The sequence below is a fragment of the Zootoca vivipara genome, chromosome 8 (assembly GCF_963506605.1).
Source record: "Zootoca vivipara chromosome 8, rZooViv1.1, whole genome shotgun sequence".
NCBI lineage: Eukaryota > Metazoa > Chordata > Lepidosauria > Squamata > Lacertidae > Zootoca > Zootoca vivipara.
Window position 1 is genome coordinate 53,426,945 of NC_083283.1, and position 144,179 is coordinate 53,571,123.

Sequence of the window (144,179 nt, forward strand, 5' to 3'; positions counted from 1 at the left end):
ATACCTCAAGGACTACCATTCTTCCATAGGAGCCAATCTGGACCCTGTGATCATCATCTGGGGTCCTTCTTCATGTGCCTCCTCCATGAGCGGTCCAGAGGGTAGCAACACAAGAATGAGCCTTTTCTGTTGTGGCCCCCATTTGTGAATTGCTCTCCCTAGGGAGGTTCATCTGACACTTTAATTACATATCTTTAGACACCAGGCGAAAACATTTCTCTTCAACCAGGCCTTTGGCTGGTTAACATGTTATGGCCTTTTAAATGTGTCTGAGTTGTTGCTTTGCTTTGCTTTTGCTTTATTATGTATTTTGTGTTTTCATTTAGTATTTTTATGTTTTGAACCATCCTGTGATCTTCGGATGAAGGGCAATATACAAACGTAATAAATAGTAGTAATAAATAATAATAACAGAAGTCATACAGACAGAAGTCATCTTATTTTACTTGTTAATTGTATTATATTTACTGTTTTTAATTAGGTTTTGTAATTTTGGATTATGTGAAATGCTTTATCTGAGTGGATGTAGCAACCGAGTAATTTCGTTGTTCCCGCAAGGGGACAATGACAATAAAGATATCTTATCTTATCTTATCTTATCTTATCTTATCTTATCTTACAGAAATCCACAAACTTCTGGCAGATCTGTGATGATGAATAAAATTTTGCACCAGTTGTCCTATGGTTCCATCCATTCTAGGATGGCCCCGTCCCCCCCAAATCTATTAACCATAAGCTTGGAACCTTTATCCATCTTCATAAAATTTATTTCAAAAACAACACTCCAATAACTGGGATTTTTTTACTTCTAAAACTCTCAACTCGTTCCATTTTTATTTGCTTATGTATATTACATGATCCAGTGACAATATAGATTTGTAATAAAAACTTATGGATTGCTCCAAGGATCTTACTTGCTCATCTGTCCTTTTCTTCATTAGAAACCTTTCTTTGAAGCATGTACCCCATTATACCACTCCCATACCTCTGGTGTATTGTTTTCTATAAAGCGCAGAGTTAGGACTGCTGTATGGACTCTTGTGTGATTTGGTCAGTAACCCAAATCGGATTAAATGACTCTGTTGGCGTTGACCATTCATGGGGTGTAAGAGAAAATGTAGTTTCCACATGGGCATATCATATACCAGTTTGGGCAGAGATGACTGTATGCAATGGAGTTAAAGAGATCAGGAGAAAATCATTGCAGAGCTATGATTTTGATATGTCAAGTTTGGTCCCAGGGTGCAGCTCACCCCATATGCCACAATCATCCCAGCCTTTCAGAATTTTCAACAACTTCAATTGTCCTCTCTTCTTTTTTTCCATCTTCTGATCTTCTTCCCTTGTGCTGGGCTGCCCTCATCCATGTGAAATGTGGCTGAGACTTTGGGCTGCACATTCCTCACCCATGTTTTTTTTTTAAAGAACAAGGTATACAATGCATTTCTAATTTAATTTTAAAAAACACAGAAATAGCTGAGGCTTGAATAAGCCAGCTACAAGTTTCCTTTTGCAAATTGCATACCAGTCATACATTGTGTTTGAAGCACATTGCCTTCAGGAAATATGAACAATTAGAACGCAATCACCGATCACTCAGCAAAAGTTATTCTCAATGAAGTTCATCTGAATAAACAAACCATGAGAAGTTAAGTCCAAATTCCGTGGACTCTCAAGGTTGGTTACTTCTGCTTACATTCTAAGGACTTGTGGACCACTGCTTTCACTTGCTACTTTCTAAGTGAGCATAGAAGGAATGGCGCAGGGGAAAAACCTGCTGGTCACTATTGCCTGGTCAGCCATGCCTGACCCCAATAAGGTTTCTCTTCTTCATCAGCAGTTTCCTCAGCTGAACATACTTTACTGTATTAGGTTACTGGAAGATATCCAATGAGATTTGGCTGATCTCCTGTCCTGCAAACTGCCCAGCAAGCAGATATCTGGCTTTTCAGCTACCACCTTGAGAAAATAAATACAATTCATGCCATATTAAAAAGAAAACATTACATCATTCAACATTCTAGCAGTTTGTCATGCCCATTTCAAACCCCTGCTCCAAGTTGTGACTGGGGCAGGAATCTCCTCCCCTACTGCTACCCCTCTCTGTGTTCCAGAGGACACAATAGGGTGACATTCAGGACATCTGTGAATGAATGTCTCTGTCACAATCTCTTTCCTTTGAAACTAGAAAAAAGTGTGATTATGACGAATAAATTCCTCTCTCTTTATACAGAGAGATTTGACAAAGAGCATATGGCATGAAGGATAAAATATTTAAAATGATATCTTTTTGTTCACAGAGAAATATAACAACATGCAGAACAAGTACATGAATCAATTTCATTTTCCACACACAGGATACCTCATTGAAAAGTTTGCCTTTTAAGAGCTTGTCTTATTTCAAGCACTTTTTGTTGTTGTTTTTGTTGTTGTTTAGTCATTTAGTCGTGTCTGACTCTTTGTGACGCCATGGACCAGAGCACGCCAGGCACTCCTGTCTTCCACTGCCTCCTGCAGTTTGGTCAAACTCATGTTCGTAGCTTCGAGAACACTGTCCAACCATCTCGTCCTCTGTCGTCCCCTTCTCCTTGTGCCCTCAATCTTTCCCAACATCAGGGTCTTTTCGCTACTCTTTTGTTGACTATGAGGGCCACTCCATTTCTTTTATGGGATTCTTGCCCACAGTAGTAGATATGATGGCCATCCAAACTGAATTCGCCCATTCCCGTCCATTTTAGTTCGCTAATGCCCAGGATGTCAATATTTATTCTCATTTTTGACCACATCCAGCTTACCAAGGTTCATGGTTCTTACATTCCAGGTTCCTGTGCAATATTTTTCTTTACAGCATTCGACTTTCCTTTTGCTTTCAGGCATATCCGCAACTGAGCGACCTTTCGGCTTTGGCCCAGCTGCTTCATCAGCTCTGAATCTACTTCTACTTGTCCTCTGCTCTTCCTCAGTAGCATGTTGGATGCCTTCCGACCTGAGGGGCTCATCTTCCAGCATCATAACTTTTATATGCCTGTTGTCTTTGTCCATGGAGTTTTCTTGGCAGGGATACTGGAGTGGCTTGCCAGTTCCTTCTCCAGGTGGATCATGTTTCGTCAAAACTCTCCACTATGACCTGTCCATCTTGGGTGGCCCTGCATGACATAGCTCATAGCATCTCTGAGTTAGTCAAGCCCCTTCACCATGACATGGCAGTGATCCATGAAGGAGATTTCAAGCACACATATCATATAAAATGTTACTTTTTATATTGAACCCTAAGGCTGCTTTCATACCTTATCCTTTTATATGTCTGATTATACCTTTGATTGTTCTCTCCAGGGAACTTCAATGATAACCATTTCATATGTGTCTTTCCCACGGGTTAGTGTTGAGAGCAGTTCCCTCTCGCACTCTGACACTTCCTTTAAAGCCATCGCCCTGTCCTTCAGATGTGGCGAGTCTGACTGTGGGGTCATGACAATCTTTCCTCCCACTTTAGAAATGCCATTGTCCCTTCCAATAAAGAGGAAACTATGAAGGGATCTGAATTTGAAAAAGGTCGCTCTCACACCTATCTGTGTTTGGAAGACTGAAGGCGTTCATCTAAAGCAGATGTGGGGACCCTTTGGCCCTCCAGTTGTTGCTGAACTACAACTCACATCAGTCCCAGCAAACATGGTCTCCTCCTCTACATTCCCCCCCCATTCCACTTCTCTTCCATTGTGTGGCTCACCTTTCTTACCATAGAATCATAGGACAGAAACTGTGTCTCATTATTTCATTGACATGAGTCACTTTGGGACACAAAAATTTTGACTACAAAGCAGGATAGAAATAGGAATTAAATGAGCTATAGAATTTTACATCTTTGTTCTACAAAAGGCATACCAGCAGTCATGGGCGTAGGCAGGGGGGCAGGAGGGGGCAATTGCCCCCCCTAGAAGCAGGGCCGCTGGCCAGCCTGCCCCACTGCCCGCCCGGTGCCGTCTCCCTTCTCCCTGGCTGGCTGTGGAGCGGGCGGAGGGAAAGCCAGGCAACCGCTTTGCGCGGCTCTGGGACTTTCCCTCCACCTGCCCCGGCGATTGCAGAGGGGGAGGAGGGGATCGGAGCAGCCTGATTTTGGGCTGATCCTGGCTCCCCCTCGCCCCTGCCGATTGCGGAGGGGGAGAAGGGAGTCGGAGCAGCCCGATTTCAGGCTGATCCTGGCTCCCCCTCGCCCCTGCCGATCGCGGAGGGGGAGGAGGGAGTCGGAGCAGCTCGAAATCGGGCTGATCCTGGCTCCCCCTCGCGCCTGCCGATCGCGGGGGGGGAGGGAGTCGGAGCAGCCCGAAATCGGGCTGATCCGGCTCCCCCTCACACCTGCCGATCGTGATGGGGGAGGAGGGAGTCGGAGCAGCCTGAAATTGGGCTGATCCTGGCTCCCCCTCGCGCCTGCCGATCGCGATGCGGGGGGAGGGAGTCGGAGCAGCCCGAAATCGGGCTGCTCCGATCCCCTCCTCCCCCTCTGCCATCGCCGGGGCGGGAGGAGGGAAAGCTGGCAAGGGAAAAGGGAGCTTTCCTTGCCCCGCTGTGGCCCCTTCCCCCGCCCCTTGGCCCCACCCCTTCCCCTGCCCCTTGCCCCCCCTGATTTTCATCCTGGCTACGCCCCTGCCAGCAGTTCCAGGTAGGTATGCTGTTTGTCGATGAGTAAGGTTGGAATGAAATGGGCCAAATCAAGAATTGATGCAACTGAGATCTTAAACGCATGGTCTGTCAGGATAAAACTGGTAATAAATTGACATAAGGAACCATCCATTCTATTTACTGCTACTTGTTCTTTGTATCTTATTATATTAATCCTTTATGAGTATTAATTTTGGCTGTTTTATATTGAGGATGAAATAAGGAAGAAAGTACAGGAGAGAAATAAATCTAAAAACAGAACTGGCAGGGTTATGCGAATCTATCACTGGGATTACTTTATAGATACAAGAGTTCCAATGCAGAATTCTCTGAACACTCTTGTTATGCACAGATTAAGTTACATTGGCTTGTATTCAATGCAGTGCCAAGGCTAAAGTTCCATCAGTGGAGACTAAGGGCAAAACTAGATGTTCCATAAAGGCAAGCAATGTGCATGCTTTGGTTATGTAAATAAGTATTGCAAGCAGCTGCCTTGCTAATTCGAAATGATCTGGCATCACTGTATCCAGAGACCAAAGAATTTCCCAGCAAAAATCCCCACCCCCAAAGCTGCTATATGCATTTAAAGGAAAGCTCTTTTTTCTCCAAGTCTCTATCAGCAGAGAGTTCTACAAAAGGCAAATAACAACTTCAGAGAGGAGTTTTTCTTTTTTAAATTGGGGCCATGTCAGGGAATGAAGGAGTTAAACTTTTCCCTCCCCACCCTCCTGGTCCAGAGGCTGCTCAGGCTTCCCCTGGTTGCTTTTGGCATAACATAACTAAAACCATACATGTACATTAGCTGCATTCCATCTCATCAAGCTCAGCCCCAAATTTCCCTCTTTGGAATTTTGAAATAGTATCAGGCATGTTGACACAATATTCTATAAGGAACAGTAGAAGGCGAAGAACTATCACTATAATACATAAGCTCTCTTATTTTGACCTTCATATTTAGAATATAGAATAGCAATGCTCTTATTTATTGATTTATCATTTATTATATTATTTTTAATCCACACTCTCACCGAAGTGTATCGATGAAAGTATAGGAACTTCAGGACCCACTGTCAGGAGTATGGGCAGGAGTCAGGCTCTGGGGCCTGTAGTGCTCTGCAGGACTGGGGCCTGCCTCAGCTTGTGCTGGAGAAGCTAGGAGTGGCCACTCAGGTGAGGCCACTTGATAACTCACTGCACCTGGTGGCAGGAGCTGGGAGGGATAAAAGCTCAGCATTTCCCTTCAGCTCTTTGCCACAGCAACGCTATCCATGCCTTGTTGCATCTGGTCTCCTGTTCCTTGATCCTTCGTCTTGCTCCTCAACCCTTGGACCTTCGTCTTGCCAACGCCTTGCTCCTCGACCCTTGGACCTTCGCCTTGCCAACGCCTTGCTCCTTGACTCCCAGACCTTCGCCTCCGCCTTGCTCCTTGACCCTGCGACTGCCTGCTGCTGGACCCTCAGCCCTGCACCTGTTCCTGCTTCTACACCACCATCTTGCCTCTGCTCCTGACACCCTCAGGCAGGGCTTCAACCGCCCGCCGACCGGACCATGACACCCACAGAACTGGAAAACCGAGACCTATCAGTGTTCTGAGCTAAAAGAATGTGACTTTTTTAAATTTCTTTTTCCTACGCAGTATGAAATCAAAGAACTTCCTTCTAATTGGGTTAGGTACATGCTACAGCCATTTAAATGGAAATGAGACTGGAGCTATTTGTCAGTAGTGAAGAATGGTCTTGCAGGGAACTACCTTGCTAATTATAAACCATCTGGCTCCACAAGAGAACACCAGCATTTCCAAGGTATCCACAGGCAAAAAGGATGTGTTTTATCTGTTAAGATAATACAAACACCTAACACCATATGTTAGGGCTTAGGTAATTAATATGCTAAATTAGCTGGATCCTAACATGTTTCTCCTAGGTTTCTCAGGAAGTGGTTTCAGTTTAAATTATTGAAAACAAAACAATGCCATCCAAAAGAAACAGTAAAAGAATGCCAACCTGGCAACAGCAAGTTTATATTTTTCAAGGTACCACCACAACCACCAGGGATATCCTTCATTTGTGAAGCTACCCAGAGCTAAGAGCATTGGGAGGGGAAGGGAGAAGGATTTAGTTTACTAAGGTAAAGGTAAAGGTACCCCTGACCATTAGATCCAGTCACGGACGACTCTGGGGTTGTGCGCTCATCTTGCTCTATAGGCCGAGGGAGACAGTGTTTGTCGGCACACAACTTCCGGGTCATGTGGCCAGCATGACTAAACCTCTTCTGGTGAACCAGAGCAGTGCACGGAAATGCTGTTTACCTTCCCGCTGGAGTGGTATCTATTTATCTACTTGCACTTTCAAACTGCTAGGTAGGCAGGAACTGGGACCGAACAACAGGAGCTCATCCCGTCACGGGGATTCAAACCGCCAACCTTCTGATCGGCAAGTCCTAGGCTCTGTGGTTTAAACAACTTCTGCAAATATATGTTAATAATATGAATAATAAACTTTTATTTGGATCCTGCCCTCCCCAGCCAAAACTGGTAGATTGAATTACAGTCATACCCCGGGTTGAGTACGCTGCGGGTTGCGTACTTTTGGAGTTGCATACTCGGCGGACCTGGAAGTGTTTGCTTCTGGGTTCCGCCACGCGTGCATGTGCAGAAGTGTTCTGCACGCGTCACACACATGCTCTCTCACCACTCTGGATACGTACTTTTCAGGGTGTGAATGGCACTCCGGAACAGATCAGGTATGTACCCAGAGGTACCACTGTATACAGTTTATTGGACCAATACAGGCCAGTGCATGCACATGCAAGCTCTAAACATTCTTTGTTGGGTAGAATGAAGAGTTCTGCCATTCTGCCTAATGAAGGGTTATAGGGAATTCAAATGCTTGACTATTTCTGCTCAACCTAAACACCCACAATGAAATATTGACTGGATTATAAAAAAAAAAACACATGATTACTTCTGCACACCCAGGGGAGCTTTAACTGGGCTTCTACACGACGCACAGAGGATTTCAAAAATCATTTGGACTATGGAATGTGGGTTTGCAATTCTGGGGCACAGACAAGACATTGGATGTCTCAAAAATCATATTATATGTTTGTACATCACTGAAAAAGCCAGCTAATATAGGGTATTGTGAGGGGCAAGGGATATCGCGAAGCCCCTCCCCTCCTGAGTTCCAGCCCAGCCCCGAGCGAGGCTGAAAAGAGGGAAAGCTCCAGCTCAAGTGGGGAAACAGGAAGTGGTGTCCAAGGCTCTGGCAGGGTAGAAGAGCCATCGTCCCAGGTGGGACAGGAAGGGGGAAGGAAGGGGGGCAGACCAGTCCCCCCAACTCCGGAACTGCGCAGAAAGCGTCGGGGGAAGAGGATGGGTCTCCCCAAGTTGTTATGCTGGCGCAAGACGCGCCAAAAGCCACTTGGAGGTTCTGATTCAAGCTGAACAGATGGGTCTTTGTAAATAGCACTGCCATCAGCACTGTAAATACTCAGCACCAATAAAAGATAAAATGCAGAGCTGTGTAGAGTCGTTACTCTGAAGTAGCCTACTACGGCCACCGTGACAGGTATTATACACAATTCTTTTTACTTAAAGGGTGTACTGTATTATTTGTAAAACTTTTACTTTTCCAAGTTTTGAATCCTGCACAAATAGGTGGCAAAGCCCCAATACTTAAACCTGTGAATATGAATTTAATCTATTTACATGCTATGCAAAAATGTAAAAAATAGAGATTTAGATAAGGTGCCACGGTGACTGTTAGATTTTAAATCAGCAGCTGAACAAACTAGGCAAAATTGATGGTGCCTTGCCTGCTATTTACATGCTGGGTTTTATAGTACTGTATTTGTTCTGCTCAGTAAATTTAAGAAATTGATGTCTTGTTCATTAGTCTGTAAACCTTTATTAACCACAAAGAATGCAATTCATAGATATAACACTAACATTTGTTATATTTGTTCATAGAAGCAAAAACAAGAAGAGTCTTTTGGTGACTTATGACCAGCACATTTATTGTAACGAAGAGTCGGGCACGACTGAACGACTAAACAACAACAACAACAAATTAGGCATGTCTCTTTTTCACTGGAGGAAACAAACAAACAAACAAAAATCCTTCCAGTAGCACCTTAGAGTCCAACTAAGTTTGTCATAGGTAGTTGGTCTCTAAGGTGCTACTGGAAGGAATTTTTGTTTTATTTTTTGTTTCGTCTACGTCAGACCAACACGGTTACCTACCTGTAACTTTCACTGGAGGGCTCATCTATTCAAGGTTGCTCCCATATTACACACATGTCTTAATTCTGTATTATACCATTTTTAAAAATGGGGGAGGAGAGATCATTGAAAGCACTTCTTGTGTTTAACTTTCTATGCAAAACTATCACACTTTCATTTACTTTCATGTTTGTTCTCAGCACTTTTTCTGTCGCAGGTTATAGGAAAGGTTTTGGCACAGCACTAATCAAAGGACTCTCTCTAAGCTCCCTTACTGTGCACTAATGTACATAAATGCCTTGCTTTAAAAACAGTTGTGGAATTAAAGCACTCTTAAGTTCATTATTGTATGTTAATGAGTATGCTAAATCTCTTCCTTAAAGTGCTGTTGCTGGGCGCTGGTGTGCATAATTGCCTGAGTTGTAACTCAATCTTTTAAAATTGTTTTTAGTGTTTATCACAAAAAATAGCCCTGTCTAAAAGTGTGATGGTTTTGTAAAGGTCAGCTCACCAGGTTGGCTCAGCATGAATAGAAAAAAAAATGCACTTAAGGATTAGAGTGGTGCCTGTACATTTTGGGTTTTTAAAAATTAGGATATTGGATTATTTCACATAGAACTGGGAAGAAAGAAACCAGGAAATCACTTTGTGTACACCTTCAGTTTTAAGAGCAAGAGGTTAGGGACAACATGCAATAGCATTTCTGGGGAAATTAGAATTCTGGAAAGAGGAAAGGAAAATGGCAAAAACCACAGCTGCCAGTAACAGCAGACTTCGTAGTGAGTTGGTTACTGCTGCTTAGTGGGACGGAGCACGGGAGGGAGAAAGTTGTGTGATGGTGTGTTTGCAAGCACACTGACAGGAGGGCAACATTCAATTATATACCAGCAAATGAAGACAAGAAACGCACTGGCAAATGTAGGATAATAATTGGTTGATGCAACATATACAACCTCTTCACAGACATAGAATCATAGACTCATAGAGTTGGAAGGGACTCCAAGGGTCATCTACTCCAGCCCCGTGCAATGCAGGAATCTCAGTTAAAGCATCCAAGGCAGATAACCATCCAACCTCTGCTTAAAAACCTGCAGGGAAGGAGTCCATAACCTCCTGAGGGAGTCTGTTCCACTGTTTGTTCCAAACAAATAAGAATGGATGTTCAACAAACAAATGACATTGTATAGCTTCCTCATTAACTTTGTGTAAGAAATAAATCGGGATTAATGCTCAATAAACAAGTCATTTAGAAGTAACCAGGATCTTACACTATCTCTTCTACTGCTCTATGTCTCCATCTGGATGAAACATAGTTTCTTTCCATACGCCACTCTCTTTCACTCTTCTCTTGAAGCTGTTTGCACTGCACTATACAGGAAAGACTGACGAGCAGTCTAGACATGCATTAAAATAGATGGTGAACAAGTCTCTCCTCTCTCTCTCTCTCTCTCTCTCTCTCTCTCTCTCTCTCTCTCTCTCTCTCTCTCTGGACTCTGTTAAAGAAAAGTTAAAAAGTACATTTGCTCAAATAACCAGGAGCCTCAAAGCTTTGAAAATGTCACTGTTTGAATGCTTGTTTTGAGTAGATATGATGTCTGGCAGTGGGATATGCTTGACAGCTGTTCTATAATTTGCAGACAGTTGAATAAAAAGAAATTAAGAACAAAGGAAAATTAATGCTGATTTTTCTTTTCATCATGTGTTTGTATAATAGATGCTTTCTGAACATTGAGTCCTGGTAACTGAATGTATTTTCTGTCTGGATAAAACAGGGCTGATAGTTTCAGCAAATGGACCGGAGAATCCTTTTAAGTCATTTTCCTTCATCATGGCAGATGAAACACACTTTGCTATGTGTAGCATGAAATACCTGGAAACAGATGAAAGCTGCCTCTGTTCCAACCTCCCAGGTTAGTAGAAAACTTCTTGCCAGAAGTTCTGGCACACAGACATAGGCGTTTTGAAGATCTGATGAGGGTTCATTGTGGTTTGGAGTAATGCAAATCCATGAGAAATCCAAGTATCCTTGGGCTGTGAATGGGCTCCAAATCTGAACTGGCATACACTAACAATTTACAATCTCTCCCCCCCCCCCTGTGTTGGTATTTCATATACAATTTGTAGTTTTAAAAACTTTGTAACACATTGCATTTGTTGGAACAGTTATGTGCTAGCACATTTGTAGAATATTTTAAAGTATTTCTAACAAATCACGCTGGCCCATTTATAAAACTCCTGGAAAATGGGGACAACAGAAGGTTAGTTATTTTTAGGGGGCCTTTAAAAATGTCTGTGAAACTCACATTTATTTGACACTTGCCCAGTAATTCAGCAATGTTACACACAGATGGAGCAAATATTTCAAAATGTCATTGAATGGTAAAACAGAGCTGGCAGAAAGCTGGCATTTTAAGCCTTATAAATTTGAAATGTTTTCAGTCGTGTATCTTATCCAACTGCATGCTTGAAACTTTCGAGTTTCAGTTTGAAAGATGCTCTTGTGAGTTGGTCTCTAAGGTGCTACTGGACTATATATATATATATATATATATATATATATATATATATATATATATATAATATCTGTGATAGTCTTAAATACCCCAATACAAACTTCTGTAGTACTGAATTTTGTCCCATTCCTTGGCTTTCAGAGACAAGCTAGATTGCTGTATATGATTCAGGATATCTCCAACAATGTTTAGCTGAAGATTTTGTAGGCTCATGAACATGTGCTGTATGTTTCAAACATCAATTGTAGCATTTTATAAGACTGTGCACAAACAGGCATGAGAATGAATTAAACAACTTACCACAATTTGCTATCTTCTTTTGGGTTGACATATCTTCTTTGATTCATGGTCTTCATTAGGCTATGCTGCTGTCTTATCCTTCAGTCCAGGAGGAGAACGTTGGAAATAATTTCTCTGTCTCTAATCAATTAGAGCAGGCATCCCCAAACTGCGGCCCTCCAGATGTTTTGGCCTACAACTCCCATGATCCCTAGCTAACAGGACCAGTGGTCAGGGATGATGGGAATTGTAGTCCAAAACATCTGGAGGGCCGAAGTTTGGGGATGCCTGAATTAGAGGATAATTTGGTTCCTTTTTTAAAAAGTGTCCTTACTAGTGTGCCTTCACAGTGTCTTCAATGCTTGTCATGTTCCTCGGGGCTGTTTGTGATGTTAACATTTCTTTTGCAAGTTCTGATCAGATGGGTCAGGTTCTTGCTATTATTAGAGTGATAGCTTGGGCTCACCAAATAAAATATAAGGTTCGTGGCCTGTCCTTCATAGCAATCTTCCATACCGTGTCATGAAGTTGCAAGAACCAGAAATGGTATCTAGGGAAGCTGTAAAGCTTAAATATTAAAGATGTGGAAGGCTCATGTCATATTAGAAGGTGTGAAGAGGACTTTAGTGTTATACTTTGATTCAAATATTTCCTAAAGAGACACACTGTGAAATTAAAATGGAGATTACAAAGCTTATTGTGTTCAGTATGTTAATGTAGTTGCAGAAAGGCAACACTACTGCCCATAATGTCCATTATATAACCTCTGTCGAGGATTTCTTCTATTTATCTCAATCCCTTGCCACCACAACTTGTGCTGTGGAAAGAAAGGATAGGAAAGAGAGGTAGGCAACAATAGGGTTTTCATAGCATGATGGCATCTAAGTCCTCTGGTTGCTGATGAATTCAAAGTCCAATCTTCCCCAACTCTTGCCCATGCCGACTGGTGTTTATGGGAGTTGGAGTCTAACAGTGTCTGGAGGGCCACAGTTTCCCCACCACAGAGTTACACAAACTTAAACAGCAGCAGCAAACCTTAATGGAAGACTTAGGTTTTTATAAAACTTGGTGCTTAGAGATTTGACAAACTTTGGGCTCAACTCTTGACTCCCTTTAACAGTAGCAGGACATGCAGAAATGTAAGCAAGCAATGCTTTTACTATCACTTCCATCTTCCCTGCCAGAACCAATTTCTCTGTAATTTTTTTAAAAAAAATGTTTTTAATGTTGTAACCCACCCTGGAATATTAGGGTGAAGGGTAAATAATAATAATAATAATAATAATAATAATAATAATAATAATAATAAATAATGTTGATGTGTCAAGCTGCTGTTAAAACACAAAAGCAGGGCTAAATAAAAAGATGGGAATTTTCTAGATACTTAATCTTACCCTTTTCATTTTCCATTGGTGAGCTGATGAGGAGAGCTGTTTGATCAAAGTTAAGGCTTAGCCAGCTTCTCACAAAACCCCCAGCAATAATAAATTAAAAGTGAAAAAGTGTCCTGCTCTTTGAGTCCATTATAATATTCACCATTTACTCAACTGGTTTATTTATAAAGGCAGACATTAATAATGACTACTAAAATGCAGTTAGAGAGAAACAAATATGTCCACCCCCCCAAAAAAAATCTTAAATATCTGCTATTGAATTTTCCATATATTATTTGGATACCACATATTTACAGAATAATCCATAAATATATGATCTCTGCATATAACACCCAATGATATTTGCTTTCAATATTTTGGTAGATGTTATTTGACAACCAAAAATAATAATATTTAGCAATGTACTATATTTAGTACCTGACAGCATTTTGTAATTATCAAGCAGTGGTATGTAGAACATTATAGCTTATCAGAGTTCCTATCTGAAGCCTGTCAAAATCAAACCACCAAGAGTTACCAAAAAATCTAAACTTAATTGCTCCAGTATCAAATTCTGAGTTAAAATTATGTGTTCAAAAATTTGATTAAAATTTTTTCATTAGTGAGATGGCAAATTTCATTTCAGCTCTATATGTCGTTGCCCAGTCCAATGAAGCAGTCTAGTTTAAGGGGGAATCACACCTAAACTAGTCCTAGTCTGGCCAGTGTACACATAGCCCTAGTCAGGCCAGTGTGCACATAGCCCTAGTCTGGCCAGTGTGCACATAGCCCTGTGTCTGGCCAATGTGCACATAGCCCTGTGCGTAGCTGACATATCACCAATCAGCTGTTTGGAAGGAGAAGCATGAGGTCTATTCAATGGGAAAGCTCATTAGTGTTTATAATATATAGCCATTTTGAATACGTTGCTGAAAGCTTATTTGTTTCAGTAAAAGAAAAGAGTACTACAAAACTCAGTGTAAGAAATTATTATACATTGTTTTATGTATCTTTATATAAAAAGTTACAATTAGCAAGCATGTGACACAAAGAAATGGATAGGAACAGCAGTAAGTATGGATGCATGCTTTTTACAATGTATCTCATCAAAGGGATTTTTGTTGTTGTTTGCCAACTCAAATATTCAGCAACATACATGCAAATCAGTTCCTCATTGTTGAGTTCAGTCATATTGTTAGATTTATATATCCAACAAATATATCTACCAAAGTGATTGTGAATGGATAAATAGTACCTGATTTAATCATTTTATTCCTGAAACGGGGTTATCTTTTCTTTGTAACAAAACAGAAGAAAATAAATAGAAAGAAAGAAAGGAAACGGATGATGACAATAATAAGAATAAATGATAGCAATGATAGTAATAAGAGTCTTATTGCCATCCATTAATTTTACTCATTACTGACTGATGTGGGGTTTTTTCATGAAATTGGAATAGCTGGTCAGAGTCCAGAACATCTTTAGCTTGCAGTTCCAGGGTCGACATTTTCACAATTCACTGTAGTATATTCAAAAGCACTCAGGATCGCACTATTCCCAAGCAGTCTACATAATGAAAACAATGTACATATAACAAGTTCAATGTGAATAATTGTCTTTGACACGACATATAATATACAAGTACACAATGAATGACATTATTTTGGTGCTTTCAATTCCCTTTCTTTTTCTAAAAAAACAATTTGTACTCATGTACTTTTCATACAAATGTCTGCATATTCTAAGTATTTGTGGTGGTGGTGGCAGTGAGAGCATACACAGCAGAGGCTCACTGCACATGTAGAATATCCACACTTGGGCTGTTTGTGAACTGCTCTATATTGTCAAATAAATGTGCTCATAATTAAGATGAATGACTAGAACCTTGAAGACAGCTAGGCATATAAGTGCTTCATTGTCCACAAGACTGCAGGCGTCCTGATTGTATGGCTGGCTTTTAAATGGACAAAAGGGAAATGTTGTAGATGGAAATGTGGCACCAGGACACAAAGTCATTTAGGATGTTGTTTTGGTATGCCAGTAATTGGAAACAGTGTGATCGCAGTAGTACAACAGTTCTTTGCCAGGCTTTGGATATGTAAGCAGTAGGGTTGTGATATGTCCGGAATTTCCTAGGCATAGCCCTTGTAAACAGTGTCCAGGCAGAAATTGTTGAAACATACGGGGAAATCCAGACACATAGCAACCCATGTCATTAGTGTAGATTTGGGCGGATTTCGTCAAAAATAGCTCAAAAGCTCAACTACTTTGGACAAAAAAAAAGCTCACCAACTTTCACTTTTTTAAAAATATGGCAATCCTAGCAAGCAGAGAAGTTGAGATGAAGGAGGGGAACAGTCCTGAGCACAATGCTATCTTATCAACAGGACCAGTGATTCAATGCCATGTTGCAACCATTTAAGGCATGGGTAGGTAAACTAAGGCCCGAGGTCTGGATCCGGCCCAATCGCCTTCTAAATCCGGCCCGTGGACGATCCAGGAATCAGTGTGTTTTTACATGAGTAGAATGTGTCCTTTTATTCAAAATGTTATTTGTGGGGCATAGGAATTTGTTTTTCCCCGCTTCAAAATATAGTCCAGCCCCAGGTTTCGCTCGTGGGGGAAAATGGCTGACCCCTGTTCCACCTCTCCGACCTTCATGGGGAATTTGGCGGCTGCTTGGGGAGTAAAGCAGTCTCCCCACCCTGGGTTTGGACAGGGGACACTGGCCCGCAGATGCCCCCTAACCCACCCCGACTCTTTGAGGGGTGGGGCGGCCTGGGCCTAGCACCCATGGGGGCCGGAACTCCTGGAGGCCACGCTATGTGAGCGTGATCTCCATGATTAAAGAGAATAATTGGATTTAAATTCATGGACATGCTTCAAAAGAAGGGGGAGAAGATACTGCCAGGACTTTATCAGCTTCTGAGCGAGAAGAGAATCGAGGGAATATTTCATCAAGAAGAAAGAATGATTGGGACGGAATGAAAAGGGAAGTGAACTTTTTATTTTTATACTTTAAGATGTAGCTACCACTTTCCCGGATGGACTGTCTGATTATTTGGGACAAATGAGAAATGGAAACGAACTGTGTGGCATTGGAATTCATATAAATAGAGGATTGTCAGCTGGTATGATTTTAGAAGTTGCTTTGTTAAACTGTTAGAGTAAAAAACCTCCCCAGTCAGTATGCTTATTGGAATGGCCTGGAAGTCGCCGGTGAGTTGGATTTACGAGCTGTGGCGTATTTGGAATTTGAGATATAATAGCCTAATTGGAGTATCGGAACGCATAGGGAAGCTAAAAGGCGAGGAAAGCCATAAATCAGCCATAAGAGATTGTGCATAATGTGAACTGGCTGTTCCTCGCCAAAAAGCTGTACTCTTTTTTTTTTAAAAAAAATATTTTTTATTAATTTTCCAATTAAAACCAATTATATCACATTCATTATTTCAAATTATACACATATATATATCAATCAAACCGAATGTTATGCCAAATCGTCTAAAGAATTTTTTATTTGGGTTCCCATGCTTCAAGAAATTGGGGATTCCTCGCAACCGTCCACTGCCGTCTTTTTTCTAAAGTTCAAATCGTCCTCCAAGTTCATAATAATCCAGATCTTCCCCTTACAGTCACATAGATGTTTTCCACTTTCAACCGATTGTTTCCCAGCTGCTGAGATAAATATCAAACAAGGTTTCACAAATGTTCTTTCTCCTGTGTGGGTTAATCAGTCCAGCCTCCCCATAAATCTTCTTAGTCTGGAGCTCCCTGTTGCGTCGAAGCAGCGCCATCTTAAAAAACAAATCACTTTCGTTTTCTCTCATAGCCATGAAGATTAACGATCTTTATAAAATTTACAGCTTTTCCAGGCAGAAGACCCAAACATCAAACCATAAACTCTTGGTAAATTAATGGATCTCCTTGCCCTATAGCTGAACTTAGCTTCAGGTCGCTGCTCCAATTCAAAGTGCGTCACAGCTCATAAATCCTCCGAACGCGTCCAGGACTCCTTCCGTCCGATTAGGGGGGGGGGGCTTTTCTCATCGGCAACTCCACATCTTTAAAAAATATGCTCAGTAACAACAGTTTATAAAGTTCAACTCACACAGTCTTTTGCTTCTCTTTCACTCCAAACAAGCCAGGACATCGCGTCTGGGAAGGTACGAAGTAACTCATATGAAGAAAAATAAAAAAAAACTCAATTCCCTTATCGCTCCGTCCCCATCAATCCTTCTTCCAGATGATATACAGCCTTTGACTCCTCTCCCTCAGCAGCATAAATTTCTCAGCAGTAAACAGCACTTCTTCCCCTCCTTCTGAAGTATGTCCATAGATTTAAGCCTAATTATCTTCTTTAACCATGGAAATCCCCGCCATGCAGATTAGCGTCCGGGAGTCCTGGCCCTCGTAAGTGCTTTTCAGCCCAAGCTCCCCCCACTCCATAAACAGTCGGAGTGGGTCTGGGGGCATCGCGGGCCAGCGGCCCCTCTCCGTAACCCCCGGAGAGGGTAGGGGGTTGCCATTTACTCCCCTAGCAACCGCCAAATTCCTTACGAAGGTCAGAGGGATGGAAAACAGGTCCGCCATTCCTGCCGGCGGAAACCGGACCAAAAAGCTGTACTCTTGCGATCGACGGACAGTTTAGAAGAAGATGGAATACGATCTGAGGCGTTCAAGATGGCGCTGGCTTGTGTCAGACTGTTCACGCGGCAAGAAAGGCACTCCAGATCAAGAGAGATTTATGGGGAGGTTGGACTGGATAAAAAACCCACACAGGAAGAATGGATATGTGTTAAATCTTGTTTGATGCCTATCTCAGAAGCTGCGACATAAGACAAAAGAGAGAAGAAAACATCTAGAGGGACTATTGGAAAAATCGGGACTATTGTGGACTACAGCAAGATTTTGATATCAGGATTAGGATGGCAGTGCGAATAGTTATCTAGAATCCCCAGACATTGAAGCATGGGAAGCCTAATTTTTTGTTATGATTTGGCATAATATTTGGCTTAATTGATATGTATGTGTATAATTGGATATAATTGAAATAATTGAATTGTGTTTTAATTGGAAAATTTAATAAAAAGCATTTTTTTAAAAAAACAAAATATAGTCCGGCCCCCCACAAGGTCTGAGGGACAGTGGACCGGCCCCCTGCTGAAAAAGTTTTCTGACCCCTGATTTAAGGTGAATGCTCTTACCTGAACCTGCCTACACTTTCCCCTGAAGTGCTCCTATGGATTCCACTGCTGTGAATTAAGGACTTTTTGGGCTGTGGTACCCCACTTTTGTAATGCTTTTCCCAGGGAAGCTCAATTGATTCCTACTTTGATTTCTACTTGGTACCAGACCAAGGTATTTTAATTTACTTTTGTAATAGTGCACAGGCTTTCAGCTTTGATAAAATGTGACTTGTGCTTCTCTTTCCCCGATGTTTCACTTATTTTTGCATTGTTTCACTGATTTAAAATCTTTACAAGTTACGCTGTTTTCTTTAAGCTGCCCTGGTGATCAAGGTATATACAAACAAATATTAACTGGAAAAAAATGCAAGCCCAATATTTCAAACAGGCTACAAGAGCAAGCTAAATTCAACAGGGTGAAGTGTTTGAATAGCAGTAGAACTTTGCAGAGACCCACAGAACTGAACTGGAAGACATTTTTAAAAATAAATAAATAAAGCAAAAAGCTTTATTTTAATTACAAACCAGTCTGACTTCCAAAATCCAAAGCACAGGTAAGTGATTGTGATCAGCAACTCGAATGGCTGGTAGGGCAGTGCAAAAGTTCTTCAGTTTCCAGTCAAAATAGATCTCAGACTAAAGAACATGTAATTCCATCTGAGCCAAATTACAGTATAAAAAATTAGATGTCAAATAGAACTATCTATAAGAAGGTAAGAAGAAATACTTGATATTTTTATATTTGAAATATTTGATAAAAATAGTTGACTCAAGTGAGAATTCTGTCTCTCCACCACCACCACATTCACTCAAGGCCTGAAAATACTGGCTAAGTAATTTTGTAGTCAAAATGTTTGTATGTATAAAACAAAGAATGACTTATGACTTCTCCCTTCCCCTGAAAAATCAAAAGCTTGTATATCTTACTAATAGTTAAACATTTTGTTTCTATGTGTTTCACTACATACCTATACACATCCATCTGAAAAAAAAACACCCAAACTGCAGCTCAGATACTTATAGTGACTATTTGGTGTTCTAATGTGTGGGATAACCAGCCTCATATAATCAACATGCTTAATTAATATATGAAGGGGTTAATATCATAGAGTAAACTGTCCTGCCAGGCTCAGCTATGTCCACTTCCATTACCTTGGGAGGAAATGGGTAATCGAGTCCCAGTCTACCTGAGAAGTTCAGGGTGTAAAGAGGTTTGAGTTGATGGCTCCAGCTCACACTGCATGGCTTTCATGAGTCACTCTTGAGTTCCTATACCAATAATTTAGGAACTTTCACCACTCTATAACTAAGTCTGCCTGTGCAACTTTTTCTGAATGCTATATGGAAAAGAATATGAATCTGATCCTTGGAGAGTTTGTAAGTAAACCATTTTTAACTTACCAAACGTGGTCATTTTCAATGCTAGGGGAAGAGGGAAACTTTGGGGTGCACTTTAAAGGGCATATTTTAAAGGTCTAATAGCCTATAATTCCATTTTTCACTTTGCAGTATGTTTTGTGATTTTTAAACCTCTGCTGGGGTTCTCTCACCAAGGAATACTTGCCTAAACTTGAATCCTGGCATCTAGGAATTATCCTTTTATGCCTATTTTTCCCCCATGCACAAACATTATGTTTCATTTCAATAAGAGGAAAGGTCAGTGTGCTCAACAGGAATAAACACGGGGAGTTTTCCCTAGCATAAAAGTTGTTGGTTTTGTGTCAGTCCACACCTACAACAGAATAATATGAAGCCTTAGGTTGTGGCAGTAATAGTTTTGTATAGAAAACTGTCAACTAGATGTTGACTGTTTAAATATTAAGGGGAAAATAAAATATAAAATCATGTGTCCAAACCCTCCAGAAAACTGTAATTAGTGCTAGCAAAATGAAAGTGCACACCAATATAAAAGGAACAAGTAGATTAAATTCTTACAAGCTGTTAAGCAAGCCCTTTTCCAACATCATAAATTCTAAATGACAATACAGTGAGATAACAGATACCTTCCTATCTTAATTTAACTAAGCATTTAAGCGCCATCAAACAAACAGCCTGATCACAGCTGTTGGCAGCAGAGTGTGACCTGGTACCAGTGCTGCTCTCACAGCAGGGACAAAGCACTGTGCGTGATCCCCAGCTGGGAGTTACAAATTTATCCCCTGGCACTTCCTTTCTGGTTGGTTATTCAAGGTAGAAAATTGTTGTTTAGATTGGAGATCAAGTGAAAATTTTGCTGCTTCCTACATATTCCCAATAGCTGGGGGCCATGCATATAGCACATCCAAAACAGTAATGCGGGGAAGAGACAATTCAGGGTATCAGACAGTTGTAAATATATGTTTTGTCATGGTCAGACAGCCAGTGTGGTGAAATGCATAGAGCACTGAGCTTGAAATGGAAACACCTTGGTTTAAATCCACACTCAATCCATGAGGTTTGCTAGCCAGTCCGGAGTAGGACATCACCAGTCTTATTTCCTCATGGGGCTGCTATGAGGATAAAATTATTCATACATTCCTCAGGAAGCATTGGGTTCAACTAGGGTAGATATATTGACAGATCTAAATTGAGAGCTCCCTAAATTTAGAACTCCCACAGTGTGGATCAGGCTAGAAGTTATTACCTATTGAAACACTTTCACACAATCATTTTCTTAAAAAGAGGGAGATGTTCATGCCAAGCACTTGTTTAGAATTCAAGCTTGAGATGCAGATTATACTTAGCAAGGATGCTCTAATGAAACCGAGGGTACCAATTTAATTTATTGTATGCATTCTTTAAGTTATAGCAGCTTCCTGCCTATAGTTTTAAATTCTTTGTATGCTGAAAGGTTAGCACCAGTTTCAAGCAAAGCAAAAGAAAATGAAGGGGGGGAAACCACCCCACACACAGGCACACACACACACACACACACACACACACACACACACACAGCAAATGATATACAACTACTAGACATTTTCAAAGAAAACAAATGGAATGCAAGAGATGATGAATTGGGAGCTATATATTTGTTCACTTACCTTCAGTTTGCCTTTTACACCCTAGTTGTGTTGTACTCAGATTCATGTTTGTTTAGAGACCCAATGAGGCAGAACCTGGAATGTTATGGCTATTTCATTCAACATAATAATGTTTGCATAGAAAACAAAGAAATATATGCATATACATTCTTAAATGAAGAATAATTTACAAACCCTGATCAAATTGATCCAAGACACTTAAAACTGGCATGCAGATTGACAAAAGTAATGTTCTCATAAACAAGGTCAACCCTCAAAGTGCCCCATCAACTCATCCCATTTCAAGTTGGCAGGGCTGAAGTTGACAAGATGCTTTGAGGTATTCAGATACCCCATGGCCTAGACGTACAAAATGAAACATTATGGAGCACATGAACAGAACATTAAAACACAGAGAAATAAAGCATGCATATGAAACACAAATCTATTTTTTAAAGTTCTGGCTGTTTCCAAATAAGCTGTAACATAAGTATTTTTCTTCTTTGCATTTACTTGCAAATTTTTAATCATTCTTATTTACAAGCATTCAAGGTGCAATACACAATAAAAAAAATCTCCGTGCTAGTCATTAAAACAGAAATCATGCCAGACTTGAATCAGAAAACTCTTCTCCACTACATTTTTTCCCATAAACAAATCTAAAAGAATATCAAGCTGAAGCGATAAAAATTATCCTGTGGTCTAAATGCCAAAAAAATATGATAAGCAGTGGTACTATGGTCAGCTACAGAAATCATACCATAATACTTTGAAATATTGTCATTTATTACATGTTTCATGGAAAAGGAGTTTCCCCTCATCAAACTATCCAATTCAGGTTTTCTTGAATATAGCTGAAAAACTGTAGTGGTTAGTGTTGTACTAGGAACTGAGAGACTAGGGTTCAAATTCCCACACAGGTATGAAACTGACTGGGTGACCTTGTGCTAGTCACTAACTTTCACCCTAACCTACCTCAAAGGATTATTGTGAGGATAAAATGGGGGGGGGACTTTCGTACACCACCTTGAGCTCTTTGAAGAAAAGATAGGATACAAATGCAGTAAGAAATAAACAAAAGTAACCATGTACATACTGATTTTTCAAAAGAAATCCCAACTAATTTTAGCAAAATTAAAAAGTCTTTGGTATGATCAAAGTACCTGCATTTTCTTATAGTTTTGCATTTAAATAAAATTAAAACACTAAAAAAAATATTGACATCAGTAGGGAGATTGAGTTATTTATCATGAGCTGAAAGATAGGGCAGGAACAGATGTGACCTGAGAGATCCATAATTAGGAGAAGGCTTAACCCTTTCCTCCCTTTTTTCCCACTCAAAGGGCAGCTATTAGATCTAGATGTGGAGAGATGGATACAGATGCCCCCCCCCCAATTCCTGTCATCACAGAGCTCATAGCTGCTTTAAGATGGGAGGAAAAGGTCATCAGGAAAAGATGGAGGAAGGAAAGGAGTAAACTTCCTTTCCCAGATTGCCACTTCCCTGGTTGTCAAACCGGAAGTGTGGGGCTGCTGATTAGGAAAACAAAAGAAAACAAAAGCTAAGGGTTGAATCCAGTGCTGAGTACAATGGGATTTCTCTATCATTTCCTCTCCTCATGGACCCTCAAAACCTGCTCTGAAGTGTCCCCAATCCATTCGGAGGAGATTTTGAGGGTGTAGAGGACGGAGGCAATCCTGTAGGTTTCCTGTTTCACATCTAATTTGGGCCGGAAGTAAAAACAAACAGAAGGAGAAAGAGTTCAAGAAGCACATTCACACAGCATGTTTTGATCTGGTTCTCAACTATGGCTGTGAAGGGGTTCCCTTGCAAAACTGTCATGGATCACAGTGCCAACTGCTATTCGGTGACTGAGGATATAAACGTTTGCCAGGACAGCTTTTGGATTCTTGGCAAGCGGTTTCTCTGCCTTTGCTGTTTCCATGCAGTGTTTGCATGATAACTCCCAGCGCTCCTTTTAGAGCAATTGCTCATCACAAGCTATGTGAATGGATCTTAGAAAGTAAAAAAGAAGTAAAGAACTGATATAAATTAGAGAAATAAAGAGGGAAGAGTTAGGCTTGAACCCAGTCCTCATACAATAGTCTTCATCAAAAATCTATTGATACTGACCGCTGGACAGCTTTATCATGCCTGGATAGCCTGTGACTCGTGGTTGGTACCTCTTCGATTTCATCTATCTCGCACGCATCTGCAGCATCTTGGGAGTAGCTATGCTTCATTACGAGGATATTTCTTCTGTTCATGGGCTGTATGAGAGGCTTTACAGGCTGGGGTTGAATTTCTGTCAAGATAGGCGTATCTCTTGTGCTGAGGTTACTACGGCTGCCCTTAGTGCTAGATAACTGTGATCCACAGTGGTGGTCATGAATGCATTTTGAAGATGACCTCCGCAGTTTATGATAATTTTCAAAGTCATCTGCAACGTCTGCAAGGTCCGCTGTAGCCCCTGTCCCTCTAAGAGTGCATAGCTCATAGTGAGGAGGCTCAAACACCTCCTGGAATACTGTTTGATCAAAGTCTGCTTTCCTCTGGACATATTTTTTACGAGGCTGTTTGATCTGTACTATAACAGAGATAATGATAAGGAGGACCACAATACAAGTGGTCACCCCAATTATTGTCCCACTGGTATTGGTAAGCTGGTCCAGTATGTTGGCTTTTCTTTTTTCTGTTTGATGGGGAAACATAAAAAGAAAGAAAGAAAGAATTAATATTCTCTGTAAATAAACAAACAGTTGCCACTATTCTTTGTAAGCTAATATAAGAATGGCTAACTGGAACAGAAAGTTGAATTGGCAGGACAATCTTTTATCTTGATGGTGAGGTGATTCACAGTGCCAAATTCCTTCATGCAGTTGGAAAATAAAAATTGATCTACCTCTATAGCGGGATTCACATGAAACCATTCAGTTACAGGAAGGAACCTTTCGATTTTTCTATCTCAAGTATTTCTGCCCTGCTTTTCTCTACTAAAATGCTCAAAGAAGCTAACAAAAAATAACTAAGGGTGCTTCCAGAAAAAAGTGTTTTTTGGAGAGTGGTGTGTGGATTTGGTGTTCTTTATTCATGGAAATTTCTTGCAGCGTCCAAATGATGCTGTCATCAAATTTTCAGCAAGTATCTCCCCAATTTAATCCAGATTTACCCTTTCCGTTGAGAATCTAAGAAATTAAAAAACAACAATATCTGTTGCCAATTATTCATTCGCAACATCTCAGTGATCCATTTACAGTATTAAGCCCCTGTCTGGAAGCACCCTAAATTTGACAATATAATCTGGTTATAGCTCTAACTTTGCAGCCTAGCGTCAGTTGCTTATTAGCGATATTCTTGGGTGCACGATGACAAACTTCAGTCTGTGAACTAGCAGCAGTTTATGGAAATTTAAATAGGAATGCTTCTTTATCCTTGAATACCATCTCAGCTACTAACATTGATGTGTGTGAAATCACTGGTATTAGTTAACACTCACCTGTCTCAGGAGGAGAAGCAAGAATTATTACAAATAAGATTTCAAGTAAGATTAAAAAAAAAATCTTTTACTATGAGCCATTGCATACCTTTTTGTTATACCATACATGCCAAGCTTCATAAATATAGATCTTCATAGCATCACTGCTCTAGACCCAAAGGATAATCTTCACAGGCTTCTTGTCTCAGCCTGTTCATTCTGGTAGCATAAATTGCACTTGCTCTGCTCCACTGGCTATGTGATTATCACTATATGCTGAACTGTCTTCCAAATACTGCCAAGTTTTATTATAAAAAAAAACATAGGTTTTGTTCACAAAACTGAGAGGTCTACTAGATTGAATGACTCATTGACACATTTCTTTTGAAACTACCATTGCAGGTACCTCTCAATGGGAGGAGGAACCACTGGTGTGGAGATATGGGGAGCACTAGGAGTGCAGTCCAAGAGGAATTCTGGCCAAGAAAAGGCAGTGAACTTTCAAGTCTACCTCATAGCTCTATGTGAGAGGTTGAACCCAGAGACTATAACTGGTGTAAGTCCTCCTTAAAAGGGCATTTTTGGGGGGTGGGGGACAGGACCAGATAGGGAAGACTTGAGCAGGAGCCTAACTCAGTTCAGCTCAGTCACATGACCTGGCTGAAAAGGTAGTGCAAGTCAAAACTATATTTTAAAGGCTTGTTTTCCTTCTAACAGGCTTAGGCTGGCTCTGCTGTCAATATCCTGGCTCCAGAACAGGGTTCGGATCTGGTCTAACTTTACACTGGCTCAACTTGTGCCAGCTTGCTTTATATCAGCTTCTTGTGCTAAGCTACAGTTTCCAACTGATGACTAAATTTCTTCCATGAATCAGTGTCATGTATTGACCAATCTTAACCAATGATTGGATTTAAATCAAATGTGAAAAATATAATAGTGTAAAGTCACGTCCCATGAATGACATAACAGCTCTATATTTTCAAAAATAAATAAATAAATTCCAGCAAAGGAATATATTTTTCAATGCCTTTGGCTATGTTTAAGATCAGTTCTTTGCACAGCAAACTGAAATGGTGAAGGATTTCTATTCATTCAGAGTAAAAAATGTTTTCAATTTAAAATAAGTAGCAATGCTTAAAGTGGCAGGATGCTTTCTTTTCCCTGCAGGAAGGGGAAAAAATCAATATTTGGCCCTCACTTTAATTTATTTATTACTAGAATGCCTAAGGAAGATGAATCAATGCAACCCTAAATTCTGTGAACAGAGATAAATCAAGTCTCTTAATGTGCTTAGCATATTAGAAAACAAAACACAGAGAAATAAGTAGAAAACTATGTGGAAATTTAAGTACTTCCTTGGGGAAAGTTAAGGCGTGTAATGATAGGAGATGCAGAAGGATAGGAGATGAGGGTGCAGAGTTGGTTTACAACTAGCTCTTTAGAAAAAAATGTGAAGTATTCCTGAATGGGCTTTAAACAACGGAAACTAAAAGGTTTATCAGGAGCTCTGTGATAATTTGAACATAGGCATTGGTGTGTCTATCTGTGGTCCCCGCCTCTGTTGCATTTTTTTGACTATGCACTTTTATATCCTATGGTGATTTTAAATGGTTGTCAGATCCCCTGACAGGACTGAAAGACTTCCATACATACACTTTGGCTTAGCAGACAGTAAGAACAGTATGTCTAAAAAACCTTTTCATTGAAGGAAGCCATTTTAACAGCCAGGTATGCGATTCCCTGTTTGATCTGTCCTTTTTATCCCTACTCACACCCAGTACAGTAGAAAGTATAAGATTCATGCAGACATTCATCTCCGTGTACAGACTAAATGCTTGGAGATGTGAGGCCATGCCTACTGGCCCTGCCAAAATATCATGTCCCAACAACCATGCATCTGGCACTACGTCTGAAAAGACATAGACTTTCACATGTCCGGAACCTGCGCACAATTCTTCTTATTATTATTATTTATTTTACCCCGCCAATCTGACTGGGTTTCCCCTGCCACTCTGGGCGGCTTCCAACAAATACCAAAATGCATTAAAATATCACAGATTAAAAACTTCCCTAAACAGGGATGCCTTTAGGTTTTTTCTAAATGTCAGGTAGTTGTTTATCTCCTTGACCTTTGATGGAAGGGTGTTCCACAGGGCGGGCGCCACTACCGAGAAGGCCCTCTGCCTGGTTCCCTGTAGCGTTGCTTCTCGCAGTGAGGGAACCGCCAGAAGACCCTCGGCGCTGGATCTCAGTGTCCGGGCTGAACAATGGGGGTGGAGACACTCCTTCAGGTATATAGGACCGAGGCCGTTTAGGGCTTTAAAGGTCAGCACCAACACTTTGAATTGTGCTCGGAAACATACTGGGAGCCAATGTAGGTCTCTTAGGACCGGTGTTATGTGGTCTCAGTGGCCGCTCCCAGTCACCAGTCTAGCTGCCGCATTCTGGATTAATTGCAGTTTCCGGGTCACCTTCAAAGGTAGCCCCACATAGAGCACATTGCAGTAGTCCAAGCGGGAGATAACTAGAGCATGCACCACTCTGGTGAGATAGTCTGCGGGCAGGTAGGGTCTCAGCCTTTGTACCAGATGGAGCTGGTAGACAGCCGCCCTGGACACAGAATTGACCTGTGCCTTCATGGACAGCTGTGAGTCTAAAATGACTCCCAGGCTGCGCACCAGGTTGTTCAAGGGCACAGTTATCCCACTCAGAACCAGGGAGTCCCCCACACCCACCCACCCCCTGTCCCCCAAAAACAGTACTTCTGTCTTGTCAGGATTCAACCTCAATCTGTTAGCTGCCATCCATCCTCCAACCGCCTCCAGGCACTCACACAGGGCATTCACTGCCTTCACAATGAGTTCCTAATCACACCTGACTGCTAATTCCGCCGAAACCCAGTCCTAAGTGCTACCAGTTACAGAGCGAATATATCTGAAGGGGAAATAAAAATAGGATACAGAATTCATACATTCCCTAATGGGGTAGTTAACCTCCCCGCCTCCATACTATACTTCCTAATTAAAGAAGAAATAAGCTGGTGATGTTTGCCACTTTTCAAGAACAAGGCATTCATTTACACAGCATTTCATGGCATGCTGTGAATACGTTTCAACTTTTAATTCAGCTTGATATCCCTGGGAGACACAGCTCTGAAACGAAATGCATTTTTAGAACAAATATTGATAGCTGCTGACTTGCTGGCAGGCACCTTTACTTGTGATCAGCATGATATTTGAAAATGTATCTCCATGACACAGTCGGCTGCTGCTGCTATTGCTGCAGCTAGAGATTAGTTTCAGGGTCTCAGAACCATTTCATGAAGACTTGGTAACATCATCAACACCACTTTTCAAAAGGTGAAGGCAATTAACACAACAAGTCTGTTTAGTCCATGTCACGTGTGAATTGTGTGGAGGGGTTCTACGTGTTGAAAGGGACAGATACCATGGACTCAGCTACATTAGGAAGAAAAAACATTTTATATGTGTTATTACACTGTGGCACCAGATGGCGCTGTGGAGTACCATCTTTCTCCAATGTGATTTCCCACTTTGATATTTACAACAGGTTTTTCTGAAACGCTTTTTTTGATGTGTCTAGGTCCAGCCCATGATAGGAAATATGTATCAGAAATACTGTACATTACATGAATTCGTTCAGGCAGAATGGAAAGAAGATGCAGGAAGCATATAATTCTGCATCTTTTCATGTCACTACTGTGTTAAAGCTTCCCCTTGGCTCTATATTTATCAAATCCCTGTTCTGGCTTTGTTCTATATAGCTATACAATCTTTATATATCAACTGTTTACCTGCATCCCATCACCATCATGAGTTTGATTGGCAGGACCCATTTAAAATTGGCATTCATCACAATCAACTTTATAACAAAGAAAACGTGGCATTAATGAGCATAAAGTAGCATCTTTCTAATTCCACATCACTATACTTATGCATTACCTTTGCAGTGGTTTTCATCCCATGGATACACACAGTTCTGGAGCCCATTGCAGACCAATGTATTATTAATACACATGTTACTATGGCAAAAGAATGTGTTGGCTTCACAGGGGGCTAAAAAACAAAGGAAGAAAAAGATACATCAGTAGGACTCATAGAGTATTTCCAGACTCCCATTCAGTACCAATAAAGAGGTTATACAATTCAAAACACCACAAAGCAGAACCTGGATTTTCCAACTCTTTTTTAAAGGTTTTTTTAAATGGAGGCTTAAAAGTGTGTAGACAATTCTAGTGTAATCCTACAAAACAAATAAAGAGAGAGAGTTCAAATATAGTGGCTTCACTCTGTCCTATGTAACTCTTTCCCATGATTAGCAGAACAGAAAATATGAAAAACAAGTAATGCAGATTTACTTACTTTGTGTCATTTACATAGGTTTTAGAATTTGCGCCCCGAGGCCCCCCCAAGCCCTTTTTCAGTAAATAACTTCAAACGGACACATAATTTTAGTTTAAGTTTTTGGGGAAAATTTGGCCACAACTTTATTGATTACAAAACAAATTGAGCAGTATTGGCCTAGGCATTGGTCAGAGACTATAACTGAGTCCAGCCTGTCTGGCTGGCAGTCTGAAAGGGCAAACACCAAACAAAGGAGCAAAATTGGTGAAGATTGACTGAAGTTCACCAGGGTGTTCCTGTGGTCCTGGCATGGCCCTAGCCCAGGCATCCCCAAACTGCGGCCCTCCAGATGTTTTGGCCTACAATTCCCATGATCCCTAGCTAACAGGAGCAGTGGTCAGGGATGATGGGAACTATAGTCCAAAACATTTGGAGGGCCGAAGTTTGGGGATACCTGGCCTAGCCCCTCAAACGGATTTCAGACGAGATCCAGGTTCGCCAGATGCCTTTACCGGAATACCCTGTTTCTGGAGGGGCAGGTGATGGCCACACCTCCCTTCCCGCACATTTCTATAAACCAATGCCTAACCCCAAACCTTACAAAGTTGTGATGATTGCTAAGGGGGTAGGCGGAAACCAAGTGGCTAAGCGAATCTGCCAAATGGAAAAATTCCTACCTAGCCCCTTCTCCAAAGCAGGAGACCCAATCCAAAGCAAGGCCAAAGCAGTAGCAGCTAAAGTAGGGAGGGTGTTTGGTAGCACGAAGCAAGTGCCCCACCCCCGTCACGCTGCCGCATTTATAGGTCCCCAGGATCACACCACTCGCCCCAATTGGCCCAAACAGCCAAGCGTGACCCCGGGGCCCACCCGGCAAGGCTTGGGCCATGCATAGGAACAACACACCCCATGGGGGTGGCTTAACCAGGACCCTCGATTTAGGAGGATCCCGTTTCTCAGCACAAAATTCATTTCATAATATAATTCATGGCCCTAACAACTCACATCAAATGCCAAAAATGAATTGCAAAGGTTCACAGTTACAGAACTCGAAGTCGTGAGTTCAGTACATAGCAGCCAGGTTTCATGAACACAGGATTTTGCAATGCAAGAGTGATGCCCAGATCAAACAAGGATATGTAGAAACATTGGCTGATTTCAGACTCCATTCAAGTGTCTAACTAGTCTCAATATTTGTCCATTCAAATGGCTGCACTCCACGCCAATCTCCAAGCAGTATGAGGTTCCAGGAACTTGCCCAGGGTTCATGTTTCCTTCTAGAATGAGGCACAGTAGAGACTGTGGTGTCTTTATGATATAGGATTTATTTATGGATATATACAACCTGAGCCTAAGATGAAGTCACAGTCAGAGAATGAGATCTGTGCCCTGTGTGCTGTAATCCTGTGCATAGTCTAAACATTTGAATCACTGTGCTATTATTTTTAGCAATGTTTAATTGTTTATTAATTATTTTATTTCTATGTTTTCAGCTGCTCTTATTTTTTAACTGTAAGCCGCGGGGTATAAATCAATCAATTAATAACCAGCATCTATTCTCTTTTTGCTGCAACAGACTAAGACCACCTTCACACGCACAAGGAATACATACTGGTATGAGTTTAGGTCAAAGTGAAAAGTGATACCTCCAGGGGGGTTGGACTACATGACCCCCTTCCAACTCTGAAATTCTATGACTTTAAAACAGTTCCTGCCCTCAGGCTTATAAGCTAAAAAAACAACAACCATGACATACAAGGGAAAAGGGACAGGGAGGGAAGAGGTGGGAAAATCAAATTGGGGCTCTGGTTCTTAAACTATAGTTCTTATAATGGCCAGCTGGCATTATGAATATGTGTGTATGGGAGAGAAGGGGTAATAACAAGGCTTTTCTGGAATTCAAAGTAGTAAGTTTTGCCACTGACCTCAGTAGGATGCAATGCTTGTAGAAGGAAGTTGGGGTCCATGAACTAATAGAGTTGAATAGCTCGTCATAAGGAGTCCTTTAGTGGCATGTTCAAGCACATATATTTTATAATAAGTACAGCTACAATAAATGTTTGCCCTTCTGATATTGCAGGAACAAAGATTTTCACAGTCCCTGAGCAGAAGGCAAAGCATAGTTGCCCAAGGCTCACAAACTGGTAGAATCAAGTTGCTAATGTTACTAAAGCCCCAAGATGAAAGTGTTACTTGAGGCCATATACTTCATTTCAGACTTCACAGGGAAATCCAATGTCCTCAATGAGAATTTTACAACCCAGTGGAGATTGTTCAGCAATAGAAAGTTCCCAGATCTAAGTTAAGGTTATACCTTCAGAATGACAATCCATTTTTCTCTTCACAGAGTTAGATGGTACAGAAATACAGGCTATCATTTCCACAGGCAGCACAAGGACAAATAATTACAATCTTTATTACAAAAAATGTAATTGAATGCTTTTACCAAAATCACAACTATGGATAAATTGGTGGGCTCAAAAGCACATAATCTTGTTTTGAATGATTGTCAGCAGAAAGCAGAGGGAAGAAACAGAATGGTTTTTTACAGTTGGGAGAATTATATGCAGTGTGATTTCCCCAAATAATTTTTTTGAGATTTTACTAATACAGACAATCTATGTACTGTAGCTACAGGTTTCCACATGACACCAAATGATTCAAAACAGTGGAAAGTCAGTAGCTTCAAAAAGACTGTTCAAAAGGGGGACAAATTCAATTCACATTTAAAGCCAAATCTATCAAATTTGCACTTTCTGAAATAATATGAGAACCACAGCACAGCCATTCTTCAAAATTCTCATTTATCCAAACTTTGTGATGCAGTTATCCAACCAACCAATGTTTACAAAAAAAAATTCCTATATTGGTGGGAAATGTGCATAAGATTAATATATCCGTGGGAGGAATATATAAAAAAGTATTATATTAAGAGAAATTGTTTGCAAATATGTGCACACTAGTCAAAACTGTATCTGAAAGGGTTTCTTAGAAGAAATTCACACTAAAATGCAGAAACTTAATTAAGTTTTTAAAATTAATCCTCATCATCACAAATTCCTGCAGAAAAGTAGAGAACTGAATTTAAGATTGGAAAAATGAGAAACTGAAAGAAATTTTAAAAAGTTTTTCCATCCTCAACTGAGACCAAACCCCTACTTTCACCTGTTTGTTATTGGGACTAACTTTACTTGTGATGACATACAACAAAGATATTGGGACCATAATCAGTTGCATGCTTTCATGTTTTGTGAAATCGCTCACATTTTGCACCATTCCTCAATATTAATTAAATTTATGTACCATGTGATTGTAGATAATGTATAGTTCAGGCAAATCATTTTTTATTGGACAGAGAAAGCTTCTGCAAAAAATTATGGCATGATCATGCAGTTCCTGTGCACAAGTAGCTTCAATTTTGTTTTATCTACTTATAAAATAAATTTGCCATAGTTTACATTGTTCAATTGTGATGTGGTTTGCTTATTTGTTTTGTGAGCTGGCTAGAGAACCTCCGTTATGGAACATCTATGTAGCTGTAATAAACAAACTAAATAGAAATAAATAATGGGAAGAATGCTGAAAAGGCGATTCCTTTTCCCCCCCAATTCCTGAATTTTGATTCAGCACTAGGAGTTATTAGGAAAGGAATTTAGGTATCATTACACAACTACATTTCTAATATTGTATCACAGTTGTTGCTCATCTCAATTCAATGAGAGTAAAGGGAATTATTCTAGAGAATGAACTTTTTTTTCTAAATAAAAGCTAAAGAGTGGAAGCTTTTCATTTAGGTGATAAAGGCAAGCAAATGGGAATTAGAGGGTTATGTTTGGAGGCGAGATAGCTTTGATTAGCAGATGTCTGCTACAAACCACAGCTGATGGTTTGTGAGTTTCCCAGGGGCTTCTTGCTCAACACTACTAGAGAGAGAAGAGTAGATTAGACATTACTGTGGTTTAATCCAGTACAGTAGTTCTTATTATGTTCTGTTGCAAACATCAGACACAAGGTGGCAAACTTACTCTAGAGGATCCAAAATTGTAATTTAGCCCTTAGGATACGAATTAATCTGATCATCCCGTTGAAAGAAAAACAGCAGCCTTTGCCCACAGCTGTTTCTTTTTAAATCTCTCCCTATGGACAGTGATTAAAAATATGAGTGGTGCTTCAGGTCTGGATCCTGTTAACCACTGCTTAGCCACCTTGATGACCTATATATGTTTTTCCCCATCAGTCACAAATACATTGTTGAGATCAGTTTCTCTCTCTCTCTCTCTCTCTCTCTCTCTCTCTCTCTCTCTCTCTCTCTCTCCCTCCCTCCCATTTTTTAGTACTGCTAATTTCCACTTTAAAAATAAAACATTTTACAATGCTTATGTTTTCACTCAGTTATTATTGCTCTGAACTACAGCACTGCATAATAGTGTTACTGTCCCTGTGAGAAGGTGGCTATGCACAATTACAATTTCATCCCCTAACCAAGGCCTTGCTAATCACCCTATCACTCTCCTTCCCCGGGAAACATACAAGTCACGAAACTAGGAGGACTTTGCATGCATTATTCAACTTCACTCGAAGGTACCTTCAGGTTTCTCTCAAGGTGCAGTCATGATTTTCAAAATGGTCCAGCAACAAGTATTGCCTCAGGTTCCCAACAACCAGTTGCATAGAGCCTTGCTCACTACTTGACACATGTACTTCAGCTCCTTGCCCCCGTTTTATCAGATCCTGTGTTGGATCTTCAGCTTCCCTTCAGATATCAACCTCTACTCTTTCTCCTGGTTCCCTTGAGGCTCCTGCCTAAGGCCTTCGGTGTTCCACACAAATATACATCAACTCCAAAGCTGCTACCCTTTCTAACCAGTACTGAAACTGGCCTTTTATTTACACCAGCCAGTTCCCTCAACACAATCACTACCATTTCGGTAAAATCTCACTGCCTTATCAGACTGTATTTATGAGCCAATAAAAGGAGGTAAAATGTATACTAACTGACATAAATTGACATTGACCACCCTTTTGATATATTTGATTCTGAAGTTAAAATCAAAGACCTCTTCAATCATAGCTATCCCCTTGTTGACAAAAGGCTACAGTGGCAGTCTAACAAGCAATGAGTTTAGTGTTACATGTGAATGCAACCACTCCTATCAGGGACAAAAGTCAGTTTAATGCACATTTAACTAGTTACAAACAGCATCTTGTTTGAACTGATATAATATGCTAAGTGTTAGCTCATAAACATTATTATGTATATAATAACAATACAGAAGGGATAGGGGAATAGATTATACTGGGTTGATAGATGTATTCTTGGAATGCTTAGTACATTAGACTAACATATTGCATTTTGGTTCCTTAAAGATACACATTCAGAAGAGCCAGCATTAAAGTTAATGCATTCTCATTAACACCAATTTCAAAGCAGCCTCTATTGGTCACTGTTTCAAAAGGCTACCAAAATAGCCAATAAGTCTCACATTTGATTTATTATTATTATTATTACCTTCATAATAATACTGGTTTTGTGTCTTGCAGCTAATTATTTCCAATCTTATATAGGCTCCTATATAAGAGGAAATTCTGTTGGGTTCAAAAGGATTTACTTCCAGCTTATCTGTTCAGAATGAGAGTGTGAGCTTCTCAAAACATGATGTTCAAATTGTTCTAGATCACAGTTGATCAGCACAATGCAACAAAACACTGTTGTTGCTGATGTTATATATGAAACTCGAAAAATTAGAATGTCATCGAAAAGTGCATTTATTTCAGTGAAACCAATATATGAGATAGATGCATGACATGCAAAGCAAGATATGTCAAGCCTTTATTTGTTGTAATTGTAATTATTTGTCGTTAGGTGGGTCAATTATAAATGGAATGTAATTGATGAAATGTAATAGTGATGTTTATTTTTGTTTATTTTTGTATTATTGTAACTATTTGTTTTACTATTGTGGAATTTCCAAAAGAAAGCATTTGTAAAAGTTAAAAGAAAACGATAAAATAATAAGTTGCATTACTGAAATAAATGCACTTTTCGACGATATTCTAATTTTCTGCGTTTCACCTCTCTCTCTCTCTCTCTCTCTCTCTCTCTGTGTGTGTGTGTGTGTGTGTATGTGTGTGTGTAAACTACCATGGTCAGTGGAGCAACAGGGAAGTGAATGGCTGCTCGAAACACAGCGTGTTGCTGGCACTTACCGGAGGAAGAGAGGAGAGGCATGGGGAGCTCAGCACTGAGTGAGTGCATAATGGCAAGTGCACCAGATTGGCTCCAATGTGCTCCACTGCACAGTGGCAAGCTCCCCATGCCTCGCCCCTCTCTGTCCAGGAAGCATCAGCAGCACCCTGTGTTTGAAAGCTTGGAGAGCAGTGGCGTTCCACCTCCAGTGCTCCACTCGCTGCTACTGTATACCGCTTACAATAAATCAAAGATTTTTAAAAACCCACATTTAAAATGTACAATGAAACAAGGCCATTAAAAAGCATAAAAACTAGACACTTAAAAAGTACGGTAATGAAAACAGTTGGATCAAGAAACTGAAGGGAATGCTTGCCTTAACAGTTATGTGCCTTTCAAAAGCCAGCAGAATGCCATTATGGATGAACCCTTTAATATCTCAGCAAAGAGGGCATTTCACAATACTGGCACCACCAGCCTGCCTCCATGTTGCCACAAGCCGATAAATATCAGGGCACAGCAAAACTAAGTGGGCCTCACTTAATGCAGTGGAAAGGGAAACGGTTTTTCAGGTAACATGATGTTATGAAGCCAACACTGGAAATGTAGGGAAAGAGTAGGAGAATGGTGGTAGGTGGCAGTGCAGTGAAGTCTTGTGCAATGCCAAAATTTGGTACCACCCCATGTCTCTCACCTTCCATTGTACAGTGGTACCTCAGTTTAAGTACACAATTGGTTCCGGAAGTCTATACTTAACCTGAAGCGTACTTAACCTGAAGCAAACTTTCCAATTGAAAGTAATGGAAAGTGGATTAATCCGTTCCAGACGGTCCATGGAGTACTTAACTGAAGCGTACTTAAACTGAAGCGAACTTTCCCATTGAAAGTAATGGAAAGTGGATTAATCTGTTCCAGACGGGTCCGCGGAGTACTCAACCTGAAGCGGAGTACTTAACCCGAAGTATGAGTGTAATTGGTTCTGGAAGTCCGTACTTAACCTGAAGCGTACTTAACCTGAAGCGAACTTTCCCATTGAAAGTAATAGAAAGTGGGTTAATCCATTCCAGACAGGTCCGCGGAGTACTTAAACTGAAAGTACTCAAACCGAAGTGTACTTAAACCGAGCTTTGACTGTATATCGTTGCAGCACCCCCTGCGGCATCCCCAAGGCTCTGCACCAAGTGCAACCAAACCAGTTGCACTCTCCTAAATCCACCTCTGTAGGTGGTTGACTATTTATGGAAATAATGAACAGCTAAAGGTGAAGAGATGTCTCGTTTCTCCTCCATAACGTGAATATCTGTATCTTTTATACTCCCTTGATTGTTATCTCCACCACATTCTTTAACAAAGATTCTGGTTTGTTCTTATAATTTGACTTGGAGAGTATAACAGTCATCAATAGTATCAAATGGAGTAATGGGAGGTTCAGATGTAGGTCATGCTTATAGGGGTGCTAGGGCTTATACTTTTATACCTTTCCTTCCTAGTATGTAGTCATTTATACTTGTCTTCCTTGAATTATTATTTCATTTTCTGCCCAGCCTTCTAATTTATCTAGGTGCTTTTGAATTTCAATCTTGTTCCCAGTGAGAAGGAATCTTTTCATAGAACGGAATAATGTTATAAAATGTAAGTTAATGCAGTGAAATTCCAATTTAATAAAGGTGTTTCCTGGAACCTATTCAATTCATATAGTACAATACAGCAAACAATGAACTGTAATTCTGTTTTCAGAATGTATATCAAAGCCTAATCATAATCAGCAATATATCTGCACAAAGTCACTCTCTGAAGAGCATGCCCTACTGCAACTTTCCCCAAACTGGTGCCCCAGTTGGCTGGAGCTGATGGAAGCTGTAGCCCAAAATATATTGTGGGGCACTATACAGGGAAAGAGTGTCCAAATACTGATTTCTGAGTTTCTAACATATGCCCTCCTCACTACAATAATTCACTACCAAATATTTTTCAATTAGCATGCATAAAATACATTGTTGTATTTGATCCAAAATTGGATCAAGATACATCTTGTAAGATCAGAACGGCACTACCACTCCATGCCCCACCACTCACTTTTCCAGCAGTCCCCTTGACCCTTGGGAATGTTTATTGACAATGCAGGAAAATGAAGTAGACAGAGGAGCCAGGAAAGTCCACAGCACAAGTCCACTGGAGTTTCCCTCTCTTTCTATTTCTGGTTTCAGCCCTATGGCTATGTAATAGCCTTCAAATATTTGCAGGGCTTTATTTCTGACAACTCACCAAATACATGAGCAAATAAAGAACTTCCTCCCAAACTGCTGGACCAAGACAGATTGACAGTAAATCAGACTCCCACAGAAGGTGGTGGTTTTGTTAGAGGCTTTTAAGCAGATAGCCACCTATCAGGGATACAGCGGTGGTGGATTTCCTGTATCAGCAATTGGTTGGACTAAATGACTTCAAATGTGACCTCATAATTTGAAAGGACTTCAAATTTCCTTTCTCTCTTTCTCACAACTAATTGTTTGTGTGTGTGTGTGTGCGTGTGTGTGTGTGTGAAAATGGTGATGTCTTTGAGATGGTATTCTTAGAATGAATTAGTGTTAATTGTACTCATGGAGTTGCTGCTTTAGCAGTGAATGCTTAGGATGATCCTTTCCACAATATGACCATAACTGAAGACCTCATGCTGCTGGAGAATAAAAGGGGTATAAAAGAGTTCTAGAGCCATATAAAACAAGAACCCTCAATAGTTCATCGCAGGAACTTGATCAAATGCCTTCTTGGGATTTCACATTATGCAGATGGTGTGCACATGAGTTGTGCTACGCATTTTCCTTCCACACTTCTGTGGTCCCTGTGTGAAGCGGAAGCTCAGGCATCTTTCTCCATGGAAGAGATTAACAAGTTCCTCTTCCTATGATATTATAGAAGAATGGAAATAAAGTACAGTCATACCTCGGTTTAAGTACGCCTCGGTTTGAGAATTTTCAGTTTAAGTACTCCGCGGACCCGTCTGGAACGGATTAATCCACTTTCCATTACTTTCAATGGGAAAGTTCGCTTCAGGTTAAGTATGCCTCAGGTTAAGTACAGACTTCCGGAACCAATTACACTCATACCTCAGGTTAAGTACGCTTCAGGTTGAGTACTCCGTGGACCCGTCTGGAACAGATTAATCCACTTTCCATTACTTTCAATGGGAAAGTTCGCTTCAGGTTAAGTACGCTTCAGTTTAAGTACTCCATGGACCGTCTGGAATGGATTAATCCACTTTCCATTACTTTCAATGGGAAGGTTCATTTCAGGTTAAGTACGCTTCAGGTTAAATACAGACTTCCAGAACCAACTGTGTTTGTAAATCGAGGTACCACTGTATACCTGAAGAGGCTCTGAAACATCCTTTGTTCCTGGTAATTATCCCATTTTGATGTGCTCATCTTAAGAAAGATCATTATTGTTTTGTTTTTCCTTTAACATCAAGAACAAGAGTTAATGGCATCCTCTGTTTATGAAGTTCCTTCTTCCAAAATGAATAGTACACTGGAAACAAAGGACAAGTTCAGCATGCATTGGATTTTCTTAGTGATAGCAAAACTGTGAGAACTTAAGAGTTACGCCAAACTTTATACCTTATATATATAAATGGCTGAAGAAATTATGCTTCCAGATAAGAGTGAGCTTAAGGCAATTCTTTTAAGTGGCAAGAAGGTCAAATACTGTTCGAATGATAGGTATCAAGAGACTGACTACTGCTAACCAGCTGTCAAAGGTAATAGAATGGATGTCTGTTCTGTGGTGCTAATAAAGGGATTTCCTCTGATCCCCATGCCACCAATGTAATAATTTTCCTTTAGATTTAAGTGTAGGTGTTTGTGCTCAGAAGTTAAGCTCTTTGGGGGAGCTGTGGATGTAGCATGTCTGTCATTAATCAGACTGAAAAACAGACAAAGGGAAGAAGAAAGTGGGGGGGTGGAAACAACTATAATATATTTGAGAACAATTTCCAAGTGTCATAATTTAAAGAGGCAAGTCACCTCATTCCTCCCCTCTTTACTTCTCATAGGTTTCAATCAGTGATGTGGGTAACACTAAACCACTGAGCCTCTAGGGCAAGCCTATCAGAAGATCAGTGGTTCAAATCCATGAGACAGGGTGAGCTCCCGTTGCTCTGGTCCCAGGTTCTGTCAACCTAGCAGTTTGAAAGCATGCCAGGGAAAGTTGATACACTACTGTGACAGGAAGGTAAATGGTGTTTCCATGCACTCTGGCAATCATCACAGGCCTCCATGCACCAGTAGCAGTTTAGTCATGCTGGCCACATGACCCGGAAAGCTGTCTGTGGACAAATGCTGGCTCCCTTGGCCTGAAGCAAGATGGGCATCACATCCGATAGCTGCCTTTGACTGGACTTAACTGGCGCTGTGGGCTAAACCACTGAGCCTAGGGCTTGCTGATCAGAAGGTCGGCGGTTCAAATCCCTGTGACGGGGTAAGCTCCCATTGCTTGGTCCCAGTTCCCGCCCACCTAGCAGTTCAAAAGCACATCAAAGTGCAAGTAGATAAATAGGGACCGCTCCGGCGGGAAGGTAAACGGCGTTTCCATGTGCTGCTCTGGTTTGCCAGAAGCGGCTTTGTCATGCTGGCCACATGACCTGGAAGCTATACGCCGGCTCCCTCGACCAATAATGCGAGATGAGCGCGCAACCCCAGAGTCGGTCACGACTGGACCTAATGGTCAGGGGTCCCTTTACCTTTACCTTTAACCGTCCAGGGGTCCTTTACCTTTTACCTTTTACCATAGGTTTTGATTTCAGGTAGTGGGAACAAATGTTTCAAATAATGCATCAAAGTTTTTCACATGTAGAACTTCCTAAGTGCATGGAAATGGTAAGTTTAGTTAAATGGATTAGATAGCGCTTGGAACATTAAAACTGGGGACAGAAACTGATATTACATAGTAGCATCAACAGGAGCTATATGAGTGAACTGTGCATTCTCTGGCAATGCTTCCTTTATAATGTATGCAGGGAGAATTCACACTGAACTAGAAGGTCTTCTGGGTCCCCTTCCAACTCTACTATTTTGTGACATTCTGGTTGGCCTAATAAAGATACTGCCCTACTTTGGATTTTGGAATGTTTCTTTTTTAAAAAATTCTTTATTATTATTTTAATATTTTAAAATACAAAAACATGATAAACATGATTTTTGGGAATGTTTCTTATGCCTCATCATAGCTATCTTTGTGTGTGACATTTATGTATTGTGTTAAAGGGGTACTGTTAGGTGGAGCCAGATTTGATATAGCTAGTGCTTTTTTTCTTAAAAAAATGTTTAGAGGTACTCTCATTTTCCTACTCATATTGAAATACTGCCCCTCAATGAGGCTAAACTTAGATTCACAAAATGCTTAGGAGTATGCGTATCCCCGCGTACTCCCGGGGGGGGGGCACTGGATATAGCCGATAATACTTGTGAAAATATGGACTGGTGATGGGGCTCTGGCCCAATTACAAAACCATTTTGTCCTCATTTGCAGACACTTATCAAAGCAGATATTCCTTATTACCATTACCATTCACAAATGTCAACGGCAGTTCAAAAATACAGGCATTCACCCATAGACACAGATGTCCATTCAGACAGGTGTGTACCCTAATACGGCTACACCTGTAAATATATTCCTGGCCACTGCCTATGTCCCATATCCTGCATTCCTCAATACTTGTGCCCTTCTATACGGCTTCAGTGTTGCTTCATATCCATGAAAGTTGAAGGAGGACCACAGAGCCTTTTCTTGGTTCATGGAAAAAGGGAAAGTTCTAGAGTCCTACTATGTACTGAAGACGTCTTCCTCCATTTAGTGATCAGCAGAGAAACAGTGAGAAATTTAGTGATCAGTGAGAAACAGAAAGGAGGGAGGATATGGATTCTAAAACCATCTGGGCTGACATTTATCCTTTAGGTTTTAAGCCCCCCCTTTTTTTTCTTCTTCTTTAAATATTTATAGCCAACCCTACATTTATACAGACACCAGAGTGGAGATCATAGCATCAGATAAGTGTCATTTGATAACCAGCTATTAAACAAATAATCAAAGACAAATAAAGGCAGTTAAAGCAGCACCGTGAGCTAAACTATCACCAACTTAAAAGCCCTTTAAATCACAGGAGAACACATTTTAACTTGGTGCCAAAATGATAGCAGTATCAGCACCAGTCATACTCCGAAGGGAGCTACTGTGACTGGAGTGTTTTTATCCCTTCTCCCTGCATGGTATCCCACCCACAAACAAATCATGCTCCTAGCAACACTTTAGTGAGTATTTCTGAGTCCCGATTCAACTTTGGGTAACCAGTTCTTCAGGCCATTTGGATAACAAATGTTGCACTGAGCGTTAAAGAGTATCTGGGGCTTATTTCTCCAGATGTAACTACAGTTTTGGGGTGTTACTAAAAGAAAGAGTGCTAAATGTGTTTTGAAATAGCAGCTAAGACAGCCTTCCCCTGCCATTCTGCTCCCTCTGCATCTATCTGAGCTCTATCAAACTGCAACAGTTAATGAAGACAATTGATAGAACAGTGAATTGCCATCTGCCTCTACTGTTGCTCTGAATGGTCCAAACCTTCTCTCTCTCTCTCTCTCTCTCTCTCTCTCTCTCTCTCTCCCTCCCTCCCTCCCTCCCTCCCTCCCTCCCTCCCTCCCTCATGCCTCAAAGGACTGAGAAAAGTCCCCCGAAGAATGGTGTGTGCCTACAGAAGCAGAAATTACCACACTTTTGCACTCGTTAATTCAGCATGCCTCCCTGGTGGCATATCAGTCATCTGCTTTATTTTCTAGCACACATCATTTGCAATTAATATTCAGTACAACTGACACAGAAACAACTAATGGTGTCATTAAGTCCTTCAGACCAGATCTGCCAAAATACACATACAGATTTCTCTGTGGTCCAAGGAAACTGAATGCTGTGGGTTTATCACAAAGCACAGACAAGCAGGTAACAATATGGCTCCATAGAATCATAGAGTTGGAAGAGACCACAAGGGCCATCCAGTCCAACCCCCTGCCAAGCAGGAAACACCATCAAAGCATTCCTGACAGAGGGCTGTCAAGCCTCCACTTAAAGACCTCCAAAGAAGGAGACTCCACCACACTCCTTGGCAGCAAGTTCCACTGTTGAACAGCTCCAAAATGCAAGTGACTTGTAAACTTCTGCTAAGATGGCCATATGCCCTGAAAAGAGCATGTGCCTACCAGACTAGTAACCAGCAAAATAATACATAATACATGGCGACAAGTATTTATGTAAAGAAAATGTTACTTGTTTCAAAACATATAGCTGAGGTGGGGGCAATCACTTACAGGATCTCTCAAGAGCAGAAAACAAGAAGATTCCTGTGGTCTTTTTTGAAATTGAAAGCCCTGTAAAAATATGCTCACTTGCATCCCACGCATGAACTGGTGACCGTGTGCTTACCCTTCAGTTTTTCAAAAGCACTGAATCCCCCAATGCCGTCAGGGTTGTTTCTAAGGTAACAGAATGTGATGCCTTTGATTTAAATAAATCAGGTATTCAGGATTGCTTCAAACACAGAAATAAACAAACAGCAATGGCGTCAGAGTAATACAGAATATTATTTCTGAAGCCAGCTTGATTTATGAATAGAAGCTTAAATTGCTTTTTCAATCTGCACTATACAAAAAAAGGAAGAAACGCAATTCCTGTCCAACAGGATGCATCAGATAAATAAAGTAAAATAAATAAATATCCAGTACAAATTTAGTGAATGTGATACTCTTGCTCTCAGTCACATACAAATGCCAGAGAAGATTGCATGTCAAATGATTATGCATTTATTTAGACACAGGTATGCTTCATGCTAGTCAGTTTGCTGGTATTTGCACCTTGGGACTACCGGTACCACTTCTCATTCAGAGAACCCTCAGTTGGATAAATATTGATTCAAAATACTAACATCAATTTGCATGGGATTCCCATTCCCAAGGAACCAAATCATATTATTTCTTCACAAGTGGATCAATATATTTTGCTAAATGATTGCATCCTTTCAGTCTCATTTACAATAATTATTTAATGTTGAATTGCTTCATTCCAGACATGGCAACTCTTTCCCTATGGTTATTTGACTTCTAAACATAATATTTTGCTTTAATTGTAACTATCTATATAAATTGCACTAGCACTGAATCTCTACTGGCATGAAACTCACTGGGTGACCTTGGACCACTCACTTTCTCTTGGCCTAACCTGAGCAAAAAGTAAATAAATCCCAACAGAGACAAGCTAATTGCCAGCTAGGATCTAAATACCCAGATAATGCAAATTTAAATAAATCTTGCATTGTGAAATTATTTTATATCACAAATATAAACAATTACAAACATAACCTGAAATTATTCAATAAATTACTCAATAAAATAAATTGAAAGGCATTTCAACCTTATTCAGGGCTATTGCATGCACCAATGCATTATGGAAATTTTACAGCCTAACTCCACCTTAGATCCCACTAGTCTTAAAATAGTCTCTCTCTTTAAGTGAATCAGATGGTATAGAAGGATTTTTTTTCTTCCAATCGCTCTTCCTGCTTTGCTCTGGGAGCAGCTTACATTCATCCCAGATTTTAATTATCACATTCTTTGAAACGTTACCCAGGGATGTTGGGGAAATGAGATTTTATTTTATGTTAAGTTGATCCACAATTAGGTTAGCTTGAAGAAGTTGATTAACAGTGAATCCTGTGTATGTTTACTTTGAAGTAAGTCCCATTGTGTTCAGTGGAGCTCCCTGCACAGTAAATGTGTGCAATTCTGTACTCATTTACCTAGAGGTAAGCCCAGTTGAACTCAGTAGAACATAGTTCTGCATAATCCTACACCGGTAGGATTGCACAATAAGGCTACACTCCTATAAACACTTACCTGGCTAGGAGTAAGATAACTGAAAATTAAGATTTACTTCCTAGAAGACATATATATGCTTGCATTATAACATTTGGTACAGCCCAGCTGACTTCAGTAGTCTTGAAGGACATGAAATTTAAGTTTTATGAATGTAAGTATTATGAGCTATAGATGGAACATTGGGGCTGCAATCCTGTATACACTTACCTGGGAATAAGTCACATTGAACCCCACATGGCTTACTCCTGAATAGGTATGAACCAGATTACACTGCATGTCTATAAACCACAAACATGTCTTACTTCTGTAAACAAGGCAGCTACTTCTGAAATAGTCTACAAAGTTTGTATTTCTGATATTAGAAAGAGATCACATTACAGTGTTAAGTGCACTTAAGATGACTGATTTCAGGGGACTTAAGTATGTGTTCTGTTGTGGCCAATAGCTGTCTGCTTTAAACAATGAAAACAAAACTACAACTTCTTTATCTGCAGCTTAAGCAGCATGATTCGTTTATGGAAAAGATAACAGTATCAGTGTGGATATCAACAAATAATGCTTAACATCACTATAATTCTAAAATATTTGCAAGTTTTATCTTGCACAAGCTCTGTATAGCACCCTCAGTATATAAATAATATGGGGAAATAAGGAGAGGAGCCTAACACTTGTTCAGAATTACAAATGTCACCATAAGCTTTGGAAATCGATACTTCATTTTGGCCACCCCATCCAGTGGGTGCAGTTCAGAGTAATGAGACTTGGGAGTAATCCCCACAGTGTCTTTCCCCTATGGCTCATGAACATGGACATCATTGCAGGTGTGGAGAATGGCAGGATAGCACCCATTCCTCATATCCCCATCCTGTCTTCCCCTTCCATTCTGCAAACTCAGAGCAAAGCGAAGGATGTTATGGGTGGGGATTTGGGGTTGTATCCCTAGGCTCCTCGTTTGCCATAAGACCTGATGCATGTATCACCAAGTGTGTATATCAAGGGTAGAAAATCCAGGTTCCTTGATGCCATATGGGGATGCTTTCATGTTCAGGTACTGTACCTGTAGAGAATTGGATAGAACCCTGTGTGTATTTTTTAAATATATATATATATATCCTACTTGGTTATTTCACATTTTGGTGTTCACTCTGTATGAAAGAAACACCATTAAGGTTTTTTTTAAAAGAAAAGAAAGAAAGAAAGAAAGAAAGAAAGAAAGAAAGAAAGAAAGAAAGAAAGAAAGAAGAAGAAGAAGAAGAAGAAGAAGAAGAAGAAGAAGAAGAAGAAGAAGAAGAAGAAGAAGAAGACTTGAATCATTTGACATCCTGATAAAGCCTTACGTTCTTGGAAAGATGTGAAGAGCATCTGGAACCGGCTGCTTCGGCTGCCTTCATCTGCCCACATGCGGATTACTCCAAGACCTGTGCGCAGCATCACATCATTAGCAACAGTGCTGCAAAACTTAGCTTTTAAATCCTCCACTGAGCTACTTCCATCATAGACAGCCACAAAATTCCTTTTGCACTCATTAGAATTCTGCATTTCATAGTCCAAGAACCGTAAATATATCTACAAAACAAAACAAGACAGTGAATATGACAGTGTAAACCATCATTGGAACAAGAGGCATTTCTGCAGCATTATTTCCCCTTCGAAAAAAATCCACAAATCCACTGGTGTGTAATCGAACACTGGCTGTGTTTATGCTCTGGGAAAAGTGCAGGATTATTAATGGAACTGAGCGATATATTTTTAAAAAAGTAATTTCCATTGGGATGACAATTCGTTTTTTAACTATTTTTTCTCCCTATAAATATGCATACAGTCAGCACATGCATGGTCATGACCTGCTGACTGTCGCATCAAGTAATTACTTGCATGTGTGAATCAGCCATAATACCGGTAGCAGCAACAACAACAAAATCAAAATGGAAGGCGTTCTGTATTTCTGAATCTGGAGCAGAAAGCTAAAAAGCTTTTTACTGTACTTTTTTTAAAAAAGTGTTTTTTTACACTTTGAGAAAAAGAACCAGGAATACAATTGCCATTTCATCCCTTTATTCATGGGGAAAGTATAAGATCTGCTGTCTGAGAACCCAGGAATCCTTTGGAAATAAGACATTGGTTTTCCTTTCATATTTCCTCAAGCAGGGTAGATGCTAAAGGGTTAAAAATCACCTTGTCGTTAACATCTCTGTAATTTCTGATGTAGTACAACATCAAAGCTGTTCCACTGACATAACTTAATTAATTATTTCATACATTTTTATATATTATGAACAGTTTCCAAGTCAGTTCACAGAAGAAGAAGAAAATCATTACGAATCAAAACAGAAACAAGAAGTAAGTAACCATAAGACTGAACAGGTAAACACATAAAAGCAGCAGGTAAAAACAATTAAAGCTGCAATCTTGCATGCACTTACCTGGAAGTAAATTCCATTTAATTCAATGGGACTTACTTCAGAGTAGATATTGATAGGATTGTGCTCCAACTTTAGAAGTGTTGGTTGAAAGATTATTATTTTTTTTAAGATTAGAATCAAAAAATAGCAAAGACAAGAGAAATTTCATAAACAGGGCACCACAATAAAAATGTCTTCTCTCTAGTTTCCACCCCACCTCACCTCAGAAGGCGGAGCATGTGGAGTATAACCTTGTTTGATGACCTGACACACAAGCAGTTTGACGTGGGAAGAACAGACACTCTTCCAGATACACAGGCCCAAGCTGTAAACAGCTTAAAGTTAAAAACCAAAACTCTTGAGTTGTATTCAAAAATAGACAACCAGTACAGGAATTATGCAAACAGATGCACTTGAATAAAATTTACTGTCTTCTACCATTTTGAAAGCCAAGTTTCAAAGCAATCCGTCAAGCTCCAGCAGAAGGCTATTGAGAAGGGCTGCAGGGCTGCTGCACTTATGAAGTTGAGAGACAAGCAAACTTTGTACGTATCTACTCTCCTTGAACTGTTTCCATCCCAGATCTCATTAGAAGAACTTGTAACAAAGTACTGGAACCTGAGTTTGCTTATTTCCCCCTCCCTACCAATCCATTTTATGTTTGTGTCATGCTTCTTTGGGTGTGTTTTGTTGTTGTTGAAGAGCCAGCCAAAAACAACAACTTTAAATATATATATATATATATATATATATATATATATATATATATATACAAAACAATCCTACATACAATGTACATAATCTGTACAAATTAAATATAAGATTTCCTGCATTCAACTGCATCATTTTATAGTAAAATAAACTATATATTAGTGCTTTAAAACAATATATTATTGTTTTAGCAAAATTGCTTTAACTATTAGGCAGAGTTGTCGCACATCTGTATGGTGTTTTTTTAAATGTAAATGTACATGGAACCAATTGGCACAGAATAATCAGTAAATTGTATGACGGAAATGAAAGGAAAGAAAGGAAAGGAAAGGGGGGAAAGAATGTGATCGTTTGCTTCTATGGAGTATAGATCAGGCATAGGCAAACTCAGCCTTCCAGATATTTTGGGACTACAACTCCCATCATCCCTGACCACTGGTCCTGTTAGCTAGGGATGGTGGGAGTTGTAGTCCCAAAACATCTGGAGGGCCAAGTTTGTCTATGCCTGTCTTATATCCTGTGACTGATTCTGATGGATGTGCCAATGAAATGTATGAGACTTCCACATATTTCAGAGAGAATAAAAAAATTCCTTCAGTAGCACCTTAAAGACCAACTAAGTTTTTATTTTGGTATGAGCTTTCGTGTGCATGCACACTTCTTCAGATACAGTGAATATTTCAGAGAGGATACCAATGTAAGGAAATGTAGAAGCAGGTGCTAGCAAAAGAGAAATATGAGGGGGTTGAGAGACAAGGGGACAGAGAAGGAGTTCTAAAGGCAAAAAGGCTTTCACTTTTCCTTTGCTCTCAGCATCCTCTGAGGAATTTCATCCAGAGTTACTTACTTAGCAGAGTAGAGATTTGTCCAAGATCCCCACTGCAGTTAGTTATGCAGATACCAGAACTTACTTTCTCTTGTTGCAGCTCGACACACTCCCTGTACTGGGCCCTGGAGAGTGAACGGGAGTCTTTCCAGCTGACTTCAGTGCAGAATTATGTCACAAATCTAAAGGATGAAAACTGCCTTCTCACAAAGTCATTTGAACTAAACTAAGCTATGCCCACTCCCAGTTTGTCTTCTACTGATGACGATCAGATGCAAACTTTGAGGCACTTGACCTTCAGCCTATCCATAACTGAACTGTGGCAACTATTTTAGGGGTGGGAGAATCTACTGCATTTATGTTGATGCATCTCTGGGATGATCTGTGTATAAGCAGGAAAACAGAAAGTTAAGCAAATAGGAATATGGGATAATAGGGAGTTGACCTAGACAGAGTAAGGCCTTTGGTCCATTGATTGGCAGAGGTTTCTCAGGGTTTCAGACAAAAATCTTTCCCAATTTTCCTGCATATGTTGGGGTCTGCTACAGCTCTTTCAAAAAGAGATGCCTCTCCCTCAATGTCCCTTCTTCAAGGAGCCAGAAGGACTATGCATAAAAGGAGCTATCATGATAAATTTCACCCCTAAGTTACACTTTTCTTTTGGTTAGATTGATTACTTAATTGGGGTCTAGTTATACATTGCTCATCAGTCTTCAACTTCTTTTATAGTAATTTTTAAAAGCAGTTTAGTACCTAATTTGATAGCCATGTCACTACCCCCAATGTACACCCTGTTTCTCCTCCTATATTCATCTGAAATCTTTATTAATGTTTGGCCAACTTTGCTTTGTAAAGACAATTCCCAAAGTGTACTTCATCTCAGCCTAGGGGGTATGAAATTAAGTCACCAATAGATAGACAACAGCACAGCTATACAGATGAGGTATGTTTTATTACCCAAAGTTCCTGACTTGCAACCTTAGTCTCAAGTTGCTAGACTAAGCTTTTACCCCATGGCTGCTGGAGATAACACTAGTAAGCATGACAGAGAGGATTATGTTGCAAACAAACTGGTGTTAAGGGAATCCTACTCCTGAACAATCTAGCTAGCTTTAGAAAAGCAGCATAAGCTGATCAAACTCTTACTTGTGTTGCTCTGTAAAAATGGAACACTTTGCTTTAATCCACAAGCTCTTTAGCCTCCACAGCATTATAATAGATAGAGCAGTATTTATTCTGCATATCACACATTACTAATCAAGTGCAATTGACTCAAGATTTCAAGCAGTATTATTTGAAAATATTTTCTTTTAAAAAATAGATTATTTTCTAATAAAGCTTGTGTAGTAGAGAAAATCCTAACCACTTTAATCATTTGTCCTTTTCATGCATTTTTGACAAACACATAGAATCTACAGCAATTGCTTATCTTCCACTAGGTGTGCATAAGCGCGCATGTGTGCGAGCACCCACCCACCCAGGTATAATGATTTTTTAAAAAATAATAATAAATGTGGAACTGGGAAGGGGCGGACAGACTAGCCAATGTATCATATCAGATTTACTGTCTTTTGCTCAACCATAGGCCTGCTCCCTCCCTTTTCTCTGTCTCTCTCTCTCCAAAAGAACACATGAAAAACTATGTGTGAATTGTACACATTTTGTACTCATGTACTAGGTTGCTTTAGGTGCTCATATATTGTTCGTTTGTACTCATGTATTACGTTTAGATTGTTTCTTTCACAATATTTAATTTATTCTGCTGATTAAAAATTATGGTTTGTTTGCTTTTTGTCTTACTTGAATTTATTGGTATGAACTACTCTCCCACCCCTCAACTTCCACCACAATTCCCACTGGTTTTTTTTTTTTGTTTTCGATAATAAGCCCACTTTGGACTAAAAATGGGTGATAGATTTTATTCAAATTTGAAGGTGAATCTATCAAATTTGCACTGTCTGAATCTATCGAATTTGTACTGTCTGAAGCTTCTCCACCCCCATCGTTCTGCCCAGACACTGAGGTCCAGCGCCGAGGGCCTTCTGGCAGTTCCCTTGCTACGAGAAGCCAAGTTACAGGGAACCAGGCAGAGGGCCTTCTCGGTAGTGGCACCTGCCCTGTGGAACGCCCTCCCACTAGATGTCAAAGAGACAAATAACTACCAGACTTTTAGAGGACATCTGAAGGCAGCCCTGTTTAGGGAAGCTTTTAATGTTTAATAATTATTGTATTTTAATACTTCTATTGGAAGCTGCCCAGAGTGGCTGGGGGAACCCAGCCAAAGGGGTGGGGTATAAATATATTATTATTATTATTATTATTATTATTATTATTATTATTTATTAGAAAACTAAAGCAAAGCCATCCTTCAAAATTCACACTTATCTGAACTTTGTGATGTGGGTCTTCAACTAAACAATTTTTACAACTAAACCGTTTATTGTGAGGACCATGCCTGTACACAAATATCAACACAACAATATTTAAAAATGTTAAAATTCAATACATACTATCCCAACAAAACCTGCATCCTACAAAACAGAAAGAGAAGGAAAACAAGCAACGAGTTAAACAGTCGATGAAGGGGTCTTTACTTTATCATCCATAAATCTTTCCCTGGCTTTCATGGCCTTCATCACAAAGACCGCTACCACGTGGGTAATTCATGGGTTAGCATCAACTAACAAAATTTTTACTCTAAACAATGCTTTAAAATATGTGTAAATTAGGAGGAACGTGCATAAAAAGAATATATTGGTGAAAATAACATACTACACTACATTGTATTTGGATCATTTGCTTTAAAATTAAAACTGCAAACAAAAATTGTTTATTAGGAGGAATTCACACTAAAATTCTGAAGAATTTTCACAGGAAAGGTGGCATGCAAATAATCTAAATCAATCAGTACCTCAGCTTTAATATTATTAAAATTATATTTTTATGTTCCATTTCAATGGGTCACACAGCCTCTGCACAAGCAAAGCAGGATTATGAAAGCCCAATAAACAGGTCTTCTGGAGGCACGCTTGATTATTATACCAAGTGGTGATTTCACAGAGAGAACCTCTTGCAACAGGATATCAAAACATGATGTTTCCTCTTACATCACTTCCAGAAGCTAAAGTGCAAATGTACTCTCCCTTCCACCTAAAGTCATGCCCTCAATCTGCACCCTCACTAGGCTTTTTCTTTTGATAGAAGCCCTAATTCAGAACTGTGTAATTCATGGCAGGATTCAGCCGCTTGAGACTACCTACTGTTAACCAAGCTGAAACAATCAGAGAAGAAGCTGTGTTCGTCTGTTGCTGCCACAGCGAATATTTTGTGCTTCTGCTTCAAAAAGAGCACCCCTATTTTATAAGCCTGCATTTGTGTATTTGGCATTCCAAGTGCTATCTTATAAAACATAATTGTGTGACAGAAGGGAAAGAAACAACCATCGCATATTATGTTTTCATACTTCTGCTTGGAAATTTCATTGAAAGCCTCTCTCCAAACCGTCAATTCCATCTTGTTTTGGCTAAAATAAATTGAAAGTTCTCGAGCTGAATGCTGGTACTGCTTGAGCTTTGGTATGTCACTGCTAAATGCCACAAAAGTGATAAAACATCCCTGCAGCTGCAGCACATATAATTTATAGCCCCTGATCGCATTATGGTTTAAATTATTGTCTTGTCACATTTATGATATATTCTCATTACAATAATGGGAGGGAAGCAATGTAGGCTGAATTGGAGTTTAATTTTTTTATTAAAAAAATTTGAACACAATAAAAAGTCCTGGCTGCACACATCAAGAGAAAAGAATCACTGCAAAGGGTGAATAACATATAACTTCTGTAACAGTAAGATCATAATCTCTTTATAGTGAATCACTTTTGATGAATTCTCTTTCTTCATCAGTCACTGAAGGTTTGTTCTGACAACAAGATTGATTGGGCAGGTCAAGAAACCATCAGAAGACTCAGCCAATATCCTAGAAAAGTTCACTGAATTTTTTCCATTCTTTCATCCAAAGCAGAAAACTACATTTGGGCTGAGGAAAACATATCCACTCATATGGTTATAAATCTTCCCACAAAGAACTTTATAGTTGTAAGTTTTGAGGGGAAAAAATAGCCTCATGTCTAATTGGAATAACCAGTGTTTAAATGCCCAAAGAGAGATGGTAAAATTCACATATGCCAAAGAGACACATGTTTTCTGGCTTGCAAGTCTTGTCTGCTAATCTAGTCTGTATGCCATCTATATTTGACTAGGAGAGGGCAAAAATGGGAAATGAGTAACAGAGATTAATGCTGAAGACTTACTATCTGTAGAGAGACTTGCTCCTGTTGCATTTTTATCAATACTTTCCCCTGATATACATGTTGTTGTTGTTGTTGTTGTTGTTGTTGTTGTTGTTGTTGTTGTTGTTGTACCGCATCACAAAACACATAGAAATGTGATTTTCAATGGATAAGCTGCATTTCAGTTTGCATAATATTCTAGGAAGGACAAATAATTTTCTCTCCTGTCCCTAATTAAAACTCTAAGAATTGGTGTGTCCAGGTGGGGATTTTTAAGCTAAGCTGCCCTGATCAGAGTATCTGAAGCATCTTAATGGTGAAGGGTTGTTTACCTGGCTTACTCTCATTGCCACCTGGTTGGAAGAGATATTGAGAAAGGAGCTATTCTCAGGCCCTGAGGCTTTATGACATCTACAGATCTATGGTTGTCCAGCCAGGATGAGATGGATGAGTCAGGTGAGTCCTCAGCACACCTTTAACATGAGCAAGTGGGGAAAGATATGGATCATTTAATTTACTGATCACTGGGAGCCAGTGTGAAGTTGCCCATCTAAGGGAGGTTCTTCCAGCTTCCCCAAATAAGTTTGCAGGAGGGTGCACTGCACTGCTGGTTAGATATGGCCAACATGTTGTTTCTCATTACAAAACCTTGGCTCATTTATGGAATACACATCGCTATCTGCCATGAGGTGATAGGAGAAATAGCGGCTGCATCAGATTTACCCATATTAACTTTTCATCATCCGCAAACTTCAGACCACAAAAGCCAGCCAGTAGATCCTGGAGTCTCTTTACCAATCAAACTCAAGTGTTAAGAAGAATTAAAGTAGCATAATGGCATAATGTGCCTTTCAGGGGAGTATTGGCATATATAGGCAAGGTTACTTTAATCAGGTGTCAACCAATGAAATCCTGAGAATGTGTCCAAATCAGAAATCCTCACTTGCGTTTTGCTCAATTTTATCTTGTTAGGATCGTCTGCAAGGATCGCCCTTGTTGCACCTGAAATTCTCTTGATGCGTTTGCTGTATATATGCACTCTTTTTCCTCTTGTTTATGTGGTGTGTGTTTTTTTTAAAGAAAAATTTCATTTGTGAGCAAGTGCAGCTATACATACCAATAATTCTGAGCAATGCATTAAAAAAGAAAGGAAAAGCCTGAGAGGAGAACTACATGTCTCTCTTCAAAGCTTAGATCAGGCACAGGCAAACTTGGCCCTCCAGATGTTTTGGGACTACAAACATCTGGAGGGCTGAGTTTGCCTATGCCTGGCTTAGATGCAACTTCTCCTTTGCAAAAGAACCAGAAGCCCACAGTTCTATTGGAGTTGCAGTGGGCAGGATGAATGTGCTTAACCCTTTGTTCATCCTCTGTTTATCTCTCCAGCTCTCCACCACCAGTAGGGAGCACAGGTCTAGAATCCATGACGGGAAGAAAGTGGCTGGGAGAGAGTTGAAAGAGAAAAACTCTGGATGATCCCTTCTGCCTGTTGCTCACCTGGTGGAAAAGTGCCACCTTTGTGAAGCAGCCGCTGCCACAGGACTTTGAAGACACACAGTGGAGGAATAATGTATAGTTCTGCCCTGAAATATCTCCTCCCAATTGTGGAGACGACAAAAAAAAGTCCTATACTTCACCCCAAAGGAGTTAACTAAAGAAGATGCACTAGCGAGTGCTTATTTAATAAAGTACAGACTGCCAGGCTGCATGAACAAGCGTTCAGTACAAAAATAAAGAAAAATTTACTTCTATGTGAAGGCAGAGAAGAGGGAAGCAATGTGGGGGGGGGGCTGTCTTCGCCCATGGTACTATGGCATGGCTCCAACAACAGCTTTAGCTCTGTTTTCATTATTTCCAGATAAATAAACAAAAGAAGGCCCCCAGGCCTTGATACATCCTGTTTACTAGTCCCTCAATTTTATTACAGATATTCAGGGCGGGGTTATCTATTCAGCCTTGTCAGCAGAAGCCCTGTGAAAAGACTTCTACTTGTGCATTGATGCCTTCCCCCCTCTCCTCTCCCCTGCATCCCCTAAATTTGCTGGGTGGGGGAGAAGAAGCCCCAGAACAGTGTGAGAAAGGAGGGAGTATTGATCCATTTGGCAACCTGTAATGCAGATGGACTGATTGGAATAGCACGATGTTGAATTCCTCTCTCTCTCTCTCTCTCTGAGTGGGTGTTTCAGGTCTTCCAGCACAATGAAAACTATTTGCATTGCAATCTACAGGTGAAGATTTCCAATCAAAATAACTAGAATCGGGCAAAATGAAAATCCCCAAAGTATATTTAAAATCAGCCTACCATAGAACTATTTATTTTGCACCACCTAGAGAACTTTGTGATATGTGGTGGTATACATATGTCACAATAAATAAACAAAAACACAACACCTGACTAATTAATCTCCATTATGTGGTATGCCACCACACGACTACATAAGAATTATAACTTACAATAAAATATAAGACTGATAGCAAATAATGTTACTGATTTGAGCTTCCACATTATCAGACATATGCATGTCTACTTAAAAGTAAACCCATTAAGGAGAACATGACTTATTCCTAACTACACATGCATAGGATTACAGCCTTACAGGGCAATCATATACAAGTCTACTCAAAATAAGTCCTCTTGATTGAGACTGCAATCCTATGCCACTTAGCTCAGAGTAAGCTCTATTAAAATATATGAAATTTACTTTTGTGTAGATATGCATAGGATTTTTTTTGTTAACCTTTTTAAATTTATTACCATTGTTCCAGTACTAGATTGTTTCAAACTAGATATGTTCCAGATTTGAGATTTGAAAGTGGAAAAGCCTGAGATACGGTAAAAGTGGAACTGTGTACAGTGGAACCTTGGTTTATGAACACCTCGGTTTATGAATTTTAGGTTTATGAACGCCGCGGACCCATCTGGAACGGATTAATTCATTTTCCATTACTTTCAATGGGAAAGTTTGCTTCAGTTTATGAACGCTTCAGTTTATGAACAGACTTCCGGAACCAATTACACCCATGCTTCAGTTTATGAACACTTCAGTTTAAGTACTCCGTGGACCCGTCTGGAACGGATTAATCCACTTTCCATTACTTTCAATGGGAAAGTTCGCTTCAGTTTATGAACGCTTACTCCGCGGACCGTCTGGAATGGATTAATTCACTTTCCATTACTTTCATTGGGAAAGTTCGCTTCAGTTTATGAACGCTTCAGTTTATGAACAGACTTCTGGAACCAATTGTGTTCATAAACCGAGGTACCACTGTATTTTAAAAGAGGGCTTTGTGTTTAGTGTTAAATTATACAAAATGGATCTGAGTGGTAGAGACAGACAAAGTGAGATACAGAGACTAGACTTGTTGCAAGGGCAAGCACACTAGTATCTACTACAATCTTTTTAAATGGTAGACACATGTCCTTAGTGCTAGACAATATAAATCTTTTGAATAGTTAAAATAAGCTGGTGGGACATTTAGTTGTGCAGCTGTACACATTGGCTGTAAAACAATAACAATAAAAGTTCACAAAAGGATGACGTACACGTGGTCTGGTCTGCAACATACAGTAGTTCGATACTCTGAAGCACATATGTATCTACCATAATACACTCACAGACAAATTCCACAGCACCAAGGCCAGCCAAGACATATTGGTACTTGAGGTGAACCACCAAATAAATGGCAGCTCCCCATGCTAGGGAAGAAGGAGTGAGTGAAGATCTACATCAGGGACACGGTAGGAATAGTTACAGGTAGGTAGCCGTGTTGGTCTGGATCGAAGTAAAATAAAAAAATTCCTTCAGTAGCACCTTAAAGACCAACTAAGTTTTTATTTTGGTATGAGCTTTCGTGTGCATGCACACTTCTCTGAAGAAGTGTGCATGCACACGAAAGCTCATACCAAAATAAAAACTTAGTTGGTCTTTAAGGTGCTACTGAAGGAATTTTTTTATTTTACGGTAGGAATAAATATCTTCATTGGGATCTGCTGCCCCTGTGGATCCTGTCACCTGAGGCACTTGCCCCCCCCCCCCCCGGCCTCAGGGATGGGCCAGGCCTGCACAGCAATACTAAGCACAATTAACTGAGCTGCCTTGGTTTGAGTCTCATTTCTACCTTTAACTCACCAGGTGATCTTGGGCAAACCACTGTATATCATCCTCAGCTCCCCATGTCTGCTTTGAAAATAACACAAGTGATCTGCTGCCTTGCATGACTGTCAGAAGAGTTACAGGAAACTGATTGTGAAGTGTTTTGAATATTTTCTAGTGTTACAGAAATGATAGCCATCAAGGCTAGTAGCCATTGATTATGTTCTGCTTCCACAGTCAGAGGCACTATCCTGCTGAATATCAGCTCCTGGAAACTGCAGGAGAGGAAAATGCCCTTGTGGTCAGGTCCTCCTTGCAGGTTTCCCACGGGCATCTAGTTGGCACTGTGAGAACAGGACTACATGGACCATGAGTTTGATCCAGGAGGCTCTTATTATGTTCTAATATTAAGCCATCTTTGTCCCAGTGATAAAATGTTACTCTTTAAGTGCTAGAAAAAAATGAGGTGTAGAAGAATGAATTCCTTGCAAGAAATTGGGGGGAGGGGGGAGGGAAAGGGAAAAGTGCATTTGCTGTGTTGTGAACAGACTAGAAGGACCCACCTAAATCTAAAACATCCCTATAGCTCAAAATGACCGATTTATTATAGAGCCCAAATCATGATTTAGAACACATGACGGTTATTATTCTGTGTGATGACAAATTGCTTTTCCGTCTTGTAAAGGAAAATAACAGTTTACAGGTTCAATAGTGCAAGCCATATTAAGCAAAGCCTGTCTGTTCAAAGTAATAAATGCTATATTAGTAAAACCACGTCTTTAAGTTAAGTCCCCAAATCAGAGAATGGAACAGGACTGACCTTGGATCTTGGTGGTGCTCGGATGTACCATTTACAATCAACTGCCTCAGTGTCCGAAGCTTTCCCTTCTTTCCCAATTTGCACAGATTCCACAATTCCTTCAGATCCTCCCATCTCAAACTCACAAACTGAGTAATAACAATAACAACAACAAAATCAAACCCAATAAAGAAGGTGGAGGGGAAAGAAGATATATAGATATCTCAAGTAAAATTTGAAAACTTCCAAGTGTTATGAAACACTGAACATACCAACCTGGCAATGGTTTCAAAACCCCAAGGTCCTTGAAATCCGGATCTTAAAATAAAATTAAGGAAGAAACAATTAATTTTTCTTCTTCAAAAAATTCAGTTGCAAACTAGCTTAGTCTTTATTTAGGGGGCCCCCTGTAGAAAAGAGCTACTAATGTGCATTCAAGAATGTGACTTGCTTTTAAAGAGCAAAGTCACCCACTGAAGGATAATGTAGCACAATAAATTGCTCAAACAAGCTGAATTTGACCCCCCCCCCTTATATGAACAACTTGCTGTGGTAATAAGTTTTCCCTCCCATGAAAATAACACTAGCTAAAAGAAGACTTAGCATTAAAGGCCACTTTCACTATTAACAGATTAGGCATTTAAATATATATTAATACCAACAATACAAATATGCTTCAGGGACAAGAAAGGTTCCTTCAGAATTTTACCCACTTTGTAGACAACGCTTTGTTTAAATGACAACCATATCAGTTACAAGAGTTGCAAAACTTACTTTCAGCCTTCGTTTATATTCAGAGAACAGGTTACAAATAGTAGGTGTTTAATCTTGATACAGGATGAATGCAATGATCAAAACAGGCACGGGACTGAAATGTACAAGATAAGGGATCGCCAATTCTGTAGTACACAAGTGTGTGATTTCTTGGAACTTATGCATCCACAGGAAGCGCTTGGAACATGGGCAGCACTGATATGTAAAAGTCTTTTGAGACCACAAAGCTCTAACCATTTGATTGGCTTCTGATAGGGATCAAATGTTTAATTGATGCCTGCTGGGTCTCCAATTGGTCTCAAGAAAAAGAGTTTATGCTAGGAATAGATCTAGAGAATTCTGGCGATACAGTATATGAGATAATGTGATGCTGGTGCTGAGATTTGCTAGCAAGGGGTTAAGAGGTTTTAGTGCATAGTGCATAGTGAATAATCCTGTTGCCCATTACGTCAAGAAAGCAGGTGCTCAAGTTATGTAGCAAGGCGTTCTCATCAGTGACTGACTGCTTCAGAGACACAGAAAACCACCCCTTTGCAAAAGCCTGGGTAGCCTCCAGAATGCTTTTAGAATGCTGTGGATGCTTTACCACTTAGAAGTAATTTTATGCTTGCATTTTGAAATTGTTATAAGCAGCAACCAGGTTTCAGGATACAGCATGAGGAAAAAAAACTGAAATATTTATAAATAAATATACATTTCATCACCTTTCTTCTTTGCAGGCATGTCTTATTTTTCACCTTCATAAACAGCTATTCCTCTCCTCCTTCCCCCAATCACACAAAAAAAATTGCTGGCCTAGAAAACTTGACAGAAATCTATTGGGATTCAGCCTACTAAAATTGATGATTAATACTTTTTAATTGGTTCAATGAGTTTATTAACTTTACATTGTTTGTCACCCGTCTGAATTACACTGCAGTATCTCAGCCTTAGAAATAATGTTTTAAAATGTGCAGATAAAGAAAATGCACATGAGCAATTATAGAAATTAGATACTGGAATCTATTTACTGGTAAGTAAGAACATACAGTACAATCTGTTTATTGCATTTTTATGCTTATTCTTCCTCCAAGCATCTCAGTGTAGCACACATAAGGCCATGCCACTTCTGTCCTCACAACAACCTTGCGGTGTAGGTTAGGTTAAAAGACACTGACTTTATTTATTTATTTAATTTCATGCAAGCTATATACTAGTTGGACCCAGGTGGCGCTGTGGGTTAAACCACAGAGTCTAGGGCTTGCTGATCAGAGGGTTGGCGGTTCGAATCTTCGAATCCCTGCAATGGGGTGAGCTCCCATTGCTCGGTCCCAGCTCCTGCCCACCTAGCAGTTCGAAAGCACATCAAAGTGCAAGTAGATAAACAGGGACCGCTCCGGCGGGAAAGTAAACGGCGTTTCCGTGCACTGCTCTGGTTCGCCAGAAGCAGATTTGTCATGCTGGCCACGCTGTCTGCGGACAAACGCCGGCTCCCTCGGCCTATAGAGCGAGATGAGCACCGCAACCGCAGAGTCAGACACGACTGGACCTGATGGTCAGGGGCCTCTGTTAATAGTATCTGTACTTTTCTGCATTTCATATCCTTCTGACCTCACTGACCTCCCAGCCATGTTGTCTGTGCACCTGCAACTCAGGATTACACTTGATACTGAGCTAGATGGACCAATAAACTGACATAGTTCTCTGTGCAGCAGCTAAAGCCTAATTCTTATCACTATAGTGCAATTCCACAATAAGGAAACAAAATAAAAACCTGGTAACGTCTGCAATTTTCCAAACACATTTATTGGAAAGATCATACAATATTTTTAAAAAAAGTTTTAAAAAATATTTATATGCTGCTTTTGTAGGGGAAACACACAAAGTGGCTTACAACAATAAAAACTACAATCCAGCATTACTAAAACCAGAATTCATAAAAACTACAATTATAGTATTCCCGCCTCTATTCAGCAAGCATAACAAAAATTAGTCAGGGGACTCAGCTACATTAGTCAAACTACAGTGTTATGAATGCTGTAGAGCTGAAATAGCAACTCAATTATATTTTCAATTGTGAGCTTTACAATGGTTTTTTGCAGAGTGTATTCAGAGCGGTTTTTTATAGCTGTGTAGATCTAGCCAGAAAAGGTCAATTGAAACAAATGAATATTTAAAGCCTTCCCAAAATCTGAAGTGCAGCTGTTCACTGTCAATGTGCTGGGAGGGAATTCCAAAGGTCTTGTGGTCACCTACCTCACAGACCTGGGAAGTAGATACATTACTAGGGCCTCCGACTGATATCTCAGTGTCCACGTAGGATGATCTGACATGTCATCCTAGCAAATACACAAATTTATGGAGCCTGCTACTAGAGTAAAGGGGACATTCCACACATCTTCCTTAAAGATAGGTGGTGCAACACCAAAGTGCACTTTTCAAGTGCTAATAGGAGAACCATCCTGTGCTAAAAGTGAGAACTAGGCCAATACTGCCACTAGTGGGAACACTACTATATCCCATTGACTGAGCATGTGGCTATGTGTAAGATCAGATCATCTATTTTCCATGCCTTTAACAGTAGAGCTACTTATGAAATCCTCCTCTGCTGAATTTCTTTCCATATTTGGGATTTCAATATTACTGGGAACATTAATAAGAGAGGAACTGATTAATTTTGGTATCTGGGGTTTTCACTAAAACAAGTGCACATAAAAATTGGCTGATGCTGCTATTTTCAGGGGATTAATCTGCTGCTCTTTTCACATTTTCGCAGGAAATATGATATGCTCCCATGGTGGGGGTAGCCAACTTGTTCCCCTCCAGCTATTATTGGATGACAACTCTCATCAGCCTAAGCCAGAAAATCCAATGATTAAGGATGATAAGAGTTGCATTATGTAATATAGGCATTATTCACTTAAAAAAACAACAACTGGCATGTGGCCCCTTTAAGAGAAACAGCTATGACCCAAGAGGCCAGATCTGAGTCAGAGGTGTATCCTAGTGGGAGGAATTAGATTCTATGCAGGCAGATTCTTAGGCCTCATTAAGAATAAACCCTGATTTACCATTCACTCAGTTTTCTGTGAGTTCCTGCATAAGTAGCACAAAGCAATACATATATACAACCACTTCTGCAGGGCACCATGTTGGATACTCCTGTCCAGTGCTATTTTTCTAGAAAAAGAGGTGCCGGACGCACCATGAACACTCTCCCTCTTTCTCTTAGAATGGCAATGGCTCTCACCTGAGAGGTGCTGGAACTGAGTGCTGACAAGTTCCCCCTGTAAAAAAAGCCTTGCTCCTGTCCTACAGGAAGGAAAAACTTGTCAAAATAGTTTATTCAAAGGCTATTGTCAGAACGTTATTTTTTGTTTATTTATTTCCTTGTTTTTAAACTCTGCAGTGGGCCAGGGTTCTAGCTACTGGAAAAGAGTAACAACCAGAGTGAAGAAATGTGTCAATTGCAAGGAAACTGTGGTTGTCCAGTTAGAGGTCTGTTAAAAAATAAAAAAGGCAGGAGGGTAATCTGGGTTATAACCTGACAAATTTGCCTACCTGCAGTCCATTAACAGGAATACATCACGGCTGAAGCCAGGGAATCCTGGCCTATAGGAGCTGCATTTCCCCCCCCCCTCTAAGTTTCCACTGCATAATTATAACTATTTCAAGCACTGATAGCTCCCCAGAGACCAGCAGAGTTAGGGTTGCCAGACTCAATAGAGGACCGGACTTCTGTACCTTTAATTGCCCTGCTTGGAAATTAAACAAAGGGTCTGCTGGTTTCTCTTTAAGGTTTCCAGACTCAAAAGAGAGCAGGGCAATTAAAGGCACAGAAGTCCTGTTGAGTCTGGCAACCCTAAGCAGAGTAGTCATGCAGTTTGTGAACATCTGCATTGCTGTATCAATGGTGAAATATAAATAGACATGGAGACATCACTGAGTGCAATAGAAGTCAACTTTTCCACATCAACCACACAGTAAAGGAAAAATACCACTGCAGCACATGTGACTATTTTGGCCTCAGCACCACAGCAGGATTTTACTTCATCTAATGAACTGCTTAGCAGTGAGCATAGCACAAGATAGGCAAAAATGAAGGCCCGACTATAGACTGGCTCACAATGCCATCTACTCTCATCCTGGTGCATCGCAAAAGTCTGCTGCCCTCACTTACGGGCCAACAATGACCTAACATATGCAACAATGACTTCCAGTTAATAATGCCACTGAGTATGTCAAGAAGTGGTCACGATGATGAACTTATCTGACTTGCTGCATAATACATGCCTGAGGAGTTCACCCATCATCAAAAGCAACCAAAGTCAGAGCAAAGGCTCATTTGTCCCAGCAGGGCTTTAATTAAATCTTCCGTCTGGAAGCAAGGAAGCTGCTTGGCCTGATTTTCAAAGGCATTCATGAAATATGTTCGTTATTTTGAGGAAACAAACCAGAGCTGCCCAGAACACTTTTTTAAAAAAATGTCGTATCAGGACTTGATGTTATTGCAAAAGGCTATTTGTTAAAACCAAGGATGCCTAAACCCTATAAGAACAAATCCATTATGTACATTATTTAAAACAATGCCTGTAAGCACAGACTGGTAAACTAGGCAAGAAATTACATACAATATAGCTAATTACTTTTGGTTGACTTGCTGTGTGCAATTCAGTTAAGTACTGGCCATAAGTCATTTGACGTGGACACACCACCGAGGCCAACTTTCGAGTGTATAAAGCCATATAAAATCTGTATTTTAAAACAGGTGTTTCTAAGCCACTACAGCAACAATGTACACTTAGGGTAGCCATACTGATTGATTAGCTGGGCTTTATCAAGTTTTGATTGCCAGTTCATTTCTGGGCTCAATTCCAGCTGTTGAACCCAAATAGGCTCCAAATATCTGAAATATCACTTCTTTCTCTATAGGCCCTTTAGTGTGTTAAGATCAATGGCAAGGGTGCACTTGGCAGTTCCACTGCCCTCAGAAGTTTGGGCGGTGGTGACCCAGGAGAGGGCAATCTCTGCAGCAGCCTCTAATTTGTGGAATTCCTTCCCCACAGAGGTGTGTCTGGCACCTTCATTAGAGCTTTTGGTCTATGCTGAAGATAAACCATTCTAGTTGTACCATTAATAGGCCCCAATTCCCAATGTCCCTTTAAAAAGGAAAAAGGAAGCCTTTACCCCTTGTAATATCAGACGCCAAATATGCAGGGACCTATTCTGCTCACTCATTTTGTGAGAAATGAGCCTACTCTCACCATCCATCATTTTTGGCTGATTAGTGAAATCACAGCTATGATTGACATTTAGGGGAGCAGTGCTAGCGGTGTGGTTTTTAAAAAGTTGTTTAAAAAGGCTGGCAGATCAGGGGTTAGTTGAGTCCCGTTTAATAGATTACTGTATTTTATTTTTCTGTTGGAAGCCGCCCAGAGTGGCTGGGAAAACCCAGCCAGATGGACGGGGTATAAATATTATTATTATTATTATTATTATTATTATTATTATTATGAGAGGGTGAGAGAATACAACTCTGCAGACTAATCCAGTACTGTTATTTAGTCTGTTTGGTATGCAAGAAGATTTACTGGCTGCGTACACACCATACCCCAGGTTCCCCCTCCCTCTGGGGAACTTGAAAACACTGGCTCATCCCTGACAACTGTGGGGGCCAATTCTGGATCCACACCTCCTTCCACAGTGGGGGCATTGGTTTCCAGGTGGGAGTTGATCACAGTTTGGATTTGCCAAGCATGCCTTGTGCCTTCCTCTTAGCACATTTCTCCCTTGTGTCCTGAGTTTGAGTGTCTTCAAAGGCTGTTCTCCAATTGGAGCACTCGCCGGCAAGTCTTTCCCAGCTGTTGGTGTTTATACTACATTTTTTAAAAAAAAAATGCTTTGAGACAGTCTTTAAACCTCTTTTATTGACCACCAGCATTACACTTTCCATTTTTAAGTTTGGAACAGTTGGACAACTTTGACAATAGTGAACAATAACAACCCCATCTCCCTGTTTTCCAAAGATGTTAAGTTCAGTTTCCTGAAATAGGTGCCTGCCTTGTGATTGGCTCAGCCTAGCAACCTGTCCCTCAAGGCCTCCTGGGCACACAGGACCATAAGTATCAATAAGGTCCCTGTGTTCTTTTGTCCCTTATCCACCTACCATCATCAGAGGTGACCATAAGAATGTGTTTTGCTATATTATGCCTAATATATAATCAGACCAATATTCTGGTTTGGTGTTTTGTTTTGCTTCTGCTTCTGCATGTGTGTACATAGCCGCTGCTTCTCTATCTTCTCTCCCTCCTCCTCTTTTTATACTCCCCCTTAAATTAATTGCTTAGTTATATTTCTGGGCACACTCAAGGGTGGTTTGGTTCTCCCTGATCCCAGACTGCTTAACTTGTCTACACTGATGGTATAAATTGCCTGGGAGATCAGGAGGGCTGAGGGACAGAAGCAGCCAGGTAGTACACTTAGAATTTGGCAGGCAGTCTCCCCTACTCCCAAGTAGACCACTGTGGGTCAATGGGACTTCCACACCCCTTGGCCTAGGTGCAGCAGGCAGTGGGGAGGACAGAGAAGTAGGACAGGTTACACATTGCCAATGAGCTACTCCACTGGGTTATCGCTGGAGTGTGGTGTCGGTATCCTTCACAATGCCAAGCCATCTTATTTTATTTTGCTGATAGAACATTTCTGATGTAAGTCTGGGTCTACTGCCCACCCACATAACATTTAACAGAAGATTCTGCCATTTTTTAAATTAAACAATCATTCATTTTCAATATGGTATTTAATAAGAAGAACAAAATGCAATACATAATGCTCATTTTTATGACGGAGCTTCTTCTTACCCAAGAGAGATTTAAACTTCCCCCGTTAAATAAATATTTTCTTAGTTCCTGCATTAATATAGAGTGACTGTATTGTATTGAATTAACTTGCCTGAGTCCTGGAACTGGGGGGATTTTAAGGGCCAATTATTACCCACTCCCAATGCTACCATTAAAAAGCTTCACAGTCCCGCATCCACAGCATTCCCCCCCCAAAAAAAACACTAAAAAAACCACACAAACAGAAACAATCACATGTGGTTTGTCATGATTGTTGAATAGTGCTTTAAAATGCTGTGGCAGAAATTTCTACCACTGGCTCCCCTTTTGATCGTTTTCTAACAGTGCAGGGTTTTTATTTACAGCCAAAAATACCTACCACAAGTACCTAAGATCACATTAAAGCCAGTCTAGTTAAATTACCCCCTCGGACGCCCTTTGAAATCAAACTACTGCTCAGTTGCATGCAGAAGTGTCATGTTCAACTGACCTAAGGCAACCACATACATGTCACAATTTTATCCCAGCAAAATCATACCAACCCAATAACTCTCTCCCACTGTTGTTCCTCAGAGCTAGTATTAAGAGGCACACAGCTGTCCTGACTAGCAGTCATAGATACATTATGAGTTCATGAGTGCATCTCACCCATTCAAAAAAACCTGAAGTGTTTTCAGAGGAAAGTGAAAAAGATGGTGAGGAGCTTGGAGACAAAGCCCGGTGGGAAATGGTTGATGTGCTTGCATATGTTTATTCCGGAGAAGAGATGCTTAGAGGTGATGTGGCAGCTATCTTAACATGTTTGAAGAGCTGTCACATAGATGATGGAAGTAATTTGTCTTTTGTTGCTTCTGAGAGTGAAACCCAAACCAATAGGTTCAACTAACAAGAAAAGGGATGTAGACTAAACATTAGGAAGAACTTGCTGATTGTAGGAGATCTTCATCAGTGGAAAAGGCTGTCATGGAAGGTGATAGAGTCTTATTTGTTAGCTTAGCAGACATTAATCAGAAGTTGAATGGCCACCTATCAAACTCCCTTGGGTGGTGGTGGACTCTCTTTTCTTGGAGCTTTGCAGGGGGTTGGATTAGATGACCCTTGAGCTCCTCGCAACTCTACAATTCTATGATTCTATAAGACTCATAGCATACCCATCCAAATAAATGGACTTTAAATGAGCATGCAGTGTCCGGCCTTCATACACTGTAACCATAAGCAATTACGCTGTGTACACATTTAAAGCACCTTCTCTCTCCTCTACCCCCTAGCAAAAAAGAAGAATTCTGGGAACCGTAGTTTGTTAGATCTCTGGTGGTTTTTGGCTTAGCTTATATTCTGAACTGGGACCCGTGCTTAAACTCCCTTCTCACTAACCATAAACTCTAGCCTACTCACAGTAACCAAAAGTCTCAGCTCAGAGGACACGCTAAGCCAGACTTTGGCTTAGCTCAGTATGGCATAGTATTTTATTTTTAAAAAAAAAAAAATCTGTGATATCCTTTCCAGGAGCCTTCACCTTTTCAAAGCCTTTGGAAGCCATCATTTGGCTTCCTGTGCCTCGTGAACCAGTCCAATAGGAAACATAGTGCTGCAATTTACTAATATTGATGTGATGCACTCCCGCCATACTGCTGTAGGGACCAAAATACCGTAGTTAAATCATTTATTTAAGTTGTCTTGAAGAGAAACTGCTAGGTGGAAAGAGGGCAAAGTCATGATTGCCGTTATTGGAAGTAAGTAAGCAGGCTAATGTTACAGATAAGGAAACATTCGGAGACTTCAGGAGACTTGGAAAATGCAACAAATCATGTTGTAGATGCTTCAAAGAGAAATGCAGATTAAGCACTCTTGCATAGCTGCTGTTGTAAAATATGGTAGCAACAAAAGGGACTAATTGCACATGTCAAAAGGTGTAAATTGCTAATTGGTTAGTGTCATTTAAATGATGCTTTATGGCTGAATAAACTAACATAATGAAGGGAGGGTTTGATGATTTTACTCTACTGTATCTATGTTTGTACTGTGTTTAATTCTATTGTAGAGACTTCTTTATAGTGAGTTCTACTTTGTACGTGCAATCAATAAACATCATTGAATTCTTTATCTTGTTATTTACCTCCAGTAAGGGAACCTTCTAATTCCCCTTACAGTTTACTCCAGCATTCACAGACTGACTCACAGAGTGGGACTTGATTTTTATTTTACTTTTTATTGTTGTTGTTTTTGTATTCTACTTTACAAGGCAGAAAGATACATGAAACATGTAGTGGCAACAGCTTAGTCTTTCTTGCAACAGCTAGTTTCATTATTTCATACAAGAAATAATAATCCCCTCCTCCAGTTCTTAAGAAAAGAGAAGATAATATGAAGTTTACTAATAAGGAATCAGAACCAACTTTTTGGTTGCAGTTTTGTAGGGTACGGTTGCACTATACTATTTCCTCTGGGTTGAAAATCAGACCTGATACTTTACACTTCAAAATGCGGGAGGGGACACATAGGTATCAAATAAAAACTGTACAGAAAAAAGAGGAAACATTTGTGAATGGCTGCTTAGCAATGCTAACATGCAATTTTAAAAAAGTATCAAGCCATGAAGCTTTTGATGCAATGGGAGCGGTAGGTTACACATTTAAAGTACAGCCATCTTAGTTAGAAGTAGCTGTTTCTGACCTACATTCAACAGTACTTAGCAGCATCAACGGCTGGTTCAGAGCCCGTAGGGACAGCTGAGCTTGGCTCTCCCATAGTTTTAAAGAATGGCAACTGTGGGCAGAAAAGATTAAGGTCAGGACTACTAGAGCAACAGAGGTGTGGAATTTAAACCTTTTCCCTTCCTCACTATTTTCCTTGTAGAAAAATGTGATCTGTGTATCACGCATCAAGGAAAATGCTACCTGTATATCACCCAACAAAGAAAACAGCAGTAAGAGGAGGAACACATATTTCAACTAGGAAAGCATGCTGGTGTAAGTTAAGCTGTTGTAAAGAAAACCCAAACCCTGTTCTGCGGTGGAGCATAAAAATGCACATCCTGTATCGGGGGGGGGGGGGTATTAAGGGACATTGCTTTGCAAAAATGTGCTTAATAAGGGTTTTTTAATTATTATTTTTAAATGCAAAACTGAAGTAGAAATGTTGAGAACTGAACTTACCGGTATTTGAAAAATACGAAACTGAAAGAAACTGAAATTCAGCAGATGGATCAGGGCACTGGGTTCCACTTCCATGCCCCATTTTTATTTATTTATGTGTGTGTTTGGTTTGTTTCTTTGCTACCACCAACAAAACATGGTATCTTAGCGGGACAGAATGCTTGGCGTGCCAGATCAGGGTTTGGCCACCCCTGCCCTAGCACGTGTCTAAAAACATAGGAAGCAGCTACCATTTATACCAAATCAGACCAGTGGTCCATCTAGCTCTGCATTGTTTATACTGTACTGAGTGGCAGTGGCTCTTCAGAGTTTTAGGCAAGTTTTTTCCAGCCCTACCTGGCGATTCTGGAGATTGAACCTGGGACCTTTTACATACAAGGAAGATGCTCTGCCATTGAACTACAGCCCTTCCCCATAGTTCAGATACATTATCTATTAGTTGCATTGTCCAACAAAGAACTGCAACAAAGCAAATCAATCCCAATTCTACTGGGAAAGAAAGGGGCGAGGAAGAGCAGTGGTTGTTGTAGTATGTAAAAGTTTTAAGTTCCTACTGATTTCACTAAAAGCAAATTTCCCAATTTCCAGTTACACTGTTAGCTCCTTCCACAAATCAATTAAGCTGGCGTGTTTGGATTTAAGCTGATTCCACAGGCTATAGTGGAACGAATTCAACTAATTCAAATATCCAGTTTAATTTTGTTTGTGGACCAGGCTAGATATCGATAAAATCCCATCCAAAAAGTTACTAGAGAATCAATTATAATAATTATTTTCCTGCAGGAATATGAAGTCCTTTAAACTGCCAAGGACAGACTGTTCTGTTCCTTTTCTCCTTTACTTCAACGTTGAGGATTGAGGTAGTGAACGTTAACCTGAGAATGAAGGAAGGGTGGAAGGGATTGATGAACAGCAAATCGTATCCACTCCAAAGTATGACATACAGATGAGGGTGCAAGTGAGTGCAAAAAGGGGGTGAACTGGGCATTTATTCCAACAAAACCACCAATTCCGCATGCTAAGGAGGCAGAAAAATAGTAGATTAAGGAACAATCATATGCACAAGAAGGTGATGTAAAGTAAACTAGTATCAGTTAAGAGTAGACCAGATCCAAACCCTGTTCAATAGCAAGACTCCTGCTGCTGGTCTGCCTAATCCTGGCTGCTGGGTGGGGACAAACCTTTAAAATAGTGGTCTATGCCAGGTCGCCAGGTTACATGACTGAGCTGAACTGGCTGGGATCCAGTTGAAGTCCTCCCTTTCTATCCCACTACAGTACATTCCATTTTGGGGATCTACGCCAGCCTTGCTCAGCCAGCTTTGAACCAGGATGAGCAAATTACACTGGTAAGCTAAGACGGGGATGGGGACATAACGCCAGCTGAGCCATGAATCAGTCAGCTGAGCTAGAGATCCACTGCATCCTAAGCAGCTCATCCCAATGGGTCTTGCTGTAGGATTGCCTCCTTAGTCAGATGCCAACTCATGGCTGGAACACTAGCACAGCCAAACCAAACATTCTCATGTGTGCAAAAGACATCTATTTTTGAGTCAATTCAGCTGAAATACGAACAAAAACTAGACTTCTAACACTCTCATTCCAGCACAGTTAAGCTGAAGTATGTACAAGTATATTAGCCAATCTTAGGCTTTCCAAATTCAGTTTAAATCCATGCCCTTCAACTGAACAGGCTGCACCAGACTTGGAAGCTGCTATTTCAAAATCAGCTGTTCCAAAAGAGCGATATTGGGTCAGAAGAGCAAATAATTTCAAGAATAAATCAATCTGAATTAACGCATTGCTATTCCTGTTTCAACAGATAAGACAAAAATCACAACAAAATGTTTTAATTATCACAAAACTATGAGACAGGTTCCTTTTAAGATTGCCTTTCAGGTCCCTGAAAACTTTCTCTTTTTTGTTATTAGTGTGATTGTAACTCATATCAATCAAAACACTATTAACAGGCCTTAGAATTCAATCTGACATACACTTTCTGTAAATTCTCAATGTTGCTTACTTTCAGGTTTATATAAATAGGATCAGGCTGTACTTTTGATTTAGAAACCAGAACATCTATGATTTTCAGGGTGCACATGAGCTTGTGACCAAACTCCACTTAAAGATTAATTGCTTTATTGATATTTATCTATTGTCAATATAAGTTCCTGGGGACTTTTTTTAGTTCATGGAAGCTTTACCTATATATTAATAAATACTATAATAAATAAGTTTTATTGAACTCAACAGAACTTACTTCTGAGTAAGCATGCATAGCACTGCTTAACATCTTTGAGCAAGGTATTTATGGGCAGATCTACATATTGCCTTGACAAAACCATCCTCCCAAACAGTGACTTGCTAAGATAATGCACAAGATGTTCCCCTTGACACATGCGCCCTTTTGCTGGCTGGGCTAGTTCATTGGATCTCACCTCGGGGAATGCCTTCTTTGCCTCAGTCTTCTCCAAGAAAGAAAAAAACGCCCGACCTGAAGAATATGGAGCAGATGATTCAGCAGGGGAAACACAGCCCAGAATAAGTAAGGAGGTAGTACAAGAATACTTGGCTAGTTTAGATGTATTCAAGTCTCCAGGGCCAGATGAACTACATCCAAGAGTATTAAAAGAACTGGCAGAGGTGATTTCAGAACCACTGGCAATAATCTTTGAAAATTCCTGGAGAACAGGTGAAGTTCCAGCAGACTGGAGGAGGGCAAATGTTGTCCCTATTTTCAAAAAGGGGAAAAGAGAGGACCCAAACAATTACCGCCCAGTCAGCCTGACATCAATACCAGGAAAGATTCTAGAGCAGATCATTAAGCAAACAGTCTATGAGCACCTAGAAAGAAACTCTGTGATCACTAAAAGTCAGCATGGGTTCCTGAAAAATAAGTCATGTCAGACTAATCTGATCTCATTTTTTGACAGAATTACAAGCCTGGTAGATGAAGGGAACGCTGTGGATGTAGCCTATCTTGATTTCAGCAAGGCCTTTGACAAGGTGCCCCATGATATTCTTGTAAAGAATCTGGTAAAATGTGGGCTAGACAATGCTACCATTCAGTGGATTTGTAACTGGCTTACTGACCGAACCCAAAGGGTGCTCATCAATGGCTCCTCCTCATCCTGGAGAGTAGTGACTAGTGGGGTGCCACAGGGTTCTGTCTTGGGCCCAGTCTTGTTCAACATCTTTATCAATGACTTGGATGATGGGCTTGAGGGCATCCTGAGCAAGTTTGCAGATGACACCAAATTGGGAGGGGTGGCTAACACCCCAGAGGACAGGATCACACTTCAGAATGACCTTAACAGATTAGACAACTGGGCCAAAGCAAACAAGATGAATTTTAACAAGGAGAAATGTAAAGTACTACACTTGGGCAAAAAAAATGAAAGGCACAAATACAGGATGGGAGACACCTGGCTTGAGAGCAGTACATGTGAAAAGGATCTAGGAGTCTTGGTAGACCACAAACTTGACATGAGTCAGCAGTGTGATGCAGCAGCTAAAAAAGCCAATGCAATTCTGGGCTGCATCAATAGGAGTATAGCATCTAGATCAAGGGAAGTAATAGTACCACTGTATTCTGCTCTGGTCAGACCTCACCTGGAGTACTGTGTCCAGTTCTGGGCACCACAGTTCAAGAAGGATACTGACAAGCTGGAACGTGTCCAGAAGAGGGCAACCAAAATGGTCAAAGGCCTGGAAACGATGCCTTATGAGGAACGGCTTAGGGAGCTGGGTATGTTTAGCCTGGAGAAGAGAAGGTTAAGGGGTGATATGATAACCATGTTCAAATATATAAAAGGATGTCATATAGAGGAGGGAGAAAGGTTGTTTTCTGCTGCTCCAGAGAAGCGGACACGGAGCAATGGATTCAAACTACAAGAAAGAAAATTCCACCTAAACATTAGGAAGAACTTCCTGACAGTAAGAGCTGTTCGGCAGTGGAATTTGCTGCCAAGGAGTGTGGTGGAGTCTCCTTCTTTGGAGGTCTTTAAGCAGAGGCTTGACAGCCATCTGTCAGGAATGCTTTGATGGTGTTTCCTGCTTGGCAGGGGGTTGGACTGGATGGCCCTTATGGTCTCTTCCAACTCTATGATTCTATGAGTAACAACAGCATTGCAGAGGAGAGTCAGTGTATGAAGAACACCCTGAAAACACTACCCTAAAATGCATGTTGCAAGAGAAACACGCGTGTTCAGGATCCTGTGTTCCTTCTTATATGAATTTATTTGAAACTTACTTGTATTTCTGCCTTACAAAATCTATATTTTATATAGGATGATTTAAATTTGCTTAATTTAACAGGGCTTGTTTCCATTAATTGAAAAAAGTTATGGTTTTTCTTTGTGTTCAGATAAATTCTGTTTTGCATTTGTTGTTGTTGTTGTTGTTGTTGTTGTTGTTGTTGTTTAGTCGTTTAGTCGTGTCCGACTCTTCGTGACCTCATGGACCAGAGCACGGCAGTCACTCCTGTCTTCCACTGCCTCCCGCAGTTTGGTCAGACGCATGTTGGTGGCTTCGAGAACACTGTCCAACCATCTCGTCCTCTGTTGTCCCCTTCTCCTTGTGCCCTCAATCTTTCCCAACATCAGGGTCTTTTCCAGGGAGTCTTCTCTTCTCAAGAGGTGGCCAAAGTATTGGAGCCTCAGCTTCAGGATCTGTCCTTCCAGTGAGCACTCGGGGCTGATCTCCTTAAGAATGGAGAGGTTTGATCTTCTTGCAGTCCATGGGACTCTCAAGAGTCTCCTCCAACACCATAATTCAAAAACATCAATTCTTCAGCGATCAGCCTTCTTTATGGCCCAGCTCTCACGTACCAAATTATTATTTTGTGGTCCCAGCTGATTGGATGCTACCCTCTTCATATGCTACCCTGATGCAAGATACCATTGTTTATAAACATTTTCCCTTCCCACTTCTGGAGTTTGCTGACCATCACATTTGCCAATCTGATGTGGTTCACACAAACCACACCCTTCTTACCACTCTCCTGTGAAAGATATGCTACAGCAGGGGACAAGCTTTGCAGGATCAGAGCTACTTAAGCTTGGCTTCAAATTACTCATGTTCTGTTTATTTTCTACCATGCACAGAATAAGGGGTATTACAGAAACAGATGTACAATATGCATTTACTTAGGAGGGCCAAAGTACACATTTTTCACAGTTCCACAGCATATCTTCTTAGAAATTCTTCTCTGTCTCTCAAGGGATGGAAACACTTCAGCAATGATGAAATGTCCAAGGCCAAACAACAGGAGAGAAGGAAGGTGCTCAGTTGGTTGTATTGCAGGCCTTAAAATGATAAATCATAATCACACAAACTGTCAGAACAGTCTAGCCTGGCTATCAGAAGTCTTACTTGAGCAAGAAATATACTCTTTTTTTCTTGAAGCAGAAGAAAATCTAGAGACAGCTAGTTATCTAATCAACAAACAGCCTGCATGCTTGTCACAGATAGCACACTAAGATGATGTTACAGCACAGGAAGACATGACAAGATCCACCAGGAAGAAATGCCCATGTAATTGAAAGTACCAAAACGCACACACACTCACACATTTCTGTCTAGATGTTTGCAAGCATATCAAACACTAACACAAAGATTCAGAAGAATCATTATCGAGAAGTAGCATATGCTGTATAAAGGTGGTTTTTCATATGTCTATACATCATTGTTTTTAATTTCAGTCATAAATGAAGCATTTGCTCTTCTAAATGAATGGAAAGTCTTTCGGCCTTCGAAATTGAGCATTGTTGTAATTGATTATTTAGGTTATTTGAACTGTGATTTTGTCAGTTTTTTTAATGGAATTCATTAACTGTAATGTAATACTGATGTGAACCCACTTTGAATATAGTTAATTGCGGGGGGGGGGATACATAAGCATGATGTGACTTCATAACCTTATTATATTTTAACATATATTATAGGGAAACTGAGTCACATCACATAATAAAATGAATTTCCAAATGATTTTGTAAGAGAAGAAATTGACCAGCTAACCATGACAAACAGAAATCTTTCCTGGCTGGTCTATTTAAAAATCCCTCGCATATGAAAATCATCTGAAGTGCAGTGCAGTATGCCTCTGAATTGCAGGGAATTGTAGGTGGGCAAAGTGCTGTTGCACTCAAATCCTCTTCAGTTCCTGTTTGCAGACTTCCCACAGGTTGTACACTTTGAGAACAAGATGATGGACTAAATCAGGCCAGCCCAACTTTTCATGCTAAGTGGGCCACAAGGGTACTTCAACATGGAACCTGCAGGCCACACGCTGCTTTGTTGCGCAAGGAGAGCAGGAAGCCAAAATATGAGGCCCTCTAACCTTCCCAAAGCTGTATAAGTGACATGCTGGGCTTTGCGAAGGAGGTGTGAGGCTCTGGCAGAGTCCTAGAACCTTCCCACCTTCTTCCCAAAGTTGGGAAAGCACTAACTAGGCTTTGGGAAGGAGGCCGGAGGACTCTAGGATGCTACCAGGCACACATCTTTCCAGCTGGTTCATTCAGTAGAAGGCAAATATTTCTGTCCCCCTTACAACAGACAACAGCTAGCTTTCTCCCTCAGGTTGCTGGTTGGCAGACTATTCCTAGGAAGATTTGATGCCTCAGAAAGAACAAGCTTGTAGGTGCTTTTGGATGAATGGTGGAAAATAAGTTTGTGGGTGCTTGTAAATTGTTAGTAAGCTCTGTTTGGGGGGCAAACCTGCATAGCCTAGGGCTTGCCGATCAGAAGGTTGGGGGTTCGTATCCTTGCAATGGGGTGAGCTCCCGTTGCTCAGTCCGTGCTGCTGCCCACCTAGCAGTTTGAAAGCACGTCAAAGTGCAAGTAGATTAAATAAGTACCACTCCAGCGGGAAGGTAAACAGTGTTTCCATGCGCTGCTCTGGTTTCTCCAGAAGCGGCTTAGTCATGCTGGGCCACATGACCCAGAACCTGTCTGCGGACAAACACCAGCTCCCTCGGCCAGTAAAGTGAGATGAGCACCGCAACCCCACAGTCATCCGCAACTGGACTTAACAGTCAGGGGTCCCCTTACCTATACCTTTTACTGCATGTGTGGTGGAGGTGATCACCCCAGAAGCTATAGAGTAGAAGGGGAAAAAAACTTTGCTCAAGAATCCCTGGATCATGGCTGAAGGAGGTCTGAATGTCTGTCTTCGGCGCATAACTTTTTGCAGGTTTTTGTCCCATGACTTATCAGTTTCTAACACAGAACTGATTTTGTAGAAAGAGAAAGTGGGGCAAGAAAAAAAATGACAAATCAAAATGCATAAAATTGGGAATATCATGGGTGATTTTAAAAAAGACCGCATCTTTGTACTAGAGTTAATCTTCACTTAACTTTTATTTTTCCTAGTTTCAAATTTTTATAATAGATTTTTGATGGAGTTAATCTGACATAGCATGTCTGTGCTGGGAACCTGCCAACTCAGCCAGAGATCTGCCGAACCCAGTGAAACTTGCCATAGGATTGCTCCCTAATCCCTGATAAATATCTTCATGCAGTTTGACAGTTTAACAGACATTAGACAAGTTGTCACTGCAATATATATTGCAACCAGTGACAAATTAACATGGAATTAGAAGGTCAATCAGTGCTCAGATACACCAAAATGCATGTATGTGAGAATCTAAAAGATGTGTTTGCTGCTCATATGGTACAGAAGTTAAGACAAGTACTGTAACTTGCAACAAGCTACACACATGTAGAATAACATGCAATACTACATCACCATTTCACATGCAACTGAGTGCAGCATGCCATGCACAAAAACATGTAGAAAAAAAATCACATGCAAACACACATGTCTGGCTGGGATGAGATTTGGAGGCACAATCTGACACATCAGGTAAGATGTAAATGTGAGGTAATTCATTTTTATGGGCTGCTTTTATTGATGTTTAATGTATGTTTTTTGGCAGGTGTGTAGTAATCTGGCACATGCAACCGTGAGTCCCAATACACCACACAGGAACATGCACAATGACAAGTCACACACAAACAGATGAAGCAGCACATTGCATGAAGACACACAGAGCAATACAACACAAACACACACACACACACGCACACACAGTTGCCTGGTCAGTGAAATTATTGCTTTTTTTCTTCTAGAGACCAGGTTTCACCAGGCAAAAATGAAGAAAATGTCATATTCTTATTGTCTGTTGCCCAAATATGTTGTGTGCCTATACCTGAAAAGTGAATTAGAGCTATATTCTTTTGGCTAAAGATAAACCCATCCGTTCATACTCTAACCACATCAAAATCCTGTAGAAATATTATTATCTTAATGTATATCAGAAGAAGCTGTGAAGGAACAGAGCAATATTCTCTGTAGAGATTCAAATTTTCTCCGGTCTGAGTAACTTCAGTGTTTTCCATTTGAAGGCAAAATTTACGTTAAAAGGAGCATGCTGTGCTTTTACCTAATGTATTCAGCTTCATCTGTAGGCAAATTCCCCAAGAAAGTACCACCAAGAGGCTTCCTACATTTTCTTGTGTGTTCTTCATTTCTCCCAATTGTTGTCAAATAGTTCTGTGCTTTGCTTCTATCCTTGCAGAGAGCTAGGGCAGCTTCACAATGAACCAGTAAATTCAACGGCTGCATGTGCATTAGCGTTATATTGGAGTTTCTTTAAGCAACCTTGTAAAATTGGAACAACGTGCACATTTATTAAAAGCATTTTCACACTGCTCTTCAGCCCCAAAGGGTCTCAAAGTGGCTTACAAAGATTAATAACAAGACTGTCCTGGCCCTTAGGCTTACAATGCAAAAGACATGCAGCAAAAAGAAAAGGGGATGGGCAGCGGAGGAGAGCAACTCAGGCACTGATTCTTAGTTACAAAGTTCTTACAATGAAATGAAAATCGTTCAGGCTGAGAGTGTTCTCAGGTGTATGTAAAAGGGTAAGGATGGGTGAGAAATTCATTTTAAATGTATTTATACATTTTGTTTGGTGGTTCCAACCCAATTGTGCATTGGACTGCCTCTTTCATTCAGCACCTGCTCATGTCTGAGAAGCTCATAATAGTACAGTACACTTTAAGTCTTTTTTTATACAGACAACACCACAGATTTCTGTTTATGTGCTGGTTACTTTAGGAAACCTCTACTGTATATGTGCACAATATGCAAATAATATTATGCATAAAATCAGGGCTTTTGTAACAGCACTGCAAAGTGTGCAGTACCAGCTCCCCATGGCAGCCGTTTTGTGCTGGCATCCACAGCATATATCAATATATGAGCACTAGCATCTTAATTTTTTTTTACCAAAAAAAGCATTGCATGTAATAATGTGTATGTTTTGATCATACGCAGGCCTTAGCAGAGCTCGCCTGAGGCCTGGGATGGGAGTGTTGTTAGAATAAATTTACAAACTCAAACAAAAAAGCAGCTGGTCCCTGGCAGCAGCCCCCGCCAGTTTACTGTAATCCTCCAAAGTCTAAGGCAAGTGTACCCAGCTACCCCCAACTCTTGCATGGGTCTGATCATATGTGTCATGGGCCCCTTGTAATGGGCTCCATCAAGATCTGACAATGACTTGTCGGTCCCAGATGCAGGAGGAGGAGGAGGAGGAGGAGGAGGAGGAGGAGGAGGAGGAGGAGGAGGAGGAGGAAAATTGGGGTGGAAGATGAGCATCCAGAGATGCAGGAGAGAGAATGTCAAAGGGGATCCCCTGCCCCTTCTGTGGATTTCAGAACATCTTCAGAGAGGCCTGGGGACTTCAACTAGCCAAAGGAAGGGTCTAAACAATAGTATTTCTAATGTGATAAGACAAATTTGCCTAGGTGGTGTGCATATGTGTGTACACGACAGATCCCTAGGGCAAGGAAGTCCTACAAGTGAGCTCACCCCACCTTGTATTTAAAAGTTTGGTAGGAGGGGCATATCAACAGTTGGGACATCTTTTTAGCTTCTGTTCAGTTGCCTCGCTCATATTCCTTGGATCCTTGACTTCTGGACCTTGTGCTTGCTGCTGAGCCTAGTACAATGCTATCAGCCTGAATAAAGATATCTTCCTTACTTTCAAGTGAAAGTAGTTGTGTTTTGGGGTGAAAGCCTGACAATAAGCTGATATGTGCAGACATTTGCCCAGAAAAGCAGCATAAAAATATTTTTAATAAATAAATAAATAAATATAATGCTGCACATAATATGCAATGATTACTCCTATTTTTAGTGGAATCAGAAAAAAATCAAGGACTAAGGTGTGAATTAGAAAAACTCAGTGCAGAAAAGCTTGACATCAAGATTATTATTATTTTTTTAAAAAAATCCACCCCTAGCACACTAATATATATAAGATCCACACTTACTATTTTAATAAATTATAATTTATTTTGTTGCCTGAAGTGTGGCACTTCCTCACCAATCTTAGGAATTTAGCTTCCCATTATCTAAAGAATAACTAAACATCAAATTCACAGTCACCGTCTTTGATTACTTACATGCACTGATAAATATTTTTGTTAGCTTTACAGATGATTGCAATTTGGTGCAAGTCCAAATTAATACTGCTACAGGACTGGAAAAAGAGTAATTATGACCACATAATGTGGAATTAGGGCCACCGCTTGTGCTATATCTACACATTTGATCATAGTTCACTTTTCAATAAGTTCTGGAGGGGCCAATTTCAATTACAAAACAGCAGTGTTTTCTTCTTTTCCTATGATGTGATGTTGAATAATTTCATATTAGTAGCCCAGAAACACCTGCCATACTGTGCTGTTTTCATGCTATAATTTATATTGCACATTGCAGACCATACACAATAGCTTGTCATTATGCCCTCATTTTTCCATATGAGAGAATGGAAAGAGGTAAAGGTAAAGGACCCCTGGATGGTTATGTCCAGTCCAATTAGACCAGGCAGAGGCAAACTCTGCCCTCCAGATGTTTTGGAACTACAACTCCCATCATCCCTAGCTAACAAGACCAGTGGTCAGGGATGATGGGAGTTGTAGTCCCAAAACATCTGGAGGGCTGAGTTTGCCTATGCCTGAATTAGACTATGGGGTGCAGCACTCATCTCCACTTTCAGGCCGAAGGAGCTGGCGTTTTCGGGTCATGAGGTCAGCATGACTTCTTCTGGTGCAATGGCTCACCATGAGAGAAACCAGAAACACCAGATCCAGACTCTTTTCAGCAGCTTGGCTACTACTGGCTGAGTCAACCTAAGCCTGGCAAATATAGAACAAGCCTAACAAGCCTTAAAAAAATTAGTGTTTGAGTTACACCACTCGTTTTGCCAGCTTAACTTCTTCTGGGTTGCCAGGTCACATGGCCAAGTTGAATGGGTTTGGAACCAGCATAAGCCCCCCCCCCTCTGGTTTTGCTATGCCACATCCCTTTATTCAAGACTTACGCCACCAGGACATGTGTTTTTAGCTTCAATGAAGTGGGAAGATTCAACATGTGATCACAGTAAAGGAACTGGTGCTCTAGTTAAAGCAATACAGAAGTGCTTTGGATAGGTTCTGATTCAAAATAATAATAATACACAAAACTTAAGGGAGGACAGTTCTTCATTTTCAGTATCAGGTTAAGCACATTGGTCATTGCAAGCATCCAGGATTTTGATGTGTAGGTCAGCAGCTTATCCGGCAGGCAGGCAATAATTAAATTTCACTCAACTGAATAAAAGTTTTGGCTGCCAAATGAGAGGATTTCTCCTAACCTAATCAAAAGGACTTGTTTAAAGCTGCAGTAATAATGGCTCCCATTTAAACAGAATATTTCATTCTAAAGTGTGTCATGAACTGACACAGTGTCATCCTGTGCTCCAGTACCGAGGGCCTTCTGGCGGTTCCCTCGTTGCGAGAAGCCAAGTTGCAGGGAACCAGGCAGAGGGCCTTCTCGGTGGTGGCGCCCGCCCTGTGGAATGCCCTCCCATCAGATGTCAAAGAGAGAAACAGCTACCAGATTTTTAGAAGACATCTGAAGGCAGCCCTGTTTAGGGAGGCTTCTAATGTTTAATAGATTATTTTATTTCATTTTTCTGTTGGAAGCCGCCCAGAGTGGCTGGGGAAACCCAGCCAGATGGGCGGGGTATAAATAATAAATTATTATTATTATTATTATTATTATTATTATTATTATTATTATTATCCCTGTGCCAACCTCTGATCAGATAGCAAATTCAGCCTGCAGCAATCCTTTGCATGCTTACTAAAGTCAGCTGGTATGAGTACACATACATAGAACTTGGCTGTTATTGTTGCTGTTACCACAATTTAAAACTCCGTGAGAGTATTGTTGTGTGTGGTGGAATATGTGAACACAGAGCTCAGTGGGAACACTTTTAGTATCCCAGAAATGTGCCATATTTACGGTAAGTACCAGTAGGGAATGCGCTTTGAGACAGAAAGTCATAGATCAAATTTGAGTGCCTTCAGCCTTAAAGCAAGTCACTAGCTCTCATTTCCATATTACTTATGGGTTGTTGTTGTTTAGTCGTTTAGTCATGTCCGACTCTTCGTCACTCCATGGGCCAGAGCACGCCAGGCACTCCTGTCTTCTTACTTATGGGTAGTTGAGGCTAATAACACTGGCATCCATTAAAGGCAGTTGCACGGACCATGAAAAACAGAATATAAATTCTAATGCACTTTTAATCCCCACTGAATTCAGTAGATAGGAGTTAAGCATATACTTAATTCTCCAACTGAAATAAAGGGAACTTAAAATTAATGCTTAACTTTGAATTAATTATGCCATTATTATTATTATTATTATTATTATTATTATTATTATTCCTGGACTGTAGCCAACAAAGTCATTCTCAGAGTAAATTCAGTGAAATGAGTGGAACTAAGTTAGTCATGTGCATTAATTTCAGTGGGTCTACTTTGAATACTACCAGGATTGGACACAGTCCATTTTTATTACTACTACTATCTGAGTGGAGCATTTCTGAAAACTGAAGTAAATGAAGTAGCCGCTAGCATGATGCATGAGTGAACAGAACCACCAGCTCCTTATTGGGGTCACTAGAAATGAGACTTGACATATACTAATTGTTTATCCAAACATGGCATTAAATGCACAATGTCATTATGAACAGTCCCTGCACAAGTCTTGTTAAAATGAATTAAAGTTAGCAAAATCTTATAATACCCCGTACAATTTCAGTTGAACATACAATATGTAGGAACAATTCCTGGTACAGCATAATCTTTTCCCACAATATAGGCTATAGTGATTAGATACTACTTAAATCAATGCTAGCAAGGCATTGTTGCTAGTCTGTAACCCTTAATAACCAAGTTGCCTGATCCCTCTCTTAACCCCTTGCATAAGATAGTGAAATAATAAAACATTTGCAGGCAAATAGTCATGTACTCATATTAATTTCCACGATTCCAATATAAAATTTCTACAGAAAACAGAACAGAAATATCATCATACTTTAAAAAATCTTATTCTGAAACATATTTGATAACATTGTCTCTTGAGCCTCAGCTAGCAGATACCATCTGGCAAATAATGTCTGTAAATCCTGTTACACAACAACTCTGGCTTCCCAGTGCTCTCTAAAGGACTGATGTGTGAGAAGAATAAGATATGTTAACACTGTTTTCTTCACTAGCGTTTTATAAACAGTGAATGTGACAGTGTGATCAATTTTTTTCTGATTCCTGCCCCTGTTCAAATTACATAGCATTGCTATCATCACCATCATCAAGTACTGCAATCCAATTAGGTGCTGAAATCAATGAGACTAAGGTTGCCGTCTTACGCACATTTACTCTGTCCCTGTTACTCTGTCCCTATTAGCAGCTTCAGGCTGCTAATAGTTAAAAAAACTGTTGTAATGATCAGTGGTTGTAAACTACTAAATGAAATTAGCATTTATGTCACATTGATTTCATTTGAACTTTAACGTGCCTCAGTTCCTTTGGATTGCATTTACTGCAACAATCATTTCTAAACATCCTCGATTTCTAGCGTGGGGCCAGTTTTTAATCTGAAGACATAAAACGGCAATGCACACGCAGACATCCACATAAGTATGCAAATACAAATATTCCCTGTGCCTAACTAGCCACTAAAAAGACTGCTGGAATACAAAAGGTGAAACTTAACTTGAACGTGACACTTTCTAATCCCACAGATGCTAAGAGGGAAGTAGATTCAAAACTCTCATCATTTTAAATTGTTTACTATTTTATTAATTATCAATGTATATATAGCTTAATTGCCTGAAGGTGGCTTCAAAGTGGTTTAAAAATGCATTTAGTTACAAAATACACAGAATTAAAAAACAACAACAATAATTTTGTCAAAACATTCAGAATTAATATGTACAGTGCAACACATCTGTTAAAAGGAGCACAACAATTAAGAGTAAAAGCAGCAATTAATAGAGTTACACCAGGAGGTTCAAGTCAGAAGATCAGGGAAATTGTGTTTAAACAGGTGGGTCTTCAAGGGTTGCCAGAATGCCAACCCCAGTAGGGCATCTCATATTTCAGCAGAGCAAGCATTATATAAAACTAGTGCCACCAGTAAGAAAGAAATTTTTTCCATGTTGCCATCAGCTGATAAACATCAATCATGGCGGAACTAACAAGGTTCAATATTATGGTCTTATGGCTCTTACTAGGCAAATGAGGGGAAGATGGGTTTTCAAGTAACCTGGATAAGTATAATTTAGGACTTTGCACATATGTAGGAGGATTGTTAGCAAAGTCATATAAGTAATACAGATGGAGGGATCCTGATAACACTTGACTGAGGAACTCAAGCAAAATAACATATAATTTGAGGAGAAAGAACAGAGAGGTGTTGTCATTTTTACTTCAGGCCTTGTACACTACAAGGAGACATTCAACCAAGCACACAGAAGAAAAAATCCCTCAGAACTACACAACTAATCAGGGTTAATGCTACCTCAGCAAACCTCTATGATTCCGTATAGCAGGCCTAGCTTGCTACCTCCTAGTATGTATCAGCAGTTATAGACAACATGTATTTAAAAATGTCTCCTTTCCAGATTTTTCTGATAATCACGCTGTCTTGGATTCTATTTGTGACAAGCATCTGATCTGCACAGGGCCGGCCCTACGGCAAGGCTGGGTGGCACAGGCCGCCGGGCCGCCAGGGGGGGCACCGCGTGGCTATGCCTGCGCCGCGTGGCTATGCTGCACCCGCCGGACAGCCGTGCTGGGAAACGGGGCGGGGGGGCCGCCGGACGGATCTTTGCACCACAGCGCCAGGGCGCCAGATATACTTAAGACGGCCCTGCATCTGCAGTCTACTTGTTGTGGAAATGCTTTAACAATTTTGAAAAATTAGTGAACTATTTGATGGTGGCTAAGTGTCTTAACGTAATTAGACAGTGAATGGCATCCAATATAATATACTGTTTTAATCTTGCATTACAATCCCCCACTGAAAATGGGTGTAAGAACTAATGATCTACATAACAATTTCCATGTCCTGCCATCATGAAAAGCAATTTAAATGTGAATGCAACTGAGCTCAGCCATCAGAGTCTGAACAATTTTGAAGAACCCAGACTCCAAGCAAGAGCAAATATTTGTCGAAGTGATATCGGTAGGCATTTTAATAGCACGGCAAAAATCTGCTGCCTCTGCTTTCCAAGAGCAAGAATAATTCTGCTGACAGTAATATTACAGGGTTTGTTTGTATGCGTCTGTAATATTTTGAATGAAGCAATATGGATTGTACTGTGTTGTACAGATTGTCAGCCCACACAGAAGTATCTCTGACAGGCAGGGATAGATGAGCATTTAACACATGAATGGGCTTGGAGATAAAGTAAGAAGAAAGAAAGAAAAAGCACTGCAGGGTCTTTTCATTCAGCCTTCTATTCTTTTGTATGCTTTTTGTCTCTTAAAAAAATAATATATCTGAGCCAAATTCATTATTGGAAAACATGGCTGCAATGATACATTTCCCAGGGGAATTTAACCCACTAGTGCTAGCAAGAACTTGCCTATGCTTACATCGTGTATTGTACTGTAAAAATTTAGGAAACAGCTATAAAATTAAGGCAGCAATGCAATACCTATTTACTTGGGAGCAAACTCCACTTACCGGTAACTCAGTGGGGCTTGCTCCTCAGTAGACATGCACAGTGTTGCACTAAAGGAGTTTAACTTACATGCTTTACATTCAGCATTATCAAAACACCTTTATGGAACACTTGGGAAATGAATGCACTTAAACCCACCAGACATAGGAGTTAGGGCAGGAGTAATGGGAAGCAATGAATGTACTTTTTGATATACACAAACATCTGGATTCATGTTGGCTAGTCAGACTGTATGATTCCCGAGTGACTGAACAGGGCCATTCACGAAACCTGAAATGACTCAGTGCTTTGATTCTTGGAAATGTCTACAAATCATTCTATTCAAGTTGTATCTCATAAAGCATCACACAAGAGATGTATGCAAATTAGTCCTATAAATAATCTACCACTAGCCCACAAATATGTTCACCAGTCTGGGGGACATATACAAGTATATGTGTTAGTCATTGTAGTTCCTCTGTGATCCAGATAACTAAGTAATTCTCTTACAATTTATAAAAGCTTTCCAGCTTGGTCATGTGGAGGTAATTTGGTGGCCAGGCTAGTGGCTATTTAAAAGTATGTTTTGAGTGTTAAGCAAAAGAGCTACTACTGCATGCCCACTTTGAAAACTTGTACATGAACAAATATTCAAAAGTGCCATGAGCCCTGACTAGAAGATGTCACATTTTACTAGCCTCTGGAAGTGAGGAAGTTGAAGCCAACATATGTTGCATTTAAGCTGTATTGCTGCTATAAAGGTAAAGGGACCCCTGACCATTAGGTCCACTCATGACCGATTCTGGGGTTGCGGCACTCATCTCGCGTTATTGGCCAAGGGAGCCAGCGTACAGCTTCCAGGTCATGACAAAGCCGCTTCTGGCGAATCAGAGCAGCTTATGGAAACACTGTTTACCTTTCTGCCAGAGCGGTACCTATTTATCTACTTGCACTTTGACGTACTTTCGGAATGCAAGGTTGGCAGGAGCTGGGACCAAGCAACAGGAGCTCACCCCGTCGTGGGGATTCGAACCGCCGACCTTCTGATCGGCAAGCCCTAGGCTCTGTGGTTTAACCCACAGCGCCACCAGCGTCCTGTATTGCTGCTATACACAACTGCTTTCTGTTTGTGTGCTCAGGTGCTGTTGTAAAGTGCTTAGAGATCTATGATTGTAGGCGATGCATACATTTTTAAATAAATAATAGTTCCTGATGAAATGGAAATGAAATCTAAACCCAGTTTAGACTGCAGGCCTAAATTTGTTTAGCACTTGTGAGTCTAAACTGGATTTAGATTTCATTTCCATTTCATCAGGAACTATTATTTATTTAAAAATGTATGCATCGCCTACAATCATAGATCTCTAAGCACTTTACAACAGCACCTGAGCACACAAACAGAAAGCAGTGAGACCATAATAGAAAGCCCCCAATAAAAATGTTTTAAAAGGCAAACAGAAAAGGGTAAGGAAGGAGCAACAACTAGACCCAACACAATGAGGAGGAGGGATGAAGCCACCTAAGGGGAAGAAGGAAAGAAGTAGAATTTCTTGTTTTTCCTCTGTGCGGTTGGTACTGTGTTTCTCTCAATGTGCATTTGCATTCCCTGAGAGAGTTTTCCTTCTGTTAAATCAAATGGGTATTTTTGTGGCTGGCTACACATCCATCATAGTCATTTTGTGACAGTGTACAGGGTATTCTCTCAAAATTCCAAATAAGCCCCTTATTGGGCATCCCTGGTTTACCCCTTTGGTGGAGTTTCAAGTGGAAAGGAAAGAAGTGTGCAAATGTATTGCTCTCTGAAACATTACTAGTTTCACAGTAAGTTTGGTTGGCCAATGTGTGCAGTGGTGTAATGGCTTGTTTCCTATCACCTTTGAACTATTAACATCAACCAAAAGTCCACAGAAGGGGCAAAGGATTGATCAGATGCTCCTGTCTTGCAAGAACAGACAATCAGCAAAACTTCACAAACAGAAAAGCATTAGGATATGGCTTACTGTATCTGAATTTCAAAATGCTTTGAAATATTATTTCCAAAGATGCCTGGAAAACCAAAGAATAATCTAACCTCTCTATAAATTTTGCATTTTGTACTAGATGGCTTAGAACAAATTGCAGTACAGCACGCCCCCTAATGTTTTTACCTTTACATTTCCTAAAATCAGTATAATCCACATTTCTAAAAATACCTCTCTTCAGAAAATATAGGCCACAATCCACCCAAAGTTCAGCAGTTCTAAAGCTATTGATTTTCTAGCTCCCACTTGACTAGTAAAATTAAGTATGTGCTTATATCTTCCCTGCTGAAATCAATGGCACTTATAAGTGCTTGCTTGGGCTGTGTCACAAAAAATAATCAAATAATTGGTCTGCAAACTTGTCAACTTTAATCATTTTTAGCTTGCTTGCAAAGGATTTAACAATCTGCTTAATTCATTTTTTTCCTTCCATATGGCAGCCAAATGGTACAAATTAAAACAAAAGAGGACTACTTGGTTGTCTGCTGGTGTTGGAATCATTATCAGCTGATTATGCCAGTGCTTGAAAGCTGTAATTTCTTTTCCCAGAAGGACAACAATATTCCTGCCCGCTTCTGTTGAGTTGCTGACCTGCACCATTGGTCTTGGAAGCAGAAAAACTGTATAGCCCTCTTCCCCACTTTCAGCCAATTTGATGATAACACTTCATCTGTGCTCATTGGAGGATGGATGGCTGACAATAGGAGCAAACTTTTTGTCTCAGCACACTGTGGGGAATGTTCAGTGGGTCCTCCTGAGCAGACGTGGCTTATGGATTGTCTGTGCTCTTCTCCTATCACATTGAACCAAGTACACTAAGGGACTAGTTGCTCACCATTCAGGGAAACACTTTTACTACTCAAACATTTTTACTACGCAAACAAAAAATGGACTACAGAAGTTTTCTTTATAATATGCCTGAAAGGTGTTATATTTGGCAGGTATTGTGAGGATTTTTTTTAAGGGTTTACAAAAGTGAACAGATTGTGTCATGGTGATCATTTGCTTGGGATTTGGCACAGGAACCATTCAGTGTCAATGGGCCAGAGTTCATCAGCTTGAAGGTATAGAAGCTGTCTGGTCCTTAGTATGTGATAGGCTAGGAGGAAGTTGTCCCTAGTACTTGCTCCAGGCTTGGGGCAAGGGAGGTAGAATCAAGAACTGATGTCGCAGGGGTAGATGTTATATACATGCCCATCTGTTAACAGGAATCAATGCTTGCCCTGGAGCAGGAATAACAACCAGCTATTGCATATCCATACCATGATACACAAGTTCAGTCCAGTTACATTTATTTTTATTGTAATATAGAGTTGCTAACTCACACCTGCATCCATGAAAGGGTTAAGGTGAGCCCTGAGCTCAAGTTACAAATGTGGGTGTGGCTTAGAAGGCTTCCTGCAATCTTTTGTTTCCCATTCTCTCCCCCCCCCCCACACACACCCTTCAAACATCCTGGAACAAGTGAAGAAGGAACTGTGTGGTTGCACGGCTCCCTGCAAGTGAACTGAACCTTTCTAAAATGAGATTTTAAAGCCTGCATCTTTGCTAACCAAAAGATTGTATGATCCTTTTTGTAATACTTTTTTAAAAAGTCATTTGGAATATTTTTTTCTGTTTTTTGTTTTTTTTTACTTCCAATGGATGGGTAGATGGGTGCTGTAATTTCTGGAAGCTCTGAGTAAGCCACGGGGCATGCTGATGTCATGGGGCGTGCTGACATCATGCAGCCCTGGGCCCCATCAATTGTGGGCGCAAGGTGGCACATGTGGAAGCTGGCATAAAACAAGCCAGTGTAAGTTAAGTCAGTATAAAGTTCCACCAGATCCAAGCTCTGTTCAGCAGCAGGCTACATCTAAGTCTTTCAGTATTTAAGTTACAACACCATTTTCGCTGAGTTAGCTAACAGCTGGGTTTCTGCTGAGTCAGGATGGGGGAGATCTGGTGGTGGATCTCTGGTTCAGCCAAGGATGAGGGAGTTAAACTAGCATAGTTTGGCTGCTCTGGGAAACTCATGTTCTAGCCAAAGATCCACTGGATCCTTGTTGTTGTTGTTGTTTAGTCATTTAGTCGTGTCCGACTCTTCATGACCCCATGGACCATAGCACACCAGGCACTCCTGTCTTGCACTGCCTCCCGCAGTTTGGTCAAACTCATGTTTGTAGCTTCAAGAACACTGTCCAACCATCTCGTCCTCTGTCGTCCCCTTCTCCTAGTGCCCTCCATCTTTCCCAACATCAGGGTCTTTTCCAGGGAGTCTTCTCTTCTCATAAGGTGGCCAAAGTATTGGAGCCTCAGCTTCATGATCTGTCCTTCCAGTGAGCACTCAGGGCTGATTTCCTTAAGAATGGATAGGTTTGATCTTCTTTGGCGATCAGCCTTCTTTGGCGATCAGCCTTCTTTATGGTCCAGCTCTCACTTCCATACATCACTACTGAGAAAACCATAGCTTTAACTATACAGACCTTTGTAGGCCAGGTGATGTCTCTGCTTTTTAAGATGCTGTCTAGGTTTGTCATTGCTTTTCTCCCAAGAAGCAGGCGTCTTTTAATTTTGTGACTGCTGTCACCATCTGCAGTGATCAAGGAGCCCAAGAAAGTAAAATCTCTCACTGCCTCCATTTCTTCTCCTTCTATTTACCAGGAGGTGATGGGACCAGTGGCCATGATCTTGGTTTTTTTTATGTTGAGCTTCAGACCATATTTTGCGCTCTTCTCTTTCACCCTCATTAAAAGGTTCTTTAATTCCTCCTCACTTTCTGCCATCAAGGTTGTATCATCTGCATACCTGAGGTTGTTGATATTTCTTCCGGCAATCTTAATTCTGGCTTGGGATTCATCTAGTCCAGCCTTTCGCATGATGAATTCTGCATATAAGTTAAATAAGCAGGGAGACAATATACAACCTTGTCGTACTCCTTTCCCAATTTTGAACCAATCAGTTGTTCCATATCCAGTTCTAACTGTAGCTTCTTGTCCCACATAGATCCTAACCCACTCATTTTGGTTGTTGATACAGGATTGCTCCCACAGTGCCTGTAAAGGTCGTCTCAGAAGACTACAGTGTTTGGTCGCAAGTAGATTCACTATCTGGGATAGCATAACCTACTATGAGACAATATTTTGTAGTATATGCCCAAACCTTCCCAGTAATACTGTGAGGGAATTACTGCTTCATTAAAATGGTACTTACTTCTCAATGACTTGGGACACAGCATGGACTGAACTATCTGTTAGTAGAACATCTAGTAGGGAAAATAAGATCCTCCCTTAAATTCCAAGGTGAAATGTCACACAGTTGACCATTTTTTTTCTGCAGAGATTTTTCCTTGCTTTGAAATATTCTTGGCTATCTTTGGAATGTCTTCAGAGTATCCTCCTGGATTAGTCATACTTTTTTGAAACAATTCTGTATGTGGAGGACTCTTTTTATCCTTAAAACAACCCAAGCATTCCTGCATTGCAGAAGTGAGCTAGTGTATAAATATTGACTATTTGGGAATAGGAATATTTTTCAGAATGCGCATCTCACTGAGAGCAATGCAATGCAGATGAACACCATCCATGCTTATATGTTAATTATCCCATTCTGAGCTGCACTGAGGCTTGTGTAAGTGTTGTGCATCAAAACTCTATTCCCCCTCCTCTTTTAACCTGATGTTTATTTCCCGGAAAGGAGACTACAGTACAGTTTTTAAAATTATACTGATTCCACCAAATGGTCACACATGACATCTGAAAAGTGTATCTATAATCTGTCTTTCCCAAATGGCTTAAGATTTTGCTATACTCTTCTTCTACTTCTTTTCGTATATTTATTACATTTTCTGTTTTACATTTTATAATATTCCTTTAAACAACCTTAAAATGTCAGTGACTTCCCTTCTTCTTTTTCTATGGTTCATTTTGCATATCAAAAATCCCTGCATATTTTACATAAACTAAGACCATTCAGTAATTCATTATTACATCCATCAAAATTTGTTTACACTGTTGAATTTATCTTAATGCTGCCAATGTTTTCAAATGTACACAATTTCCCCCCATATATTCAATAAAAATTTTCCAATCTTCTTTAAACGTATGTTCTTCTGGATTAAAAGCATTATGTGTGAAACATACATATTACTTCTAAGTCATCAGTACCCTCTAAGCATGAAATAGAAAGATTCCACAGAGAAATTTGCAATGATGCCAGGGGTCTGTCACTCAGGCAGTTGGCTGTTACTGGTCTAGGGAAACTCTCATCTTTTGGAGGCCATCATTTTGATTGACTGCTGTTGTTGATTTATATAGAAGTATCTTTAATACTCAAGCAGCAAAAACAAACCTATGCTTTTCTCAAGGGAAATCATAAAGCAGGAGAGCCACATATTTTTAAAGAGACCTCTAGCCTACTCTCCTGTGTGAAGTTAAAAATGGTCTAAGTACTACAAAAGGAAAAAGGTATCCACTTCCTTAACAAAGTATCCACTGAGCAACAGCCAAAAGAATTTGTAGAGTGTTAAAATTGTGTTAAAGAGAGATGTGCATGTCAATTAAAATGCTAGCAATGTATCAATAAAAGAAACAGATTTTCCCAGAACAGATGAGTGGAGATATGAACATGTTTATATTCCCTTCTCCAAAACAAATGACAGATTTAGAAGAGCAAATGAAGACAAAAATGCAAACATTTTAATTATGACAGATGTACAACAGCTAGCCTAAATGTGTAAGAACATCAAATAGCTCAGTATAAGGAAGAGTTGCATCCAGTATGACACAGTGATCATTGCATTCTCAGAAATATTAACCATTTTCATTATCTGGTATCATTCACCAAACATCCCAATCATCAAATTATTGGATTGGATCTCTTGGTCTGCAACAAATAAAAAACCGGCAGACATTTTCTTTTGATTTTATTTTATTCTGCAGCTGTTTTGAAAGTCCATTATCAACATTTCTCTTAGATTTTCAGTACATTTGTTTATGCAACAGCAGGATTAGTCTTAATCTCAAGGCAGTGTCCAGTATTATTGGGACAGTGTACATTATTAATCATTATCATGAATGGTGGATTCTCTGTTTTTATTGATGTATTTAATTGCATTGTTGTTTATATGTATATATTTTTCTTTTTGAATATTATTGTGCTTTATGTAAATGAATTAGAGAGTTTACATCTCAAGCATTATACAAATATTTTTAATAAATAAATGAAGTGCATACATTGCAACTTTGGCATGGGTCAAAAGTTGCAATGTATGCACTTCATTTATTTCTTCAAAAAGAAATTGTTATGCACCAGTTGGAGCCACTTACAATGGCAAGTAAAAGTTCATGTGACCTTTGAATCAACCCTATGTAGTATCCCATACATTCCTTGTCATATGAAAGATCAGATGAAATATGCTCCCCAAAATGGAGAAGAATCATATCCCTATAATCCTATGACATTTGAAAGGGAGGGGGGGGGGGACACCACCCAGCTGCAGTAACTAATACCGCAACCTGGCCAAGTTTGCTTGTAATAGCTCTCTTTATTTCAGTGTAATTTGCTTCCAGTTAACTGTCCATAGGACTGCAATCTAAATGCAAGAGTTTCAAAATACAGACTGCAGCAATGCAAATATTCAGATTTGATATAGTTAACATAGAAGTACCTCTGATTTAGGAAACTTGATAGACCCTGCATACATTAAGTGAGAAACAAAAGGGATAAACTTGGCTCATTTTTATAAGCACCATGGGTGACATTCATTACTGTGCATTTCTAGTCCCATGCGGTCCTTGGGGCCGGCCCTCAAGAGAAGATTTTGGGGCATGGGATGGAGGGCTATAAGGGACCAGGAAAGAGAAGTGCCACTGTGAATACAGAAATATGTTGTGCAATTGGGTAAGTGTCATTGGCTCTCACCCAATGAGCATTCTCAATGAACTTTCCTGTATATGCATGGGTTCCAGATACCATTTTAGTGTGCAGAGCAATTCCTGTGGTTCGGTCTGAGCACCTCTGGCACAAAAGCTCTCTGTTAATGCTAATGCTCACAAATTAAAACAATAAATTAATTATTGTTTAATAATTAATAAAAAATAAATAAATAAACAATAAATAAATTAAAACAACCTGGCCAGAGTGAGAGGGCCAGGGGGAGCTGTGTGTTTGTTTGTTTGTTTGTGTGTGTGTGTGTGTGTGTGTTTCTGTTTTTCTGTTTTTCTGTTTCTCTCTCTCTCTCTCTCTCTCTCTCTCTCTGTGTGTGTGTGTGTGTTGTCACCCAATAAGTAAGTAACTCAGTAAGGTTAGAAGTTCATTTAGACCCACTAAAGTCATTTCCCCTTCTTTCATGTGAAACCATTTTTTAATCTGAAATTTAGCAAGAACTTCAATGTAATGGAAGAAACAGGGGGGAAAGAGTATGTAGTTACATCAGTCCCAGTGTTAGTTATTTATTTTTAAAACCCTTAATAAATAAATATGCACAAAAAACAATATGGTTATCACACAAGCCACATACAGAGAATATTAGGAAAATGCAGCAAAAGAAGCAAAAGGCTTCAAATATAGAAATAATCAGGGCACAACAGAAAGGTGTGTGTGTGTATCTGTGCATAAATTAAAGGTCCTGATCCTATTACTAGAGCCAATCTGGTCCAGGAGCATCTACGGAAGAAAACAAGGATTCTAGTACAATAGTACAATTTGTGGCATTTTGTCAGTGGTAGGCTGATCTCAGATATTCTAAAGCATAAACAGATGCCATTTTGCCCCTAATACATCACATGGGGGCCCCATCATGCAGCACCCATTGACCTATAACATTAAGCCGGGATAATGCAGTGATAACTTTTCTGTAGCAAGTGCCAAAGTCAGGGGAAGGATGACCTGGCAGAAATGATAACTGTAGCATGTGTCAGGCACTGGGTGTTGTGACATCAGAACAAGCTGCTCCTTACTACATGTGCAAATATGAGTTAAATATGTAATATGTCTCACCTTCAGAATATTATAATTCAGACCCATAGAAATGCAACACACATTTGCAAAGGTAATGAATATTCCATGGATGAATTACAAAACAAAACAAAAGTCCTATAATCACAGTCTTACTTTTCTTATTACTCAGAGGAACATTACCATGAAGGTTCAACTCCAAAAAGGTTTGGATGAGGTCAAATGAATTTATTCTGCACTCCCAAAGCTATAAGGCATCTAGAATAGATTCTGCAATGCACTCCATGTGTTATGTACTGAGCTGAATCCTAGAACAAGAGGATCCAGAATGCAGCAGTCTGATTGGTCCACAGGAGCCACCCAATCCAGCTCCATGTGGAAGTGAATCAGCAACCTGATTGGCCTGCAGGAGCAGCCAATCAGCCTGCTGGCAGAAGTGAATCCACAACCTGATTGGCCTTCAGGTGTAGCCCTGAAGTAGCCAATCACGCACGGCCCATTGTGTAAATAATGTATATAAGCAGATGTTTTGGGGAAAGAGCCATTCTTCTCTTCTTTTCCTTTGCTACTACAAGCTGAATAAAGAGCATGAAATTCACTCTTGACTCCGAGTATATTTCACCATGCATACACAAAAGGTGCACACAATGTCACTGCTCCCTTGATTCAGCAGAGGGCATGGAACACCTCAACAGGGCATGGCAATTTAGTAGTGACATCGTGACCTACCTGGGATAGAAGCCTTAGCCTAGGGATGGTGCAAACCCAGACACTAGTAAGTGTATTAAATGGCCTGGTGAGTTCCCTGAATAATGATGCAAATTGGGGTGATTCAAGTCAGACTTTCCTGAATCAGATCATAACATTAACAAGATGTGTTGAGCTGTATCAGGGAGTTCCACACCTTCTGAGTAGCTCTGTTTACAAAAAGCTAAAAACCTTTTTTTCCTCTTTTGTTACGAGAAAAGAAACTAAGATTCAGAAATAAACCTTGTTACAACTTCTCTGTCTTCAAATGCCTGACTTGAACTTGCTGGTGTTAAAGTGGGCGGAAATGCAATCACAGGAAAAGGCAGGCTTGACACAATACCTTCCTTCCTTCCTTCCTTCCTTCCTTCCTTCCTTCCTTCCTTCCTTCCTTCCTTCCTTCCTTCCTTTTACTTACTTAAATATTGCTGTCCAGTTATGTTTGTAATTTCAGATAAGGTCAGTTATTTCCAAAACTACAGTTCAAAATTAATTTGTGCACTTATTTGTTCACATTCTTACAGTTTACATATTATCTCATTGTTGTTCAAACATTACAAGTTTTGGGTTTAGAGCCAAAAGGATCACAATATTGACACTGATCCTAAGATGAAAAATTTGAAGGTCCAAAGCTGAAAATCTCTAGAATTTCTTAAATGCTCTGCAAATCCTCGGGAGCCTACATGTTTGCTTATATTCCTATGATTTCCTAGCAGTTAAGCCTCCTGTTGTTCATATGTTCCACATATCTTTTCATTTCTGATGAGAGGCAATATAGTTGACTGTACAGTATGCTGACATTCACATCAATGAAGCCAAAGAGAAACACAGATGGTTTCCACCAACTGATGGAATTGAGAATAATAATGTGCCATCTAAGGCCACAGCCTTGCAGATTCCAAGAGGGAGAAACAAAGATAAAAAGAAACCTGATTATTCCAGATGAATAAGAGTGATCAGCTTAGAGCATAGCCTCACTCTGTCTGGATCTCCACTGTCTGCTGCATTACAAAATTGACTCACTGCAGAAAATGGCTCTGAGCAACAGATGCCTTCAAACCATCTGTCTGTGTAGACAGAAGAAAACTGCATTCCATGCCATTCGGAGGGAAATTATTGCAACAAGACTTTACAAAATGCTTACACCAGTGGGCCACCTTCCCAAAGTAGAGGTGACTTCAACAAATAACCCATCAACATCATTTCCTCTAATACTTCCAGGCAGGGCAAATGCTAAAGTATTAGCAAAATAAAATGCATGCACTGTACAATGTCTGGCATCAAGCTAATCCAGATCAGAATCAGTCTAAAATATCTATCCACATCATACGAGCCTGGCATCAATGAAAATAAGAAGTAATTATCAGTTTCCACACAGGCATATGGATCATTTCACAAATTTACTAGGCTCGTATTCCAATGGCATACCCATCCCCTGTTGCACTTGGTGGAGAGTGGTGGAGCACTGATTACCTGACTGTCTGTCACCATTGTTGCTGTGGCATACCAGAAGGGTGAAGGGGAAGGCTGAATCAAATGTAAGGATGGTGGAGAGCAAACACACTAGCAGAACAGTAACTCACCCTTCCCAGTATGCCATAGGGACAATGCTGACAAGAGGTCGGATAAGCAACAGCACCCCACCAACTGGTACTGTCTGCCCGTCTCTCCCCTCCACGCAAAATGTGAATTTCATATATGGAGGCCCAAACATTTGGTGATACTATTTGGGCAAATTTTCTCCCACAAAAAGTAGGGTGAAATCCAAAATATACAGTACCAGTTGTTTCACATCATATCCCAAGTCTATTTCAGAACCTGTTGTGCCCGCAATGATGTAACTAAACACAGCCCACTCACCCACCCATTTGCTTGCTTGCCTTCTACCAAGTCCTTTCTCATTTTCACTGGCCTTTAATTTGCTTTGGGAGCAATGATAAGAGGGAAGAGGGAAGTCTCCCCCGCCCTCGTTCCCGTGGCTGCATGCCAAATTCAATTAACTCCTGGTAATAAGGTTTTTCAAGTGTTATTGATATGCATAATTTCTTACAGTAGCTCCATAGCCATTGTGCCGCATTCCCAACATTGGTGTCCCTGCTGCTTACCTGGACAGGGTAGGTGACGGAAAAGGTGCACCATCTGGGTGCATGAGTGGCAATGGTCCCACTGGTGCAACCACATACTCATGACCTTGTCACTCCAATGTCAAGAGGGCAGCTCTGCACCACTGCACACACCACTACTGATTTCTCAGCACTCTCTGCACGTGGCACACAGCCATTGCAGCATGGCAATGTATTAGAAAGAAGGAGAGAGACTGATTCCCCTTCACTTTCTCTGCTGTCAGTGTGTTTGTTGTGTGTGATTGTATAGGAGGAAGGCAGCAACAGTTTAAATTCCTCTCTGTTTCAGATTTAAATAAGGGCTGAAAAAGAATGATCAGGGTTGAAATACTTGCTTCATATTGAAGTGAGCATGCAAGTCTACCTATATGCACCTTCTGAGCTGTGCTCCAATAATATTTGGATCAATCACTAGTTCTGTCTTGCAGTTCTTTAACCTTTTTTTGTACATAAACTGCTGGCAAGTAGCTATCATGGAAGAACTAACTACTTGTATAAAGAGATCATTTACTTGTGCTGTGTAAGCCAAAATAAAGTTCACATCTAGAGAGACAATTCAGCAGATAGTCCCTGAAACCATTTTTAAGGACATATAAGCATTTAAATTGTAATTGCAGGCAGATCACGAGTATCTGGGGATTTAAGGAGAAACTTATACAGCACCTAGAAATGGAAAAATGCAAAAGACTGAATGAAAACACTCACCCAAAATGCAGAAGTTTAAGTCATAGCCTAACTTAAAGCGTTTACAATGAATCTTCCGCTCTGTGAAGGGACTGAGGCTGCTTTAATCAAATATTACTGTGTGCATTCATACTACACACCTTTATAAACACAAGGAGTCCCATAATTTTGTTTCTATGCTCCTGCTACTTATACATTGACTTTTAGTTTCAACTCACTCACTTGGAAACAAAGAAAACCAAATGTGTTGCCCCACCTAGTTACTGACTACAGCTGGATCTACTTTCCACCCATAGACTCGGTGGCTATGGTTCTTGTGCACCTTATAAAGAGTTTGATCCACCACAGCTTTTCCTATAAGAACTGGTATGCATGCCTTCAAAACAGTGCAGAACTGCTCCTGTTCAACCCAATCTTTGATCCATCCCACTATTAGGTATCCTTCCTACTTCAGGCTTCTGCCCCAAGGTCAGTGGGGGGACAGTTGCCCTTGAGAAGGAGAAGGTGGTGGTAACTGAAGGTGTAGGGAGTGTCCTTCCTGGCAAGAAATAAGTCAGGGAAATGGGATTTGTACCATACAGCCCCATGATCCCTGGAAGGAAATAATGTTCCTGAGCATGTTATAAGCATCTTTGCCAGTCAAGGCCTACTATTTTGTCTCTATCAACTCTTCCTTACCACCAATAACCCCTCACCCTTCTCAGTGATAATTCCCCACAGGGTTGTCCTCTTTTTCTAGGACATATGCTCTTTTTCATGGGTATGTAAAATGAGAGTTGCCTCAGCGACCCATAGTTAAAAGTAGAAGTCGACAAATGTGTCCTCTTTTTTGCTTTTCAAAATATGGCAACCCTATGGGGCAGAGTTAGCTAGCAGTGTTAGGCAAGCCACATTATGAACTCCATCCAGTTTCAGAATGGTATGGACCCAACTCATAATGGGGGGGAAGCTTTCTTATGAATTTCTCAACTCTGAATTCACTTGTGTGCAAAAACTGGACATACTTTTCAGAGAACCCTAATTCTGATGGAGCCTGCCAAACTGGAGTGCTAAACAGAGTTGCCTTAGATGCAGCTGGATTTGGCAACCTGTAGTGCCAATGCAGAGGCACATTCAGTTGCCACTAATTACTATTGCTATGAGGTAATAATAATAATAATAATAATAATAATAATAATAATAATAATAATAATTTATTATTATTTATACCCCGCCCATCTGGCTGGGTTTCCCCAGCCACTCTGGGCGACTTCCAACCGAATATTAAAAACAGTACAGCATCAAACATTAAAAACTTCCCTAAACAGGGCCGCCTTCAGTTGTCTTCTAAAAGTAAAATAGTTACTTATTGCCTTGGCATCTGTTGGGAGGGCGTTCCACAGGGCAGGTGCCACTACTGAGAAGGCCCTCTGTCTGGTTCCCTGCAACTTGACTTCTCGCAACGAGGGAACCGCCAGAAGGCCCTCGGTGCTGGATCTCAGTGTCCGTGCTGAATGGTGGGGGTAGAGACACTCCTTCAGGTATACATGACCGAGGCCGTTTAGGGCTTTAAAGGTCAGTACCAACACTTTGAATAGTGCTCGGAAATGTACTGGGAGCCAGTGTAGCTCTCTCAGGACTGGTGTTATGTGGTCCCGGCAGCCACTCCCAGTCACTAGTCTAGCTGCCGCATTCTGGATTAATTGCAGTTTCCGGGTCACCTTCAAAAGTAGCCCCACGTAGAGCGCATTGCAGTAGTCCAAGCGGGAGATAACTAGAGCATGCACCACTCTGGCGAGACAGTCTGCGGGCAGGTAGGGTCTCAGCCTGCGTACCAGATGGAGCTGGTAGACAGCCACCCTGGACACAGAATTAACCTGTGCCTCCATGGACAGCTGTGAGTCCAAAATGACTCCCAGGCTGCGCACCTGGTCCTTCAGGGGCACAGTTACCCCATTCAGGACCAGGGAGTCCTCCACACCTGCCCGCCTCCTGTCCCCCACAAACAGCACTACTGTCTTGTCAGGATTCAACCTCAATCTGTTAGCCGCCATCCATCCTCCAACTGCCTCCAGGCACTCACACAGGTCCTTCACCACCTTCACTGGTTCTGATTTAAAAGAAAGGTAGAGCTGGGTGTCATCTGCATACTGATGAACACCCAGCCCAAACCCCCTGATGATCTCTCTCCCAGTGGCTTCCTATAGATATCCTTTTCAATCCCTACTGAGATGCAGGTTGTTGGGTTGATTAATAAGAAAGGGACTTGAAAGGTCTAAATGAATGATGCTCAGTCAAGTAAAGATACATAATTAAGATCAGGTATCTTTTAACACCCTAATAAATTAGGTACACTTAAACATACAAGTCATGAAGGCAGCATGTGTGGACAGTTGAAAAATACCTAAGTACAGACCTGATATTAGTGGCAGGAGCTATACATTAAATAACTAAAAGGACTTATAAAATAGCACAAATAATCAAAAGCATATCCCTCTCAGAACAAATAATATTAGGCCCCACTTATTCCTCCATAAATCTACAAAACCTACTGAATGCAATTCAATTCTTTGAAAGTTGCTCGACTGCAGTCTGATTGCATGCACAAATTAAAATAAACTTTAAAATATATATAATGAGATGGGGAAATACTTCAATACTAAACATGACTGCAAATCTCCATTTTAGCCTCACAAATTAAACCAGATGATTTGACAAAAGGCATAATTGGACCACAGCAATTAAGATTAGGAAAATCTTTCATGGAGGCACTTAATTGAATGCATGCTATTCTTTGGATCTGAGAATCCTTTGGCAAAACATTTTGCTTTAATAGACAGAGAGGGGGAAATTACTCCAGTAGATTCTGCCTTTATAAAAGGCAATGTTCAAAGGAAATAGGAACAGCATAAGTAGCAATCCAAAATATTTTTACTAGTAATGTTCAAATGCTATTCTGTTGAAATCATTTTAAAACAAACTAATGACATATTTCCACTTTTGTTGTATGGAGTGCATTAGTGCACTTATTCTACTATTAGAGATCAACAGCATAAAGGCATTAGGTAAATTCTAATAAGCCTACCAATAATCCATTCACCAAGTGACTAAGCTTATTGTGTGCAACTTCCATCCTTCTAGCACACAATAAAGATGCTATTACGGAGAGAGCCAACATGTGGTGAAAAGTTTGAACCAACTTGGCTATTGTGTGATCATAATATTCCCTGCATGAAAAATATAGTTACATTACCCAACATTTTCATCATTCAAGGAAGATGATTACAGCTTTTTCAACCATTATAAGCCACTGTATAGCAATAAACAGAAATGCTGTGTTTTTAAAAATGCACTGTAGAAAGCTAAGATTAAATTCAGAAAAAGCACTGTTTTCTGTTTTTTTTAAAAAAAGGAAAGGAGAACACCCATCTTTCTATTTCCATTAAAACTATCTGTTTAAGTTATATCTCTCTACTTTGCCCAATTCGTTGGCCAATGCACATATTGTTAGCCCAAGTGTGGTTTGTTTGAAAGTGCACCCAACAAAGTGACCACAGTCTCTTTTTTTTACCAACAAGCTACAAGTGAGGTTGTGGTTTGTTACCGTATTAGTTTATGAATCATCACTTGTTTTTAACTATGGTTTTGCATTATGCGTAAACACAACACCCTTTTTCAATCATGCTTTGGCCACCGCACCCCAGACACTTGCCAAGGTACAAATGTACAAAGGCAAGAGCAACTGGAAAACAAACTAAGCTTTGGAGAAACGACCCATGGCTTGTTTGCTTGTCTGTGAGATAGTTCACAGTTTGCCGAGCAAACCATGGCTTTATGTTATGCCTGAATACAGCTACTGCATTAATATTAAAACCATGTTGTGTCATTATATCACCAAATTCCACTCGGTATAAATACCAAAATATTTCCTCCAAAATAATTAGAGGTTATACTCACCAGGTGTAAAATTGTATCGTGCAGAAAATCCCAAAGATTCAAGTTCACCATCAGCAAAAAATTTAATCCACAGGAATCTACCACTGGATTTTATTTTGGGTGGGTTTTGTTGTCCACAGAAACGACCAATTATTGGGGAAAATCCAAAAGGTCCATCCCGCACTTCAATATGATCAAATTTACACTCCCACGAAGGCTCTATGGAATATTTTTCATCAAAGTGTAACTCAATACACTGTCTTGGGGCAGCTGAAATTTAAAATTAAAACAAAACCATTAGTTTTATAGTCCATGTTTGCTTTCAAGTGCAGAGTTTGTAACTTAGTTTATGGTTAGAAGCAACCATGTTGTAGGCAAAATATATTTCACATTATTAATTTGGAGGATCTGTTGAGTTTCCTATGAAACTCTATTTTGTTTTTGTTTGTTTTGTTTTTTAAAACCCTACTGGATTTTATGTTCTGGGACAACACTTGTCATCTTATAATACGACCATGAGGAAACTAAGAACCTAAATCTTTGTGTACCCAAAGCTTTCTGTTCATGACCCTGTGCTTGCTTGACCTCTTCTCACAACAGCAGAGCAACTTTTCTAGCGAGCTTTGGCAAAGCAGGGGAGAGGCACCTGCTATAGGAAGCGGTCCTCAGAATTCCTGGTAAAGGTGAATGGAACTCTAAGCATAACCCTGGACAATGATTCTACAGTTGTTGGCATCCACCAGTCTCAAGAGAAAATGGAGTGTGCCTCCGGGGATGAAGTCAAACTGAAGCATTTCCAGCACTGAAGTGACATCCCCAAGCCTCAAGCCTGGGCAGTGTTTATGTAGGTCCTGAGCTCCTCAGATAACAAGGCCCACCTCTTGGCCTTGCTGATGTGGTCCAAAGGAAAGCAGAGAAATGCATTTGGCACCAGCTTGGCTTCAGGAGTTGTGAGAAGGAGATGTGCAAGGCACCATCCAACTGTCTTAGGGACTCCACTCTGGATTTGTGTAGGGTTTACTGCCTAGACTTTCTTCTCTCAAAGATATCCTGAAAGGCAGCGGAGGTTTAGGATCAGAGTTTTCCTTTTCCTAGATGGGCTACCATCTCAGGTTGATGAGTCCCATCTGCCTCTATAGTAGGGGTACTAATAAGGAATAAGGGCAATGCTCATATATGAAGGCCTAGTCCTTCATTCTATTTAGCAAAAGACACGAGATTTCTCCCAGTTATGGAAAAGTGTTGCCCTGTTGAGCGTTGGTAGGATTTTCCAAGATCCAGGGTCCTTTAAAATTTATTTGAATTTTTTCCAATCCTTTAATCACTTTCATTCATAGAAACAGCTTCACCATTCATAAAAAAACTGAGGGTACTCCACTCCATTCATGTACAGTATACTCCTTTTAAAAGTTCAAAGAGCAACAGTTCATTTCTTTGTATCCAACAAAGAGATGGTTTGCTAATAAGTAACTAAGTGCAGTTTAAAAAGTAGGAACGGACTGATGTGTCTCAGAATGTCTTTAATCCCATTCACAAACCTATACTGCAGAATCTGTCCTTCAAAAGACGGAAATTGACTTCCTTTTTAAATTCCGTCTTTGCCAAATTCAATTTTAATCCAAGAATTTAATGTTTTTAAAGTCCAATAATCTTGGCAATAAATACCTTATTTACAAAGTCTGCTGCTTCAGGTGGCGATTTATGGTTTCGGATTTTTAAACTGCGCTGGAGCCACAGGCAGACTCAAGCCGCTTCTCTCGCCGCCGCCGCCCCCCGCTCGCTGCCAATGCAGCGACGAGGCTCCACAAGCGCAGCAAGTCTCTTCTAGCCCGGCTGGTCCCCTCAAGACCCCACTTGTTCGTGGGGCTTTTTAGGGGGTGTCTAACCCTGGCACGCACCCCTATCGCTTAGAAATCCCAGCAGCAGTCATCTCTTAATCGGACGACCCGCTCCGTACCGCGGGTCAATCCAGAAGCTCAGATGTTTAACACTTCTGGATCCAGGGAGGTCTTCCTGAGGAAGGGGCATACCACCACCTCCTTCGAGGTAAATGATACTGACGTTAGCAAAATGAATTAAGATACTGAAGCACTAATTAATTATACACATTATGTAAATGTTTCACTTTAACTCCTGGAGTTGTTCAGGTTCATCTTCTATCTTTAACAACTACATTAACACCAGAACCCTACACGTGTCTTCTCAGAAGTAAGCCCTATTAAGTGAATCCAAAGTTAGTGTAAGTTGGACTACAGCCCACGAGGCTTTAAAAAAATACAAATTAATATATTACAGATTTTAACCCCTACATTTTATGGTTCCCCTGTAGGAATGTTTAAACTATACAGCCATTCACCTCATAGTCATGCTTTGGATTAACAAAATAGATTGAGCTCCGGAGAAGCACTGTGTGATGGCTCAAATGATTATTTAAGAGCTTCCTTCCTATGCCCTTTGCCAGAGAATGGGGTCACGTGACAAATTAAAAACAAGAAACAGAATTAAATTCCCTGTTTTAGAAAACTTTATCTCTTCATCGCCTAAATCTAAAATAAAAGTTATCTTGCCAGAAAATCCAACCGAAGTCGCTTTTCCAACAAAATGTGATTGAGCTAAGTATCCTTTTCTTTTCAGATGATTTTTGACTATTTGTTTCCTGGTCTTCATTTTTTACTTCTATTTCAATCTTCTGGTGTGCATGAAGATGGATCCACAAGACAATACTTCAGGTTTTGTTGTTTTTAGTTCAGGCTCAGAAGCAGACTTATTTGAGGTCCCATATTAGGAAAATTCTAACACAGCATAGATTTTGCACAGATTATCTGTAAATTGTCATATGCCAAAAAGTGGTCACTTTTTAAAGACCTTGGAGTGCAAAATACATGTGTGGTATTCTACGGTAGACACAAATACAAAAATCACAGTTGATTCTAATCCTGTTGCCATACGTTTCCGAGCACAATTCAAAGTGTTGGTGCTGACCTTTAAAGCCCTAAACGGCCTCGGTCTAGTATACCTGAAGGAGCGTCCCCACCCCCATTGTTCTGCCCAGACACTGAGGTCCAGTGCCGAGGGCCTTCTGGCGGTTCCCTCACTGCGAGAAGCAAAGCTACAGGGAACCAGGCAGAAGGCCTTCTAGGTAGTGGCACCCGCCCTGTGGAACACCCTCCCATCAGAGGTCAGATTGATAAACAGCTACCTGACATTTAGAAAATACCTAAAGGCAGCCTTGTTTAGGGAAGTTTTTAATCTGTGATATTTGATGTATTTTAATGTTTGTTGGAAGCCGCCCAGAGTGGCAGGGGAAGCCCAGCCAGATGGGTGGGGTATAAATATATATTATCAGTGCAACGGACTAGAATTATGATGCATTGATGGCAACAGCATTAGAATTATAGTACTTCACCTTCACTGAGTTGGAGAACAGGCTAAAAATGAGTGAACTAAAAAGTGAATAAGAAAACATTTTTTAAAAAAATGCATTTCGCCTTGACAACACAACACAACTCAGTGGATGGCTACTCAATGAAAAGATGTCTAAAACATTAACTTCAAGTTTACAGTGGCAATTTATTTAATAAAACAGAAAATACCACACGGTATACACCCTCAGCTGTGAGAGGACTACCAACATATGAACCAACTTGGACCCTGCACTCATCATCTGAGGCCTTTCTTCGTGTGCCCCCTTCCATGAGAATTCTGGACAGTGCCAACACAAGAATGAGCCTTTTTCTGTGGTGACTCCCTTTGTAGAATGCTCTTACCAAAGAGGCTCACCAGTGCCATCATTCTATATCTTTAGGGGCAAAAACATTCCTCTGAAATCAGGCCTTTGGCCTTTAACTATCTGTAGCTTTTATAAGTGGGTGACACTTGGTCTTGGACATCTGATGCTTCTCTCCTGGCCTTACAAAAGCCACCAGACTCTGCTGCCTGATCTGTCACAGATCAAGCACTTTCTAACTCTGGCCATGGCTGCACCCAGAGACCAGGCACTTTAAAAATCACAAATTGGCTGCTCTAGCTGAAAGCTTAAGCAAGCAGTTTTCTTTTCTTTATTTAAGCAGTGCAGTAGTTGAAAGAGCTGTCCAACTTTCCCTAGCTTGTCTCTCATAGGATCCTGCAATTGCTACTGCAGTGGATGTATCTGCTTGTAATACAACACTTGTAGTCCAGGATGATATTGAGCTGTTCATGTGCTAACAACCAAAGAGGTTACAAAAGAACCAATTGTAATTGCACCTTACTTGCATTGTACCTTATTGTTGTATCTCCATAACTTTGGTGAGAGAAAAGGATGAAAGTAAGAGCTGCATGGCCTCAAAGCAGACATATTATTGGCTGATATAGTTTGCTGTGGCTGAGAAAGTCTATTTAAGTTCCATTATTTGTTAGGGGTCAGGGGGCTGAGTTCTGTACCAAAAGTAAAAGCCTAAGATGCAATAAAATGTTGCTACAAAATTCAAAGGCTGTATAGTGCAGCCATTCTTGTGATGAGCTTTTACTACTTGAACTCTTAGCAATCTTTTTAATTTAGGTTCTAATTACCTTTCTTCAAAGACTCCTAATAACATGGGAAAGACTGCTTAATGCTTGCATGTCTTGTCATCTTTTTCATCTAATTATCTTATACAAGTGCCATCTTGAGGTTTTACATCTGCTTAAAAAGGCTCTGGGTTCTAAGTAGAAGCAGAGGAACAGTTGCAGTGAAATAGCCCCATACAATTAAGGCTTTAATTCTTACCAGCCTGTAATTTCATGTAGCTGACAGCTGAAGCTAAGCAAAAAATCTGTTTCAGTTTAACAGAATGTCTGGAAATGAGAGATTGATCTAAAAATCTCCCCTTCATAAATGTGAGCTGGTACCATACTAATGGATTGGAATAATCCTTGATATCTCCAGTTGCTCAGCAATTGAACAGAGGAATCTAGGGTCATTTTTCTTTCAAACGGATATTTCTCTGCTGGCTTTGAAGAATGCATTATGAATACAAGGAATGTGAATGGAATTAGTGAATATTATTACTCAAGCAGATAATTATATAGATGTGCTTTGGAACAGCAAAATACCATTGCTCTTCAACACAGATAGTGTTACAAAGGAAGAAAAAAAATGTTATTAGCTTTATAAAAATGGAGATGGTCTTCAATGGAATGCTGCTGCTAATTTTGCATGGCTTATAGTACATCAAGCCCAATACATCAAGTTCATCCATATTATAGAAATGTGCAGAGTGGAAGGTTTAATTTGTGACTGCTACTGCAGTTTTAAAGCATTCACTGTTTATGAGAACAAACAAGAATTTAAGTGGAATAGAATGACCAAGCACACATAAAAAATTCTGAATGATACAACCCTACATTTCTTTCCCTTTTTTGTAGGGAAAAGGGACTACACATGTTACATATTTTTCCTAGTATAACTAAGATGCTTTCTGTCTAGAAGCGTCAAAGGCCTGTAACACAGAGACACATGAGGCTGCAGCTCCCTGTTGGTACACTTGGTGGCAAACCTGAATATGCTGCCAAGAACTGTGTAAAATTGCCCTGAGTCTAGGCATATAATGTCTTTCACAGAAGACACATTCTCTGTTATTGCAACATAAAAACTCAGCCACATTCAGCATTCAGTATTGGCCTTAATACCACACTATTTATGCGAAATCATAACTTCCGTTCAATTACCGTCTTGCAATTTTGTGTATTGCATAGTTTTTCTTTCAGGAATATTTCTAAACACACACACACACACACACCACCACCAGACCTTCATCTAATAAGATCAATGCAGTGCTGCCCATTGGGCTTTATATAAGATGAATATGAAATTATATATCCTAATTTACCCTAATCATCTGAGGAATGTTCAAAACATGGTGAACTCAAAAATCTGCATTAAAAGAAGTAAAATGTCAAGTGCACTATTTAAACAAGGGATGGGGGTAAATAATGATAATAGTGATCATTACTAGAATTGAAGCAGGGGTATGATGGTTTTTTGAATTGTTCATGCTCTCTAGTCTGTGGTAACTTTCAGGATGAAAAAAATCATCCTTGATTATTGGGCTTGGCAAAGTCAAAGGGTAAGATAAGGTACTAGTCATATCATGGTACTTGGACTTTTGATGTGGAAACTGATGTCTCCCAATCACAGCTCAAGGGTGACTGGAGATGCTGTGAATACCAAAATGGAATTTTGGAATGTCATGGTGGACAAGTGTCAGTGTCTTTTGGCCACAGAAACTCTATGTTTAGGACAACAGCCTATGCCTAACTACAGATTAACACCAAATCTTAGATAGAACTGTTAGTCCCTTCATGTGACCTGAAATCTCTTTCAGGCCACTGTGGATGAACAAAATTGGGTGCCAGATGGACCACTGGTCTTATGCAGCACTGCAATTATTGTACTGTATACAATTTCTCACCCTTGATCTATGTATTTCCCTATTCCCAAGACTCCCATTACAGAAGAAATCACTACTTGGTATTCTTTTTTTGTCTGTTTATAAAACTTTACTTCCTGCAGGCATAAATATCTAGGTAATCATATGATCTTCATCTCCACTGAAGCAAGCTGAAGGCTTTCAGTCTCTTCTTTTAAAACAGTCTCAGCCTGAGGGCCTACTGATTAGTTTCTTATATTCTGAAACTTAAAACCCTGGCAGTCACTCATGTTTATTACGGTATATAGAAAGATATTGCAACTAACATATTGCCTCAGCTTTCCTGGTGACGTGTAAAGCATACAAATCTTACATCATATCTCATGCAGACAGTTTATTATTGAGCTATTCATGATACAATTTCTTAGATTTAAGTTTAAATACATGTCATTAATTTAATGATGGTAGACTTATTTATGTTGTTTGATTTGAATTTTATGGCTTCTTTTTTGGAAGCCAGCTTATGAGGGCCCTAAATGGTGGCTTGCCTTAAAGAAACAATTATAACACAGGAAAATTGAATTATCTGTTGTTTCATTTAGTCTACAGGATTTATAAAATTTTTGAACAATATGGGGACTTGGACAATAGGCATCAGGAATGATCTGTGTTCTCAGAATTCATTCTAACATTTGTTGATACTTCTGTTTTCCCAGTACACCTAGTTCTGTTCATCTGTTTGTAGATCACTATAATCAATCATTTCCAGATTGGCCCCAGGAAATAAGAGATACTCTTGTTACAAACAGTGATACTCTTTCTTTTCTTTTTAAAAAGCAATTTATATTGATAAGCTAGCATTTTAGACTCAATAATTTTTTTTATCTGCCAATAAGGCAACAAGAGAGATGGGAAAGACTAGTAAGTATATTGCCATGCCATGTATCACCTACTGGCAATGAAGTATAGCAGCTGTTACTCTCAATGTTAAATCTTTTTATTTTAGCAGTACTCTCTGTTGGCCAAAAGAGAGTGAGTAACAGATTGGAAGCTGCCATTGCATGGTACTATATGTCCTTGACTGTGTAAATTGTTTTAATATGGTAGTTTCCAGTGCTCTCTTTCTATCTTCAGGCAGAGAAAGAAAGACGAGACTAAGAAAAAGCCAACAGTTGCCATAATATAGCTTTTCTTTTCTTTTATAATTGGCTGTGAAAGCATAGTAATGACCGAGGCCCAAGAACAGGCACCCCCAAACTTTGGCCCTCCAGATGTTTTGGACTACAATTCCCAACATCCCTGACCACTGGTCCTGTTGGCTAGGGATCATGGGAGTTGTAGGCCAAAACATCTGGAGGGCCGCAGTTTGGGGATGCCTGCCCAAGAAGATGGCTATTTTCCTCTACCAATAAACCCCCTCCCACTTTATATAGTCTTTAATTAAAAATAAATACAACCAAAGCACTGCTTATTTGGCAGCACAGGCCTGAGTGTACCTCAGAAGCGTGAGTGTACTCAGTGTACTGTGTGTTTGTGTACTCAGAAGTAAGCCTAATTGCATTCAATGGGACCTGCTCCTGGGTGATGTATAGGATTGCAGCCACATTTGACCAAACTGTCATTATACAAAGGTAAGATATTACAGAAGAAGATACATTAATTATGAAAAAAGGGAAACTTAAGAATCAAGGACTTGGGTAATCACCTTCTATAATGTAGACACACTCTCTCTCAGGAGGATATTTGTTGGGGTAATTGGGAGAAGTGAAGATGCCTCCTTCTGGGTATTTTGTCCACGTTCCACACTGCACTGTCTTTTGTCCTTCTGACGTGGTTTGCTTTTCTAGGGGGGAAAAGATTACAATAATGATAGCATATGTAGCTTACACCTTAGTTCTGGTGTATATATAATACTTTGGGTCCTATTACCATCTTGTTCATTTTTTAGTCTATGGCAGTTTTCTGCCACAGCCGCAGATGAATATGCTTAGAAACTCGGCTGCCAAATATATGTGCCATAGGATCCCCCTTCACAAGAATGACACAAGCAGGTGGGAGAGGAAGCATTCTAGAACCCAAGGCTCTGGTGAAGGTTACAATGGGCACAATATTGTTGCATGCTACCCTGTGGCGTACCAAGCCCAGGCCTGTGTGGCAGCCCATACGGACTGTGCATGTGTGGCAGCCCATACGGACTGCGCATGCATGGGATGACGCACATGCACAGTCCGTACGGGGTGCCGCTGGCACACAGCGGCCTTATGGGCTGCTTCTCGTGCACGACAGCCGTATAGGCTGCCACGCAAGCGGCACCCATGTCACCCCCCTCTAGGGTGGCACCCGGGGCGAACCGCTCCCAATGCACCCCCCTTGCTACGCCCCTGATGCCACCTCAATCTCCAAGCAGTGCAAGATTCCAGGAGTTCCAGGTGCTTACCCAGAATTTGTGTTTCCTTCAGAATGAGTCACAGTGGAGACTATGGTGTCTTTATAATATAAGGTTTATATACATATATACAATGTGAACCTATGGTGGAGGGCTTCACAGCATTAACACCCCAAAAGGGTCTTGTTTCTCCCATAGCCACAGCCTTGGATTCAAACATTTCTCCGATTCTCTCTTCAGCTTGCCTTCAACTCTAGCCTTGTCTTTCTAACTATTCGTGAGTTGAGGGAGGGCTCCCTACCCATTCATTTGCCATCTCGCACACAAGCCCTTTCCTCTGTTCCTCTTAATGGCCCATCAACCAAACCAAACACCTCATCAGGAAGCTAGCCCGGCTTATATTTTAATACTTATTGGATCCAGGGGTTAGAAGGGTCTGAGCATAACCCCCCCCCCCAAAAAAAATATCAGAATACATTTAAAGAAGAGGGAAAGAATTGCATGCATTCTTATTCCCTTTCCTATATTCCATCTCCCAAAATACATCCTTTGTATAGAAGCCATGCTCCAGAGCTGCTGCCTATAATGATGTAAAGGAACCCATTAGATAGACAGGGAGACTTTTCCATAGACAGCAAAGGATATTGAATAGCAGAGTATTTCAACTATTGATTTATTTTTCTTCGTATTTAACAAAATGCAATTGCTGTTTGATTGTCAAAAAAACCCAAGCCTCCAAGTTTACAAAAATATAAAATTAAAAATGAAAATCATTGTGTTTAAAAAGAAGTTAAAAATTTTTTTAAAAAAAATTAGTTGTGCAAAAGTAATTGAGCCCCAATTTCTTTGGCTGGATTGGGAGGGACTGTGAGACTTACTGACTTTCAAGCTGCATAGGCAGATGGCTACATTTATGAAGGAGATCTTGTGATTTTTATTAATCTGTCCTGAGTTGCCTTTTCCTCTATGTTATGTATTCAGCGGCCTGTGTTTGCCTGAGCCCGAGCCTCGACTAAGGATTCTGAGCCCCTGTATTCTGATTCAATACTGTACATGATATGCATTCACAGAACATTTCAGGATTTGGGCCTTGAACTGCGAGTCATGATTTGCAGCTTGGGAGTTTAGACAGCCAATCACATGAGTGTGAGTAGCCCAGGCCTTCAGAAATGTATACAAGCAGTTGCTTTGCCCTGTGGTTCAGTTCTATTAGTTCGATAAAGGTTCTTGCTGTTATCGCTGTGAACTTCACTTTCTCTCTGCGTAACTCAGTTTATCCCTTCAGGGCAACAGGGACTACCATATCTAAAAGGCACAGGTTGATGGTAGCATGATATGTGTGCAATGGTGCTTGTGAAAGAGCTATGTTGGAACGCTGCAATAAGTAGATGCATAGGTAAGTAAAAGAGTTTTGGTTAGACTTGGGGCTTTGTGCATCCCTCCAACTGCTCACATTGGGTAGAAGTCCTGCTAGACAGGAACATTTCTGTATCATACAACCGTTAGACTAGGGCCTGAGAAACTAGGATTCAGATTTCCACTCAGACAAGAAACTCATTTGGGTGACCATGGGCCAGTCACTGCCTCCTCACAGGAAGCAATGTGAGGATAAAATTGGGGGGGGGGACATACCACCATTGTTTTTTCAAGCGAAGTGGGGTACAAATGAATAAAATGGGGGAGTGGAGGTGAAATGGTAGTGTATTAGTTTGAAACTTTAAAGATGACATTTTAGTTTCCTGTTTATTATGTTGCTTTGAATGTATACTTTATATTTAACTTTCTTCAGTAATGATCAGTAATGTTTTGTTCTGGATTGTTTTATTTGATGTTTTAATGTGTTTGTAAACTGCTTTGATATTTTTCTTCTTCCTTAAAGTATAAAGCACTATAGAAATGAAACAAATAACAACAGTAATAATTTAAGAATAGATCACTAATAACAAGTATTTTTTTAGAGAGGTCTCAGAAAAATATCCCGCATTCCCTACCATCACCTGAAAATTCTAAATGGGCAAGCAGTGTTGGATACACTATATTAGATTGATATAAGATTGGACTACAATCAACTGTTATTTTTTATTATACTTGACTATGAATAGATTTAAATTTAAAGCACACTCTCTGTTCTTGTGGAGATGCTGAGTTTGTATTTCCAAGTCAGAGAAGAACTCTCATGGATATAATACTCACTTTATATTTGAGGTGTACAATACAAGCCTTCCAGACTACAAGCCAGGAAACATGATTTTTAGTGACATCATAAGTTGTACCTTGTACTTGTGGACAGGGCTACATTGCTTTCTGCATTTTCCAAATCTGTGATTCACCAGCCACCACAGGTTTACTTTGCCCAGGTGTTTTATGGCTTTCAGCTAATCATTCCCTTTTCCTTTCCTTTATTAAAAGGTACTCTTGTTTCTTCCTGTGTCCTGGACTTTCCTTATTTCACACCAGCATTAAATAATCTGATCAGTATGGCACTATCCATACTATCTGTAAATAAGGAATCTTGTTTACTATGTTTTTAATTATTATTTAAGCCTTAAGTAGGCCTAAGTTTTTTTGTTTTGAAGTTCCATAATCATTTTTAGTTGTCAAGGATGCAAACATTAAAAGAAAATAAATAAGCCGAATAAAAACATAAACATAAACCCAGTTTATGCCTTAAAGGCTTGAATAATTTAAAATACTCTAGATAATGGAAATATTCTCCATAAAAAACATACCTGCTCCTTTTTTTGTTGCCCCAGCCCAATGTAGGATGATAAAACTTGCTACAACTGAAAAAAATAAAGAAATATATTAGTTATAATAATAGCTTTGTAACAGCAATCAGAGCGACAGCATTTCACAAATAATAAACAAAAAAGGAGCAATTTCTCTATACCTATCTTGTAGTTGCACTTAGCTGTGTGATCTGATTTTTTGATATGAACAGTGTTGAAGATCAAAAGGCACATTGGTGACGGGAACACAATTTAATACTCTTTGATTGAACTGGGTATTAATTTAGATAGAAGTTCCTCATAGTTGTATGCACACTAGAAACCATTACTATTGGTGTTACTTAGATCTGAAATTCCACGTGCTACAAGGACATTTAATAATTGACTGAACTATCTTATTTGGTCTACTTAAGCCAAACCAAGTTATTGCCTCTGTTCGGTTCACAAAGTTCATGTCTTTGCCAGCTCTGGTATACAATACTGTAGTAAATTCTCCAGTGACCTCTGTTTTCAGTATAATTTTAATAAATATTATGGTTTTGTCAACATGGTGTATTCTTGGTCTATTTTTGTAATTGACATGTCCACGGGGGAGGCTCCTCTGTTGGGCAAAGTGGCACATAACCCTTCCAAGAGCCCCCCAAAATCTCCAGAGCCATAGTCCAGTCTTTCTCTTGTCATCCACAGTCATTATGAATACATTTCCACTGACTGAGGGGCTTCTTAAATGCTTCTGCTCAACTCTGCTTAGACAATCAAAATAATCACTACTAGCTGGTCACAACCCTGTAACAAGCAATTCTGTCCCAAATAAATGGCTTGGGTAGAGTGGTGGATTGCATTCCTGCCTTATTTCCTATGAGTGCTCAGGCCCCGTCCCTCCCACCCCACTCTTTTCTTTCGCTCTTTCCTCCCCACAGCCTTTTCACTCCCATCCCACCCACTCAAAAATCAGTTAAAGCTTAAAAGCACATTTCAGACTCTTTTCCTGTTGTCCTGTGTATTGTATACTGTCTGTATGTTGACATGTTTATTCTTGGGAAAGTATTAACCTGACATCTGTTTTTAACAATGTTTTAAATTGCACATTAATGATGTTTTGGTTTTAATGCACATTTTTAGCTGTTGTGTTTTGCTTGTGAGAAATCCAGAGAACTCCTGTTTGGGGAGGTGATGTATACACAGTCAATAAATCAACTCTGTTTACCTTGGAGTAAACTCCATTGAATGTAACAGGACTTATTTCAGAGTAAACATGGTTAGGATTGCACCCTAAGGCAGCCACCAAAACCCATAGAATTGACTTGTTCATGACCAACTTTTCTGGGTTGAACCAATTCATTATTCTCCTCTTACATATTCTATCCTCACAAACCTGAGACATAGGCTGACAGTGAATAGCCCAAGTTCACCCAGGGAGCTTCATAGATGAGTGATGACTTTAACCCTAGTCTCCTACACTCTTAGTCCATTTAAAAGCCCTCCATAATCTGGAAAGGCGGCATAGAAGTGAAAAAAATTGAGTAGGGGGAAACCTTTTTCCGTAATGCTGAAAATTTAGAAAGGACCTTGTTAAAAGTTCTATGTGGCACCTTTAAGACTAACCTGAGGATTCAATCCTATCTGGTAGCCATCCCCATAGAATTTAGTGCTGCTGAATTCTGAGTAGTGTGTGGTTATTGTGACATTAACCCACACTAGAAATTGTGACAGCATTGGTTCTAAAACCAATGTTAAACACTTCTCAGTTTAGTTAGGTATTAAGGACTTATACAGCTGCAATCCTTTTGTGTCTACAACTTTGCAAGGTAGGAGGATGGGAAGAAAACCAGGACAACTTGTCTATGCCCATGTGACCTCCTTTGTCTCGCCCATGTGACCATATTGGCCCCACCTACATGTCCTCCTTGGCCACAGCATGCTCCACCAGGTTCAGTAGCTAACTCTACTACTACTCAGTTCTCAAAAAGTTTGTTGTGTTGCGTCTGGTGCTTTGTAAGTGCCGTTGGAACTATTCTGGTAGCTTGGCTTGTACCTCGGCTAATAAGCGAGAGATCATTTGTGGAGTGTGCCAATAATATAACTGACTGGACTAAAACATGGACCACGGGAATTCAGTTGTTTCCTGTTAATTAAATATTGTTAGAAGCCTGCTTAACTTGCGGTATTGTGAGCTTAGACGTGTGAATAAGGCCAAGCTGGTTTCCAGCCAGTCCTCAAAGCATGCCTCCAGCAGAAATCCTGTTTAGTGGGGTTTGTATTGGCAGAGCACTTTGGGATCAGAAGCTGACTCAGCAGAGAAAATACTTTGAGATAATGAGGACTTAATAAGAAGGAAGAGCATAACCACCATTTCTGTAAGCCGCAGCATCTGCTGGTGTTACTCCATACTTAAGAATACATTCAGTTTACTGAATATCATTTACATGAGCAATTTGCAAACGATACTTGGAAGTTTTTGTTTCTTATATAAATCTTGCATGATTGTCAACATACTTTTCCTTCAGAGATGGATTGCTGAAATGCATGAGTCTCAGTAAACCTTCAGAGCTGTTAGCATTTGAAACATGAGCACAATGAAGTTACCCATTTACTCATGTGTATTTTATGTGCAAAGAAATAAGAAATTGATTCTGTGCTTATTGAAGGCACAACACAGTATGTCCTTTCTAGATAAGGGTTCACATATTTGTGAATCAGTGCAGCTGCAATTTGAGGGCTTGAAAAATTGGTCACTCCTATGGTACATTTAGCACATTTGGTTCTCCACAATCCCTATTACAAGCAAGGTGGTAATCATGTGATGGCGTAGCTAATTGTTTTTATATTTGGTGGACAAAGACTAGGAGATACTTGTTTTTTCAAGGTCATCCAATGAGCAAATTTAACAAAGCCTCCATCAATCAGGCCATTATCAATTCTACTGCCTCCAAGCTAGTAGACATTTGGATAAAATGAGAAGAAACTACTGAAAATACACATTATCCTGAGCACTCATTCATCCTTTGTGGGTACCAAGAAACATTGCTAGACATTCTTTAGGAAGACTCAAACTTGGGTTTAAATAAATCAGATAAAATATTAATTGTACCTGCCCTGCTCATACAGACACACTAGTTTCTAGAGTCTCTTGATGAAGCACCTTTCCATCCTTTCTTCCATTTTGGCACTGTTCCAGTCAAGATGCATGTGTGCCCATACACTACTAGATCCCAAAACCTTTATCTTGCGATACACATATCTTAGACCAGAGAAACTATATTTCACATTTATCACATGGATGCCACTAACAATGATGGCTTCGATCTTAAGATAAACTAACTTACTGAACATCACACAAAGAAAGTTTTCCATTGCCTCTTCTCCCCTGCAATCCACTCCCCCCCCCCAAATAAAAACTCTCTGCAGGGTCGGAGGCCCTTTCTGAACAATATTGGGGCATCAGTTCAAAATGTAGTCACACCTCATTTTATGCAGTGTGGGGTTGTCCTACGGGTTCCAATTTAAAAGCAGTACTGTGATTTTCATAATGATTCAGCAGAAACAAGAGAGCTTATATATATATTCTCTGTCTATCTGTCTGTCTGTCTCACACACATATACAGAGATGAACATGTGTCCCCGGGGGCGAAACCACCTTAGATGACTTGTGCATGACAGCGGAATGCTCAGCCTGGAAAAATCTCACACAGGAGTTGAAACCTTATATGTTGCTTCAAGACAACATTTGGAGATGTATCACTGAAGAAACAGTCGGTGCACTGGCTACAAGGAGACCTGAACTCAGGCCTTTGTTCATTCACAAAGCTCACTTGGTGATCTTGGGCCTGAGCTCCTTGGAGGCAGGGCAGGATAGTTAGCACTCTAGGACAACCTAGCAGTAGGGCTAATTATAACTCTGTAAGACATGGGCAAAACTCTTCATTTAGCCAATGTGTAATTTCAAGCACATATCTTTTGCTGCCTTGGAGTCCCAAAACACTTTTTAGAAATTCTGTAGCATAGGAGTTGCTTCATGGCATTTTAGAAATGCAGAGACCGGGACTCATAAAACTTATGTGGCCTGCTAGAGGCCACAGAACAAGGGGAGGGGTATAATAGGGAATATATTCCAGTTGCATTGCTGCATGTTAAGACCTTTAAACCTTCCCCTTAAATAAATTCAGACAAGACTCAAATTTTGGTTTGGTTTTTGACAGAATTTAGGCCACAACTTTATTGATTACAGCAAGTGAGTGGTTGAATAGGCTCTGGTTTGACTAGCTCCCTGCACCATTGCAGGTAGCGCTGACCCAGGGCACCAGCATAGGTCAGCTTAGGGTGTACACCAGGATAGGCAGAAAGCTGGGGACATGCTATGTCCTCCACCCAGATGTCCCCCTGGACTCAGGCACGGGCACAACCCTCTCACAGGGTTGACCAAACCATAGTCCCTGGATTCCTTTAACAAAATACCCTTCACATAGGGATGGTGAGAGCGCTCTCCCATCCCTATCACCTGAACCAGAGCCTATCCACAACCTTACAAGTTGTGATGATTTGCTACGCGGCAGGTGAAACCCAAATGGCACCAGCCAATCAGCCAAGTGGGGGAAATTCCTGCCGTGCCCCTGTCCAACAACAGATGACACACAGAGACATAGCAAGGTCAAGCACAAGACCCTAAAAGTAGGGAGAGGTGGGCGGGTGTTCCGATGCACTGACCAAAGAGGAAGCTCTGGGGCACGTGCATGGGTATATATAGGTCCCTTGATCCATTTAGACAGCGTCCCATTGGCCTGATTGAGCCCTGCATCGAGGGACCTACCAATCGGGTGTTGTGGCTATCCAATCATACCCACGCACAACACAGGGTTTGGTTGCCATGTCTCACTGCAACATGTGCCCTCTTTGAGGGAGGACACAATTTCTAATAGCTGAAAACATTTGTTCCAGCATGCCTGACATAACTCCAAAGAGGTCAGAATTGAATGCTTATGCCATGTTAATGATTAAGTTTTACATGATTTCTAATAATATAGGAAAATGAAAGCATAATTCTTAGCAGTGTGCAAAACATTTTGATTTCCCTAAGCACCACTTTTTGGTCATGCACAGCCAGTGATGTTTCAAGAATCCCAGTAAGGAACAATGCTGTTCTTGGAAGAAGATGTTTTGAAGACTGCATTGTGAATTGGTGGCTTTAAAGTCAATGTTAGCAGAGAGTGTGTGTGCAATGCCATATAATACAAATGCATTATGTCCTGTGCCCTCTCATGCATGCTTAATGCCATTCATTAACATGAATTGGAATGGATACCTCAGTTCTAATTGCAGTTAGTCACCATTCATTTTAACAGACTTCCACATAAAATACTGATGACTGGGTCCTGAGTTTAACTACATCAAATGTTGTAGCCTTGCACCCTGATCCAAAACCACATGAACTTGGTCATTAAGTCTGCATGGAATCACAGCCTAAGTTAGTTCTGGAAGTCAACTCCTGAAAATTATAAAACTGAAGGGTATCATACAGTTGTTTTCACCTACATCTGAAAAATGGGCATAATGGTGATTTACTGTTGCAGGCACAATAAAAGGAACACACATCCTACTAAATTTAATGGCAGAATTTTCTTTGATTATAATCAAATGGAGCTAGATAGCACAAACCCATTTGCACATTAAAAAGTACTGTAGATGTTATGCATTCCTATTAGCTACTAGGCAACTGAACACTTAACAACTTGGCTGTGGTTATACTGTACATAACTGATTTTTTAAATTAATTCCGTTCACATGATTAGAAATGTACTAATACAAAATCTATCTTCCCTTCTTTTGATTACTTTTTCTATGGCCTCCATCAAAAAGACAAGCTGTGCAGCAAATGGGGAAAGGGACAGTCTGCTATCTTGACACAGAAGTCCCATTCATTGAGCTTTAAAAGAGGTAAAACAAGAGTTGTTCTCATTGGGTCATCCTTGTCAGTATTTCCCCACATTCCACACTGTTCAGGAAGCTTAGATTTTGTGTGTGCAGTTTGTGTAGACTCCAAGTGCCTTCCTGCTCATTATTTAGATACAGCAGCTTAAGTCAATTTAAGACATGAACAGGGCAAATAAGTAGAAGACAAAGGAAAGTTCCCTGGCCACCACTCATGTTCCAAACTATTTTGATACTTCACAAAGAAAACAGATATCAGAGGCATTTTACACAATGTTTGTGGGCACACTCACATAAGATTAAATTGGCTTAAATCCTAGTAGTTAGTCTCAACTGCATGCGCTCTGTATGTCAATATGTACATGCCCTCCACTTTTGTACTATTCTTTCTTTTTTTAAAAAAACAAACAAACAAACTGTCCACTATTAAGGAATTGTGTGTATGTGTGTGTGTGTGCTGTAACTTTTGCTTAATTGCAATGTACTTAACACAATGCGCACACAATAACAACTTTTTTTAAAAAAAAATTAAAATTCCAGTTAGTGAAGTAAGTCCAAGGAAGGTTGCTGCTTCAAAACTGGGTGAATCAACAATCACCAACTTGAGTCCAAATACTTGGATTTCATCCTTCCATGATGATGACTAAAACAACTACTGTCCAAATACAGTACTGGCACTAATCCCTAGTAATTACAGTAATCAATGAGTTTATACTTCGGATTAATGCTGATGTCCTTGAACTGGCACAGAAGATGGATGTGTAATTTTGGTTTGGTCAAAATCGCAGCCTCAAATGGGGGCTCTGTAGAGGGCTCTGGACCCTTTTACATGGAAGTAAGCTCCACTGATTTCAGTGAGACTTATTTCCAAGTTAATGATTTAGGACTGCAGCCAGACTAGTAAACGTCTAATCTCTGCTCTTACACAATTACGTGGTTAAGTCCCATCGATTCCAGTGCTGCTGACTTCTACCGTAAGGGGCCTGAAACCTCAATAGCTCAAGGAGGGGTGGGGGCAGGTAAAGAGAGTTTTGCAGGGCATCCTTCCCCCCCCCAATCTTTCTTTTACGCATGACTTTGAAAGCTACAAGCTCTCGGATTGGAACTCCATCCTAGTCAAAACAAACAAATCTTCAGTAGCTACATTTTAAAAAATTATTTATATATTTTTGATGCGGGGGGGGGAGCGGAGGAGAAAAAGGAGGGGAGTATATACACCTACGCCATTAAGCTTCCCGCACCTGATTCCTCTACTAGTTGGGTCACACACAATCCTCTCTGCCCAAGAAGGTGGCGGCGGCGGCCAATGTGGGCAACGGGCAGCACAGGGCACGGTTGGCCCTGAGGGATCCGGCGGAGATCTACTTACTGTGAAACAAGCTGCGCCCATGGATCATGTCTGTTCCTTACACAAGGGGCTTCGATCTCCACTAATTCCATTTAGAGACGAGAGGGCTTCCTGCGGTGGGAAGAGGAGGGAGACCCGAGCAGCAGCCTGAAGCCCACGCGCGCTTCGCGCTGAACCCAAGTGGATCAGCGCCCCCGTCTCTCCAGCTCTTTCTCTCCTTTCCCTTCTCACCGTCGTCTGGCGATGATCAGCCCCCCATCTCCATCCCCTGGCTCCGGAGCGGCCAGCATCGGATCCTAACAGCAGCAGGAGGAGCAGCAGGAGCAGCAGCAACCACCACAGGGAGTCTGCATAACTGGCCGAGAAGGGCAAGGCGGGGAAGGGAGAGCAAGAGCCCTCGACTCACAAGCTCCACTTCCAGAGATCGCAGTCCACCACCGGCAGGAGCCACTAGGCTCGAGAAAGTGAAGGTTGGAGCGGGAGGGTTCGTCTCCTCTCCTCCTTTCCAGGCTCCCCCCCTTTAATCACCAGTTTCATACAACACCAAAAGCAGCCCCAAGTATTTCTTGGAGAATTTCGAGGCCAACCTTTCCCGGCCCTGGAGGTTCTTTTGATGCATCGAAGGAGGGGTGAGCGATGGGTCCGTCATCAGTTCCTCGAGCTCGCTTCTCGGACGGGGAAGGTGGTGGGAGAGACACCCAAAAAGAGGAGAGGCTAGGGTTGAGGGGAAGGCAGCAAAAGGGGGTAGAGGGTGGAGGGGGGGGGTGGAGGAAGAGAGAGTCACCCAAGGAGGGGCTTAAAGATCTCTGCGCGCCATTCAGTTAGAGCCGAAGTCTTTTCAAACCGGCCAAGTCCATTTTGCCTCCCTTGCGACACAGGATCAAGCCGGAGCGGAGGGTTGAAAGAAGCCCATCGCTCAGCAGCAGGGCAGGAAGAGAGGAGGAAGGAAAGGAAAGCCGGTACAGGACAATAATATGGGTGTGTGTGTGTGCCCCCCCCCGCCCTAGAGATCCTCCTAAATCGCGAGGGGCGAAGAGCAGCCAGGAGAGTCGCGGAGATTAAAAGGGGGGGGAAAGGGGGCCGTCTCCTCTCTGGTCGCCCTTTAACTTGTGCCTTGCTCTTCACCACCACCTCCTGCTGCTGCTTCCCCCTTTTCCAATTTAGACCAGGAATCTTCCTGCGAGCCGCAGTCCCTCCATTTGCAAGCGCGCAGGATGCTGTCCGGGGGTGAGGATGGCTGGGGGATGTGTGGGTGGGTGGAAGCTGCAATAAAAGTTTCGCTGTGGATCCTCTGGCGGCTGATCGCACGCTTGCCTCTTCCCCTCACTCCAGAGATAGGCGCGCGGGGGGGGGGGGGTCCCTCTCTCCTACCCGCTTAGGTAGGCGCCTTTCTCCTCCGCCGCCGCCTCTTCCCCATCAAGGCAGCACCATCCCAAAGACGGCGAGCGCGCTCCGGCAGGAGGAGGAGGAGATGCTGATCAAGGGTGAGAAAGGAGGCAGCGGGGGAAATGGGGCATCTAGAGACCTAGTGCGGGAGCTGGAAGGGGACAGAGAGATTCCCCCCCCCCCCCGGCAGGGCCCAACTTCCTCTTTCTGGCTCCTGCCAGCGGCTCCCACAGCTGCTGCCAAGGGCAAAGTCCGCAGTACCAGCTTCTTTCACACACAAGGATTTCCCAGCCGGCAGACGCCGACGCCGCTGCTGCTTCCTTCTCGATCTCCCTCTCCCATTGGCAAAGGCATCCACCCAGGAAGAAGAGGGAGGCGGGAGAAAAGAGAGGTGACTGAAAATAGAATCGTTTGATAGTTAAGGAGCAGAAGGGAGGAGAAACCATGCACCCCCTTTCGACCTCCTCCTCCGCCTGCTGCAGCTCCTCCTCCTCCAACACCTGCTGCTTCCAAAGCTGATGCAGAGAAGGGGAAGTCTCTGTTCTGTTCTAGACGCCACTAAGAGAGGAGGGGGGGGTCCTAAGCGCAGGAGACAACCTGCAAAGCAAGCCCTGTTTGGGCGAGCAGGGGGGGGGAGAGGTGGACTAGAGGCAAACAAGCCTTTCCAACTAAGCCCTCTTTCCCCTCCCGAAAATGCTTCCGACTGCACTTCTGATTGCAAAGGGCTCCGCGGCTCTTGCAGCCCAAATCTTCCTGCTGAAGTACTGTAGTAAGCCCTGCGGATTTCTATGGGCGCTTACGCCCAAGTAGGGGGATCTCAGCCGAAATCGGGCAGCTTGCTTTGGAAGAGGACTTGATGCCAAGAAAGACCCAGGCTCAGATGACTGCTTTTTCTTTTTCTTTTCTTTTTAATTTAATCTGGTTCCCAACTGGTGTCGGTTTCCCAAAACAACATAGATTTCTTGTAAGCGACTTTTCTGAGCAAAAAGAACGGATGTCTGCTACTCCAAGAAGCCCAATGAGGTGTGTTGTCCCTCGAGCATGGAAAGGGGGTTCTCAGCTGGGAGAAAGAGACAGCCGACTGCAAAATATAGAGATTCTTTCCCTTGTCCCTTTGAAAAGACGTCGACTTGGACAGTCACATCTCATGCATGCTTTGACTGCAAGTCAGACTCCAAAGCCCAATCCAAAACCAGTTGCCTTGAAAGAAGACGTGACAGCGGCCCCATCCACTCTAAACATTCCTGATCTTATAGACACATATATTCAGAAGCTCCTGTTAACTTCTATGCATGCTAGGATTGCACCGTGCAGGTGCACTCGGAAATAAGTTCCACTGGGTTCAATTATGGGGCTTACTTCCACTCAAAGGTAGCAGCCAAAATCGGATGTCACTTCCGTTACACAGTTGTATATACACAAAAGAAGAGTCGAGAAGTGTAGAAAAGAAGAAGAAGAACAAAGGTGCTCACTCCAGAGTAGATGAGATCCAGCTTGCTTTTGTCCCCCCCCCCCTTATAGGTTCCAAGTACCAGGTGGACTCATCCCATGAGCCATACATTTACAAGCCGCAGAGATTTAAGCATCCACGCTGTCAGCAATAAAGTTCCAGGTACAAGAGGACTGTGATGTCATCTTGGCAGATGTTATCATTTTTCCTTCCTGAATTAGAGGTCTCAAGCCGGCTCTGCAGCAAAAGTCTCCTTCCACGATACTTTCTTTTCTTTTTTGATCGCCTTCAGCTTGCCTCCTGTGGTTTGCCCCATTAATCTTATAGCTATCAATTAAACCAGGAGGTAAAGTGCTGCCTTAATCTACCCCCCCAAAAAAATTTAGGGTATGCATGAGTGACAGTTCACTCATTACGGAAGATCAACTGTTTTCCCCCACAGTTGTGCAGCGTCTCTCTCTCTCTCTCCTCCCTACCCGCTTCAGCAACCCCCGCAAAAGGCAAAAGCAACAACACGGATCAAGCAAAGGAGCCAGAAGGCTCAGGTTGTAGCGGGGAGGGAGAGGGATTGATAACACCTTCTGCAGGGCAATGCAGACAACCTATGGCTAAGTTTCAAGTTATAGTTTGCTTACAAAGATTACAGGTTTTTTTTAAAAAAGTAGAAAGGAAAACAGCTGAATAGGCTGTTCTGAAGGGAAATGTGCTGCGTTGCCTTTTCTAACAGCAAGAAATCCACACAGCCTCCTCTTGCCAGATGGATGCTGTACATTGAGAAAGGGGAGGGATGTGCAGTGTTATCTAGGGTGGCTGGTTGTGTATGGCGTGCCATCTGGTGCACCAAAAAAGTAATAGAGGACTAGGGTATGGTCCAGGAGCTGTAGCATTAGGCCTGGAAGGCAAGGTTTCAAATCCCTGCTCAGGTGGCCCTGAACAAGTCATTTTCTTTCACCTGACCTCAGTTTTGTGGGATGTGATACATAGGTAGCAGTCAAATACAACATTCCTTGTTTTCCTAGCATGGACATGAAAGGGGGTGTTTGGTCCAGCCAGTCAGAACTTCCTGTTTCCTCCTGGACTGGGACATACTTCCTCTTGCATGTGACTAGTGGTGGGCGTGACCTTACCTGTGCAGGTAACAAAAGCACAAGACACGAAGCACCCTCCCTCTGTTTTTGACTTCCTCTCTTCGTTGGAGTGGCTCTTTTTAGCTAGAGATGCTCTGTTGGCTTTCAGCCTCGCTTTCAGCCAACAGAGGACAAAGGGATAGACTCACATGTATATACTATATATATGTAACCAAGTCTGTCTTCGGGGATCCAACAATGAACTGATGATGCTGTGAGTAAACTTCTTTTATATACTTTAAATAAGATTGTGGCGTGTTCATTCTTTTAAGAGGGAAATAAGGGATCTTACCAGGAACCTATATTGACAAGCTTAAACAAGCTTGCAACCAGCTACCTACTGTGCGTTTAAAAGGGGAATGTTAAAACTGTGCTAAGTTATAGAACTTGCTAGCACAAGTTAGGTAGGCTATTAATAAACAACATATCCTCTCCTGCCTCCCTGAACATTCCCACAAGTTTCCCATCTGTAAAAGGGAAATTGTGTTCACATGCTCAGTTTGATTTCTTTATTAATCTGTAAGGTGTGTTTCCAACTTGCTGAAATGGATGTGGGCATTTCAGGTCGCAAACGTACTAGCCCAATCCAGTTCAGTAAATGGTCAAAAGTACTTAACTATTGTTTGATTCTGCCCGTTAAGTTCAGCTACATATGGAGGTGTCAGCATGCCATAAATTGAAGACCCAATTGAGAACTGAGAAACTTCTCTCACATTTAGATCCAATTACAGGGTGATTATAATTACACAAGACCAAGTGTATGATAGTCAACTCACTGTTACATCGCCCAATATTATTCTTAGCACTGTAACTTTCTATCAACAGATTAAGATTCTTGGATAACTCAGGGAAGAACCATACTGATATTAGTGCTGTTTCCTGTTCTCAACTTCACTTACAGTCATCCTAAAGAATGTTACTGTGGAGAACAGAGAGAAAATATAAACTCAACAAGAAGTGTCTGCTAGAATGGCAGTCTACCTGGAGCTAGGAAAAAATATGAAAAGGACAGCCAAAATCATCAAGAGTCTGGAGCTAGGAGGAAAGGTTATGATATTCAGGCCATTTTGTTTAGGGAAAAGGTGAATATGGAAAGTGTGGAGAAAGTGTGGAGAAATAAAGCTTTTCTTCCATCATAATATTAGAACCTGGGCTATCCAATGAAACTGTATTGTGGAAGAATTAGGACATGAAAAGGATATAGTTCTTTACACAGCGCATATGTAAAACATAGAATACCACAAGACATAATGATGGCCACCAACTTGGTCTGCTTTCAAAAGGGATTTGTTCGATTCTTGGAAAATAATATTACCAATAGCTACTAGTCATGATGGCTATCTACTGCAACCAATATCAGAGGCAATATGCAACACCAGTGACTAGGGATCATGAGTGCACTCATGTCCTGTTTGTGAGCATGCCATAGTTGGTCAAAGTGAGGACAAAGTGCTGAACTAGGGTTTTTCACATACACCCAATTTAATTTGGGGTCCAGTTCAGGGCTTTGGAGTGACCCTGATGACCCAGGGCCCAAACTAATTTGGGGACCTTGCAGTGTGGTCAGAGAAGAGGAGGAGATGCATGTGGACGATCTGCTCACTTCCTTTTCTATCCCCTGCTCCTGCTTTTGACAGCCCTGGTTTGTTCCAGGTGGACCCCATTTGACCCAGGGTGATTCAAGGCTTCGCCAATCTAATCCAGCTAATCATAGGCTGACCTGAATTGGTTCAGCATTTAGGATTCATCTGAATCCAATGCAAAACCCTATGATGAGCCATATAGGTCTTTTGGTCTGATCCAGCAGAACTGTTCTTAAAATTTGTAAAAGCAGAGTTGAATAGGTGTAGGATCTATACAATGCATACTGTATGTTGAATGTATAAAATGCATATAGCCTGATCCAGCAGGCAAAAAGCAAAAAATATTTGGATTGCTATTACGAAAAAGGCTGTAAGTTGGTCAAGAGGAATATCAAATCAATATACAAAGCAGCATTTTTCATGCTCTACTTGCAAAAATGGCCATATTGACAAAAATGTAACAGGTGAATTTGCTTATGACAACTCGTTTTATCAGATCATGTGAAGGCAAACACAATAAAGATTGCAAAATGCTTAGTGACTTAAAAGTGCTTTGAAAAGCTTGACACTCCCAAATTGAAAGCCTTTTTGGAGAGAAAACATCAGTGTACATAACAGGAAAATTGTGGAAATGGACAGGGAGAAGGGATTAAAAGTATAGACTCCCTAGAAAATGCAATACATTGAACATCGTATTACCGTCTTACAGAAAGCAATGCATTCAAAAATGAAGGATTCTGTAAGTAGTGCGAAACAGTATATTAGCATTATCTTTTAATGAAATGTCTCTGGCGGGAGGGGGGGGAGACACATTTTATAAAATTAACTAGTACAAAAATGAACAATTTCATGGAGAATAATTTTTTGCTCATGCTCAGTGACATATGTATTATGAATGCTGTCTCTACCAAATAAATACAAGTGTGCTTTCTAGCCCTTTAGCTAAAGTGTCCTTAACAAAGTCGCTGTCATTTGAATGCTGCTAAGGTGCCAAAAAAGAGCCGCTGTCCTGCACCTGCTACCATACCAGTCCAATGTATTTAAATAGCCAAACCTTTTTTCTTCATGTGGGAAGTGATTTTCCCTTCTGTGATGATAAAAAAACAAGCCACAATTTGTTTTTGTTTTGAAACATAGGCCATCTCAATTATGCTGGAACAGTATGAGCATAAGCCAGGCCAGCCATCTTTCCAAAGGAGCAGACCTCTGTCCCTTTTTAAGATCTCTGAGGAAGCTGGAAGTGGCACAGCTGCAACCTCTCCCATCACAGTTTGACAATGATGGGAAAAACAGCACCTGGCAACATTTAGTGGCTATAATTCCCCCCCACCCTCGCTACAATGCTACGAGGACCAAAACTGCATTTGTAGGACTGTTTTCTTCGGGGATTAGCTCTGGCCCTTTTATAGTACTGAATAAAATAGTTACATAAGCATTTTTATACAACCGAAATGTAGCTCCACGACTGTAAAACAAACCGAAAGAAAGCGCAACTGTGAGAGCCTGAAGGATAGAAGAAACTGAACCTTCATGCTCAGTAATGATGGTTGCACATTGGCCACATTTGTATGAACAAATCTCAGCTTAATACAATGGGATATACAAGAGCTTTGCACACCTGCCCACAGCTCCTTTGTTCTTGCTTGTTTGCTTGAGCAAACAAGCCAGGAAGATGCAGCTCATTATAGCTTCCTGTTACATCTTGATACCAACAGCAAATTATGGTTAATGGCTGTCAAACAAGCCAGGATCTGGAAGCCAGCTTTAAATCATTGCTTATTATTGGGGATTGTTGGAAAGCCATTAATCATAGTTTCCTGGTTTGGCCAGAATGGGAAACTATGGTTAACTGTGGTTCTTGGCTTGTTTTACACAAAGTGGCAAGTGAACTGTAAGCAATGGGTCTGGGTGTGATACTTGCGTGTATCTCAGCTAATTCAAAATTTGATTGTGTCCACGTGCCCAGTATGTTCTGGGCACGTAGTGTGAAGACAAAATAATAATATCATGTATACAGCAATGGACAGGGCTGATGGGGGTTCCCACAGCGTTTAAGAGCATGGCTCCACTGACAGCTAAAAGCAGCCATGGTTTGTATAAGAATGCCACTAATTTGATTAACCTTTCTCCTGTGCTTTAACAGTACTATTAGTTATTTTTATTTATTACATTTCTATACCATCTTCCAAGACGTTCTACATAGATCTCCTCCTTTTATCCACATAACAATCTTGTAAGAAAGTTGAGGCTGAGAGACTGTGAGTGGCCCCAGGTCATCCACTGAGTTTCATAAGGGATGTGATCTCTAGACCTAGTCCAATCATTCTGCCACACCTCTAATAACCAGGGCTTTCTTTCTTTCTTTTTTCAGCCACAGCTCCCATGAGCTCAGCTCTGGCACCTCTCAGGTAGGCACCATTGCCATTCTAAGAGAACAAGGGGAAAGTTCGTGGTGAACTCCAGCACCTCTTTTTCTGGAATTGTACTGCTAATAACTACACCATACTCTCTGTTATCTGGCACACAGAAATTAAGCAGCTGGAGCTTTTCCTGATGCTGAAATAAACAGTAGGAAAAGGCTCACCTGCTAATTGTATATCAGATTTCTGTTACAGGCACACAAGTAGAGCCAACTTGAAAAGGTCCCCATCCCAGTATGCTGAAATACATAGGAATGTAGCTAAAAATAGATGTGGCACCTGTTTTCCTGTCTTTTGATGTACACCTCTTTGTGGTGGACAGCCGCATGCTCAAAACTGCCACAGAGATGATCTCTCTTAAGACACATCAAGTTGGTATGAATCATGGAAATGCTCAAGACTTTCAATGGGAAAGTTAGACCAATAGATCATCAGCCAAAAACATTATGGAGTTGTGGGGAAATGTACAATTAACATTCTTCATTAAATTTAAGAGTATCACTTTAGAACAGAACACTTTTATTGCTGATGGATAAACAATTTGTCTGCTTTTGTTGTTCTAAGGAGCATCCCGGGTTCAGTATAATGACTGGACTCATCAGATAACAAGTAAGTAAATTTATACTACAAGGGACCCTCTTATCTAGTCAGAGCACTGTGTTCCCTTTTTTTTTTTAGCTCCGGGATATTCACGCTTCAAACTCTTTAAAGTGCTTAAAAAGACAAAGGTACTTCCAAAATAGAATGAAGGTAGGAAACAGTTTAAATGGTGTTGCAGCTATTAAAGCCACAAGATGTTTCACCAACTCTACAAAGACCACTATATAGACATGCCCTATAACAAAACATGTATTTCGTGAATCGGTGTCTACAGACACATTCTTCCATTTTCTCCCAAAACAGATGAATGCCAACCAACCAAGAGGCTTGACAATCTTCACTGCTATCTAAGGATGTGGAGAATTCCTCTTTCCTCCAACTAAGTTAGGGCAGGCAGGCAGGGAGGGGACTTCAGTTTTTGCCTTTATGTTGGATCAGAAGCAGCTGGTACTGACTGGCTGATACAGTTGCCAATGGACCAGAAAAAGGCAGCCTGCTCTTCTTCTCCAACTTTAGCAATAGCTTGATCTACAGAACTCAGCAGATGAGGCTTTTTATTGCACAGGTGGGGATAAATGTTATCTCATCCTACTGTATGGATCAAGTGGCTGCAGAGGTATGGGAGCAGAGCTGATCATGTGGCTGCCAACCCAAATATTCTTCTGCCATTTCAAAACCAATTTTAATATTTAAATAGATATGCCACCTTTCCACAGAGTGGTGTGAAAAGCAGCTAGCAACAAATAAAATACAACATAAAAAATCCTATAACTATAAAGTACAATGTATAAAACAATAAAGGAAAACATTAGTAAAAAGAAGCAGCAGAATATAAAACCTTTCAGTCTGAGTTCCAAAGTCCTGTTTAAATAAAAAGGTTTTTACTTGACACCAGAAGATTGCTAGAGAGGAGGCTATACGGACCTCTCCAGGAAGAGGCTACCAGAAATGGGCAAATACACGTCACTGAAAAAGACATTGATAGGAGAGAGAGAAAGGTCTTCCCCCCCCCCCCAAAAAAAACCCAAACCCCAGCTTATTTTCTTTCTTCTTTCTGATCTTACCTTATATTTTCTGATATGAAGATCTGAGGTTAAACCCCTTAAGTCAGCATGAGACCTTTTAATGGGAAATGGAGAAAAATAATTGCCCGTTTTACTTCCATCTCTCTCCACATTGGTCTTCTGTATTGGCAGATAAGGCCCAATGAGATACCCAAGTCACCTGATCATTGGCATTGGCCCCATTTGTGATTCTGAGTATAAGAAGGAAAGGATGAGGAGATGGAATGCCCCAAGTAAAGAAACAAAGGAACAGCATGGCATCCCCAAACTGCGGCCCTCCAGATGTTTTGGCCTACAACTCCCATGATCCCTAGCTAACAGGACCAGTGGTTGGGGAAGATGGGAATTGTAGTCCAAAACATCTGGAGGGCCAAAGTTTGGGGATGCCTGCTCTAAATGGAGTCCAGCAACATCCTCAGGCCTGACTCCCATCAGCCCCCAGCTAGCATGACCAATGGTCTCGGATGATGGGAGTTCTAGCCCAGGAACATCCAGAGGGTCACAGGCTCCTCATCCTTTCTTTAAAGAGCGGATTGTCTGAAAACAAACTAAAATTAGTACTGAGCAGGATAGTAACAACATTTATGCCTTGTTGAAAATAAATAGAAAAATTGCTGTGAACATACGCAGAAAGAAATGGAGCGACAAAGCGGCAAATTATGTTAAGTGGTGATAAACACTAGGAAGTATGGCCTGCAAGAAACACTGAAATAAATACCACCTCAGTGAAGGGGAGGTTGCTGTTTTTCAGCTCATTTCCCCATCTGTGGAAAAATAGTGGCCTACCTTCCGAAGAATGCTGAAGCTACAGAAGTGATAAAAATAAAGAAGCAATCAATCAAAGATGGGAACGATGCTGAGGAGTGAAAGGATCTTTTATCAACTTGTCCCAACTCCTCTTAGTGAGCTACAAAGAAAAACAAAATACAGGAACACCAGGCAGGACAAAGACCATTTTCATTCTCAAAACAGTCTAGACATTGCTATTTTTCTAGAGGAAAAGGGTGCTGGAACTCACCTGAACACTTCCCTTGTTCTCTTACACTGGCAATGGCCACCACCTGAGAGGTGCTGGAACTGAGTTCCGGTGATTGCCGACTGAATAAAAGCATTGTGTCTAGAAAACGTGGTACGTCATCATCATGCACACACAATCTCTCAAGAGGATTCCAACCAGGGTTTGGATATAAAAAGCCATCTCCAAAGTTATTTGTTACACAAAAGCCAGTAATAGATTGAGGGAATTGGTCATTAAGGAGCAATTCCAACTGTCCATGACCTACAGGGATCCCCAGCTGACAAAGCATCATGGTGAGTTCAGTGGGGGACCTTGTGGTCACAAATTTCAGCAAAAATTTCAGCAAAAAATCAGTAGCACCCCACGTCTCACCTTCTATTCTACATCGTAGCTATGGCATCTTCTGTGGCTCCCTTAAGGCTCCATGCCCAGTATGACCAAACCAGTTGAGCTCCCCTAAATCTGCCTCTGGCGAGTTAAGCAGCAGGACAAGGAGAGCAACTCTCTTCCTTGACCTATATATATATAAAACATCAAACTCTCAGTAAAGTAATTTTAAATTACAAAGACAATTCTGCAGGTCAGCAAGGGTATGGGGGCTTTCCAATGCTTTAGGGAAAAGACACTTAATGGGATCTGTTCCTCTATCACCTCCATATCAGACCCCAAAACATTTTAGGAAAAAGTGGCTTATTTCAGGAATATTTGGACTGCTTGATTTTGAGCTACTGAGCTGCACATGCTATTATTAATTTGGCATTGTATATCTTATTTAAGATTTCAAATATTAGTAGGTGTTGAAACGCTGCACATTATTGTTTATGAGTTTTTGTAAGCTACGTACAGAGTTGTTTGGTTTGTCTCTCTGTATTCCTTGGATGTGGTATTATGCCCGAGACCGTCAGATGCTATTTGAATCAAGATGACAGGCTGAACAGATTTGGACATATCCACAGATCACCTCTCCCAATTTGGCACAACAGTTTGTGAAATGGAGCACTGGGGTTTTGTTTTGATACCATTGGGCACCAGTTTGAATCAAGGTGGTATCCCGAACTTTTCAAAACTGCAATGATTTTAACCAAATTCTGAATGAAACTAGTTGGGCTCTGCACCAGATTTGGCCAAAGCCTAAACCAAATCATGCTAATTCACTTGGGGGTTGTGATGAGGGAGGTGAGGAGGCCAAGCAGGTCCAGCACAGCAGTTAAGTTAAGCAGAAGCAGCAAAATTGCAGGAATTGTGTGCTAATTGTGTGTCTTGCTTGCTGCAGGGAGTGTGCTTTGCCAGCATGTTTTCTACAGACAAGACGCTGGCAAAGCAGCAGCCAGCAAGATTGGACCATCTAACTTCTGGAAGTACACTCAGGACGAGTAAAGGAGATGTAGCGCCTCTTTCCCCTTCCCACTCTTGAGTGTACTGTATAAAGCTTTTAAGCCCCACCACTGAATTGATTCAGGGCCAGATCTGGGACTGGTGTTCCCCTGGTCAGGTCAGGGCCCTGTGTCAGTAGTGTGCACAGCCCTAAAACTTACACTTTCCATTTATAAACCTCATTGTGTGTGTGTGTGTGTGTGTGTGTGCGTGCGTGTGTGTTTCTTACATTTCCCAGGCAACACCAGGTAATATCAGCTATTCTGTTCACAATTTTTAAAAATTGATCAATAAGTAAACATTTATAAACAAATATTATCATAATTTTTTTCATTGAAAGCTAATACATGCTGTACCCCTGTGACTGCTGTCGTACTGAAGCAAATGGCATCATTATCACCACTCTGCAATACAAATTACTTGGCTCCACAAGCTAGCCCCTTGGAGGGGTAATTACTTTATTGTTATATCAACATTTCCTCATTATCTTGGAGATGTTAAACCTGGCTTAGGATTTCTCTCTTTTGGACTACCTTTTGTTGAATGCTCGCATATGCTCATTTCCACAGAGGCCTCCATGTTTAAGTGAACAGCATGCACTTCATCCCACTCAATGCATTGCTGTTTCAGCTTCCTAAAAATGAGCAGCCACAAGTTTAGCTGCTTGACACTTTCAAAAGTGCCAAGCAGGGTGTTAACAAAACTGTTCAGTGACTCTTTAACTGCGTGATTCACAGTAAACCATCGTGCTAATTTTATGAACTGTAAAAAGTGAAAGGTCCTGCTACAAAGGTGGGATAGCATAATCAAGATGTATTTTGAATAGCAGTTCAAGGTATGTATTTGGAAAACAAACCCCAATACAATATCATATATTCCTATAAGATGCCCCAAAAGCCTAGCTTATCTAATTTTACTGAGCAAATTAAAGACATGCAATTTCTTTGCAGGCACTGCCATTCCTTGTAGGTAAAGGTAAAGGGACCCCTGACCATTAGGTCCAGTCGTGACCGACTCTGGGGTTGTGGCGCTCATCTCACGTTATTGGCCAAGGGAGCCAGCATACAGCTTCCAGGTCATGTGGCCAGCATGACAAAGCCGCTTCTGGCTAACCAGAGCAGCACACGGAAGTGCCGTTTACCTTCCCGCTGTAGTGGTACCTATTTATCTACTTGCACTTTGACGTGCTTTCGAACTGCTAGGTTGCCATACCTTATAGCCCAGATCTTTCAATGTAACACTTTTTTCTGTGGAATTATTATGGAGTTTTTGTTTTTGTAGCCCATCACACATTGACAATCAGTTTCCAGTGGTTAAGTATGTCTGCCTAGGGCTAGATTCATGCAAGACAACGCTATATTTATTATTATTGTTGTTGTTGTTGTTGAAGTAATACTAATGTATTCTGTTTACATTTGATAGTTCAACTTCACAACAATCTCTGCAACAAAAAATGCTAGCCATTTAGTAGATGGGCCAGAGTGCTTTTCAGCATTCCAGATCTCAGCTACCAATGTCTTTTAGTTGTGACAAATCAGAGCAGAAGTGCTATTTTGAGAAACAATTCGACCTGGGAAAGACAGACTATACAGACCATGAATAGCCGAAAATCATTTTGTAGAGCAGAATCTGGTTAAGATTGCTGATTTTGGTTAAGACATATTTTTGTTATTGCATATAAATGTCCCTGTGCACCTAGTGCCATAGATTCCAATGGTTGACAAGAGCTAGAAAATGTGTAATAATTCACTTCCAGAGATGGAGTGAAATACAATATTAACACAAGCTATTAACTTTCTTCTGCAGAACATTGCTATATCATGACATAAGAGTAGGTGAGTGTCAAGTCCCCTCTTAAACTTTTCCTGCTCTGAAAAATGTTGCTGAAACATTCAGATCTACAAATGGAAACTATTCACTCAGCCCTGCCTTGTCCCTCACAGCTCATGCATGTCCCAAAGGTGAGACTTCCATGGGATCTTTTATCTATGAGGCAACAAGCCCAGTTTAGAGAGAAAAAACTTCATCCTGAAGCATTAAGGGATGCTTATCAACACATCTTACTGAATATCGTTAGACCTTTTAACCCACATGGAACCTGCAAACTGTGACTTATTTTAAAGGGCATTTCAACTGAGTAAAAATACAATAAAAACCCAGATGGCTCCTAGTATACAGAGTGGGCCAACCCCACCTTATTCTCATGACCAGTTTGGAACAAAAGCAAAAATATATTGCCTACTCAGCCCAGACTCTCACAGCACAATAAGTGTGAAGACTGAGTGGGTAGATGTCAAGCTAACAGTTCAGGGAAGCAAGACATACAGCCTTAAATAGCTGGCCAATATCCACTTGGCTCACCTACATGACTCCCGCAACATGGCAAATTTAGAGCACATCTTTTCGTCTCTCCCATGCTTGAATAGGCATCCACAGAGCTGTGGCAGGGATGTTAAACCAAAGCAGCATCTAAACCGTTGCAGATTTTCATAGTTTCATTTCATTGGATCTGTTGAAGGGAGTATTGTGTTATGAACACTAGAAGCTTCTAATAGGTTTGGCACAGAGCAGTGCAATGTGTTCAGTTCTGTAGCTCCGATGGTATAATATGATTACTGTGTTTTTGGTTTCATCTGGCTTTCATTTGCTTTTACCTCTGCTGTTTTAGTTATTTTGCATGATTGTTATTATATTGAGGTTGTGTGTTTTTATACGTACTTTATATTCTTTAGTTATCCCCTTAGAATGCAGTCGACCTTGGAAGTCGAATGGAATCCATTCCGGAAGTCCATTCAACTTCCAAAACGTTCAGAAACCAAAGCATAGCTTCTGATTGGCTGCAGGAAGCTCCTGCAGCCAATCGGAAGCCGCGCTGGACGTTCGGCTTCCGAAAATCATTCGAAAACTGGAACACTCACTTCTGGGTTTTGATCATTTGGGAGCTGATTTATTCAGGAGCCAAGGCATTCGAGATCCAAGGTATGACTGTATTGTAGAAACGGTAGACCAACTTTTATTTGAAGTTAGACCTGTGGCACTGTCAACATGAATACTGTCACACACACAAAAAGAAAACCTTTGTGGAGGTATTGGATCAGTTATGCTCCCTCCAGACTCTTGACCCTTCATAGCTTCCTTGCAGAAGATCTGCAGTTCCAAAACTGCTTTCTTGCACAATACTGGTATAGGAGACAGGACCAACAGATTATAACTGTGCAAGTTCTCTGAAAGTTCAAAGATTCTAGCATTATGCCACGGCAGCTAAGAGAATTACTTATGCTATGGCTAATAATTAAGTGTAAGCCTAAACCCACCTACCCAGGAGTAAACCCCACTAAGGGGGGAAATCCTATAGCAAGATCCACCAGGATGAGTGGGTTAGGAAACAGCAGATCTCTGAGCTAGGAGGTTATTGGTGCAGATCCCAGCTCAGCCAAGACCCTGCTGGCTGAGCCATGCCCAGTGTATCTTAAGTCACCATACCTCTTGAAAAGGGTGGTGGGACCAGAGAGGTGGGGTTGGGGACTCAACACCAGCTGAGAAGGAGATCTGCCCCATCCTTAGCTGCTCATTCTGGTGGACCTTCCCATAGCATTACACCTTTAGTGAAATTCCATCTATGGCCTCAGGGAAAGTGGATATATATTCAAACATGCATAGATAAGTCCTAGATTTTGTGACTGACCTGTTTAGGATGTTAAAATGCAAGGGCAGAGAGGCAACTGTGCTAGAACAGAGAGGTTAGTACATTCCTGTGGAATCTGATAGTCCAGACTGAAAAATAATGACAAGCAACTGCAAAACAAAATTTCTTCAGCAGATTTCATGTATGTTTAATGGGAAGAGCAAAGATAGGTATTTGCACTAAATTCTCTTTGGCTGCTGTCCTTGAAAGCAAATCAAGTGAGAAGTAAAATGAGTGTCACATTGAAATAACTAATTGTTAAGACAGTGTGTGTTGCAAAACCTGGGAATGTGAATAAATAATGAGGTTAATCAAGATTTCATTACAACAGATACATTTGTCAGTCCAACCTGTTTAAATGTGCAAAGGTGGAATCAGGAAAACCAAGTCATTACATTGTGGTTCTTCTTGAAGCTGTTATGGAGAAACTGGCAAGATTAAATGGATGATTCATGATTAATTCAATGTAAGGTTTTTTTATATAGCTTTTATTTGTATCTAATAAAGACTAGTGCCTGACTTGGCTCCATCCTGTGACTCCTGAATCGTCGGAAGTATTAAGCTTGGAGGTTACATCAGCATACATGCAGTGGTTTAATATCTTGTTACCAGCCCAGAGCATACCCTATTTCCTTACAGCAGCCCCTTCCAGCTGGCTCTTGTTCTTTGGCACATATATGAAAGAACACATTAGCAGAGTGGTTAGACACTCTTTCTTTGCAGTCACAGGTCCAGTTAAGACCTTCCCAAGCCACCAATGCAACTCTGTGCTTTTAAAAAAAGCAACAACATGCATTAAAGCAGAATAGTCTATTTTTTCCTAACACTGGACAGTCTCTAGATTTTTAATAATAGATAATATTTGTTTGATGGCTTTGATTTGACATGAAGTTACTGAAATGGCCCATTTGGGGGCCAAAAACAGTGGGGCAATAATGGAGAGGAGGGAGGATATCCTCCTATGTGACTAAAAACAGAAGATCTTCCAAGGTGAGAATTTTTCCAAAGCCAAAATGCTGCAGAACAAAGTCTTAATGCTCATGTCTTTCATTGAATAATGTTATTTAACATAGATAATAATCTGCATTGAGTTTCTTTGTAGGGAGGGTAGGGGAGCAATTAAAGTGTTTTAGAATATATGAGGTTGGGATTGGGCAATCCAATCTTGTTTTATTCCTGATTGTGTCAGGAATTATCATTGTCGCCATACATTTGGGGGACGTGTGAATTTTTAGAATGAAAAGTTTTGGAAATAAGCCTTTCTGGGTGATTTCCAGTGGGAAAATGGTAGCAAATGAATTAATGCCCCCCTTCTCACCTCTCTCAGTAAGGATCAAAGACCTGCACAAATGCTTTTTGTGAAGTTATAATGTGGGCTGTATTAAACCTGGTTTCTCCTGTTCAGAGTGTGCTTAATGGTGATGTTCAGCTTGACCCGATTGCCTGGTTCACATTCCATGTTCCAGCAAAGAAGTAGAATGCTTGTGAACAGTCAGGACAGCGTGGTATGAAAGAATATGCAAAGTGTAATCCTGACCCATCTCACTGACATTATCCTAAAAAACCACTCACACACATCCAAGACAGAAACTGAATATAAAATTTAGCTAACACAGTTTTCAGTTCAATCTAATGTCAGACACAGGTAATGCAATATTTTATTGTAAAAATATTCTGAAAGAGCACAGGAGAAACGTTCAGGACTGACTGAGCAGCTTCAGTAGTCGATTAAAAAACAAAGAATATAGACGTGCAAACCAAAGCCCTTGCACATCATAGAGTTCCTTTCTTTCAAACCATCTCACTTATCTTGATAATCACCAAAAATGTCTGGAGACTGATAGCTAAGGAAAGAAGCACAGAGACCAAACTATGCTTATGCAGGCAGTCTTACAGATGATCTCACAGTGAATATTGCTCTAGCCCTGAGGAACATCACCTCGCAAAATGTAATTCTTGCTCTTCGTGCTAGATTAATTCTGGTGTTTGCTTGGAGGCTTGCTCCAATTGGTAGCAATGCTCAGGCACATCTCAGTGGAGAGTACTAAATATATGGAGAACTTTTAAGATGCTGGATGAACTTTTTAAGCAAAAGGTGATTTGTTTTAGTACACTGGGGAGCATTTCCTGTTCTTACCCTTGCTCCTTCCCCTCCCTTCCTCTCACATGAACATCCCTGTTGTTCAAGATTTTGATATGTGAGTTCAGTATAGGAAAAGGATTCAGGAAAAAAACAACCAAGCAACGGCAGCAGCTTAAAGTTTTGTAGAACGTACTGCTCTGTTTTCTTGCCATAGGAAATGCCAGTAACCTGGCATTGGAGATTAACTCTTGTTGCTCCAGAACTGTTGAAGCAAAAGAAAAACAGAAGCCCAGGGGCTGCTGTTTGTGTTAGCTTTGGAAAAGCATGCTTCTCTTCTATTCAAGTAAATCTTGCTTTGTGTGGGCAAGTGTACCCATTAAAAGGACTGAAATGCACTCATTTCCATGCACAGAAGTGTGTTCCATTAAAGTTACAACTTTATCTGCCTCATGCCTGTCAAAGTAAATCCTAAGCAGACACACATTCAGGCAACATAGTTAGTACACTTGGAGAAATAGTACAGGGATTTCTAATTTGTAAAGCCAAGATAACAACTTTTTTCTAGTAACCATCAATAGTCTTTACCAGCATTTACTTCGTACTGTTTGCTATTCTGGGCCTGGTGGCATGTTGAATGCTGTGTAAATATCAGCAGCGATTTGTACAAAAGGGTTGGCCATTTCAGGACAAAACTGTGTCAAATGGCTGGAATAATCTGGTGGCGCTGTCCATACATAGCTTATTTTATGTAACCTGCATTAGACTTGTGAGTTTAGAAAGCCTTACTGGAAGATTGCCAAGCTTCAAGAATTCAGTGTTATTTTAAAACCCATATTACCTTACCAGCTAACTGATGATTTTTCTTCTTCTTCAAAAGATAGAACCCCATTCCACTGCTTTTTGAAATGTGAAGAAAAAGTTATCTTATGAGATTTCTCCTGATTCCAAAGATTACATTGCAAAAATCAGTGCATCTACTTCACATCCTGATGTATTTGTTAGATCAGCAAGTACTGGAGGAATGTCTATCACCTGAATTCTTGAGAATATAGGAAGACACAAGATGTACAATAAGCTTTACATTCCACTTTTTTTGATCTCATGATGACTTCCACTTTGGCATCAGATAAACAGTTGTAGATTTTTCACCTTTTACTGACAAAGCTGGTGTGTTTGCAGCGACTGCTGGCCAACAACCAAGAAGTCAAATCTATTTTAATAAGAAATGGGAGTCCTGGCAAAATTCTATCTAGCGACCAGAGTATGAAAAAAAAAAGTGATTTTTAATATTCTAACATACTATGTTGTTCCAAGATTTGTTTCAAAACCTAGTGGATTTTTAAAGCAGTTTATTACTATGACTGTTGAAAATCATAGACTAGAATTATACAAGAGTTAGAAGGGACCACAAAGATCAACTAGTCCAACTCCTTGCAATGCAGGAATCTTTTTTTGTCCAACGTGGGAATCAAACCCATGACCCTGATCTTAAGAGTCCCATGATCTACCAACTGAGCTATAATTTGTAATTACTGACATACCTTGGAAGTCGAACGCACAGCCAATCGGAAGCTCCTGCAGCCAATCGGAAGCCGCAGAAGCCCCGTCGGACGTTAGACTTCCAAAAACAGTTTGCAAACTGGAACAGTCACTTCCAGGTTTGCGGCATTCAGCAGCCAAAATGTTCGGGAACTAAATTGTTTGAAAACCAAGGTACGACTGTATATGGCAAGAAAAAGTTGCCCTGTTCTTCTGCTAAGCCACTGGGAAAAGTAGTGCCCTTAAAATAAAGTAAAAACTATCCTGTGAATCTTTCTTATCTGACTCATTTCATTGCAATGTGTGAAAAAGAATGATCAACAGATGACCAGCTTAGACTGCTATCCTATACACAGCTCCCAAGAGCAAGTCCCACTGAATTCTCAGTTCCATTCTTCACTTGTTCTCTTACATAAAAGACACAGAGAGAACAAAATCTTGGAAAGAAGCACCTTGCCTTAAGACTTTTTGACAGTTTGATTTACCTACTGTCACTTGGCATAGCAGCAAGTATTGTTCCTTCTGTTTTTACCATCTGAGCAATAAAGCCAGTTTGAGAAGGGAGGGGGCATCTTGGCTCATACTACCGGTCCATTTCCAATCTCTAAGTGTCCTTGAAAGTATTGGCCTAATTACAAAATTATTCTATGAATATTTCCAATCTGCTGCTTTGGTTCTCAAAGTCTTTCATGCATCTCCAAGAGAGGCGTTTGCTGGGAGTACTTAAGCAGAGGCTGAATGACCATCTGTCAGGGATACTGTACTGCTTCAGTGTAGCTGCAACCTGTATTGTAAATCCTGCACTGAACTTGGGTTTGGTGGTCTCCAAGGTCCCTTCCAAATCAATGATTTTATGAGGTGGGGTTGCAGACTTGCCAGTCTTTATTTTCTCAGTTAATATCACTAATTGTATAATGTATTCTAATCCGTGATGGTAAACTATCAGCAATCAACTTGCCCAGTTCAGACATAACACTAAACAATAATTTAGCATTATGGAAAACAATGTGGTTAAGCCTCAGGCGTGAGCACCTGCTCCTTCTCTCTCCTTCTGCAATGTGTCCAGGAACTATGGTTAGCTTAAACCTATGCAAGGAGTCAAAGGGATACATTGCACCCTGGGCAACTTTCCAGAGCTATACACCAGTGATGGACAGAGCCAGAAGCAAAAGTAGACATGGATGTGCCTCTTATCTTCAGTGTTCAGACCCCTGGGCTCTCACTTGTGGGGTGCCTCAGGGTTCTGTCCTCTCCCCCATGCTTTTTAACATCTATATGCAGCCGCTGGGAGAGATCATCAGGGGGTTTGGGCTGGGTGTCCATCAGTATGCTGATGATACCCAGCTCTACCTCTCTTTTAAATCAGAACCAGTGAAGGCGGTGAAGGTCCTGTGTGAGTGCTTGGAGGCGGTTGGAGGATGGATGGCGGCTAACAGATTGAGATTGAATCCTGACAAGACAGAAGTACTGTTTGTGGGGGACAGGAGGCGGGCGGGTGTGGAGGACTCTCTGGTCCTGAATGGGGTAACTGTGCCCCTGAAAGACCAGGTGCGCAGCCTGGGAGTCATTTTAGACTCACAGCTGTCCATGGAGGCACAGGTCAACTCCGTGTCCAGGGCAGCTGTTTATCAGCTCCATCTGGTACGCAGGCTGAGTCCCTACCTGCCCACTGACTGTCTCTCCAGAGTGGTGCATGCTCTAGTTATCTCTCGCTTGGACTACTGCAATGCGCTCTACGTGGGGCTACCTTTGAAGGTGACCCGGAAACTACAACTAATCCAGAATGCGGCAGCTAGACTGGTGACTGGGAGCGGCCGCCGAGATCACATAACACCGGTCCTAAAAGACCTACATTGGCTCCCAGTACGTTTCCGAGCACAATTCAAAGTGTTGGTGTTGACCTTTAAAGCCCTAAACGGCCTCGGTCCGGTATACCTGAAGGAGCGTCTCCACCCCCATCGTTCTGCCCGGACACTGAGGTCCAGCTCCGAGGGCCTTCTGGCGGTTCCCTCATTACGAGAAGCCAAGTTACAGGGAACCAGGCAGAGGGCCTTCTCGGTAGTGGCACCCACCCTGTGGAATGCCCTCCCACTAGAGGTCAAAGAGAACAATTACCAGACCTTTAGAAGGCATCTCAAGGCAGCCCTGTTTAGGGAAGCTTTTAATGTTTGATGGATTTCTGTATTTTAGAATTTCTGTTTTTTTGGAAGCCGCCCAGAGTGGCTGGGGGAACCCGGCCAGATGGGCGGGGTATAAATAATAAATTATTATTATTATTATTATTAGTGTGGATGGCTGCATTCCAGCCATGCAAAAGTCAGTTTTCTATACAGACCCAGATCTCTCTATCCTGCAGCCAGGTATGCAACAGGCATTATCACAGTTTAAGGACACATTGCAGCTAGACACAAGACCTTTGAGGAAGGTGTGAAGGAGGGTAGTGAATGGCACAGGGAGAGGCCTGAGCACCATAGAGATAGGCCTGGAAGCCCACATTCAGCCCCTGAGCCACCACCCCAATAAACTACGGTTTATAAAAACCAACCAATATCAGAAACCACAGTCTGATCTCAATGTGTTTGCGTAAACTATAGTTTAAACTAAGCACAGTTTGGCCTGTTGCAGATTGTGCTTAATTTATACCAGGAAGCTAATGGTTCCAATATCCTGCCTTGCTTGAGGAGAGAGATAGGAAGAGCTCATCCTTGAGGCTTCACCAGAATGATTTGCTTTAGTGTTATGTCGGAGCCAGGCAGCATAGTTAATTGTGCTTAAACCCATAGATGTCAAAGGACATTAGTGTGTCTAACTTCACGTTGGAATGCATCTCCAGGTAAAATATGATGGAACTATAGGCATATGCAGGGGGTATGCTGGGTGTGCCCAGGCAACCCCCCCCCCCTTTAAAAAAAAAGTGGGTCAAGGGAAGCAGACAGAGAGAGATGCAGGAAGAATGAAAATTCTTGGATGGGTCTGCAGCTTCTGCCTGGGTTTATCTATGGAAGCAGCAGCAGTGGGGTGATTGGTTCCAGTGGGGACAGTAAGGGAGGATGAATTACTCTCTCCTTTGCTGGCAGAAGCTACTACTGTCTCTGTCTCACGTCTGTCTCTGTCTCACGGCTGTCTCTGTCTCACGGCTCTATCTCCAACTGGGCTCCACTAACCAGCTTTTGTGGAGAGGTAACTGTTGAGGTGAGGGGTTGTTTTGTGGCACACAAACAAGGAGGATCCATCCTGTCCTTAACTCACAGCACAAGTCTTTTTCTGCAGGAAAAATATCTTATTTTGGCTTCTTGACCACTTTTACTGTGGTGGTTTTGTTAGCTTTTTGCCTCTTTACATCTGTCATGTGCTTATTTGTTTGTCTTGCCATTTCCCCGTCTCCTGTCTTCCTTTCTTGAAATAAATATATAAAATATATAAAAATCCCTGGTTGCACACCCCATTGTTCTATCCGGGCACTGAGGGCCTTCTGGCGGTTCCCTCGCTATGAGAAGCCAAGTTACAGGGAACCAGGCAGAGGGCCTTCTCGGTAGTGGCACCCGCCCTGTGGAATGCCCCCCCACCAGAAGTCAAAGAGAACAACAATTACCAGACCTTTAGGAGGCATCTTAAGGCAGCCCTGTTTAGGGAAACTTTTAATGTTTGATGGATTTCTGTATTTTAATATTTTGTTGGAAGCCGCCCAGAGTGGCTGGGGGAACCCAGCCAGATGGGTGGGGTATAAATAATAAATTATTATTACTACTACTAAGGAAATGTGCTACACATGGTTGTGGGTGGAACATAACCAAAATAAATGACCTAGAATTGAAGTTATTGTTCATACTTATCTATGAAACCTTGCGACCAGTGTTCAGATATGTAATGATGATTTAAGGAAAATACTTTTCAGCAGATGGTGTCATTTAATGAATAAGTAAATTGTCATAAAGCTACTAATGAAGCTTGACATCCTCCTACAAGGTTAAACAATGTTACATTGCTGATTAGCTACTTCCATGCAGGTAAACCTATTAATTCTTTGCTGAATGTTAGAAGCCATTTAGCTGTGATGGTTCAGAATGTGACCCGTTATCTTGATAGCCCCTCCTGAGCTCCTAAAAAAATTAAAGACCGTTCATCCAAGATTGAAAATGCTGTAAACCTTCAAAACTATATGGCACTGGGACCTTCATAACGTCATATGCCATTCAAACTATGTTTCAGGCTGTAAGTATGGTTTGGGCATATTAAAAGGGGGGGGGGGAGATTTACTCATAGTCATCCCCAAGCTGACTAGAAAGCACCTTTTAATGTATCAGATGAATGGAGTGTCACATTTATATGATAGCCACATATAGCTACATGCAATTTTCATATTTTTCTGAACAGAAATGTGCATGCTATTTGAAGCTGCTCCAAATTTTGTCCTGGGGGTTATTTCTAGAGCAGTAAGAGCACAAGCCTATACATGCCTACTTAGAAGAACATTCCATTGAGTTCAATGGGTTTTATTCACAAGTAAGTAGGGTAAGAATTGCAAGGGCGCAGAAAATTTAGCTGGCAAATGGGAAAGTGTTCAGGAATTTTTACGGTGGAGGAGATATATTGTGCACAAATGAAAATTAGTGAAATATATATCTTAAACGGTGCATTTCTAATTCGTTTTCCACACTAGAAGTGAGAAGAATGAATAAAAATGCCTGAGAGCACAATTTCACAGAGTAACTCATATATATTAATCATATTAAATATCAGTAAGCTATTCTGAGGTCCAGATTTGTCTCTGAAATGCAATGGGGGTTATTATTGAAACATGGAATTTCCATAAGTAAGGAATACAGAATAGTGCCTTGGATCTTGGTAAGTTAACTCAAGGAAGGGTGGAAGAAGGGTTCCAATCTCCTTCTTCCCCTGTAGCCCCTGCGCTCCCCAAAATACCTCTCTGGAAAGTCAAGGGTCCTTCCTGAACATTGTGGTATCAGGCACAGGTGGGATGTGTGGGGGGAAGAGAGAATGGGAAATTTCCTCCCTTGAACTTCTTTAAATTAACATCACATAGCCCAAAATGAGGAATATTTCCGATGCCACAGCAGTCTCCAGTACCCTGTCGTACATTGTTCTGATCTTCCCAAAAGGCTTTTCAAGGCTTAACTTCCTTACGTTAACTTATCCAAGTCAACACCTATTGGAATGTTTTATATAAAAAATGAATTATTGGTTTTTAAACAAATACAATCACAATTAAACACTTACCCAACAATTCAGCTAATGGTGTTTGTTTTATCCATTGTCTCTAGACATACGCATTCAAACATATTACTTAACGTAGCCCCCCCCCCCACTGAGAATATTGAGCAATCAATTTATGCAATCAATTCATCCTGTACCACTAGCATACTGATATTGCGATCAATTTATGGTGCATCACTAAAATACAATATTTGCATATCAAAAGATAGGCATTGCCCTCTTGAAATGTAGCAAATGAAGCCTTATCAATGGCTAAGTTACGGATGATCTTCCTTAGCGGAAACCATGATTCAATGTGCACGGGAT

The 144,179-nt window shown here is 40.8% G+C and overlaps 1 protein-coding gene across 1 annotated transcript; it reads right to left on the bottom strand.

Annotated features, from left to right (window-relative positions):
- Window positions 1–14,081: 14,081 nt before the first annotated feature.
- NETO1 (neuropilin and tolloid like 1) lies at window positions 14,082–119,804 on the bottom strand. Its single transcript, XM_060278220.1, is given in 11 exon segments — window positions 14,082–14,546; window positions 14,549–14,609; window positions 23,369–23,927; window positions 28,673–28,786; window positions 45,511–45,739; window positions 57,318–57,445; window positions 57,573–57,614; window positions 100,554–100,802; window positions 108,627–108,764; window positions 112,037–112,090; window positions 119,331–119,804. Coding segments are annotated over 11 exon segments (1,686 nt in total). The 5' UTR covers window positions 119,359–119,804; the 3' UTR covers window positions 14,082–14,462.
- Between the last annotated feature and the right edge of the window lie 24,375 nt (window positions 119,805–144,179).